We start from the raw sequence: 143722 nt of genomic DNA, 5'->3' as shown, positions 1-143722 counted from the left end.
TTGGTTATTTGTTTATAAACAGTTTATTTGTCGTTTAATTTACATAAAAATTTATGTAGATGTGTGTTAGTATAATATTTATAATATACTCTAGTTAATTGTCCTAATCGTGATACTTGTTAAGTTATGAGATAAAAACTACAAACGACGCAGGGGTACGAACACTTTCTGATGTAACTGTAGCCCTCTTATAGCTTTGCATGAAATTCAAAACAAACAAACAATGTATTTATGTTTTAGTTGTCATGCGACTTGCTAATTTACATATTCAATCTCATTTTAAATGTTACGTTCTGAGTTCTCTGTATCCACCATTAATTCAAAAAAATTATGGGAACACTTTTGTTAAAATACATTTTGTTGGTATTTGAAGTTAAGCAGAAAGCTAAACAAGGAACTATCCATACCCTGCCAACCACGAGTATCGAAACGCAATTTTTAGCGTTGTAAGTCCGAGAAAATACCACTTTGCCGCAGGGAGGTTACATTTTGTATTGAGTTTGTCCTGAACAAAATGTGTGATTAGGTAATACTGTGTTACGTTTGTGGCAATATCAAAACAACGGTACAGAAAAAATGCTTTCAATTAGCAACATTACATTATTTAGAACAAAATCCAACAAGGTAAAAGAAATAAAACGCTGAATGTTTTAATAAATATCTGTCCAAAGTATTACACATTTATTATTGAATTCTGAAGATCTAATTGTAGAAGTAAGTCTAGCTTCATAATACTACCTCTTTGTATGATAAACAAAATTAAGTCACAATTTGGAATTTTTTTATTTTTGTGTTCTATAAACTGAATTCTTGATATAGTTATAAGAAAAATAATAAGCAGGAATGCAAGTTAAATTTTTGAAGAAGTACAAAACTCGATACTTAGGCAAATGAAGGATAAAAAGTAAGTTGCTGGATTGTCAGTAAGTACTTTTTTAAACAATTCAATTTTTAACTGTAATAAATTAAATTATCTACAGGTGGATGTACATAAGTTATATATCGCTTAATTCCTACCCTACTCACTACTTTCTCACAATAATCCTTTGAAAAATCGTTTTTAGAAAAATTAAAATGGTCTTTTTGGTAAGACTGATGCTAAGAAACAAAACAAATAACACTTTGCTTCTAGGAATTAGTTGTTTATTGGATACACAATGGGCTGTCGGGGCTTTTCCTACGCAAGAGGCGCAGATAGCCTAGTTGCTTTGCGCCATAAAACGCCAAACCAACCAATCCTACGCAAGATGGTAAATATATAAAGTTACTACTGTCCCACCAGTGGACGCTCCAAGACTTTCCTAGATTTGAAAAAATATTGCAATAAAAACTTGTAAATAAGCGTATTATATAAGTAGTCTGGTAATATATATATATATATACACTGCTGGCCAAAATCTTAATGCCAATGAATATAAAGAAAAGCTATGCATGTTCCGTTGTTAGATCAATCACATACTTGAGTAGAGCTTTGAAAGATCAAAATAAAAATAAAAACCTTTTTTTAACATTTAATAAGGAAAATGTGAACACTATGAAATTAGTCTAAATACTAGCGGGTCAAACGTTTAAGACTATACTAAAACGAAGCGTTAATCGGAAAACACGTAACGACATTTAGTCATTTGTGTTCAAGCATTAGCGTTGTCAGCATCTCTCACTGACATCTCCTGTGTTACATTGGGTAAAAACATAGCAAAGACAAAAAAGGTGACAGAGTTTGAACGTGGCAGAATAGTCGAGCTGTAAAAGTGAGGTCTCTCTCAACGTGCCATCGCTGGTGAGATTGGGCGGACTAAAACTGCTGTTGCAAATTTCTTAAAAGACCCTGACGGATACGGAACGAGAATTTCAAGTGGTCGGCCCATTTCGCCGGCATTGAGCAGGAAGATTCGACGAGTTGTCCGGCAAGACACCAGCCGATCGTCGAACCAGATTAATTCCCTTACGAATACATAATGCAGCTCAAGAACAAGACACCATCTACGAGAGAAAGGCTTTAAAAAACCGTAAACGTCTTCAAAAGCCACGCCTCCTTCCACATCACGAAACATTAAAATTTGCAGAAAAGCACCAAACATGGGACGTAGAAAAAGAGGACGAAGGTTTTGTTCTCAGATGAGAAAAAATTTAACCTGGATGGTCCAGATAGCTTCCAACGTTACTGGCACAATAAGGATATCCTACCGGAGACGTTTTTTACACGACACGGTGGAGGAGGTTCCATCATGATCTGAGGTACTTTCTCCTTCCATGGAACAATGGTAGCTTCAGGTTATACAGGGGCGTCAAACAGCAGCTGGCTACACTGGCATGTTGGAGAGGGCATTCTTATTGACTCAAGGCCCTCGCTTGTGTGGAAATGACTGGATCTTTCAGCAGAAAAATGCTGCAATCCACAATGACCGCAGGACAAAGAACTTTTTTCATGGCAAATAACGTGATTCTTCTGGACCATCCACCGTGTTCGCCTGAACTGAACCCCATTGAAAATGTTAGGGAGTGAATGGCAAGGGAAGACTATAGAAATGGACGTATGATATGGACCATTTTGGTATGTTCTTAAACTTTTGACCAGCTAATACGCTGTGAAAAGGCATTCCTTCATAACAACTATATATTTAATCAAGTTATTATGCATTCTAAAGAATTTTCATACCAGTATTTGGCTAGTCAAATATAGCACAACACAGAAACATTTCGTTATAAAAATATTTTAAGAAACATCCAATAACCAACGTAAGTGAACAAAATAGTTATCAGCTATCAGGAAAACGAATCAAGCAGTTACCTTTCGTAGCTGTAATTTGTATCATATTGCATCTATAAACAGTTTCAGGAAATATTTCTTTTATGTTTGAAGTTAAGCACAAAGCTACACAATGGGCTACTGTGCTCTGTCACCATAGGTATCGCACCCCAGTTTTTATCGTTTTAAGTCCACAGATGTACCCTTTTGCCACTGGTGGGCCATCTTTTGTCTGTCATCACCTAGCTGTGGTACTGAATGAAAAGTTCTTTGGGCAGGGACTTGTTGGTAACTAAAGATTCTAAATGATATTTCTACTCACCCCTGATTTTCAACCTGAAGTAGTCAAGTTGGGATAAATGCAACAACAATCAAAAAACCTGCAGATTAAGTGATTTTTCTAACATATTTTAGGCCAATCGATTTCTGATGCTTTGCCAGCTTTCATCATTTTATATCACAATATTTAAGGTATTATACTGCATATATAAATTGTATTTCAGGTAATCTTTTCTCTCTCATTGACCAGTCCTAGTATTTAAAGAAACTCTAAAGCCCTTGTATTGAAAGTAGAATGGCATAAAATAAGGCTTGATTTCAGAAGCATCTAAGTGACTCTTGTTCTGAGAAAAAGCTTGCTGAAAAACATATCAAAATATATAAAGTTACAATATATTATTTGTTAAAGATCAAAAAGCATCTCCAGTTTAATTTATATTTGAAAAATCATGCACACAAACCAATATTAATTTACTTAAGTCTGATTTTATTTATATAAACAAATTATGTATAAAAAAGTCATGAATAAACCATGAAAATTGTTTAACAAATTTTAGTACACGATTGTCTTAAATTTTATTCTATACAAATTTTAAATTGAACAGCATCTAAATTTAAAAATAACTGTTCTTAATTCGAATTATTTTTTCTTGAATAATTTCAAACTCTTCCTCTACTTTTTTTTATAATTTATGTACATTTTAATAATTTATAACTTTTTTATAATTTATATATAGTCAAAATTGTAAAGATTCAAGTTCTGATGTATCTATTTAGAAGAAATTAAAACCACAATAAGATATTGCTGAAATATGGTTTTTATTTTCAACTGATTAACTTATTTACCATCTGTCTTTCCTTCTATGAAGTAATTGGTTTACTTACTTGACAAAAAAAAGGAAGAAAGAAAATCTCCAATCTTTCCCCTGCTCAATTAAAAGAAATATAATAAAAGACAAGAACCAACCTTCTTGATTGCATGTTAAGGTTCAACAGTTTTGTCCACAGACACTTATGTTTCAAAATAAAATTATTTAGAACAGATACCAAATGCTACTTTCTCTAATATTTTAGAAGTATATACACACAGCAGGGTCATATACAGTATGTTAAACACAGAGATTTAACTTCACTGAGCTATTAACAGTTGACATAAACTGCCTGAGCTTCAACATGCATGATTACTTCTTTTATCAACAACCTGTATACCAAACAGCTCCCAGTCAAATAAAACTTACTTCACAAAACACACACACTGTGATAACAGAATGATTTATTTTCACACTACAATCCAGTAGGTGTTGTGTGAGTCCAAACAGGAAAGCACATTCCCCTGCAGACAGGTAATGTCCTTCATTTTTTATCTACTAATAAACAAAATGGCCAATTATAATACAAGAGAATTGTACAGATATCACATTATATATAAAGGTTAAAGATACACAACACATCTTACAAGCACAAATAGTAAGAACATTAAATAACAATACTAATAGTAAGATGCTCAGTAAATACAGATTAACAAGTTTGATACTGGTAAGCCTTCACGCTTCACTTTCATTCATGCTGGCTTCATCTCCTAATATTGGAACAATGAGATTGTCCTTGGGCATTAAGTTATACTTGGTGACAAAAAAACTGTGAACTGTCGACAGAGGAAGGTGTCATTCTGTCAAAACAAAATAAAAAGTCTGTTCTCTTAAACTCTTTTATACACTCAATCATTCATTCAAGATCGTAATGACAGAAGAGAATCATATAAACTGACATATTACAATATAAAATCAGTGGAAGCTACTGATACTTTCTGATATGTTTAAAAAATAATAATTAAAGCATTTTATCATTTCGATTGAAAATAAGTCTAATATTTAAATACAATATTAGTACAGATCAGTGCAATAGACAGACTTGATCTCTGAAGGTAATTTTAAGCATTATCATATTTTTTCATCCTCTGTCTTGCAAAAATTTGCCTACCGTTGTGTTTGTAAAATTATCTTGGTCTCTTTATCAAGTTCTAACAATGACAGTAAAAAAAAAGTACAATAACACTGTTTTCAAAATTAAACCAACAATTAAAATAAAACAATCCTGAGATACCACAGCTAGTTGTTTTTAATTATTATTATTATTTTAAAACAAACAATTTTCCTGCAGCAGTACATGTGTAAAATATCTTCAAGAGAAAATATGTAATAATTTACAAACTGGAAAGTACACTGCAGAAAACTTAACGTGCAAATTATAAAGAAAGATCAAGCTGGTACTTGTATATCAACTTCTAGTTTTAATAACAAACAATACTTTTACAATGAAACAAATCTTATATTTTGTTCCAGTTATGTAAATGTTGATTTTTTTTTACATACGTTTGTCAGGCTTACATAAACACATACCTGTATTTCACTGGATATACATCCCTCTTCAGTGACTACCACAACACAATCACAAATATATTACTGAAATATAGTCTTCATTTATCTTTCATTTCACCACTTGTGCTGTGATTTTGATTATTAGTAGAAACATCTGAATTATTAGAATTATTATGGTGCTCGAATCCAATATATGGCCTTAAATATGTATCTCTTTTATATTACACTGAGAAAAATATCCATATTTTGAATACTTAGTGCACTTGTAGTGTAGGACACTTAGTCAATCAGTTATACTGATGTCCATTTATATAATATGTATTTCAGGACATTTTTCAATTTTTTACTTTGATGAAATATAACTTGTCCAATAAAATTATGAAGTAAATGAAAAACGTTAACACCACCAACAGTGTTTGCACTACTGAGATTTCTTCAACCAAGGTTAATAATATACCTTATTACTAACTTAATAGACAATATTAAAGGCATGCACATATCAGTGAATCTCTCTTCATTTATATTTGCAAATATGAAAAACTATATTACTTGTGATAACTGTTTTATTAAAGAAAAGCATTTGATTTTACAACTGTTTAACACAATTTGTACTGTACCATTAAAAACGAAATAGAAATCCTGTGACACTATTGAAAGTGCTCGGGTTACAGGGTTTCTATTTCATTTGTACAGGACTGTGATATATTGGCTAACATTTCTTCTTTACAACCTCATGGAAACACTAATGTTGCTGTTAGGTGCCTTACAAACAATGTTATGCACATTTGGTTATTAAATTCAAATTTTAAGTGCGTTTTTTTTCTGATTCTTCTTTGCATAAGAAAAACTACATGCACATGGTGAATCACAAGCACATGCTCACTTGCACCCTCGAATCTCATGGGTGCTTAGAATTATGTTTTATGACAGCTAAAAGTAACAATACGTCTACTCTTTAATATTAAAAATATGTGTATTTTATTACCAGAATTGTTGATTTTATCACACTACACAATACTAGTATGTTCAAGATACCTGGTCACCATACTTGTATCATTAATAAACACTCTTATGGATGCTTTCTTTTACTGTTTGATCTCTTAGTGTTGTATCCTTATTTTTGGTACAGATGTTACAACAGATGGAATTCTTATATGTATTCTCTTTCTTCTTGATTTTACTGCCTTTGGCTGCCATCTTCTCTGATAGCTTCACAAATAGTCACAATTAATTAAAGATATTTACTATACTGCCAGAATCATTTTTATAGATAACACATTTAAACTTTGCTCAGGAGTATTTCAAGTTGTGATATGACATGTGATTCAATATGGCTTTTCAATGATGTACATGCAACCACACAATAACTGATAAGAGCTGACAAAGTTAACCTGAAGATAACCTGAGAAGGTTGAAATGTTGTTTTATGCTTATCAACTAAACTAGCAGTTTTGTGATAACTTCATTTCAAGTGGGTTTCTCGTCATTAAGAAAGTGTGTAAGTGTAATTCTTACATAAAAAAAAAAGAAAGAAAGAAGAAAATAATAATCAAAAAAAGATTTTTCATGGAAAACAAAATAAATTTTTAAAGCATGATATTGGGTAACATAAGTTTCCTAGCATCAAGTTATTTCAAAATCTCATCATTACTTTACACTTGTAAATTACAGATGTGTTTCACTAATATTTTTTTCTCTTAGGGTGACTGCTTTAGATGTCATTAACTTTGCAACAGCATATGGAAATCATCCCAATGAATACATTTCAAAGGTAGGACTTAGGAAAAAAAAAAAGTGGTACACAAAAACCTGTATTAATTTAAATTTTATAACTTTTAGCTTACAAGTAAAAATCTAATAACAAAAACATTTTTATTTGCTACTGTAATTTTACTGTTTGCAAACAATTTAAAGTTTACACTGACTGGGACAACAGTCATAGAAACACATTTTATTTTAAACCAATTTTCTAAAATTAACAATCAGAGGGACAGAAATCATCAAAACCCAAGATTAGTTGTGTTGAAATATAAAGCACATTTAAATTATCCACTGAAGTTGACCTTACTATGCAGAAATTGATAACGTAAGCTCACCTCAAAAAAACAATTTATTTTTGAAAATATTTTCAGAGGTGGGCGTGATTAGGAAAATGATGTGATGAGGTAAGTATTTAAGGAAAATAAACAATTACATAAATAATTGATTATTTACAGGACTTTCATGGTTTGTTTTGAGTTTTCACATGAAGATTTCTCCACACAGTAAACAGCTCTATTTAAAACTAACGGACTACAGGTTAAGCCTGAAAAATACACTCTACTGTTATAGTGGCATGTGAAAAATTGCTATGTAGCACAGTTTCATTATTTTTAAACCACTCTGAATAATGGTAGCATTAAGTTATATAATACAGGGCAAGAATGTAGCAAGTCCTGGGTGTTTACAGTTTAGTATTTTAAAGTCAGTTTTAGTTATGAATGCACATAGTTTATAATTGACAAACAGGCAGTAGTAAAAGTGTGCAGAGAAACATAATTTAATAAAATATTGTCAACTCCAACATATACCTGTTTCGAAATTAAATCAATATAATCACCACTTGGACTTGATCTGTGTTCTGCTATGAATCATCCAGGACTGTTAATGATCTTACTTTTGTAGAGAAAGAAATTTTTGTTACATATTTTATTCAGAACTTTAACCCTAACGACAACATCCCATCTGGGGTTCTATACTCTTTCATAACAGATGATCGGCCATTCTTCCTTTTGAGCTTCTTATCTAAGTGCAGCTGGCTGAATTGAGTCTGTCCTTGAACAATGTTGCTGTCTCCACTGGTCATCCCATCTCACCATGGCTTATTACCATACCTACCTGTGACCTTTCTTTGAGTCTTCTGAGGAAGATGGGCACTCCTGATTGGAATTACTGTCTTCTGTGTTTCCTCTGCAGAAGATCTTCCAAACCATTCTTTCATTCCTTTTTGTATGTATTGTTTCAAATGCAGTAACTCTGTGGGATCTGCTATCGTTTGTTGTGACTCAGTGGTTGCTCCCAGTTTCTGTGCTTACTGCCGAGATATATGTCATTTCTTTTGCCCTGGATCATGTAGAAGCTATGCAGAACATAAAATGTGCTATTTACACTAACTCTCTTAGTTTTCTACTGCCCCTGGAATGGCTTAGCATCAGTTTTCACTCTTTCTTATCAATATTCAACAACTGGGTCATTTTTCTTTATCTTGTGTATGTATCCATTTTTTCTGGCCACATTGCTATTCACAGGAGTGAGATCACTAACACCTTGGCAAAGTCCACCTGCTCTGGTATCAAAGCCATGCCTACCCCTACCTTGAAGGCTTGGCTTTGTGCCAGTTGGAAGTTGACTTGGAGTGAGCAACATTATAACAAGCTTTTCCAGATTAAACCTCCCATTCTTCATTTTTCTTTTTTTACACATTAGTTGATTGAGTGAAAAGTCTCAATTACTGTAATAAAGTGTAACTTCTTTAATAAAATATTAATTCAGACATTGTTAAAAGTTACAAAACAAAAGCAGAATTGGCTTTGTTAAACGATATGTTTAGTGAGCGTTTCATTGGAAAAAATACTGGTATGAATTAGGCCTGTGTAGGGTTCAAAGTGATATACATTTTATTAACCATTGACAGTAAGATGTTTATAAACTGTTACACTATGTAACACAAATTTTGTTCCTGGATAATACGTGTTATTTCTTAATTGCTTTTGTGACCTGGATAATTAAATTTAGAAAGTAACCTATTTTATGCATAAAAATGGGCAAATTTGCACATTTTCATTTACATAAGGTCTAAATAAAACTACATATGAATCAAGATTTACATGTATTTATACTAAAGTTATAAAAAATGTTTAGAAGCGAGTATGTTTCTCAAAATTTGTGACTGTAATATGAATCACTTTTTCACGTATCAGTTGTACAACATAGTCTCCCATCATTTTTTTTATTCCCAGGTCACATAAGCAAAGTTTAAACAAAAAAATAGGTCTTTTCCATATTACCATAGGCATAAGTAATTGGGAAATAACACTTTCTGCCCAGGAACAATATAAAAAAGTAAACATTTTGTTAGATAGTGTTATTAATGAAAAGTTTGTATTCATGCTCTTCATTTAACTGTTCTCACATTTCCTGTGCAGGTTTGATGAAGAATGACAATCCATACCAACGATTTAAGTATCACAATGCAACAGACAAGTGTTCTTCACTGTAAGTCTGATTCCAATTAATTTGCATGAAATATATTTCATACCACATGAATTAAACAGATAAATATTTTAATGAAACAAGAAAGCAGGCTTTCTTTATGTCTTGGTGGGTTATAACACATATTTTAGCCAAGCCACTTAAACAAAATCATTTCAATGAAAGCAAGCATTTATTGTGCACACACATAGTAATACACTGGTTCATACATTATTTATTAACATTAACTGTAAAAGGAAAAGGAATATTTCATTCATGGGTAATGAAGACACCCTTTGTGTCTAAGAACCAAATAACTGATTTTGTGTGGTCTTAATAGTTCATCAGTACATTATTAATTAACCACCAATTTAAAAACACATTAATATACATGCAGTCAGCCAATCACAAGTATAATCTTCAAGCAGTAATTAAACATTATTTCATGTACAATTCATGACATAATGTTGTCATTACTACTAGTTACATGTAAATTTATATAAATGTAAATATATCTATCTCTGTGTATACCTAGACAACAAATAACAGATTTGCAGTTCAAAGTTACATATCCATATTACTGTATGTAGTGAAATATTATTGTCACTTAAGTTGTTTTTGTTTTTTCTATTTGAAACAATTTCCATTTTGACATTCAAAATGTTTTCTCCAAATAAACCAATTATGTTACTGTAGCAGTGTTACAAAGTCTCACCCAAAAAAATATGTAGTGCTACTGTTAAAAAACGAGGCGATTTCTTTCGAAACAAACACAACAGATGTTCAAAACTACTCTCTCATGGCTTTTCCTCAAAATGGACATTTGTGCGGCCTTATTGGAAGATATAATGTGTTAATTAGCTAGGCCAGTAACTTCATGGTTATGGGTGTGTTTTGTGACTGAACAGGAGGAGGGAAGGATGATTCTAACATTGTACACTATTCACTGGCCCAGTATATCACAAAAACATCTCCTTTGTGCCAGTCTACTCAGAAAAATAATCTTCAGTATTTATTACAAGTGCTGTAGAGTAATAAGAGTAATTCCACTGCATATTTAAGTGAGCCTTAAACATTTCTAAAAATCAAAAGCCTCAGTACCAGCTTTCAACAGACAAGCACATAGTATTGACAATATCCTACTCTTTTTTTTTTCCCCTTTAATATAATGTGTAACAGATGGCATCACTTGAGTTCAGATATCTGAGCTAGAGGCCAGACTATTAATTATTTACTTTTAAAGCAAAAAGGTTAACAAGAGAGACTGAAACACCAAGGAAATGAAACCAAAAAAGTGTAAAACTAACTACAAATCTAATAGGAAGAAGGATAACAGTACAGAGTTAACATAAAAGCGGTTGGTTAAACAACGTTTTGTGTTGAATATGATACAGAGGAGGAATAGTCCATTTTGACAGTTCATCACAAGTGGAGTGAACTTGTTTACCAAGCCAATACTCCCACACAAGCTAAACCTAACCAAATCTATACAGTCATAGATATTAAACATTACTCAGATATGTTACATATAATAACTTTACACCAATGTGTCATTTTCATGAATACACAGCAATATGTATTAATATAGATAAGTGTAATGGGTGGCAAACTTAAATAAGGAAAGAAAAACGTTAGAGAATAACAACTTTGGCTGCAGTGTATGGTCAATAAAATCATTATAACAATTTATTCTGTTTGTAAACCTTTAATAAAGTGTATTTGAAGTGTAATTGTTTCACAATAAACATACTTTTAACAGCTATGAACATGAACAAGCTTTTTTTTTTAAATAACCAAAGAAGTGGAAAATTGTTTCAAAAGCATCGACATAAAGTATTATAAATTTAAGTCTTTAATTATGTATTTCTTATTTAGTTAAGGTATAAAAAACAAGAATTATTCACTGAAATAAAATTTTGACGTTTCTTTTCTCAGAAATTACAAGTTATAAATACCTCAATTTACCAGTCTTAAACTATAACTGGCATAATTATCCTAGTAAACAACATACTTATCTCATCTTTAATATGTATTTTCTTTTGTTTTTATCAATATTTATCATCACATTAATCAAAACGACTATAATCAATTTCACTAGTACATTCAGTGTTATCTTGTCTGGTTTGAAAAAGTGGTTATATATATTATGTAACTTTACTAATGTATACACATTAATATTTGGCAGCCAAAGACACAACATTCTGTGCACTGTATAAAAATTTACAACTTCTCAAACACATCTACATAGTTTCCAGACTTAAACTTGCCTTCCTCCAGAACAGTGAACAGCCGAGCCACTGTAGTTTCGCATTTTAAAACTTTTCCTTCATTGGAAAGTTCTGGAAATTAAATGATAAAAACTGAGTTATTATATTTAGGATATATTAAACTAACAGGTAAAATTTTATTAAAGAAAAATACTTAAATCACTAATGATAATAAATGAACCAAATAGTTTTTTTTTAATATCTTTTTTGTTTAGTACATAAACAAAGTTATCATAGTGATAGAAAGAATCAAAAACAGTGAATTGTACATTTAAATATATGTTAACAAATAACATTTAAATAACTATTCCTAGATATATTCATCGAAAGAAAGAAAATCACAATTAGTGTATACATCTAAAAATTTCATTTAAAAATAATAGAATAAGTAAACAAAGTTTTTCGTGTTAATCAATATTAAAATTATGGGATTATTATCAATTTCTCATAATAACAAAATATTTACATAAACATTAACTAAAGGTTAACTTGATATACCATTTTTACCTATAATAATTAAGATACACCAAATTATCAGTTCAGTGTTCTTACTGTTAGTGATTTATATAACATAATCTCAATAATATCTCATAAGGTTTGACCAGCTAGTGAGATTTAGGTTTGATTTAAATCGATATCAAACAGCATTTTGAGCAAACACTTTTTTTTTCTTGGTAAGCCTCAGCTAATAATGACTAGTAAAAAGCACATACTTGAAGCATTGACAAATAAAAGTTGTTTACTTTGGTTGTATTATTCTACTTATTTTTTCTCATACCATCCATTAATCTAACTTTAATCTGACCTCACTGTGTGCCTTTTTGGACCTCAGTAAAGAAAAACTAGACTACTGGGACCATAGCTTTTGTTGCTATTACATAGTACACATATGAGAATAGGGCAAAAATATTAAGTTGAAAAGTTTGAAAACACTGTTTTGTATATATCACATTTTCTTGGTTTTAAAATAGAAATAATAATTATATGCATGGATATGAAACTCAGGTTAGGTTAAACTTTGGCATGTTTATTCAGTAAATATTGCACACAATACAATTTACTTTTATAACTATGCTCCTTTATTGGCAGGTTCTTTTAAATTTTCTAGGGAAAATAATTCAACATCCAATCATAATGATGAAAAATTAGTTTATTTTCTCCTTTAATATTCCTATAAGCTTAAACACTGTGGTAAGTTTTGGGCCAAAATTATAGCCATGATAACAGTACTACACTAACAAAAAAGTCAAAGTGATTGAACGAGCACAACAGATAACGCAGATCCAAATGCTTCATTAAAAAACCATAGTGACAGATTTGTTTTATGGTATAGACACAATTTACTTTGAATGAAAGCTCTGACTTCTGGGAAAGCATGTTCAAGTATATCCTTCATCATATCTGTTTCCAATGGTCCTGGCCCATAACAAATAACATTCAAACTTGGGTCTTCCTGGGCTAGAACTTTGAAATACATGTCTCTGGCAGCCTTTCCTACAGTGTGCAAAAAAAAGTATATCAATGAATATCACAATTTAAAGCATATAAATAATTTATCTTAAATATAGAATACCAAAAAACAACAACTATATTAATTCATTGGCTCAAAAATCATGGAAAACAGTATTCATTAAATGCTTTGTAAGAAAGATAATACTATCCAACAAAACATTGTTCAACATTAATGATTTATATTTGATGTATTTCTGAAGAAATATGTTGCATATGTTTGCACTAACATAATCAAACACAATAATATAACTGACAGAAATCAACCATATGATCTTATATATTATATTATCAAAGTTCAACCATGAAACCATTAACAAGCACTATTTTAAATATTTACATGCCTAAAACTTTAACTTGGATTTGTATCTAGTATATAAATCAAAAATATTTATATCTTATATTGAATCCAATAAGAAACTCCAAAAAAAATTCTATTTTATGCTGTTTAGATTAACATCAAAATTAGACTTTTAGTCATTGATATGTGGATCAACAAGTCTTGGTGATTTTACTGTTAAATTCTGAGTTCTGAAACTGTAACACTGGGAAACCTAAAACTGATAATCCCTTGGACCAGACAACTTTCATCATTGAGTTTTAAAGGAACTTAAAGATTTTATTCATGAACTGCTGGCTAATATTTTTATTAAGAAATTTCCCTGACTAATGAAAGAGTATCAGAAGACTGGAAGTTGGCTAATGTCAGTACAGTAATTGAAGATGGTGATAAACATTGTACAGGCAATTATAGGACAGTCAGTCTTACATCAGTAGTTGGAAAGATTTTGTAGAGTATGATTAAATAAAGATGCATTTCAGAGGCATTTACAGTTGTTTGATACATTGTTAAAAAGCCGGCATGGTTTCACTAAAGGAAAGTTGTTTGAGAAGGTAACTACAAAAGTTGATGAAGGAAATATTTTAGTTTTGATTTACCTTGCTTTTCAGAAAGTATTTAATAAAGTGTCTCTCACAAAAGATTTGTTACAAAACTTACATCTGTAGGTGTAGCAGAAATGTTATTAATCTGTATAGAAAATGACTGGAAGGTATAAAGCAGAAAGTAATAAAAAAAATGGAGTTACATCTGACTGGTTCACAGTTACAAGTGGTGTGCTTCAGGGAACTGTGCAGGTACCTCTGTTATTTATGATCTATATTAATAATGTTGACTCAGGAATGGTAAAAAAAATAAAAAAATTGAAGTTTGCAAATGGCTTTAAGATTTTTGTGGTGGCTAACTGTATCAGAGATGCTGCAGACTTACTGGGAGATTTAGGTCATATCATGCAACAACATGATAGATGTTGTTTAACTGTGTTAAACATAAGGTGATGCATGCAAGTTTTCACAATTCAAATTATTGTTACAATTTAAATGGGAATACCTTAAATACTGTGTTTGTAGGAAAAGATCTTGGTTATGATAAGAATACCAATTAAGTCATCTAAACAGTATACTGTAGCTATACATAGAGCTAATACAGAGCAAATTAAAATGGTCATTGTTTAATGAAAAATATAACAAATAAAGAATGTAACTAGAACTATTTGTCCATTTTTCAAAATAATATAAACTTTGCTTAAAAATGTATTTTTGTCATAAAAGTTGTTAAAGTTTCAAAAACTGAACATAAAAGCACTTTTCATTAAATTATGAGAGTATGGAAAAGATACTATGAATTTCTTACTTATATAAAAATATAATTTTATAGGCAAATTATTGGCTAAATATATTTGAATTACATACAGGCATATATATGTCAGACTTTGTTCTCATGTTTAATCTAAAATAACAGCACCACAGTCATACTTGTAATACCCTTTCCATACTTGTTTTGTAGCCTAACGTTCAGAACAACATTTTTAATACACAGATTAGCTTTATTTTTAAAGAATGTATTTTAAGTTGAAAGACAATTTTATTATAAGATACAAGATGTAGATTTCTTTTATAATGATCACAATTTTATGTTCATATATTTAGTGTACTTTACACAGCAGAAAAAATGTTTACTTTGGACAAATTTTAAACGTACACTGAACTTAGCTATTATTTTTAATGAAGGATATGCGTAGTTGTTCGTAATTTAGTCTGTTGTTTTAACATTTTCTTTGTATGTCTTATATTATTACTAGATTCAAAAAACCCGAAGTTTATAATACAGAATGTCATTTTTACCAGGATATCATCGACATATAAACATTGATTCTTACTTTCATAACATTAATATTAAATACCTATTATTCGTATTTTTTTGGTTTTTTCTTCTATTCTTAAAAAATTAATACATAATTGAATCTAGTTTAAGAAATTACCTTATATAAACTTACCTGAACAGTAAAGGGCCCAGCCATTAACAGCTTTTTTTGTGATGCTAAAGAAGAAATGTTAATTATGTGTCGAAATTTAGTTTTATATTTAAGAATCTTTTCAAGGAATACTGAGGTTAAAACTACAGCCGAGTTAAAATTTAAGTTAAAATATCTTGTTATTTCATCACTGTCTTTAAATGATGAAGCATGCCTGGATATATCACCAATGGTACCGGCATTATGAATCAAAAATGCTTGATCAATTTTCACTGGGGAACTTTCTACACATTGACATAATTTGGCCAAAAGCTGTTCCACCTCTATTGCAGAAACTGTATTCAAGTCCATTGGTGCTGTTATTACTTGTGTTTCTTTACCACATTCTTTAATTAATTGCTTTGTTCCTTTTAATCCGTCTTCACTTCGAGCAATCAATGCAATAATCGAATTTCGCGGTAATTTCTTGATTAAGCTTAAACTAAGTACTCTACCTAATCCTCGACTTGCACCGGTAATTACGCAGAGAGAAGGAATCTCCCAATTCACTTTTGTTGCGTTCATTTTCTGCAGTTATTAACACGTTTGCTAAAGAAAACGTTAAGGATTGCTAGTCACCTTTATAGGAGCACAAGTGACTGTGTTCCCCTTATCTATTACCAGATCTCAAACGAACTCTAGAATTACTTGAATAGCGAAATGCTGAAGCATTTAGTGCTCATTCGTTTATCAGGAATCAGGCTTATTAATATTCGTAAACATACTTATATTAAAAACTTAACACTCGTGATATAGAAATACGAGCACTTGCGGTACGTAAATCAAATCAAATGAGCTTCTGAAATGTTAAGTCTCAGTCATCTTGACGTCTTTCTCATGACATGATTAATTAATTCCTTGCTCATTTTTGTCAGTGTTTTTCAGAACACTGTTATTATTTTATTTTGTTGTTGTTTTTTACTTTTTAAATGTTTGAGTTTCATAAAATTTCTTCTTTTCGAGAATAAAGGGAAACGAATTTAGAAAAAAAACATTTTTTTCATTCATTCATCTTGAATAAAGTTTGACCTTTTTTCACTTGGCCAGGTGGCTAAGGCACATGACTTCTAATCCAAGGATCGCGGGTTCGAATCCCTGTCACACCTAAGATACTCGCCCTTTCAGCCGTGGGTGCGTTATAACGTGACGGTCAATCCCACTATTCGTTGGTAAAAGAGTAGCCCAAGAGTTGGCGGTGGGTGGTGATGACTAGCTGCCTTCCCTCTAGTCTTACACTGCAAAATTAGGGACGGCTAGTACAGATAGACCTCGAGTAGCTTTGTGCGAAATTCCAAAAACAAACAAACCAAACAAGCTATTTGAATGTATAAAATTGAAATATTATTGCAAACATGGACGTCTGTAGGAGAGCATTTGAAATGACCATAAAAATTGACGTGTTAGATGAAATTGCATTTTTAAGTCAAATGCGAAATAAAGTGCTTTTGAAACTATGGATTTATTCTTGATAATGGCGGAAATTGTGGAGAAGTTGTTTGTTATAACGATTCTAGTAAAATCCGAATTTTGAATATAGAAGATTGATGCAGATGATTCTTTGAAGGCGGAAAGTTTTGTGAACGTTGACAAGAATGTTTCAACAGAAACTGATGAAATTGATATAATAGAATCGCAATATGGTAACAGTGTGAGAGATTCAGAAGATGAACAAAATGGAAAAGACAGTGAGGAAATAAAAATTCCTATTTCATCGCAAGTGTTAAGTTATTAATATTAATGCTATCTTTCTTGGAATAGATTTGATTAAAATTTTGTGTACTTATGTATATTTTGAATGTCTATTTTGTTCTTATTCTAATAAATATAACATAAACAGTATAATAACTTTATTCACAAACGTCTTACTTTCTTTTAGTCAAGCAAGTGTAACGTTTCGCTCAAAAATTATAATTAAGGAAATACATGTTCCAGAAACCCTGCTTAAGCCGGAAATTTTACTCGGTCCCGTGCGATTCTGCCTTAGACAGGTCTTGCTGTATATACATTTTGCGATAGTTCTCATGAGTCTTAGATTGTAAAAATCTATGGTAAGTTGAAGTTTTCTTGAGGCATATCGATATTAACGGTTGTGTGCTAATGGGTTGGGCGAACAGTTTTATATTCATGCAAACGTCACGGCTGACGTTTTGTAACAATTAGAAGTCAGTTCAACCAGTGGTTTAGGAGGAGCTACGTGACACACACACAGGCACAGAATCTTTCTACAGCGATTTCCTGTAGCTTATTATCCCCGAGGATCTATTTTGAGCAGGATAAATTTACATTATTATGTTTCTTTTATTTTTAAATTTCGCGCATAGGTACACGAGGGCTATCTGCGTTAGCCGTCCGCAATTTTGCAGTGTAAGACTAGACGGAAGGCAGCTAGTCATCACCACCCACTGCCAACTCTTGAGCTACTCTTTTACCAACGAATAGTGGGATTGAGCATCACATTATAACGCCCCACGGCTGAAAGGGCGAGCATGTTTAGTGCAATGGTGATTCGAACTCGCGACACTCGGATCACGAGTCGAACGCTTTAATCCACCTGGCCAAGCCGGGCCCTGTTGTTATGAGCTATATCTTTATCTTAGTAATTTACATGCTAGCCGGAGGGCGCCTCGTATTAAGATCACTTTTGTCCCAAGATATTTGAAAATATTAACGAAGGAGAGGATTTGTAAAATATCTATTATAAAAATAAGATATAAATACGGGTAAGCCAGTGAGCTGGCCAAGTAAGCTTGAAGTGAGGCATCAAGAAAAGGTAAAATAGTCTTGTGGAGTGAATCTGGCAGCATGCTTACGTTTTTGGATCTGTGATAGCTGTCACACGTAATGAGGTACATAATAAAAGTAACTTAATTTTGTACCTTGCTGTTTTGCAAACATAACGGTTGTAAACATAAGCTTACAACAAGTCACCAAGTTTACAAACCTATAGAGAAACGTTGAGGAAGAAATCGAACTAATTTGTAATTTTTTACATGAATTGGAAGTTTTCGCCAAATAACTTTCAAAAACATCACCAATGAAATAAAATTGGTAAAACACTATTAATCAGCATTTCTGCACGAAAAGCTTTCTATAAAATGTTATAAATTTTTAAACACTTGTGTGTCTATTTATCAGAATTAACGCATGTATGATGTAGAATATTTTAAATTATTTTGAAAAACAATTAATCCAGCTTCCCCTGCATTCTCTACGCTACGTGTCAAGATTCTTTTCAAATAGACTATAATGGTCATGGCCAGCCATGCAGTAGTTACGTCATATTTATCATCCATTTCAAGCAAATGAAGATTTTTCAAGTGAGAACAACACCAGTCACAAATCAAGGGTTTTTTGCTCCTTCTGAACACATCTTTATGATTTGAGTGTATGAATACTTTGAGTGAGAAACGGCTGTTACATAACATTCCCAAAGCGGTCGATTTTCGGTAGCACTGTGCTGTTGCCAAATCCAACGTAAAGTGTCATAACGTAGTTAAGCACAGCATAGCCAAATGGTTAAGGCACTCGACTCGTAATCTGATGGTCGTGGGTTCGAATACTCGTCACATCAAATATGCTTGTTCTATAAGCTGTGGGGGCGTTATAATGTCACGGTTAATCCCACTATTTGTTAGTAAAAAAGTAGCCTAAGAGTTGACGGTGGGTAGTGATGAATAGCTGCCTTCCTTCTAGTCTTACACTGCTAAATTGGGGACGGCTTGCGCAGATTCAGTTACGACAGAAAGTGTTCGTACCCCTGCGTCCCGAGTAGTTTTTTGCTCATAACTTAAAAAGTATCACGATTAGGCTAATAGACGTATAATATATTATAAATATTATACTAACACACGTCTACATAATTTTTTATGAAATTAAACGACAAATAAACTGTGTATAGACAAAGAATCAAAAATAGGAGGAGCATAAAGTGTTCGTACAGTTCAGAACGTGTGAAGAACTGATATTCCCATAAAAATTTCGTTTAGTTTGGCGAATAAACTACATTATAGCATTCCAGAACTAGACACTGGGTTCATAATTATTGGAATTTAGCCAGCAAAAAAAATGTACTTCCGGCAATTTTGTGCCGTCTCCGTCATTATCTGTTTGGTCATCATGGCGAACAGGAAACAAACTGTCCAGTGATTTAAAAAAACCGAATTATTGTAAAATACAAGTCTCGTGTATCTTTTTCCGGTAAAACGATAACTGCTAAGTTTAAGCTTACAGATCAACTGCTAACCTCCCTCGTTCCCACAAATATTCCAGAGAGAACCAAGAGAAAGGTTCTCAGAGAAGTTAGTAAAAACCCTCGTTTAACACGTAATGACATACAGAAACTGGTAAGGGAAACTGGGGTTGAAGTAAGCACCTCTACAGTTACGAACATGTTACGCTCTTCTGGGTTCAAAGCATGCCGTCCTCGTAGAACTCCATATTTAAAGCCTCTTCATTTAGAAGCACGATTGAGGTATCAAAGAAAGCATGTAGATAAACCCATTACCTATTGAGAAAGTATTCTTTGGTCAGACAAGACTAAAATCAAGCTTTTCGGCCGCAATGATGTTCGCTATATTTTACGTGAGAAGGGGAGAACGAAATCTTCCAAAGAACACCGTCCCTAAGTTAAACACGGAGGTGGCTCGATCATGCTATAGGGTTCCTTCAGCTTTTCTGGTGTAGGCAGCCTTCACCGCATCAACGGAATCATGAAAAAGAAGGGTACGTTGATATATTAGGCACTTATATCAAGAATGATGCTCGGAACTTGCGGTTTTGGCGTCGTTGGATCTTCCAGCACAACAATGACCCTAAGCACACATTCGAAATATGTGCAATTCTGGTTGCAGAGGAACCATAAAAGCGTTCTAAAGTGGCCATTGCAGTCACCCGATCTCGATCCAATTGAAAACGTTTGGCATGAGTTGAAAACCAGAAATCATCAGCATCATCCGAAAAACTTGCAAGAGTTGGAGGCCTTCTGTAAAGAAGAATGGAAGAAAATACCAGTCGAGTATTATCAAACGATCACGGAAGGCAATGAGGAGAGATTGCGCCAAGTAATTCACCTGAAAGGCCACACAACTGACCATTAAAGTAGATGCACGAACACTTTCTGCTCCTCCTATGTTTGGTTATTTGTTTATAAACAGTTTATTTGTCGTTTAATTTACATAAAAAATTTATGTAGATGTGTGTTAGTATAATATTTATAATATACTCTAGTTAATTGTCCTAATCGTGATACTTGTTAAGTTATGAGATAAAAAACTACAAACGACGCAGGGGTACGAACACTTTCTGATGTAACTGTAGCCCTCTTATAGCTTTGCATGAAATTCAAAACAAACAAACAATGTATTTATGTTTTAGTTGTCATGCGACTTGCTAATTTACATATTCAATCTCATTTTAAATGTTACGTTCTGAGTTCTCTGTATCCACCATTAATTCAAAAAAATTATGGGAACACTTTTTGTTAAAATACATTTTGTTGGTATTTGAAGTTAAGCAGAAAGCTAAACAAGGAACTATCCATACCCTGCCAACCACGAGTATCGAAACGCAATTTTTAGCGTTGTAAGTCCGAGAAAATACCACTTTGCCGCAGGAGGTTACATTTTGTATTGAGTTTGTCCTGAACAAAATGTGTGATTAGGTAATACTGTGTTACGTTTGTGGCAATATCAAAACAACGGTACAGAAAAATGCTTTCAATTAGCAACATTACATTATTTAGAACAAAATCCAACAAGGTAAAAGAAATAAAACGCTGAATGTTTTAATAAATATCTGTCCAAAGTATTACACATTTATTATTGAATTCTGAAGATCTAATTGTAGAAGTAAGTCTAGCTTCATAATACTACCTCTTTGTATGATAAACAAAATTAAGTCACAATTTGGAATTTTTTTATTTTTGTGTTCTATAAACTGAATTCTTGATATAGTTATAAGAAAAATAATAAGCAGGAATGCAAGTTAAATTTTTGAAGAAATACAAAACTCGATACTTAGGCAAATGAAGGATAAAAAGTAAGTTGCTGGATTGTCAGTAAGTATTTTTTTAAACAATTCAATTTTTAACTGTAATAAATTAAATTATCTACAGGTGGATGTACATAAGTTATATATCGCTTAATTCCTACCCTACTCACTACTTTCTCACAATAATCCTTTGAAAAATCGTTTTTAGAAAAATTAAAATGGTCTTTTTTGGTAAGACTGATGCTAAGAAACAAAACAAATAACACTTTGCTTCTAGGAATTAGTTGTTTGTTGGATACACAATGGGCTGTCGGAGCTTTTCCTACGCAAGAGGCGCAGATAGCCTAGTTGCTTTGCGCCATAAAACGCCAAACCAACCAATCCTACGCAAGATGGTAAATATATAAAGTTACTACTGTCCCACCAGTGGACGCTCCAAGACTTTCCTAGATTTGAAAAAATATTGCAATAAAAACTTGTAAATAAGCGTATTATATAAGTAGTCTGGTAATATATATATATACACTGCTGGCCAAAATCTTAATGCCAATGAATATAAAGAAAAACTATGCATGTTCCGTTGTTAGATCAATCACATACTTGAGTAGAGCTTTGAAAGATGAAAATAAAAATAAAAATTTTTTTAACATTTAATAAGGAAAATGTGAACACTATGAAATTAGTCTAAATACTAGCGGGTCAAACGTTTAAGACTATACTAAAACGAAGCGTTAATCGGAAAACACGTAACGACATTTAGTCATTTGTGTTCAAGCATTAGCGTTGTCAGCATCTCTCACTGACATCTCCTGTGTTACATTGGGTAAAAACATAGCAAAGACAAAAAAGGTGACAGAGTTTGAACGTGGCAGAATAGTCGAGCTGTAAAAGTGAGGTCTCTCTCAACGTGCCATCGCTGGTGAGATTGGGCGGACTAAAACTGCTGTTGCAAATTTCTTAAAAGACCCTGACGGATACGGAACGAGAATTTCAAGTGGTCGGCCCATTTCGCCGGCATTGAGCAGGAAGATTCGACGAGTTGTCCGGCAAGACACCAGCCGATCGTCGAACCAGATTAATTCCCTTACGAATACATAATGCAGCTCAAGACACCATCTACGAGAGAAAGGCTTTAAAAACCGTAAACGTCTTCAAAAGCCACGCCTCCTTCCACATCACGAAACATTAAAATTTGCAGAAAAGCACCAAACATGGGACGTAGAAAAAGAGGACGAAGGTTTTGTTCTCAGATGAGAAAAATTTAACCTGGATGGTCCAGATAGCTTCCAACGTTACTGGCACAATAAGGATATCCTACCGGAGACGTTTTCTACACGACACGGTGGAGGAGGTTCCATCATGATCTGAGGTACTTTCTCCTTCCATGGAACAATGGTAGCTTCAGGTTATACAGGGGCGTCAAACAGCAGCTGGCTACACTGGCATGTTGGAGAGGGCATTCTTATTGACTGAAGGCCCTCGCTTGTGTGGAAATGACTGGATCTTTCAGCAGAAAAATGCTGCAATCCACAATGACCGCAGGACAAAGAACTTTTTCATGGCAAATAACGTGATTCTTCTGGACCATCCACCGTGTTCGCCTGAACTGAACCCAATTGAAAATGTTAGGGAGTGAATGGCAAGGGAAGTCTATAGAAATGGACGTATGGTATGGACCATTTTGGTATGGTCTTAAACTTTTGACCAGCTAATACGCTGTGAAAAGGCATTCCTTCATAACAACTATATATTTAATCAAGTTATTATGCATTCTAAAGAATTTTCATACCAGTATTTGGCTAGTCAAATATAGCACAACACAGAAACATTTCGTTATAAAAATATTTTAAGAAACATCCAATAACCAACGTAAGTGAACAAAATAGTTATCAGCTATCAGGAAAACGAATCAAGCAGTTACCTTTCGTAGCTGTAATTTGTATCATATTGCATCTATAAACAGTTTCAGGAAATATTTCTTTTATGTTTGAAGTTAAGCACAAAGCTACACAATGGGCTACTGTGCTCTGTCACCATAGGTATCGCACCCCAGTTTTTATCGTTTTAAGTCCACAGATGTACCCTTTTGCCACTGGTGGGCCATCTTTTGTCTGTCATCACCCAGCTGTGGTACTGAATGAAAAGTTCTTTGGGCAGGGACTTGTTGGTAACTAAAGATTCTAAATGATATTTCTACTCACCCCTGATTTTCAACCTGAAGTAGTCATGTTGGGATAAATGCAACAACAATCAAAAAAACCTGCAGATTAAGTGATTTTTCTAACATATTTTAGGCCAATCGATTTCTGATGCTTTGCCAGCTTTCATCATTTTATATCACAATATTTAAGGTATTATACTGCATATATAAATTGTATTTCAGGTAATCTTTTCTCTCTCATTGACCAGTCCTAGTATTTAAAGAAACTCTAAAGCCCTTGTATTGAAAGTAGAATGGCATAAAATAAGGCTTGATTTCAGAAGCATCTAAGTGACTCTTGTTCTGAGAAAAAGCTTGCTGAAAAACATATCAAAATATATAAAGTTACAATATATTATTTGTTAAAGATCAAAAAGCATCTCCAGTTTAATTTATATTTGAAAAATCATGCACACAAACCAATATTAATTTACTTAAGTCTGATTTTATTTATATAAACAAATTATGTATAAAAAAGTCATGAATAAACCATGAAAATTGTTTAACACATTTTAGTGCACGATTGTCTTAAATTTTATTCTATACAAATTTTAAATTGAACAGCATCTAAATTTAAAAAATAACTGTTCTTAATTCGAATTATTTTTTCTTGAATAATTTCAAACTCTTCCTCTACTTTTTTTTATAATTTATGTACATTTTAATAATTTATAACTTTTTTATAATTTATATATAGTCAAAATTGTAAAGATTCAAGTTCTGATGTATCTATTTAGAAGAAATTAAAACCACAATAAGATATTGCTGAAATATGGTTTTTATTTTCAACTGATTAACTTATTTACCATCTGTCTTTCCTCCTATGAAGTAATTGGTTTACTTACTTGAAAAAAAAAAGGAAGAAAGAAAATCTCCAATCTTTCCCCTGCTCAATTAAAAGAAATATAATAAAAGACAAGAACCAACCTTCTTGATTGCATGTTAAGGTTCAACAGTTTTGTCCACAGACACTTATGTTTCAAAATAAAATTATTTAGAACAGATACCAAATGCTACTTTCTCTAATATTTTAGAAGTATGTACACACAGCAGGGTCATATACAGTATGTTATATACAGAGATTTAACTTCACTGAGTTATTAACAGTTGACATAAACTGCCTTAGCTTCAACATGCATGATTACTTCTTTTATCAACAATTTGTATACCAAACAGCTCCCAGTCAAATAAAACTTACTTTACAAAAACACACATACCGTGATAACAGAATGATTTATTTTCACACTACAATCCAGTAGGTGTTGTGTGAGTCCAAACAGGAAAGCACATTCCCCTGCAGACAGGTAATGTCCTTCATTTTTTATCTACTAATAAACAAAATGGCCAATTATAATACAAGAGAATTGTACAGATATCACGTTATATATAAAGGTTAAAGATACACAACACATCTTACAAGCACAAATAGTAAGAACATTAAATAACAATACTAATAGTAAGATGCTCAGTAAATACAGATTAACAAGTTTGATACTGGTAAGCCTTCACGCTTCACTTTCATTCATGCTGGCTTCATCTCCTAATATTGGAACAATGAGATTGTCCTTGGGCATTAAGTTATACTTGGTGACAAAAACTGTGAACCGTCGACAGAGGAAGGTGTCATTCTGTCAAAACAAAATAAAAAGTCTGTTCTCTTAAACTCTTTTATACACTCAATCATTCATTCAAGATTGTAATGACAGAAGAGAATCATATAAACTGACATATTACAATATAAAATCAGTGGAAGCTACTGATACTTTCTGATATGTTTAAAAAATAATAATTAAAGGATTTTATCATTTCGATTGAAAATAAATCTAATATTTAAATACAATATTAGTACAGATCAGTGCAATAGACAGACTTGATCTCTGAAGGTAATTTTAAACATTATCATATTTGTTCATCCTCTGTCTTGAAAAAATTTGCCTACCGTTGTGTTTGTAAAATTATCTTAGTCTCTTTATGATGTTCTAATAAAGACAGTAAAAAAAAAAAGTACAAAAACACTGTTTTCAAAATTAAACCAACAATTAAAATAAAAAAATCCTGAGATACCACAGCTAGTTGTTTTTAATTATTATTATTATTTTAAAACAAACAATGTTCCCGCAGTAGTACATGTGTAAAATATCTCCGAGAGAAAATATGTAATAATTTACAAACTGGAAAGTACACTGCAGAAAACTTAATGTTCAAATTATAAAGAAAGATCAAGCTGGTACTTGTATATCAACTTCTAGTTTTAATAACAAAAAATACTTTTACAATGAAACAAATCTTATATTTTGTTCCAGTTATGTAAATGTTGATTTTTTTTACATACGTTTGTCAGGCTTACATAAACACATACCTGTATTTCACTGCATATACATCCCTCTTCAGTGACTACCACAACACAATCACAAATATATTACTGAAATATAGTCTTCATTTATCTTTCATTTCACCACTCGTGCTGTGATTTTGATTATTAGTAGAAACATCTGAATTATTAGAATTATTATGGTGCTCAAATCCATAATATGGCTTTAAATATGTATCTGTTTTATATTACACTGAGAAAAATATCCATATTTTGAATACGTAGTGCACTTGTAGTGTAGGACACTTAGTCAATCAGTTATACTGATGTCCATTTATATAATATGTATTTCAGGACACTTTTCAATTTTTTACTTTGATGAAATATAACTTGTCCAATAAAATTATGAAGTAAATGGAAAACGTTAACACCACCAAAGTGTTTGCACTACTGAGATTTCTTCAACCCAGTTTAATAATATACCTTATTACTAACTTAATAGACAATATTAAAGGCATGCACATATCAGTGAATCTCTCTTCATTTATATTTGCAAATATGAAAAACTATATTACTTATTATAAAAGTTTTAGTAAAGAAAAGCATCTGATTTTACAACTTATTAACACAATTTGTACTGTACCATTAAAAACGAAATAGAAATCCTGTGACACTATTGAAAGTGCTCGGGTTACAGGGTTTCTATTTCATTTGTACAGGACTGTGATGTATTGGCTAACATTTCTTCTTTATAACCTCATGGGAGCACTAATGTTGCTGTTAGGTGCCTTACAAACAATGTTATGCACATTTGGTTATTAAATTCAAATTTTAAGTGTTTTTTTTCTGATTATTCTTTGCATAAGAAAAACTACATGCACATGGTGAATCACAAGCACATGCTCACTTGCACCCTCGAATCCCATGGGTGCTTAGAATTATGTTTTATGATAGCTAAAAGTAACAATACGTCTGCTCTTTAATATTAAGAATATGTGTATTTTATTACCAGAATTGTTGATTTTATCACACTACACAATACTAGTATGTTCAAGATACCTGGTCACCATATTTGTATCATTAATAAACACTCTTATGGATGCTTTCTTTTACTGTTTGATCTCTTAGTGTTGTATCCTTAGTTTTGATACAGATGGAATTCTTATATGTAATCTCTTTCTTCTTGATTTTACTGCCTTTGGCTGCCATATTCTCTGATAGCTTCAGAAATAGTCACAATTAATTAAAGATATTTACTATACTGCCAGAATCATTTTTATAGATAACACATTTAAACTTTGCTCAGGAGTATTTCAAGTTGAGATATGACATGTGATTCAATATGGCTTTTCAATGATGTACATGCAACCACACAATAACTGATAAGAGCTGACACAGTTAACCTGAAGATAACCTGAGAAGGTTGAAATGTTGTTTTATGCTTATCAACTAAACTAGCCGTTTTGAGATAACTTTATTTCAAGTGGGTTTCTCGTCATGAAGAAAGTGTGTAAGTGTAATTCTTACATAAAAAAAAGAAAGAAAGAAGAAAATAATAATAAAAAAGATTTTTCATGGAAAAGAAAAGAAATTTTTAAAGCATGATATTGGGTAACGTAAGTTTCCTAGCATCAAGTTATTTTAAAATCTCATCATTACTTTACACTTGTAAATTACAGATGTGTTTCACTAATATTTTTTTCTCTTAGGGTGACTGCTTTAGATGTCATTAACTTTGCAACAGCATATGGAAATCATCCCAATGAATACATTTCAAAGGTAGGACTTAGGAAAAAAAATGGTGGTACACAAAAACCTGTATTAATTTAAATTTTATAACTTTTAGCTTACAAGTAAAAATCTAATAACAAAAACATTTTTATTTGCTACTGTAATTTTACTGTTTGCAAACAATTTAAAGTTTACACTGACTGGGACAACAGTCATAGAAACACATTTTATTTTAAACCAATTTTCTAAAATTAACAATCAGAGGGACAGTAATCATCAAAACCCAAGATTAGTTGTGTTGAAATATAAAGCACATTTAAATTATCCACTGAAGTTAACCTTATTACGTAGAAATTGATTACGTAAGCTCACCTCATAAAACAATTTATTTTTGAAAATATTTTCAGAGGTGGGCGTGATTAGGAAAATGATGTGATGAGGTAAGTATTTAAGGAAAATAAACAATTACATAAATAATTGATTATTTACAGGACTTTCATGGTTTGTTTTGAGGTTTCACATGAAGATTTCTCCACACACAGTAAACAGCTCTATTTAAAACTAACAGACTACAGGTTAGGCCTGAAAAATACACTCTACTGTTATAGTAGCATGTGAAAATTGCTATGTAGCACAGTTTCATTATTTTCAAACCATTGAATAATGGTAGCATTAAGTGATATAATACAGGGCAAGAATGTAGCAAGTCCTCGGTGTTTACAGTCTAGTATTTTAAAGTCAGTTTTAGTTATGAATGCACATAGTTTATAATTGACAAACAGGCAGTAGTAAAGGTTTGCAGAGAAACATAATTTAATAAAATCTTGTCAACTCCAACATAAACCTGTTTCGAAATTAAATCAATATAATCACCACTAGAACATGATCTGTGTTCTGCTATGAATCATCCAGGACTGTTAATGATGTTACTTTTGTAGAGAAAGAAATTTTTGTTACATATTTTATATCACAAAGAAAATGTCCTTCAAGTTTCTCAGTGCTAATGAGTGATTTAGCACGTTGCTTAAAAATGCATTCTTTTGATTCATGTTTACACCACTTCAGGTAAACAAAAACAACAGAGGCACATAATGTTGTCATTTTTATAAGTGTAATGATGTCAATACAAATTCAAAGGTACTGCCTGACAACAATTTTATATCCTCTTAGGTGTGTAGCATTATTTTCTAAAACAAAATGATTGCTCCTAAGAACATTTTTAAATAAAATGAAACATACACCCAACTTGCTAAATAACAATAAATAAACATATGTTTAGATGATGTCAATAAAAGTGTATATTATTTCACACAAAATATGTTTGTTTTTTGAAACTAAAATATTCATATATATATATATGACCAATGGCCAGAATTAGCAGTTTGCAACTGGCAATTAGCATTTCATTTTTTAAATCTTAACTAACTGAATAGTAAAACAATTTTGTTTGTGTGTATGCATATATATTTCTTAGCCATAAAATTTTAGGGTCAGTACAATTTTTACAGGTAAGGTAGTTACTGAACCAAGTAACTTATTTTTGTAGATATAGTCAACACCATTCACTGACAGCTCTTGTCTGACTTCACTTTCACTCTTTTAGTATAATCATGGTTCCATATTGAATACAGTATTTAAATTTCAGATGTCTAAAATAATATCTGTTTTCTTCTATATATTAATAAATCAACTTTACTAAAAGCAAACTTCCATGATAATAAGTACTTCTAGCAAAAAAAACTTACTTCAAACTCATCAAAAATTGCTCTATGATGGAAATAAGCATGGGAAAAAATCCTGTACACTCGTCGACATACTGATCCTAACTTGGCCACTGATGATTCTTTGATGCTGACCCTGCATTGAATATTACAAATTTTTGTATTTGCGCTGTGGCATTTGCTAGGTACAACCAGCTTAATATAACATTAAGCATTAACTTGACAAGGAATAGGTAAAAATATGTTATGAGCACTACTGTTCTAAGTACTATTAATGTGAACTTTTACTTCATGTAATAAGTTTACTACAAAGAACTTAAGATTTAACACTTTCTCTTTCAGAAAACTATCACTTACTTTACCATTACCTTTGGAAAAAAAAAAGTCCTATTTTATACTGTTACATTTTACCAGTAGTCTCATTTCATAAATTTTTAACTCATTTTTCCCTATTAAGTTTATCCACAACTATAACTACAACCATCAACTGACAGTTAAATAATAAAGGTGCAAGATTTCCAACCTGTGTTTTTAGAAATTCTCTAACCAGACAATTTTTAGTTTATCCACAATCTCAACTGCCATTAACTGACAGTTAAATGCATTAAAAACACAAACAAAATAATAGTAAAAATCTTGCAAGTTAATATTTAAAGTAACAAATAATTGTGTTTTTTCATATACTTTTGTACTCTTAAAACACCATAAGAAAGCTTGTATAAAGTCAAGTTTCAGTAAGACAGTAATATAAATGCCAGTTTTATGTTAGCTAATAAAGTATTACATTATCACAGCTAGGAAAACCATAATGATATGGAATCTCTACAACTTAGAAGACCTTTTATTTTCAGTCGGTACAGCCTTCACAGATTATATATGAAACAGAATAAAAACTGTAACTGACTTGTCAAATTTGGAATCCAGCATACACAGCTACAAGGTATCAGAGTGAATGCAAACACTTAACTCTCACTGATCATAAACAACAAATTTTACTATTTAAAGTACAGTAATGGAAGCCAACTGTAATGTATCTTAAGTGGATGCCACTTTATATGTTTTTTATTAGTCAGAGATACCTGAATATGTTTTCATCAGTCCCTATTTTTAAGCTGCATAAATTAACATTTTAAAAATTCATTTATGTTTTGGATTTGTTTTTTTATAATAATTAAAAAATACTTGTAACAATATTAAATCTATGTGTAGATAAATTAGAACTCATTTTAACAATAACAAAACAATTTAAAGAATTGTATATTTCTCAAAACATTAAAGAGTGTGCTGTCTGTCTCGTTTGTTTGAACACTTCTTAACTATAAAAGCCACTGTTAAATAATAATTACTTCCATGTGTAAAACAATGTGAACATTTTGTTTTACTGAATTTTATACAAATGGACTTGACAGATGTCTATGCTGGTCATCCCTAATTTCCAGGTGATAAAACTGAAGGAAGGCAGCTAATCAACACCACTGACTTATAACACTTTACCAACAAATAGTGGGACTGACCATTAAATGTAAATGGCTAAAAGGATGAGCAGATTGCACGTCAAGAGCTCTAACCATCAGGGCATGTCAAGCAACAAATTTATGCATTATCATATTTTATAGGTTACCAGACCAGTCATACAGTAAATATATCACAAATGAACAGTGGATAGATAAATAAATTGTTGGTGTAGTCAAGTTATGTAAGATGAAATTACAGTAGTACATAACTACACTCATTTACAGGCAAGTTTAACAACATATAAATTTTTGTTTTGACAGTAAAATTTTTATAATAATGGTAGTACTTATATGTAACCTGTAGTTTGACTGATACCTTTTTCTTGACTATGAATATTTGATACGTATCCAGATAAAAAAAAAATTATTCAGTTCCACTCAAATTTTTCAGTCAATTTACCAAAGACTTCATTTAATATCAAAATAAAAAAATTATAAACACATTAATCTACAGTCTGCAATGTTTTTTAACAAATGGCCAATGTATTGAAATAAAAAATAACTTTTATAGAATGAAAATAAAGTTATATTCATAGTCTCCTTTTTTTAAGTATTACTTACATCACCAATAAATGTTCTATATTAAACTCTTACTCCTTCAAATGAACACAAAACACAAATATTCTTAGGAAAACATAACATTTAACTTACCTACTAGGAAAGTATTTATTACTGTTTAATAAACAAGCAGCACCATCTAATGTGTGTCTAGTGTAATCAATTGCAGGACACTCCTTTGGAGTTTTGTGAGCAGCACACAGAAAAATCCACTGTTCTGTAGCTGTCATTTGTGTACAGGTTTCAGGGTTGCACTCATTCTAATGGAAAATAAATTAAAAAATGGCTAGCATTTATTGTAAATTTTTGTAATAAATTAAGTGAGTTGTCTATGGTCAATTTTAAACAATATATGTTCTACACTGCAATGAGGCTTTTCTGTTCCATGTGATCATCCATTCAAATCTGTTCACTTTCTACATTTCTCTGAAGAAAAAACATATTTTAACTTTTACTGAACTACTGTTTTATGAATTTATGTCAATAAGTTTGGTATCAAATGTAATTATAATTCAAATTTTAGTATTATACATTAGTCAATTTCTTGGTTTAAAAGTAAACACTAAAAACACACTTAAACTTTGATTTTTCTGTTCAAATTAGATAACAAAAGAAAGCAAAAAGTCTATAGTTTCGTTCGAAATAAAAACTGAAATTACCAATTTTAACCTGTACAGTCCCGTAGACGAGATAACTCGTCCAAGTCGATTGGTAACATAGTGCCACGGACGAGTTAACTCGTTCTCAATAATACCTAACTTCAACGCTAGATGGTAGCACCATACATGCATTTGACCAACTTACAAATTGTTTTACTTTCGATCCAAAATGGCATCACAGAGAAGTTACAAAATGAAGAAGCATTAGAGTTGTATTGTAGCAGCTGAAATACTTGGCAGTTAATGGGTTAAAAAGATAGAATATAAAAGAAGAAGAAGAACTATCTTTCTACTTCCCAAGATTTTGCTTATGTATTAAATCAATCACAGTGGCCCCATTCAACTTATTTCGTTTTGGAAACAGTCCCTAATAAACACTTATTTGTGTATATGACATGTGAATTACCAATCATAAGCTCAGGTATTTTCATATGTGTTAGAATGTCATCTTGGTTTGTTTTTTTTTTAACCAGATTTTAAGGAATTAGGTTGTGTCTTTAGTTTGCTCAACATTTCGCATTTTATACACCAAAATAAAGATTAGTTATTAACTTTAATAAGTTATAATGGAATTCTATGGTACTGATTCAGTAATTCATGATTTTTTGGTGATTGTATGTATAAAATCTTTAAACAAAATAAAACAATTTCATTTCATACCCTCCATGTACAAAATTTCTTAGGGCTTAGGGAGCTATGAGAAGCAGTAATTGACTACAAAAGCCATAACTAGAGGGTATAATTGTTTGCTATATTTATTTATTTACTGTTTTACATTTTAAAAACTTGTTTGTAAATAGTAATAATTTATATAGAAAAAAAAAATATATACATAACTTATTATAACTGCATCTTACAAAATACTAGTCCACTAAAGCTCAGCCAAAACAGCTAAAGGTCAATTTTATATTATTGGTAACTCATGTGTGCAGGTACCATGTTACTGTAACTTCTCTAATTTCACTAATATTAGCCAGGCAAACTGGAAGGTCAAAATAATATACAGATATATAAATGTATAATGTTATGAGATCTTAGCTATTTAGACTAAACAGTTATGTTTTTGTGTTAAAAGTTGTAGCCATTCTTGAATAAAAAAGCTTGATCTGTATTTATTTCCTAATTTTATACGGTGATTACAAACAAAGCCAGTCAAGTTGACAGAATATGTACAGTTAGAACAGAAAAAATTGCAGACAAAATATAGTTTTAGTGAAAACAAATATCTGAAATGTATTTAGGAGGTTTTATAGATTAAATAAATACTCAAGTTTTCTGGGATGAAGAATAGTTTTTAATCCCGATATAAAAATCACTTCACACTTAAACTAGTGATGAAACAAGCACAATATTTTCTCAAACAAAACTTTAGTAAAAATATTCCATTAAAAATCAGAGGTTTTGTGAACAAAAAACTTGAGTCATTACTAAAATTCTATCAAATTTTATGAATGTATATATACAGCATTAAAAGTTATAGTATAAATATTTAGCATATGTATATTTATATACACATAAACATACATCACAAAAGGGTTAAGCCAACAGATTGGATTACAAAATTCAGGAAAATTTGTTCATGTAGATACATCAAATGTATTGTTTTGTCTTTAGCAAGGTTTTAGACTATGATGGAAAATAGAAAAAACAGTTGAAACTTTAAAGGACCACATCAGTTAAGTGACCTAGAAAACTAAAAAATGAAAGACAGAAGGAAGGGACACAATGACAAAAAAATAACATTTAACAGTGAATGTAGTACTTGTAATGGCAAATGAAAATTAATACTGCAGTTTAAAGTGATGTGGTAATTGCAATATAATGTATTTTTATATCTGGAACATATTGGACCTAGTAATAAAGGTTATTTAAATTTACACAATGAATTTGCAGTGATACACATAATAACATATCTGTCACGATGAAACTATTATAATGCAGGCATTCCAGTAGAGTACTGTAAAAATTAAAATGTTTTAACAATTCCTTTTTCTAATACAGAGCAAATTCTCGTTTTACAAACCAAAAATATCCAGATCAATATATAGAAGTGATACTGATCTGCTGAAATTTCCACAAAGAAATCAATTATTTTGTACATGATGTCACAGGTTTTTACCATGCAAATACTGATAATGAAGTTTGAATTACTCACCCACATCAGAATAATTATATTTCCATATACAGAGTAAACAACTGCCTAAGATGAAGGATTTAAGAAACATCAAAGAAGAACAACAAAAATTTGTTGAATTATGTTTTTATTTCATTCTGTTTTGTGGGGCACCACACAAAATCAAGACACCAATGAAGAGTGTTGAGTGGTCATGTGACTGATCACATGATTAATTATTTAACTAATACAAAAGTCTAGAGTGATTACATGGATGTTGGAGCAGAAAAAAAAAATTCTTAAAGCAGTCCTAAAGGGTTGCATCACACCTGATGGCAGAATTGAACTAACTTTTTTTGCAAAATTAGGAAATACAACTTCAGAATTGGAATACATTTAATAAAAAAAATTAGTTATTTAATTTTATATATAAAAAACCCAACAAATCTTGATTTTGTGTTTATTTCAACAAGCTTCAAATTAAAATGCTGGTGATTATAAACTTCCTGAATTATTTTTCATATAATTCCACAGTTTTAGCTAACTAGGAAAAAATATGAAATAATTTTGGGTGAAATAATACCAATATTGACTACTTAAGTGTAGTTTTACTGCTTTTAATTATTCATCATTCCTCAATCTTGGTGCAATATAATTTAAATAATTTAAGCTTTGAGAAGCCATAGGCTAGTTATACAGAATGTATCAAATTTAATTAGGAAATCAGTTGTATAATCTAACACAGATTTTAGTCCAGTAATAAATCACACAAAAATCAGAACAAAGTATTAGAAGATGTTTGTGAGCAATTACAGTTATTTAGAGCTTGCAAAAACAAACAAACCTGCTTTATTATTCTATAATTCATTTGAATTATGATGTTGCACTACGATAAGAAAAGTAAGGTTTTTCATTTAAAAAATTAGGTTGACTTTTTCCTAGTTAAGTTATTTTTCACCTAACTTTATAAGGTTTTATTACACCAACAAAGCTACCTCAAGCATTTGCTGCATTTCAAATGCTTTAAGTATTGAGCAAATATATTTAGTAAGTAGAAGTGTGATACTTGCTCACAAAGACATAAAAAAACTGATTATATAACGACGTTTGACCAAGAAGAGAAATATGTTGAGAATCGTTTTTGTTTATGCTATCTACAAACAATGCTACTGAAGTCATAAAAAAGTTTATAAAATCCTCATTACACAGACTGGAAATTAGATTGTTATGTACAAACTGGCACCACTACAGCAGTGAGAAAGCTACAGGAAATGTTTACATTGTCTCGTATAAAGTTCAAAAGAAATGAATAAGTGGAACTTTGATGTAGAATTCATGTGAAATCAAGAGTGTGCATAAGAAGGCTTCCAAGTTACTAATTTTTATCTATAACCAATGAACAAGTGAGTGGTTTTGGTTTTGAGAATTATGGAATGATCAAACCAACATAAAAATTAAGTATCAGATATACTTGTCAGTAGTTATATATATATATACATACATCCACTATTTGAAAGATTGTAATATCAGAAAGATTTTGCACAAAAAACCCATATTTGAGGTGAAAAAGTCAGTCAAAGAGTCAAAATAGACAGTCAAGAAAGAAGTTGCAGTCAAACAGGAGTCAAAAGGGTCACAGTAACTGTTGCTGTCAAAATAGCCAGTTAAAAAGTCAAGCAGTTGCAGAGTCCCTGAGGCCTGTAGAAGAACTATGATTACCCTTGTGGTGGACTTGCCAAACGTTTCTTGCCTAAGCTCTCTGTATGTAATGTACTGTCATTTCACATTCAATTGAATAACATGGTTAGGATATGGTTGAATCAATAGTGTGAACGAGTTAGTAAACAATATTGGAGGTGGAACTAAGAAAAGTTTTTTTTTACTTTATTCAAAGTTATTCCACAAGTTGATTGTAACCAAGTAAGGTGAAAAGTACATTAAAGGGCAATTTCAAACTGTAATAAGTGTGTTTGTGTTTTTCTTACTTTTCTTTCAGATCAAAATTATGATAATAAAACTGGATTTTATGTAGTATTACTGTTGCTGTCACATAAGGTAAGTGCATAAAAACAGGGATGGAAATTATAATAAGAGAGGGGGCATTATAGTATATAAGAAAATTCTATAAGAATATATGATTATATAAAAAAAACAGAAATTAAAATTTATAACAAAGAAGATCACGTTTAATTGTCTTTTGAAAAAATAAATAATGCACTGGCATCTTTTGAAAATTTTCAAGCTGCAAATTTATACAAATATCACATATGAAATATTTCACTTTTTAGAAGATGTATAAAATTTACAAAAGATTCACTTGAAGTTTCAAACTATTTCATCCAGTAATTTTTATTTTCCAATGAAACAAACCAAATAACAAGTGCACTGAATTGAAACACATAGCTGTTTAAATTCAGTTGACCCCAAAAAATCATTTTCAGGTTTGTAACTTAAAAGTGACTTAGATTTTCAAAACCTTAGGGCTTCTGCAGCAGCACCACTGTGAAAATATGTTTACTCAGATGTAAAGATCATATTTAAAAATAAGCCTTTTTTAATTCACTTAACAACAATTCCTCCTTTTTATGTAGTTGGAAAGAAGAAATACTTGATCTTACCTGCAATTTCACAGCTAATCCATTCAATTCCAAACAGAATTGTCTGTGAATAATAATAATAAATCGCATGTGACCAATATACAAATCTGTTAAAAATATACCACAATATTTCATTATCATACTATTTGTTTAACAGTTAATATCTGGTAAATAAAGAAAACAATAATAACAAACAAGTTCTACTACATAAAAATATCTGAAATGAATTTTTAATTTTCACACTATTTTCTTTTTTATTATTTCTATGTTTTAAACTTAAAAAAATTAATTGTCTTGTATCTTCAAATACAAAGTCCATATAAATATTAATTAAAACATTGAAAAACAACAGCTATCATTCATAGTGAGATAAAATGATTTCACTGTCTCTTCCTGCCAGATGTGAAAGAAGCAGTGATATGTTTAATTATTTATTTCTGTGTATTAATAAATAAGTAGAAAAATACAGCAGTTGAACATGCAATATTAAGCATCTTTTCTGCTGTATATAAATACCGTCTAAGTAGTGATAACCTCACTGCTGGCAGGAGTTAAACACACACTGCTATATTTTTTAACAACACATTGGTGAACAAGCAACAGATTTATACATTTTTAATTAAGTTATTATATACATATTATGAACCATGTTGTCTGTCCAAGCATTTTTTGTCTTTCATTTATGTCACACACTTCCTGCACTGTGTTTGAAAAGCTGCACATGCAGACAAAGCTCATTTTTGAAATAATGGGAGAACAAGCTTTTTTTTTTTTTTTTTTGCAAGCAGAATATTACAAAACAGTTAATAAACATGTTACATTTATACAGAGTCTGAGATTAAACAAAACAAAACAATCCAAAAAGGTATATTGTACTGTGAATATTCATTGTATATGCAAAAATATTTAGAAATAAACCAACTAATGCATCTATTGTTGAATTTTGTTTTTAATATTTGCAATGTGATGACTTGATTACAAAGAAATTGGAGCAAGTTCATGAGTTCTATCCATAAAATACTGTAATGGTGAATAAAATAAGTTCTGACCATTTAGGCTAAAAGCGTGTAAATAAATACAGCTACCTAATCATAAATATGATTTGGTTGAACTAATATTTTCTAAGTGCAGTCTTAAACCTGAAAAGATTTTGTCAACTGTAAAGTGATTGAACTGGATTGTCACCAGCTTGGTATTCATGTAGTTAGGTTTGTTTCAGCCTATAAACATACTTTTATATATTAAATAATTTTATGTAAAAAAAAGATGATTTATAACAGTTCACAATAAAACAGTACCGTAAATAAATGATTAAACCATAAATAAAAAACTAGCATAAATATATGTCTCACAGAACATTAACAGTTGTAACTTTTAACTGTATGTATTTCAGAAAACATGCACATACAGACCATGAAAGAGCATTATAAAATAAAATAAAAGATTCAAGAATTATTTCATATACTGATTTAATATTATCATAGGGTTCTTTGAACTAAAAAATAAATTTCTGTAAATGCAAACAAGAGATAGGAAATACATCTACACTAAGTACGTAGGTGATGATTTCAGGTGGTTAAAAACATACCTCAAATGTTCATATTTCCAAACACCTTCATCTTGTCCCTCTGGAGGAGTAAGAATTTCATCAACATTTGAAGGATCTTTCCTTATCGTTTGTTGGATGAACTATAAGACAAACCGAACACCATGTTTTTACAATTACATCTATTACATGGAATATATAACACTTTATTTAATATGTGTACTGTAACATAGATAATTATAATAAACTGCAATCTCCAGTTGCCAACTTCTTCATTTAATTTATACATGTTCAATTCATAAAAAAACAACTATATTTGTATTATTTTATAGTCACCAGATGCACTGTTCTTAATATACCTACTTGGTCAGCACAGACAAAATGTAATTCTTAAGAACACTTCTCTGCCTATATATAAATCCTATTCTGTTTAGCATTTGTTCTACAGTGTGTCATATCCATTGATTACTATTGTGGGACAATGATTATCACGGATAGGGTCTGTAATTTTCACCTCTGCTTTGTGGTTGCTACCACAGATATCTGCCATAAAACGTGCTCTGTGCACTTTTCCAGACCTTCTTGTCAGATAACCTATTCAGCTCACCTTCAGTATGCACACTAGGGTGCGCCAGTGGATAAAGGATAAAAATTAAAATGTCCCAATTTTTTTGCTCAGTTGTGCCACTGCATGAGAAAAGAACATAGACAAAGTTTCATTTCAATTCATGAAGTATTTAGGGGTCGCACATCCCTCGCAAAGTTCACTATTTTCCTTAAATTTACCCTACATTACATTGTTAATGGTAATTAAATTATTTAAAGAAATTATTTAATATTTATTGATTATACAATTAGCAAAAACATAAAAACGTGAAAGAAAAATTTATTTCATTGAAGTTTTATCTTGCCTGCCCCCTTCGCATTATGTTTGCCGATGTTCTTCTGCCACCTGAATCATATACTGAAATTGATCTTCGTTCTTGGTGCTGCCCTTTGCCGTAAACTGTTGAATTAAAATGATGTACGATTTGAGCGACAAAAGTTACATAAAACAGTCACTGGCAATAAAGATTGAAAAGACGTCCTGTAATAAAGGAATAAAAGTTAAAGGTAATGCAAGCCTTCAACTAAATCATGTCTTGAATAAACAAGTTGTCGTTTAACACTAAACTTTCCCTATGTTATCTCACGAGATCCAAAGACAACAAAATAACAAAATAAAGATTAAGTTCTTTAATATTTTAATATTTATATATCTTTGAAAATGATGAGATCAGAATGTAAATATAACTGATATCTCATCTGAAAAAGAAAGTCTTCATAATTAAAGGCTTACACAAACATACAAAGACTACACACTATCTGATCCCCCCTATAACACCATACACGGTGTTATTGATGATACCTTAAGTAATTTTCTTTTATACAAAATCCACAATACAAAAATTCAAATATCACGTAAAAAGTTTCCAATGCAAGGTGTACTGGAGAACCATGAGTTCATATATGTGATACTGATGCATATACAACAAACAGTTCTATTCAAGTCTTTTTTTGAGCCTAATCATTCTTGTAATTTCCATTTCAACACCGGAGAATCTGGAGGATAAATCCATTATTTTATTTTGCACAATAAGCCCACAGGAGGAGAGGAAATGATACTGAGGAGAATCTAATAACACCCAGAGGGAAGCTTATCCTATTACCTTGTGAGGATCATGAAAAAGTAGGTCCTGCAACAAAGGCATTAGAAAAAAGTCTTGGTGACCAACTAAGCTTTCTGGCTTTCCAGACAGCTGCTCTTGGCATATAATTATGTGAAACATGAGACTAATCTGGCGTTCGGAAGCATCCATTGCTCTCTCCGTTTATTGATGCTGGTAAAAACAAAAGTTTCAAAAATACATAATGATGTCTCTATCACGAGAGTAGAGAATACAGCGCTCAGAAGAATCTCCAAAATGTGATGTCTACAGGCAAGGTGCAAGAGCTCACGTTCAAGTAACATTTCAATCCTCAGACAGACGCCAGATTTGGATCCTGTATTGGTCGCCGTGGTGTCAAAGCAAAGCAATTTAATTCTGTCTTTTTACATTCTATTCTACTAAAACTGATCCGATTTCAGAAGCTACTGAATTTGCATCTCCACTATCAATCTTGGGCACTGAAAGAATCTTCTCTACACCTTTACCTGAAACTAAAATTGCCAAACGTTCAATCTTCTCTCTGCTAACCAAGTCAGGCATCAGCTTACCATCCCAATGTAATGTCAAAGGAACGTTTGGAGAAAAACTTTCCTTCAATTCAGCTGCTAGAAGAGTACGATTAGTAATTCGTTTCCTCCTTATGGAACTTGGGCTAATGGCAAGATCCTCTATATTATGTCCAATATGAGCTGCAAAAGGAAGCAAAATTTGCACGGCTTTTCGGTCACTGATCTGGGTTCTGTCTAAAGCCGAAGCTAGCCTTTCACTAATGTCAACTTTTCGTTTGGTTCCGGAAGCATGTTGTTATTTTGTGCGCATTGCACAACCCCAAAATATTAATGTATTGGATTGATTTTTACGCTAGCATATGTTTCTCATTGAATGGAATCAAATTATAAGCGAGCGACTGAGTGTCACAACTTTTTGTTTTTTGACGCACCCTAATGCACACTGTATAAAGAGAGGCAAGTATCAAACTTAAATATTCAGATAAGAGCTGAAATGATTAATGATGCAACAGAAAGCAAAACTGAAATAGTGTGATATGGTTGAGCTATACATCTAATAAACCTTCCACATTTTACCAATTTCAAAATGAAACATATTATGTATTTGATGAATCAGTACTTCTGTTCCTTCATACTAAAGTTAATGGGCCATTCAGAAAGGAATTAACAATATTCTACCATACCTTCTTTAGGCACAACTTTTAAACAATACAATCACCCACACCTGAGTAACATAAATAGTTCTATAAGTAGCATTAACGTTAATAACAGTGTGGTTGACGGCCTGTTGAATTGTTTCAAAATGAGTATTCAAAACTTGTGTTCAATTTTCTATTAAAATTTTTCAAACACAATAATTAGAATAAAAAAAACAATATATATAATTACAACAAGTATTACTTGTTTCATAAAAGCCATTACTTTAAAATTGCTAACAAATTCCCTGTAACTTTTACAAAAGTAAATGTTGTGAAACTATTACAAAACCTTTTGCAGATTCTCAGTTTATCCATCTTAATAATTTTGTAATGATCTTCCTTGTTTTATTCTATTAAAAAAAAAAACAATAAACAAACTATAAATAATGATTTTTATAAATATGTTTCAAAGAACTCTGAACTGGCACAACACATGAAAAATTTCTGAAACCTTGGACGAGAAGGAAAACTTTATTTTTAAAGAAGATTTACACTATGTTGATATATTATAAAGCAGCATGTGTCTGTAACACTATCAGTGATGAAAATTTTCCAACATCCTAAATCTAAGATCACCATACCATTTTTGGATAACGTGTGAAAGAATTTTTAAAAAAAAACCTACTTTATCCATTCATTTTTATGAGTTTGTTTTCTCTATGTTACTTTCTCAGCATCTACTTCATGAACTATGATCAACAAGTAGGGATTGTAGGTACAGCTGTTGGATAATGTGATCTATTACTTCTCCTTTTCCAATCATTAATAAATGGTGTGTTAGTTATGGTTGGATTAAGTTCTAAGTTCACCCTTTCACCACAGATAGCAATAAAAGTTAATGGAAGGTTAATTGTATTTGAAAGTAGATATACACTTTTTTCTCCATGGTCAAGAAATTTTTTCCTCTGCAGCAAAAAGTGACAACCCTCCATGAGCTTGAACTGACCATCTGACACCAGGTGTGCTAACATCTGGAAGCATCAGTGCAAAATACAAGTATAAGCAACAATCATTTGGCTGGGGCCCTAGCCATCAGATGATGCAAAGTACCCATGCAAGAAGATATCAACTGACTGTTATATTTTCACTGTGTTTTTACATAATTTAGGTAATTTATCGACACCGTAACATCCAGATATGCAAAGTAAGCATGTCTTAAGTATCATTATGTATAACACAATGAAATATACTACTAATTTACAATGTTTTTTGATGGAGAAATAACACTGAATGGAACTGACCATGAGATCTAATTATGTAATTAAAGGGTTAAGATAAGCCAGTTTATTCTTTTCAGTTTTTACAATGGCATACAAGTTCAATGATATTAACTGTAGCCAATCCTCCTCAAATTATGGATAAATTATTATGGTCTTGTGGATCATTTCCTATCTTCCAAGAAAATTAGGGAATAAGAGGCTTTGTCAATGGCACTAAATGATGCCTGACTCAGGAAATGTAATTAGGGATAATCTCTAGGGCTGGAGAAAGAAAGACGAATCAGAAAAAACATGCTACACAGATTAATCCCTCCCACCATGTTTTCACCATCCCAGTGTGAATTGTGTTCATTTAAGTCTCTCATAATGATGAAGGAAAATGGCATTAGCTTGATAAAATCATCATGATTTGTTAGATAACTTTTTATCTAGCGACAAGGAAAGGAGTAGTGTGATGGTATGATGAATGAAGACACTGATGAAAACTACACGTGTGGCATATTTCAAAAGGCATTCACTGTCTTGTGGTCTTGAGGTTTTTATCAGTGTGTTTCCAAATCGGAACTTCTTCACTAACTTGTTTGAGTGAAACATTGAGATGTCATACTAAGGGATGTTTCTGACAAGTACTAGAAAGTACTGAATAAGTATTTGAAAGTTGTTAACTGTGTGTCTGTAGAATTTCTGGCTTGTGTTTGTTTGATGGTAAGTCTGTTTGTTAAATGTTTTTTATCCACAATGAAAGATAAAATGTTAGTACCCATTGTCCCTGACTTATCTTGAAGCATAACAAAGAGATATGCTACACTGTTAAAAGCTTAGCACATTACAGCATCTTGGTGAAAAGCCAACAAATAATAAAGACTGGTTTTAATATTTTTATTATTATTATTGTTTAATTTCATGGATAGGAAAGCCTAGGTAAAGCAAAAGGTCACCAGTTGTCCATTAATATTATGTTACTCTAAATCAATTTTTGCACATAGCATGAAAACATTTGTAATTGATGCTGCAACACCAAACACATAAGATTAAGAAATGTGAGCCTAATAAAATTTAATACAAATATATGTCAAAATATCATTAAAAGGACAATAAGTTTTGCTTAAATGTCCACATTTTTGTATGTTTAACAATATAAAATTACAAAATACAAGTTTAATTCATGTTTAACATTAAAAGGGATGAAAAAATTATATTCAAAAACAGCTTAAGTAAACTTTCATAGGATAAAATGTAGAAGTTTGTTACTTTGTAATTAATCTACTATTAAAGTCATACACAAATCTACAATCATCACCTGTTGTACAGCCAAGGTGCTATCCATTTCTTCAAATGGTTCATCTGGCCAGTTACAAAAATTCTAAAGATAAAAGAGAGAATAACATATTTATTATTTTCCTACATATACGTAAGATCAAAATTATTTAATTTAATAACAATGTTTTGTGTGTTTAAATATTATGAAAGTAAAATAACTGTGTGACAGTTAATCATTAAAAGACACTCTCATATTATACCATTACACAAGATATATTGAAACATTGATAAATAGCCTACATATACCTGGGTTTGAACATAAGTTAATTTAATACAACTAAAATTTTATCAAATGTATTTTTACATGAATTTGAAATATATTTATAAAAATAGTGATTATTAAAAGTATTTCTTTTTTCAATATAAATAACTGTCATGTAAAGATAAACATTACTTTTGTGAGACTGTATCTAGTTATTAATACATATTAATAAATCACTCATTCAACATAATTACTTTTATTACACAGTATTAACAAATACAAACACTATGAAAAAAATGGTTTGTGAAATTCTTTATTATGGTTAGGAATATCACTGCATTCTTATTTGTTTATACAAATCATCAACTGAAAAATGTGGTGTCTAACAATAATTGCAAATAATAACTACTTACAGAAAAAATAACCGTGTGATGGTGTCTACAGTAGTTATACACTTAAAATATTACGCATAACTACATATTACTTATTTCAGTCTCAAATTTAATAATTACAAATAAGCTTAACCATGTGAACATCTGAAACTTTTATCAGGACACAAATACAGAGCACATAGATTATATAAAGTGTGTTCACAATATATAACAATACAGAAGTTAGTGCCCATGCTTTACAGCAGTTTCTCCTACCACCAATGGTGTTAATGTGATGATACTCGTTAGGGCTTATCATTCTGAAGTGTAATTTACACTGCAAGATGCTTTTGTCAAATATACCAAGATCAGCACTGTCTATAATCTTCAAATATATGGAATGATGAATTTTAAGGGCCCATCTAAACAACTGTGAGGTACAGAAATCCATGGAAGATTTCTAAAATTGTATATCACAAATCCTAATTTACACTTGTACCTTGAAAAGGAACAAGCATGTGAGACTTGGATGTGTCTCCCTTTGCATTAACTGAATCATACCTTACTAGCAGGCCCACAAAGGTGGTTAAGGCGTTCAACTCGTAATCTGAGGGTTGCAGGCTCGGACCCTTGTCGCATCAAACATGCTTGCCCTTTCAGGCGTGGGGACATTATAATGTGACAGTCAATCACACTGTTTTTTGGTAAAAAAGTAGCCCAAGAGCTGGCAGTGGGTAGTGATGCCTAGCTACCTTTCCTCTAGTCTTACACTGCTAAATTAGGGATGGCTAGCACAGATAGCCCTTGTGTAGCTTTGAGCAAAATTCAAAACAAAACAAACCAAAATCAGGAAATTTACCCATTCCAGTTTATTAATAAACACAGTAAGACCTTTGGAATTGTAACTTTAGGAGAGGCATTTCATTATTATGTATTCCATTGTTTCTTAGTTCATCAAGAGTAAGTAAATTTGCCATGGTTGAGAATCTGATCAGTAAATTATTGTCACATGCAGTCAAACATTTTACATATTATTTTTTTTTACCTTTACTGTTTATTCTGAATTTTTCTTAGTTTGGTGTAAATAAACCAAAAGTATAAAAAAAAATCACTTTAATGTTTGTCTCTAGCTTACCAATTAGCCAGTGCTATATAACATGTTGCAATTTTGTTGTGATCATAAATCAATGATCTTAACAGTTATCATATTAAATTATGATCTCTTTTGTAATAATATGTCACTACTATGAAAGTACAGGGAAAGTTTATGAAGCTCATAGCTATTGGTTGCTTTAAAATTGCAACATTACAAATCAGAATAATATAAAATCACTCGCATATAAAAAAAAAAGAGCAAAAACTCATTATTTTCACAATATGGAGGGTGGGAAAGGCCACTTGGAAGGATAATACATTTCACCAATTTACATCACTATACTGTAGTGTGTTGTCTGTCAGCCAATCATCAGGCATTTAAACAATGTCATATAAGGAAAGCTTAACATTGCAGTTTGTATTGTCATGACATCAGTAAAATGTGTGTATATCATGAATCATGAGAAGAATTATGCACTGTATAGACTATAGAACAGCATGAAATACAAACTTCAAAAGCAAAAAAAAAATTTTAACTTTTATTTTGAGTTTTATTTACTCTTGAAACAGAACAATTTTGAGGATCACACACAAATGTATCTAGTATTAATGTACATATATTTACATAGTACATAAAACAAGAAATATTATGCTATGACACAATGAACATAATTTTTTGTTTGGATTAAAAACTCATTCCTTTTCAAATTTAAGATAAGTTTTAGATTACTTAACCAGTTTTCAAACAGTCAAAATTTAAGAAGTCAATTGATATCATTTAACCAATTGTAAACCTTGACTTCTAGTATATGAATGATACTTAAATAAATGCATCTTTCTTCATAGTGTATGATATTACAGTTCAAACGTCACATTAAGGAAAGAATGTTGCAATTAACCAATTAGGTTTGACATTAGGTCATTGAACAATTAACTTACTATAGGCTTCACATCAGGTTGCAGAACAATTAATCTTCTAGAGGTTTTACATCATGTCACAGAACAAATATTTTCAGCTAAATCTATGTATTCTGTGATTTTGATTTAGTGAAATAGTTTATCATGTTTTATTTTGCTCTTAAAAATTACTAAACAGAGTTGTTTTTTGCAATATAATTTCAGCTACTGATAACAACACTAAGCAATAATCTGTCCTTAAAATGATGTAAGATGTTTGATAATAACATCAAGGGCAGAGTGGATGTTGCAGAGGATTCTCGAATATATATGTATACACACACACACACACATAAACTTGCCAAGTAATGAAAAAAGACCAGACTGAAAATCATAGTGTTGCTACAAAAATATCATTGAACAGACAAGTGTATTAAATTAATTACATATAAAAATACACATATTATTATTTCATTCCCATTCAAATTATACATATATATATTGTAATAACTTATTCCCCGTACATAAACTGTTATCAATAATGAATATGAAAATATACACTTACGAAGCCCTTGTTAATAACATATAAATGTACATTTATTTTATTAAAATCATTTTAAGGGTTATTTTTTGGCTATGCAACCATGAATTTTGTCACCTTACATTTTTAGTTGTTATTTACAAACTTTGAAATGTACAGCCTGGTAAAAAAACAAAAACTATGATATGTGTATTTTTCAATCTATTCCTTAATGTTAATTATGTTGGAAGAGCTACAATATTATTTTGCTTTATCTGAATGGAAAATCTACACAATGTACTTTATTGCTTTCTGTTGATCACTCTTTAGCTACTTTATTTTGTAATTCAATGTTTGAAACTTTACTGTCAAGATTAGATTAATTTTGTTATATTTCTACAGAGTACACTATATTAGTTATTTGTAATGTATTATAACTATCACAAGTAATAGGCTAATGACTTTTACCTCGCATGCATCAAGTACATATGTTCCATCCACATGCACTATATTGAAAGATCACACATAGAACACAGGAATAAAACAATGAATGTTATCTATATCTTGTGTAATAGGCATACCTGGTCAAATAAGATAAATATACATGATATTTATATATGTACTACATGTGTAAGACACATGATATGCCTCCTCTCACACCTGTTACATATAATGGTGTGAAAGACCAGTTTCAACTGTAAAAGAACTAATTTTTATTATGCCAAAGCTGCCCTTCAATCTTAAAGAATATCTACTTGGTTCAACTGTTGTTTCACAAGTACTCAAGCAGCTTCCATACACACAAATATACAGCTGGGTGATTAGTGGAATATGATAAGTGATTGTGAATTCATTAATCAATTATGTTTGGTTAATAACTTCTCTGGAGACTTATGTAGTTAGAATAGAATAACAAAGAAAGAGGTAACTGACTGGAAGCTGACCAAAAACAGTAATAATCAGAGCAACTAATTTTGATTAGTTGATTATCTTCAACTAATTTTGATTAGTTGATTACTCGACTCACGATACTAATCAATCCAACTGAACGATCTTGATTTAATCAATAATAACGAATAATCATAACAGCAATATTTTAATCACTTGGACAGTAAGAATAATTAAGAACAGTAACAAACACAAACACTAATTTTCATTAGCTGATTATTTTATGTTTCACTAATCATTGTAAACAATGCTCATAGATAATTGATTACACTGATTAATCAATTGCAACACTTTACTATCACATTTTTATAAAACTTGTTTCCCCCACTGAGTAAAGTGATTATTGAAATATTCATTGATAAATTAAAAGTACATCTTTCAAATTGATTTCAGATATAACAGAATACCAAATATGACATAACAAAGTCTAATTTTTGAATTCAAAACTTAAACAGTATTAAAAGGCCAATAGCCCTTAAAAAACTAAAAATATTTGTAAGGTGGACAGTGTCACCATTGCCAATGACACTGTCCAGTGTCAGGGGTAAACACTGGAACAAAAATGCTGTCTAAAATGGTGCTATCATTTAGAGTAATAACAACTGCATGACAGTAAAATGTGGTCTATTGTGACCTGAGTGTTCCACAGACCATACACTGGTGCATCAGTCCCAGATGAAAAAAAATGATGAATCAAGAAACTGTGACCAATGCATAGTCTGGTTAGGACAACTTCTTTCTGATCCTTACAGAAACAAGATGGCCAGAGTCTAAAAGATGGTTTTTATCTCAAAAAGCTAGTTTTCATATTGCTCACTCCAAGTCGACTGCCAACTGGCATGGAAATGAGCCTTGAATGCAGGAGCGTAGTCCATGGATGGAACAGGCACAGCAGTGATAGCACCAGAGCAGACAGACTTAGCTGCATCGTTGGTAAGCTTGTTCCGAGAATACCGAAATGGCTTGGTATTCAGAAAAAATTGATAGAAGTAGATGTTAAAGAGAAATGGGCCAGTAAGTTTCAGGAGTGTAGCCAGAAATGGCCATTGGTGCTTGATGCAAGTACTGCAGGCACAAAGCCATGCTAGGGGGGTCTGAGGGCATCCCCCCCCCAGAAAATTTTTTAAATAAAAACATAAAAGAAAAGCCTGAATTATGCATTCTGAGATTACCTTTTTGGCAAATTTGAGAATGGCACACTGAGGTGTTTGTCTTATTTTTTTAATCATAAATAAATATATAGGCCTATATATATAATATATAACTTAAAGTTATCAGGCCCAGCAAAGTAGGCCTGAAGTCCTGTCAACAACACAAAATATAGAGTCACTCATGAGAGTGCAAAATATATGTATAATGTCTATAATCTGTATTCAAATATTATGGACAGTGTATGTTCAGATTCCCTGGATTTCAAGAATTAACTTCACAAATAAACAGTGGGTGGCGCTGTAGCAGGCTGGCAGCACCATGGTACTAACCTAGTACCATTGGCACCATCTATAGTGAATCATTCACTATAGATGGTGCCAATGGTATTGTGAATGTAATGTTGACAAAAAGAATGTGACGTTGACAAACAGAAGTTGCGATAAACAATCATTCACTATGTCAAGCCTGAAAATGCAAAAAATACTGCACGGGTTCTTTAAACCCATTCATGAGGCTGAACCTGATCAATCTGCTGCAGCCAATCAGGTTGAATCAGAATTGTCAACTGAATTGTCAGAGTCATCACCATGGCCTTCTACCAGTGCTGCCACTACCACCTCAGGTCCAGTCTGGGACATTGGAAATTACATTTCTGATGATGTCAGCATTGGTAAACAAGTAAGTTGACTCCTCATTATATTACTTTTGTATTAAAAATCATGCAAACACTCTGATGAGTTTTAGACTGAATATTCATTGCTGCTAGTGATTGTAGGCCTACAGCCACAGGATGTTAGGCCTGCTCTGTGAAGTACAGCTCTAAGCCTTTCTCTTCGAGGTTATTGTACTCTCATAACAAACTTTCCTATGTACAAAATAACTTAATTAGAACTATGTCTTTCTGTCTCTTTTAGATAAATGCTGAAACCAAAAAATGCTTCCTTGAGAACGCCTGGAAGCCAGGGAGTGATTATATATTCCCCAGTGTGGTCCAAGAAAGCTGCATTTAATTTTAGTAAATTTAAGTAAGTTTAAAAGAAAGTTTGATAAGTATGTGAATGCTAATAGTTAGTTTTAAGATTTTTTGATTTTTTTCAACTTATTTATTATCAATTTTAGTTTAGTTCAAATAGGTCTCATGTTGCCCCAAGATGTTATGGAATGAGTTGTCATTGGCAGTAGTGGTATCCAACACTTCTGAGGAAGTTATCAGAGGAATTGATATTATGAAAAATAAAAGGTTGGTTTAAATTATTACTTTTCTTATGGGCAGATATATAGAGACAGCCTTGTATGATCAAATTGTTGTTGCCATCCTCATGTTAAAAATCAGTCTCTTTATTTATATCATACACCTACACTGACACTGTGTCAAAAATCTGAAAGCCATAGCATGAAAGAGTTAAGCACATATGACAGATTTATTCCCATGGAATAGTGCAACAATTATGGTTGACGTTACTATACTAGTTAGCAATATCTCATGAGAGCAACATCTTGAATCACTACTTTAAACTGAATTTTTAAATAAAAATTCATTACAACTCAAACCATCTCATTTACAAGAAAAATTAGTTGAATAAAATCTATACAACTATAAAAGTTTGCAAGTTCTAAGTCACGATACAAATTAATCTTAAAAGCAAATAAAATTATCTCTCACTTCAATTTAATAAACAAAAGTGGGATATACCTCAGTTTTAATAAAACTTTTATTGCTTCAGACTCGGTTCACATGGCCAATTTCAATTTAGATAATCATTATCATTATTAATGGCTTTCAATTACGATATTTGGCGTGAATTTTGTAAATTTATGTTACAATGACCGTTTTCTTTTAATATTACTAAACTATATCAGTGTCACACTTCATTCTTTATCAGTACTCGTGGTAATTAACTTATTTAGTATGCTTCATTATTTGTTACAGCTGGCTGTGCTGTGATTAGGCTTAAAAGTTAAACAAATACTGGTTACATTAAGCAGTAGCATGTATTTCGACGAAAAACTCTTTTTCACATTGATTTGAAATTACAAGTGTAATAAGTTTACAAGGAATTAGTATTAATAAACTAACTTCTGATTTTGTTCCTGGCCGATTACGCCTCAGAACAACAGCACTGTCAGCCATCTTCATTTTGCTTACTGAATTTAACTTAAAATAAGAATAATTTTACTGCTGGTAATCCCTCTATAAATTACATAAAATATTATTGCCATCTACATTCTTTTTAAGTTATATTAAAAATGAAATATTCAATTATTTATTTTTATTTTGTGTAAATACTTACATTACATTTCAAATCTATTAATACCTGTGGAATATGTGTGATGTTTGTATTCTGTCATGTTTTATAGATTAGTAGTTTATATGAAATACTTTAGGTGATAATAACTATTCGTGTTGGGAAGGCTATTTGTATAGTTTTATTACTTGCTTTTAAGAAGTACTAGCTTAACTTACGAACAGTATTAAGTTTTAAACAGCTATTTGTGAAATAAGAGATGTAGTTCTGTAAAACATTTTGTTCCTAACGGTGAGACATGATCATGTATAGCAATTATTAAGTACCATCGTATCTACCAGTGGAAAGATTACTGCCTACACTCACAAAGTGTAATTTTTCAAAAATTCGAACTGCTTTCTTGTGTTTTCTAAAAGGGGTTATGACTTTAATGACAGTTTATTTGTTTTTTAGAGAAGAAAAAATTAATTAATTTATACATTGCATTGTTTCTTGCAGGCGTTCCTCATCTCAAGAGACAAAACTTTTTGAGAGGCAACTATGGAATAACTAGTCATGCTGTTCACCTGACTCATAGAATTGGTTTTTATATTGCTAGTAACAAACTCTGTGCCAAGAACTTGTAGAGAAAGGCTCTTAAATTCTATACTATTCTGAGTGATGCTTTCTTTATTTATCCATTAATGATTTCAACAATTTGGTTTAAGTGGTAAAGATAAACGTATTCCAGAAAGTGTTAAACTTCGTCTTTGTAACTTGCAAGACATCTTTCAGAGCATCTTCATAACTGTACGCTTTCAGTAAAATTTTTGCTGACCAACATAGTTGCTAGTCCCAAGTATGCTATATTTACTTTTCTATTTTTGTTCCGATCTACACATAACTTTATCGATATGTTAATAGATAATTTCATCCAATTTCTAGCTGCAACATCTGCTGTCGTACTTGAAGTAACATCTAATAATTAGTGTTTTGTTAATATTTTGTCCCCCATTTTGGGCTCTGGAGCACATTCCGCCAATTTCATCTGGTTTTAAGCTTCATGATATGCACTACAATAAATTTTAAACACAGAAAATATTAATCTGTAATCTCTAGAACATGTGAAATGTAATCACATTGAACTAGTTCCAGTTTGTTGACCAAAGACATAGACATAGATATAGTGCCACGAAACTTTGCATAAAAAAAAACTGGTAAACCACTTTTTATTCCTAACATAGCATTTGTCTTTTCATTTCCTACTTCTGCTAAATATCTCTTCAGTACATCTATTACTTTTTCTTGTACGCAGCAAAGTACTTGCGAGTTGCGACTGATAAGCAGGCAAAATCGAGAGCTCCATTAAGCCTGAGAACAAAGGCACAGCTTTGTTTGACACAGGGAAATCTCAAAACTGAAATATATACGTTAAAACTTGATGAAAAGGAAACCACTTTTAATAAAATAAAAGTTTTGAGACGACTCGGCTGAGTAATGAAAAAATGTTTATTGTAACATGTCATAAGGATGGACTTATGGTGGTACTCTTACGTCATAAAACGTCCAGTCTAGTTTATGCTTCAAACCTTGCTCTAACGAAGCTTTCAGTTATTTACTTGGTAATGTGTGAAGTTAGGATAGTATAACAATATTTTATGGTAGCATCATAAACATGTTTGCTCTGTTTCATTCAGAACATTTGATTTCTTCTGCAAGATGAGAGCACATTAAAACTTGTAGTCAAAGAAGTAAAATGCTTTTATTATCACGAGTATGGCCAGGCATGGCCAGGTGGTTAGGGCGCTCGACTCATAACCTGCGGGTTCGAAGCCCTGTCCCACCAAACAAACTCACCCTTTCAACCGTGGGGCGTTATAATGTGGCAGTTAATCCCACTATTCGTTAGTAAAAGAGTAGCCCAGAGTTGGCGATGAATAGTGAAGACTAGCTGCCTTCCCTCTAGTCTTACACTGCAAAATTAGGGACGAGTAGATTTGCGTGAAATTCAAAACAGACCAAATCAATTACCATGGGCGTCCGCATGGAGGGCGGGTATCTCTGAAAAACGATAAACATAATTCTTTATTCATTCAACATATGTATATGATTTTTTTCAAATTCAATTCGCGGTTTCATATTGCTTTGCCTCTCCATGAAATAATTTCTGCGGACGCCCATGTTTTTTTATTATCAAAATGGTTGGGTTTTCCATTCTTCTTTTTGTCGAAAAATCCAAAGAAACACAAATAACAATATAAATCATTAAAATATTGTTGTCAGGAGTAAAATTGTTTCGATAATTATAAAATTATATCAAGATTGCAATTAAAGATAACGAGTCGCGCTCAAAATGGGTTTTAAAATTATTGGAAATAGTGAAATGTTAAAGAAGATAAAAGTGTGCTTTGTGTGTTTTTTTTATAGCAAAGCCACATAAGGTTATCTGCTGAGCCCACCGAGGGGAATCGAATCCCTTATTTTAACGTTGTAAAGCCGTAGACTTATCGTTGTACTAGCGATGGGGGGAAGCAAAATTTACGTGTACTTGGAAGATAAAAGAGAAAAAAATTACAAGAAATGAAGAAGAAATAGGCAAAACAGTTAGTAGATCAAACAAAAAATTACAATTAAATAAAATATTTGTTTTGTTTTGTTTTTTAATTTCGCACAAAGCTACTCGAGGGCTATCTGTGTTAGCCGTCCCCAATTTACCAGTGTGAGACTAGAGAGAAGGTAGCTAGTCATTACAACCTACCGCCAACTCTTGGGCTACTCTTTTACCAACAAATAGTGGAATTGACCGTCACATTATAACGCCTCCACGACTGAAAGGGCGAGCATGTTTGGTGCGACGGGGATTCAAATCTGCGACCCTCAGATTATGAGTCGAACGCCTTAACCCACCTGGCTATGCCGGGCTGTGTATCTTTGCTCTTAACTACAAACAATTATTAAAGAAATATTATTTGAGATAACAAACTAAAATAATAAAAAAAGAAAGTAACATTGTTAGACCTATTTCTTACAAGTTCAGTAAGTATTTTAAGATGTATTGTTTGTTTGTTTTGGAATTTCGCACAAAGCTACTCGAGGGCTATCTGTGCTAGCCGTCCCTAATTTAGCAGTGTAAGACTAGAGGGAAGGCAGCTAGTCATCACCACCCACCGCCAACTCTTGGGCTACTCTTTTACCAACAAATAGTGGGATTGACCGTCACATTATAACGCCCCCACGGCTGGGAGGGCGAGCATGTTTGGCGCGACTCGGGCGCGAACCCGCAACCCTCAGATTACGAAGCGCACGCCTTAACGCGCTAAGCCATGCCGGGCCTTTTTAAGATATAACAACTGGAAATTAGTGTTTGTGATGTTTGTGCGCAGATAGCTCTCGTGTAGCTTTGCGCGAAATTCAAAAAAGCAAATGTTTACTACGACTTAATTTGGAGGAAGAGGTCAAATGTACCTGACCCTCCTGGGTATTTAACAACATCAATACCCAAATACCCACACAGTCAAACTTAATTTCAAAACAAATTTCAAATACACGGTGCTTTCCGGAATTCTGATTGGCAGTTGCTACTTGTACAGTTGGAGAGCGGTAGAATATAACGACTTATTAGATGTGGTTATTGAAGAGAGTGAAGGAAGAAGTCGGAAGTGTAGATAAAACTCGAGGGTCCTGAAATTATTTGTCGCTCGCTGGTACAAAGGTAAGTTTATGGATTTACAACCCTCAAATCAGGGGTTCGATTCCGCAGATAGTCTGATGTGGCTTTGGTATAAGAAATCACATACACCTGAAGTACTTACAAATCAGGTGCTTAACGTAAGCGAGTGAAAGCTAAAATTTGCGGCTAAAAGAAAGTTAGTTTATTTGCTAAGTATATATGATCGTGTGAGTATTACATGTACTTCTGTATGCTCAATTCTGTTTTATTTGTTTGGAGTTAAGCAGAAAGTGCACCACGGGTATCGAAACTTTTCGCTGAGGGGAGCAGTCTGGAACTTCATTTTGATATTACTCTTAAGTTATATTGTTGTATTGTTTTTTTAAATCATCGAGTGGAAAGATTGAAAAATCCAACCCAAGTTTATCACAACGTATAATAAACCATCTTATTTCATTCTTTCACGTTTCTACAATCTTGAACTTTAAAGTTGAAAACTTGTACGATGATGTAAATTGTAGACTTGTGCCACAAAAGACGTTAATAAAGTAAGACTTTTTTACACAAACGTGACGAAATAACTTACAGTGCATTTAATGTAGTAGAGGTTGTATTACTATTAGTGATACAGTTCTTGTAAATTGTAATACGCATAGGACTAAGAGCTAGTAATGTAGGCATTTGAAGGGAATGATAGATGAGTTTATTCTTAAGAACAAAATATTATTATTCTGTCATGGATACTGCGAAGACAACCTGTTACCGTCACTGGTGTCAGGATGAAATCATAAGTAGGCCCCAAGAACTGTATGCTGTAAGTTTATATGTAATTATAATTTAAAGAAGAGTTGGTTGACTGGTTGGATTTATGGAATCAGTTCAGTTGGAATAGGGAGTCTTTTAGAATGGATGATTTATATTTAAATAGGATAGGGGCTGGTTTATCTGTCAGGACTATTTACTCAACTGTAACTTTGTAAAGGCAACTTTAAACTAAAATTAGATGGCAGAAAGAACCAAATTAATGAAGAAAAATGACATTTAGTAAAGAGGGGTTATGTGTGGAAACAAGGTATAAGGTAACAAATGGGAGACAAACAGTTGTTATTGTAATACTCAAAATAAAATGGATGAGTTTAGAGCACTGGTTTGTACAGTGAATTATGATACAATGGAATAACTGAAACTTAGCTAAGTGTAGTCATTTATGGTGAAAGGAACTGCTTTGAATTACAAGGCTATAAGGTTGTTTAATAAGGACAGAGTTTTAGGAAGTGGGATGGGAATGGTTTAAAATTAAATGTAATATGTGAGTTACAACTTGTTCAAGATATCAAAGCTAATAGCAGTGAGATTGAATCTGTTTGTGTTTCTGTTACTGATAATGTTTTTAAGGAGAGAAGACTTTCAGTTGGAATCTGTTACAAACTACCACATGAAATTAGTAGGAAATTACAAGGAGATAATTCAACTCTTAATGATGTTATAATTATGGGATATTTTAATTTCATACATATAGATTGGAAAATGTTGAGTCAAGTAATGAGGGAGACAGGTTTTTATAACCTGTTCAAAATGGTTTTCTACAGCAGTCAGCTTGAGAATCTGCTTGGAATCATTCTATTTTATATCTATTGTTGACTTCTAATAAAGAGATGCATTAAAAAAGTAAAACAAATTTGTACATGATGATTTTATATTCTCAGGTAAATCATTAATGAACATACCAAACAATATCAGTCCAAGCAGTGAGCCTTTGGGAGCATGCCACAAATAACCTTCCATCTAAACTTGTATTCACTGACTGAGACCCATTGAAAACTATTAATGAGATATGCTACAGTACAATTATAGATATTTCCTATAATACCATACTCTTTTAACTTAAGTAGTAATCTTCTGTGATGAACAGAATCAAATGCTTTACTAAAGTTAAGAAATATCAAATGGTACACTCTCATCATGTAGCAATGTCCAGTCTTCCAAGCTCTCAATTAAATTAATAAGACATAATCTTACTGGTACAAAACCATGCTGTAAGTCCAATTGGTCTATTATCCTTTTTCCAATAATGCTTTCCAATGATTTAACCACCTGTGAAGTGAGAAATTTGGTTTATAATTAGATGCAAGTTTCTTGTCTCCCTTCTGAATTGTGGTCATAATAGCAGATCTCCAATCATGTGATAGTTTTGCTAACTCTAGAGACTTGTTAAAAATTATTGTTAAGGGCTATGCTAGTTGATCTGCTGCCAATTTTGGTATCTTCAGATGGATATCATCAGGTCCCATGGCTTTTATCTGCTTCATCCACTGAAATGCTCATTTTTATTAATGACCAAATCTAAAACTTTAAGTTTGCTGTAGCTATCATTGTTTATATTATGTGCTTGGTTATTTTCTTTAGTCCCAAACAAAGACAGTGCAGCATCATTCCAAATTAAAACATTCTCATCCAATTCTTTCTCAGACACAGATATAAAATATTTAGTAAACAACTTTGCTCTTTCTTCACTATTTTATGTCAAATTGTCATTAATGTTAACTACCCTGTTGATATATATTTTTATTTTCTTTTTTCTGTTTGTGTATTTGTTCAAAGGTCTCTTATTAGCCTTCATATCTTTAATGAGGTTTTTTTTCAAACTTACATTTTAATATTCTTGTAATTCTTGTTGACTTGTTTCTCTATTTTATACATTTGTAATTTCTAGGTTTTCTAAGTTTAAAATCTTTGTCAAGCACAGGTCTCGTCCTTGACAGCTTTAGTAGCCTCTCTATTAAACTGTAGGAGTTTCATTTTTTATTTATTATGACTGTTATACTTTGGTACATTTACATTGGCACAGTTACTGTATTTATTGCTAGAAGAAGCACAGATTACTTTTGTATTTTTTGTCTGCAAACAAGGTATTACAGTCCAAATGTAGCATTCATTTTATATTTCTTCATTACTTTTGTAATAATTTAGTTTTTCTTGCTGGGGGGATGAACTACATCCCAACTTGTGGCATAATCAAAAACAACCATTGCATGGTCACTCATTCCTAAAGGTTCCACGATATTTAATTATTTATTTCTGCATAGTTTTTGTTATCAGTAGGTTGGGAATATTATTTTCCTGAGCTTGTGTAAATTTAAGTGTATGGTGATACATCTTCCAAATATTCAACAAATGTTAATTAAGGATATTCATTGCCCACACCTTTCATATTGCCCTTATCTATATTTGCTAAAGTCTAATAATTTAAAGATATCAGTTTCTTTACCTGCTTAGACAGTAACTTATTAGTTCTGTCAAAACTATACCTCTTAAACAAACCAAAGACTATTACCCCCTAAAACTAAAATTGGCCATAGAGACTTGTCAAAATAGGGGTTATTCAAGTAATCATTTAGCTCAAAGTTATTATTATGTTTGATATAGAATACTAATCCCACTTTAATTCAGTGCTAGCTTCTTTTTTCATTGTATATCCATTTATGTTTACTTGACTATTCTCTGAATCATCAATCAGTCAGTTTTATTAATTGCAATATCTGGTTTTTTGTTTGCTATTATTGTCTCTAATTTTTCATCTTATTTTCTAGATATTCAGCATTAGATATTCAGCATCCTGTGTTACTTTCTTTAATCATACTACTACCAGCTAATAATGCAGATTTGGGACTTGTTAGTTTTTTAGATATCCAAAGGCTTTTTTGCACTTATATGAGTCTTAATTGTGGCCATCTTATTGTTTCTAATCCTTATATTTTTGACACCTCTACTTTTTCTGTCCTACAGTTCATTATACATTTTTTTCTTTGTTTGTTTGGCATTTCATGTTGTTTCATTGTAAAATCAGGAACAATAAACACTTTTGTCTTACAGTCATTTTCAGCAGTAGTATTTTTAATAAGTTTGGCAGCATTAAGAATTGGATATGTTATCTTTGGTTCTGAAAGCTTTACCAGAAGAGCCTGGGTCTAAAATTGAAATTGTCCTTTTCCTTACTTATTCTGAATATTTTTTCAGTTCCATCAGCTTTTATCTTCAGGTCTGGAGATATAGCTTCATGTAAGCCACATCTTTTATTTTAGCCATAGCGTTTGGTTTGCTCTAGTTTGGTTATTCGTTGCATCTTCTGAGGCTTCCTTAGTACTAAGCATCACAATATTGGCTTTCCTTCTTTCTCAAATTGTATTTCATGGCAGTTATTTCATTTTTAAATTATTTGACACCAAACAAAAGTTTGGGGACAAATATAACCAGGGGTGTTCAGAAATCACTTTTTCTTCATCTGTTTTTTGAGAAAGTTGGAAAGATTAGTTGTGAGGAGACACAGTTAAAACAAAAATCAGTGAAGATTGGATTAGCTATAAGCAAGGTTGGAAAAACTAAGAATAGGTAGAACAAAGTTGATAGCCAGTGTGGGACATATGGGCCTTCAGGGCAGCAAGGGATCTTAAAGATCTAATGTTTAGAAATAGATATGGGGGAAAATTGGAAAACTAAAAAAAAAAAAAAAAAATTATTTCACTAACTGGTATCAGTATTTGCCAGATAATGTCATATGAGACATTTTTGATTGAAGAAGGAAGGAAATAGCCACTGGAGAGTTAATGTTTTCTGAAGTCAATACTGTTATATAGGTTACTGGTGTGAAGTTTCCAATAGGTATTAAGGTAGGGTGGACTTTCATTATCATTGGACAGAAATGTCAGAAAAAGGAGAGCCTTGGTGTTTGGTTCCAATCTATTGCTGTTTGTTGTGAGAGAATGGAGGGATGTAAATGGGCTCAGTTGCTGAAGCACACCGTTTGACAAGGAGAGGAGAAGCAGTCGGAAGATTTGGCATATGGGATGGAAGAGGTTGAACATTGAGGGACTCATGTCTAGGTGGTTTTTTTTCTTCAGAAGGGTTTTATCTCACTAGATTTTGTGGTGAAAGAGTAGGTCTTGGGTTTTTGGATATTCCTTTTGAGTGGACTGGTTGGAAGTTGAGACTAGTTTGTGGGTTAAGGTTGTCAGGGCTGTTGAAATGGAAGGATGAACTGGTGTTAACATGTGGGACCGAGTGTTAGTTCTGGGAGTCAGAAGCAGGTGGTTGGAACAAGGAAGAGGTCTTTTAAGACACAGCTGTTCAGTATTTAGGTGAAAGAGCTCATATGAAATTCTATTGTTTAGGATGGATTACTGAAGTATTTACAAATTTGATGATAAGTGTTGGTGATCCTGTAGCTTTTGCATACATATAATGGATGGCACGAAGCTTGATATTACAGTTTGTTTCAACAGACTGGCAGATGTCATCAATAGTGATAGAGAGTTAAACACCTCTAAGAAAGAGTGAGAATAGATTACTGGTGCTATGAGGAGTGTTGCATGTAACAGGTAGGATGGAGTTTCACAGGCTACATAGCTAGTTGAAATTGGTAGCAGTTAATGGCTGCAGGAAGATGCCACCAGAATGTAAGATCCTGGTCTTGAGTATGTTAAAGGAAGCCCCAGGTTTATGCTGTTCAACGAATGTAATGATTTGGTGTGGGAAGAAATTAATGGACAGGCTATCAAGAATTAGCAGTGAGACTGGTGAGAAACCATTGGAGATCTAGCTTATTTGAAGAGTGTAATTGATATGGGTACATAATGAATATCTCCTTCTTTCTCTCTCACAGTGGTAATTTAAATACTGATCTACTTCATTCTCAATTGTATCTTCAATATCATCCATTCTTTCTTCTAGAAATCTACTTTTCCTGATAGCTGATAGGACTTTATCATTACGAGTTTCATAAAATCATCTTGCCTTATCTTTAAGAATGTCAACAGCTTTAAATTCATCCATACTAACTTTTATATATTTACAATGGAACCACTGATCACATGCTTCACAGTTCAGTGCCATATCTCTTATATTAACAGTGGTATTGCATTTTCCACAATTCTCAATTTTGTCACAAAAGTCTCCAACATCAGATTATGTCTAGGTCCAGTTCTTGTTGGTGCTCTTCAATTTTTGCTGTTGTCTTGATGACAAAATAAAGTGTCCATTAGTTGAGTCTTTTTTCTAATTTTTGTTGCATCCATTACACTGTACCATTATCTCAGTGTTAAGAAATCATAATTCCTAGGAGAAAGTAATTTGATGGACTAAATCAGTGTTTCACACAAGTTGCACAAAACAAAACATTTTCTACTTAATGTTGAGAATGGTAGGACTAGGGGACACATATAAGTTTTGGCAGGATAGGAGTCATCTTTGTCTTATGCATATTTCTCTAACTGGGTAGGTGATGTTTAGAATGGATTGCATTCAGATGTGTGAATACAGTAAATTTAAGGGAGTTTAAGGAAAGCTTGATAAATATTTAAATGATAAAGGCTAGCTTTAAGTTTTTTAGAGTTTACTAGATGGAACAACCTTGATATACCAACAAACTCTGTTTGAATGTATATGTGGATGCGATCTTGAGATTCAAGATGACAAGAAATGCACTTGAAGTTTGTGAACTCTCTTTTTCAACCTGAAGATGACCAAGGAAGGTTGAAATGTTGTTCTGTACTTTATTTTAATTTAAGTTTTAATGCCCATAACAGCTGTCTTGAGAATACATTTTGACTTTGATATTCACCTAGGGACAAGTTCATTAAAAAGTACTTCATAAGTGTTGTCACTGCAGCCTTACTGTACTTCTTCAATTTTATTGTTATAGCCTGCCTATGCTTTTTGTGTTATTGTTGTACATTTCCAGTAGTTTCATTGAGTTGTTCTACAATGAAATTTATTTTTGATTTCAATTTTCTGTTATTAGTACATCTCTAATTCTTTTGTTTTAAATTCTTGTCAGCTTCTAATTTTTCTGATTTTCTATTTTCTATTTTTCTTGATCTTGATTTACTGATATCTTTTATCTTGATCATCTTTTAATTTCATGTAAATTTATTCTTTATTTTTTTTTTTTTTTGTCTTGCTTTTGTTGACTATTTTAGAATTTCTAACTTATTAATTTTGTCTCCCTTAAAGTTTTATCTCTTTCCTTCTTATCTTCTTTTAATGTGGTAGCCATGTTCACTGGTTGGATTTCTATCTTCAGTGTATTAAAAGTTGTATTTCATATTCATCCAATTAATACTCCTCTTCTGATGGTAGTATTTAAACATAATTCTTTTGCTTGTGGGTTCTTTTAAATTATCCAGTAAAAATAATTCATAGTCCAGTCCACAATTTAGTTTATTTCCTTCTTCCACATTTCTACAAACTTGTATTCTTGTAAGCTAGTGTAAATTTTTTGTAGACCTGTGTCTACATTACAAATAATAATGCCTAATGTAAAACAATGAACATTTTTGTACAATATGGCATATTCATCTCTTTGTCTTGTAGAAGGAGGGACACTTTGTTAAATTATCATTTGGATAGCTTTCTCATATTTATAACCTATCTGTGCAAGGAAGACTTGATATCAACTTGGAACTTTCTATACCTTCTAGCTAAGAAATTACATTAAAAATATAGCATGCAATACAACAATATTAAGGTAATACGTAGATTTATTTAATATAAAGTGATTTTTGTGGATCATGTATACAAGTGGTTGTTTCATGTCCTGTGTAACTGAATTTCACTTTTTTAAACAACAACAAAAATATATATATACTGATCTAAGAAGTTAGAAGTAATCTGAAATAAAAAACAAAAAATTCTAACAGAAATGTTTAATGAATGTATATGTACTGCTCATGCTGTTTGTTGGCCAACTGGGGTAGTTGTATTTTAAAATGCCCAAATGTATGTTATTTAGCCCTGAAATACTGAATTACTCAAGTACTTGAATTTGCAAAAATGCATAACAAAAGTTTAAAAATAATATTGTTACTTGACATGGTTAAAAATTCATGTGAATCTTCCTTTTTAAGTGGAGTACAAAGAAAGTAGAGAAACTTCTAATTATAAGTTCGTTACGAGTTTAAAAATATACCAATTTTTATGTACAGTAAGTTACTGTGTATTACCAACAGTAAGGTGTGAATATATATGACTGTTTTATTTGTTTATTTGTAGTATAAAGATGGCAAATGTTGGATACACATCAATGTGGTACACATCAAATTATCACTCAAGATTTATATTAGAGCTCAGGTCTGGAGATATGATTGAATTTCAGAGAGAAGGTTACAATCACTGGGCACTTTATGCTGGGAAAGAAATTGTTTTCCATCGAGCTAGTCCTAGCAAAAATGATTTGTGTGGTTTGTTTTCACAAACTCAAAATAGAGATACAAAAAGCCATGAATTTGGTAAAGTAATGAAAGAAAGACTTCAAGTTGTTTGGGGAGACAGCAAAGCAAGGATTAACAATAGTAAGGACAGTGAGTACTTGCCATTCAATCAGAGAAAAATTATACAAAGAGCAGTAAAAGAAATGAATGGTTAGTATGTTGTTGTTTTTTTATGAGCTAAAAACAAACTCCTGATTAAACCTATTTGAGGAGTTTACTTTCTTGTGATACTTATAGCATTGAGTGTGTATGTTAAACAGAATTATGGAATAATATTTCTTTCATGTTATTTGTAAGACTAAATTATGCAGGATGTTTTAGAAAATGGTTAGGTAATTTTTGCTGGATATAATTGATAGGCTTGATGGCTAATTATAAGGAATGTGCTTAACTGATTAAGCAGTAAGCACTGTTTTTAAACTGAGTGTGCATATGAACTTTGAACTGTCAGTATGGAACATTACACAAAGACCTGAAATATCTCTTTTAGGGTGTTAATGGCTACTGATGCTGCTCCCAAGTAATACAGTCAAATGTAATAATTGGTTTATGTATTACTGTCAGTACAGGTATTAGAAAGTTGTTGTCAAACAGGAACATTTCTGTAGCTTTTAGATAGGAATAACTTAGCATGAAAGTATTATCAAGAACTGAAAGGAAGGGTATAAAAAATCCCAAATATGTGGTTTATTCCTAAGACTATATGTTTATATAAAATGTTATTACAGGTCACTTAGTAAATATAATTTTTTTCTATTTATAGTGCTAAGTTAGTATCCTATTTATCCTTAAACATTTTAAAAATGGTGCTAGTTAGTTTATTCTCATTTGACAGAAATACTTTTCATAGAACTTTTGAGTAGAATATGACATACAATGTATGTTTTTCATCATTTTGAACCTGATGATTGTAAGAGTTTTATATATTTAGCTCATTTTTGCATTTTCAACAAAAAACTGAAAAAAAAGATGACCATTCTAAGTTGCTGTAACTTCTGATCTTTTTCCATGATAAAAAAGATAAGACTTTTCAGACATTTTGGGTGACAGCAAATTCAATGGAAGTAAACTGGAAAGTGTAGGATTATGTATTAAAAGTTTTCTGTGAAAGGCAAGGGACATTTCTCCAAAATGGCTTTCAAATACAAAACATTGTGATCTGAATTATTTTTAGAATGTTTTAAACCAATTGAAATCAGTAGTTTCAAATTTTTACCTTTCTTTTTCCCCTGTAAAAGACCTATGTAACAGGAAAAAAACAAAAAACTGCAGGTTCAAATTATTCAAGATTTAAGTGAAATCCTGGACCATATTGTAATCATTTATAAATTCAGTTAAAATTTGGTACTTTGGTTAACAAGCTAAGGTATGTTACCAAAGACAAAGGTCAAGTGCAACTTAATACATTATTTCATATTAAGTTATATCCCACAACATAAACTTTGAATTATCAATTTTGTATTATTTCTCCTGTCAACATCCATAAGTATACACTCAAAGAAATCAAATACTCTGTTTCTCATGAACATTAGTCTGTTATCATCTTGAAGTCTTAATGTTTAGACTTAGTATTCATACTCTTTTTGTGGTCTTTCAAAGCACTAGTACACAAAACATTAGACCTTCTACACTTACATCTTTAAGGAGAGCATCTATTGACCTTTCCATAAGTTACAATTTGTAGACAGGATGCACACATTTGTGGTTGGGGAAGTAACATCAGCTTCATCTGAAAATCCACGTTTCCATCTTAGTGATGTGACAGGAAGGAGGGTTAGCTGTATCTTAGGAGCTTCAAGTCTGATGATGCATCATTTGTATGGAATATGTAGGTTTTTCTAATGTTATTGTACATGTACAGTTCATACAGTTGTAGTTTCTGGCTTGCAGTTGCAGGGCAAACATGGTCAGCACAAACATATCTGAGTATGCAATGGGTCTGGAGAAATATATTTCTTAAAGATACCAAGCCAAGTTATCATTTACAGATTGGGTAGTTTACTGCTTCCTTAAAGTCAGATTTCTCAAATGAAGCATAAGATGTACCAAAAAAAAAAAAAAGTCCCTTGAAAGTTCTCAAAATCCTCCTACTGAGATAGAACTAAAAAAGCAGCTATTTTAATTTGAATCAATTAAGTATGTATTTTTTATTAGTTTTTCATAAAAACCATTTATTCAGTTCTATCAACATCTGACTCTGGCTTTATAGCCAGTGTTTGAATTTTATTTTAAGAGAACCAATTCTTTTTTTGTAACTTTTTATTCTAAAAGCATATCTATAATTTTTAAATAATGCAAACATAGTTAGGCAAAGTTGGTCTTAGCCATTACAGCTAGGGTCCTATGCAAGATAGAAAGCCCCCCTTCCCAATAGTATTTGGCATTTGAAGTGTTCACTTCTCATCAGTGTGTTCAAACTATTTGCTGTTTATTGGATATGTTTTCATTCCTGTCCTGACCAGTGGGTCACTTGTTTGTAATCCACTTTGTCAATTCAAGAGTCATTATTTACACCACCCATATAGAAGGCACCAACTCATCTGGGCCAATTCAAACCAGGTTTGTCTGGTTGCCTGTTATATGTTGAGAACTAAGAACTAGGTGGCAGACAGCTTCCAGTGGTTCTCCCTGTGATACATGACACTCCTTGTATTTTTTTGTTGACACCTCTCTGTCCAGCTCAGTCTGAGTTTCCTCTACTTCTTTTCTTATTGTCCAGACCCTTCCTACCTGCACCAAATATCCCCTTTTTATTGCATCAACCTTACATTCCTCTTTTTCATCAAGGGATACCATCCTTTCATCTTCCTCTTTGGCATTTGTCTGTTCCATTACCCACTGAGCCAAACTTTCTGATCCTGCAGCATTCTTCTTGCCACATTTCTGTTGCCCTTCCAAGGTGGAGGGGGCTGTTGTTGCTGGTTTACCCATCACTCTTTCACTCCTGGCTGCCCTACTGGGAACCATTTTTCTGCTTATGATTTCTCATCTTTGCAATTGCTGGCTTCCATGTGGTCTTCTCCATTGCTTGTTGACTTTCTTGGTACCAAAGAGGCTCTGTAGTTCAGTGTATGAAATAAACAAGGAAAACATAAAGAGCTAACAATTCAGCCAATGAAGGCTCTCAAGTAAGTGCAAAAAAAGGCAACATGCCTAGAATAGAGACCCAAATTTTCAAATACAGATGAAGCTGAAGAAAGCACACAAAAAATGTATCAACACTAACTTGTGATAAGAACAGCATGTTATGTTAAATATTATGGGATATTACAGATATTTCTATGGGACAGTGTGTGTGTGTATATGTGTGAGACACTTGAATATTATTAAATTATTCATTTTGCTGAGTTGGATTAAAGATAGTAGATAAATATTTTCACCATATTTTCAGTGTATCAGTTAATATAGGTTATTTATGTTTTTGTATACTGTTTAAAATAATTCATAAGTAATAAGCAAAATAATTTGAATTAAATGGTAGGAAAGGTATGGCTGAAGAGGAAGAATATTTTATTTTCTCAAAGTATTAGATTACAATTCTTTGTTATGCTATAATATTCAATAAATTATTCTAATTTGTAATCTGTAGTTCTACATTTTTGAAGCAAAAGGTCTGACACAGCCTGTAAAGCTTTTCCATTCTTTACTTAATACATTCTGTTTCAATACTGTTACATAAGAAAGCTGTGTATAAATAACTGTTTTTGTATTTTTTTGTTAACTACACTGAAATATATATGTATGCTTTTGTTTTTTATTTCTTCGCAGAATGCTCGATAGGACAAAGTGATTTCAATATAGTTTCCAACAATTGTGAACACTTTGTTACATACTGTCGCTATGGAACAGGGTTTTCTGAGCAAGTTCAGGATGTGGCAACAACAGTAGTAGTGGCAGGTGCAGGTTTATTTGTTGGTTGGCTTTTGGCAAAGGCTTTAAGCACTCCACTAGATTCTTCTCGACGTAGATTCCAGTGACAGACTTTAGAAATACTGGTGTTCTAAGTCACAGTAATTATATCCCATATGACTGTTTTGGGTTTTGTGTAATTACTGGGATGTAAATAAATTTAAATACTTAAGATACTTCTGTCTTAATTTTGACTTTTAGCAATATTCTTCTTTTGGATAATTGTTTTTATTAATTTATCCAGAAAAATAATGTTATTAGAAGTTCCAAGATATGATCAAGTTGTATGAATTTAAAAAAATAGTTCTTGGTGGTTTTTTGTCCCTCATGTATGAAGCTTTATTTTGTGATGTAACAGTAGTATTCAGTATATGTGGCTCTATTCATTGTTATTTTTTGGCTGTATACTTTTTGTAGGGGAGGAGGGTTAATTTGGAATTTAAAATAGGACAGAATGTTATTTTTATGTGTGCATTAATTTGTTACATTTAGTCTCCATACAGTATGTTACTAACATACAAAGTAATAAGATTTTATTTTTTAAATGAACCTTGCTTATTATACAATAATGTAAGCACTCAAAGTGTTTGGTTATTCCATTTACTTGTCATCAGTAAATTATATTATGGTCTAATTTAACAGTAACTTAGGTTTAAAGTTATTATTAGCAAAATACTGATGTATGTGATTGGCCACTATTAGGAACTTTATTCAGTGTAAAGGGGGCATAGGTACGCATATCTGAATGTTTAGATGTTGGGAAAATAGATGTATACTTTAAAAATTATCAATGATGGCCTTCATTAATTTTGAATTGAATGAACATTTGTATATTTCTTTGTTAAACATTAGATAAGTAATTCAGACCAGATTGTTAAAAAAAAAAACACCAAAAAAACCAGTTTGTAAAGTTGTTTACAAATTAATATGTATTAGTTGTTCAATAAAACCTATGTATGTGTGCATAAACTGATTTGTGCTAGCATTTCTTATTTCCCCACATCTATACTGTGCTCTATTATTCATTTATAGATAATAAAGTACAGAAAATATTGAAGTGCAATGTGTCAGTTTTCAACTTAAATACTGTATTTAGTCTGTGTAAGTTTTCCACAATTTTCTCTTGATTTATGATTTGTCTAGTTATCGGTTTTTATTAAGTAGTATATTGTACGTTACATTTTTTTACATTTTATTTTTTGGGTAAAAAATAAAATGTCAATATTATTTAGATAAGTTGTACCAATGAAATGTTGTAGGAAGTGGGGCAGAAAAGGGGAACATGGCTTTAAGTATTTATTTGGTGTATTAAAATTTGGTCAAACCAGGATGGATATATTTTGCAAATTTTGTCATTTATTAAAGTGTTAAGTACACGTTTAAAATCTTACTAAATTTATTCACACACATGCCAAGGCAAAATTATCCAAACTTTGGTAATAATCCTCTCTTGAAGTTTTCTCTTGTTTTATATTTCACTTTTCATATTTAGTGCAACTACCGTGTTTCTCCGAAAATAAGACAGGGCTTATATTAATTTTCACTCCAAAATATGACACTAGGGCTTATTTTCGGGGGATGTCTTATTTTGATATATTAAAAAAATGAAGTTACAAAGTACAAATTATAAGACCTCTAAATAAATAGAAATTACGAAAAACATTTCTTTACAGAAAGCAGTAAGATTCTTGCCCTGTGATTCCTCCACTATGCTTCTTTTATACTCGATCGAATAACTTTTTCTTACATTCATCTTGTTCTGGAGTGAAAATGACTAAAAAAATTATATTCTATTTAATGTTGCAAACTATTAAACTAACCATTTAAAATAAACTATTATTAAACTAACTGATTAATACTTAAACAAACTAATTAACTAACTATTAAACTAATTAATAAATTAATTTTTTTTTATTTCTTTCCTCTTCCTGCCACTCTTAACTAGGGCTTATTTTAAGGGTAGGGCTTATATTAAAACTATCCCCAAAACTCACACTAGGTCTTATTTTATGGGTAGGTCTTATTATCGGAGAAACACGGTAACACATAGTAATGAAATGGTTTGCTCTGACACAGGAAAAGCAAATTACTCTGGATGTGTTAAGTGTGTACACGCAATTATCATTGTTATAAAGAGTGAAGGTACAATCTAGTTTTGTTTGTACCTTTAAGGAGAAGGAAAAATAGATGTGTTTTACAAGTGCTGTAGGTTTTAAATGTCATTTCTAGAAAGTAAGTCTGGAAAGTTGTCTGACAAAAAGCTAATATGAAGTCTACATTTCATGACTGCTATAAATTAATGCCAGTCTTTGAAATTACCTTAAATAATTAACTGTGTGTAATTAAAGTTGTCAGTGAAATTAAAGATTTAAATCTGTTGAAAGTGCATGTGTTTATATATATATATATATATATATATATATACAGTCATGTGAAAAAGGTAGGACACCCTATGAAAGCCTGTGTATTTTTGTAATTTTTTGGATATACAGATATTTAATCTCAATTTTAACAATACTGAGAGATTATAGAAATATAACTAAACAATTAAAACTGTAGAAAAGACTTTTCAAGATCTTCTGTAAATGTAATTCTACAAAAATGCATATTTTAACTGAGGAAAAAGTTAGGACACCCTACCCCCAATAGCTAGTATTACCCCTTTGGCTGAAATAACTGCAGTGAGATGCTTCTTGTAGCCATCTACCAGTCTCTGACATTGGACTGAAGAAAGTTTGCCCCCCTCCTGACAATTAAAGTTGTCAGTGAAATTAAAGATTAAATCTGTTGAATGTGCATGTAGTTATATATATGTGAGCAAATCTGAAATATATTGATAGGTTTGGTGTAAACTGCATAGTATGATTACACAGAGAAAATATTTGTAAATACATGATAAAATTAATAAATAATTACTGTTTTCTTTTACTACCAGTTGATATCTTGTTTTTTTTTAATTCATTCAGATATGAAACTTGGTTATAACATCTTAAGGACTGTCTGTTGTTCCAAAGTTATTATAGTTAGTTTTCATTCTTCTAACATAAATCAATGTACATGACACTATCACATGTTTGTACAAGAAATGTTCATTATCCTTCTTGTCATTTTGATCTTGTTTTACTTGTTTTACCTTGATTGGTCAAAACCTTTATGACATTCATTTAAAGTCCCTTTTTTGTTTAGTAAAAACAGTACATATGTAGACATACCCTTCATTTCTTACCTGATATATTTCTTTTTCAAAATTTCTGTTGATGTTTGGTATTTAGTATTAATATAGAAATTTGGTCAAGGGACATGCTAACTTCCAGAACTATGTCATGAAGGGTGTTATGTTTACTTTTCCCTGGGTATACAAATGCTGTAATGTTGAATATACTACATATAAACTAACAATATTCTTATCTGCTAACAAATTGGGTAATGCCTCAAGGATATAATATCCTTTATTTTCATGTTACATTCATCACCAGTTGTGGTTAGTTCCTTCATCCTGAGAAGGATGTTTTTGGTTTTGGTATATCATGTTATGATTTCTCATTTTGGAAAGCTTGATAAATAGTTTAGAATAACAAGTAATATTTAATAGAATATAATACGAAATGTAAACTAGAATTTGGAGAGCTGTAACATTACTCTCTCTTCAGTATAGGCACCACAATTTACACTTGTCTTTAATGTTGACTGAAACAGAGGTTGTTTTTTGTGTTTTATCTCCTTGTGTCAAACTCACTTGAAGTCAGTTTTTCTGGCAAATTTCTGGTTGTAATTCTATTCTTGCCCAATTACTTGACAGATTCTTAGGGATACATAGTGTAACAAAATTACACTACCAATTACTTGACAGATTCTTAAGGAGACATATTGTAATAAACAGAGTACTCTGGTTATGTTGTTATTTGTTTAAAAATATTATGTTCACTGAAGTGCTACCTGCTCTGTTTATGTTTTCATGTCAGAAATTGGTTCATGGATTGACCTTGTGATATAGATCTGTATTTCAGAGCTGGTAAGCTGGGTTTTGAATCTGTGTAACACCATAAAATATTTTCTCAACCTTTAGTTGTGGTTGTATTATAAAACTGACAGTCATTCCTGTAGAGTGCTGCTGTGGTTGGTAGTTCAAAATTAAGAATGATAACAGACAACCATGGTAGCTTTTCCATAAATACACTTTAACATTTACTTGTCATACAATGTCTCAGTGATTAACTTGCTGGATAGTGAATCTGATGTTCAATGTTTTGCAACCTGGTACTGCCTAACAAAAAAAAAAAATGCACTTTAAACTTTAGAACAGAGGGCATTTTTTAAAAAAATTGATGGTCACATCCTTCTCTTCAGTTAAAGTAACCTGTTAGCCCATCACTGCAAAATTAGGGATAGATCAGATAAGTTCTTGATCAGCTTTTTACAAATTTCAACAAAACAGGAATAATTAATTTACATCTCATGTTTGAAGTTGCTTGTTGTTGATATCACTTTTGTGTTAATATTTTAGGACATCACTCTGTTAATTGCTGGGTTTTCACTTTCCAGCAAAACCAATATTAAACATCTCAAGCAGTTATATTACACATGTGGTATATGCTAACAGCACAGAAGCAGCTCAGGTTCTGATGGATATATCTGTACCTCAAACTCCAGTAAATTGGTCCATTGACATTTAAGCTACAGTGATGTAAGATGTGTGAGAGCACATGGAGGAACTCATTTAGCTGTATCTATACATTATTAATAAACGTTTTAGACACCATCTTAACCAAGAGTCTGTAGTTGAGACTGATGAATTGGAGAAGGACGAGGATGCTCAATTATGTTGTACTGACTTGCCTGATGTAGAGAAAATATCTAAAAAAGTACTAATCTGTGTGCAAGATAAGGAAACATTGGAGTTAGAGGGAAAATACAGATCTGACAGTTGATTTCCTTGTCAAAATGAGTGGAACTAGCTGATCGTTGTGGTGGTCTGACAGTTACCAATTTTTGAATCAGTGACTGAAAGGAAGTAACAATCCTTGTTTTTCAAGCTATCAAGTGATTCTAGAGTACAGTGTATGCACTACATCATATAATTTTGCCTTGATCATTATACAGTTAGGATAGTTGTTGATTAATGTGACCCTAAGCAATCCTTTTTTTTTGCAAATTATCAGGTAAGGTTTCAGCTACAGGAAAAACCTGTCAAATACTGGATGATAGTTTGATTTTCTTCTTAAGCTAGACTGGTCACATGGTTAAAAAAATCAATGATTGAAAAACATTGCTACTCTTGCCTTTCAAATTACTGAGTGAATTTTCTAATGCAAACATTTTCTAATGTTTATAGCAAATTACTCACCTGATCTAGCTGAATAGTGAAAACCATACAGAGCATGCTGTCTGGTCATTGTTATATTCTCCCATGTATGCCGAAAGAAGTATCATTTAAAATGTATTGAAGGAATTCACTTTGAGAGCAATACATCAATAGCTGAAGAGTCTTAATTTAGCCGAATTCTCCCATAAATTGTATTTTAATGCCTGAAAATAATAATAATTTGACAGTTAATAGGTATCAAAATATTATGGTGCAGGAAATATCAACTTCTAACCCGAGAATGTTATCCGATTAATTTGCATTGGAGAAAGGCTATTACAATGTGTAATGATGATATATATATGTAGCAATGCACATATGTTAATAAATGTATATGTGTGGCCTTGTACACATGTTGGAACATTACACAAAACCATTCATGAGTTTTGAATGCCAAGAAAGAATCAATTATACAAAATGCAAATAATACAAGAGCTTATATGAAAATAAATGATCTGATCAGGATGTTAATGCTTTGTGATATGAAGTAACTGTGAGTATTGACCTGAAAGATATTTAAAGATTAAGTGCACCTATAAACAACTTAAAACCAGACAACATCAAAATTATAAAAGCAGGTAAAGGCAATGCTATAGTTATAATGAATACATTCAAAAAAATAAACATCTTGTCAGATACAAACAGATTTAAACTACTAAATACAAATCCAACAAAAACGCACGAAAACCAGTTATACAAGATACTACTACAAATGAAAAAACCAACACAATCTCGTAAAATTTACTCTTACCTACGAAAGACCTACTCACCACAACTATACAGCAACCCCAAACTTCGCAAACCTGATTGTCCACTACGACCCATAATGTCGACCTACGAATGGTCATTTTCTAAATATGTAACATCAGCCGGCTCCTTTTTAAAAGACTTTTAACTTTAAATGTATTCTTAATCAACTAAATCATAAAGCCTTAATGGTCAGTTTTGATGTAATCTCCCTCTTTACAGAAGTCCCAGCAACTGAAGCCTGCAAGATAGCTTCATAACTTTATATGCAATTCTCTAACCCATGGATACACATCCCCAGCAACCATTATGGAATTCACTACCACCAAAACTGACTTTATATTAAATAACTAAAACTATCTACAAATAAATGGCCTAAGCATGGGAAATACCATGTCACCAGTTTTAGCTAACATTTTTATGACGCATATTGAATCACAAGCGACCAATTCAGCCTTACACCCACCACTATACTGTTACAGGTATGTTGAAGGTACAACTGCTGGGTTCACATCTATTGAACACACTTAGTTTTTTCATTAGTTAACTCAATACACCCCAACATTAAGTTCAACTATGAACAAGAAAAAACTAACCAAATAGCATTTCATAACTTCAAAATCACTAGAACTGATACTCAATTCAAAACACAAATCCACAGAAAAATCATCCATACTGAATTATAAAATCCCTGGAACTCAGCACATAAACAAAATAAAAACTCAACATGTTAAGAAACCGAATAAACATAGCCACAAACTATGCTCACCTGATGAAATCAACAAAATAAAACAACACTTCATCAACATCAACAAATTTCTTCAAAAACCCATGGAAACAATTATACGCACACACCTCGACCAATAACAAATAAACAACAATAAATCCCAAGATACAAAAAAACTACAAAACTTTATACCGCAGTATACCATATGTTCCCGACATCAGCGAAAAAATAACAAACATTTGTAAAAACATAATAAAACACAACATTCCAGTAAACAGAAAATGTATTCAAAAACCAGGTACGAAACTAAAAGTCCATACTATGTAAAAACTACACATGCCCCACGCTAGTACAGCGGTATGTCTCCGGATTTACAACGCTAAAATCTAGGGGTTCGATTCCTCTCGGTGGGATGAGCAGATAGCCCTATGTGGCTTTGCTATACGAAAACAAACAAAAACTACACTGACAAACATAACACCAACATAATATATAAAATACAATGCTACGACTCTATATTGGAGAAACAAGCAGAAAAATGGAAACTAGATTCAAAGAACACAAAAACACCTTCTCACGTTTTTGACTACTGCAAATCAAATAAACACAACATAACCATAGAAAACACCCAGATATTAAATAAGGAAACAAACGCAAAATCAAAAAAGTTCTACTTATACAGCAACTAAAACCAAAATTAAAACAATGTAAATGAACATTTTAATACCTATACTAAGGCTCAGCATGGCCACGTGGATAAGACACTCAACTTGCATCTGAGGGTCTCGGGTTCAAATCCCCGTGACACCAAGCATGCCCGCCCCTTTCAGCCGTGGGGACGTTATAATAAGACGGTCGATTACACTATTCGTTGGTAAAAGAGTAGCCCATATGTTGGCGGTGGGTGGTGATGACTAGCTGCCTTCCCTCTAGTCTTACACTGCTAAATTAGGGTCGACTAGCGCAGATAGCCCTGGTGTAGCTTTGTATGAAATTTAAAAAAAAATTATACCCAAACTAATTAATAACCAAACATCCACCTGCAACGTCCCCTACAATCCGGTACCCGTTTATACTCTCGTTACTAAGACATGTGTCCGTCAACGGTTACATTCAAACTCTTTCTTTCTTGACCTGAAGATGGCATAGGAAGGTCGAAAGATTGTTCTCTTCTTACTAATAAAAGTGTTAATACCCATACCGGCCGTTTTGAGATAGATTTTTATTTCAAGTGAGTTTCTCATCATCAAAAATTATGTGCACCTATTATTTTCATTAATACTATTGAGAGAATTTTGAGATTTAATTATTAGGCAGCTAGTAACTTTTCACGGGAGAGATAAGCCTAACAAAAATCTAAAGCGAGAAAACAATCTTGCCCGGTGTTTTTTTCATAAAGAGTAGTGCAAGATGTTTCAGTTGGGTAGGGTTGAAATATTTATGAGTGGATGAAATTACGAGGTCTGTTCAAAAAATACGCGGACTGTTTGATTGCGCGGCTCCAGTTGGTTCCAGGGGAATCCGCTTGGTGTCGCTAGGTTTGCACAGATCAGCTGATTACGACGCCATTTCCCGATTGCAGATATCTTCATTTGTGTATTAGCTACGCGGTTTTAAAAGAAGTGCGATTTTTTCGTTTGGCGGATTTCAGAATGAATGACCTGAAGGAGCAACGACTTGCTGTGAAATTTTGTGTTAAACTTGGAAAATCTGCGACTGAAACTTTTGGTATGCTTAACACGGCTTACGGTGATGTTGCTATGAAGCGTACGAGATGTTTCAAGTAGCATGAACGTTTTAAGGATGGTCGACAGTCCATTGAAGATGATGAGCGTCCTGGACGTCCTTCCACGTCAACTGACGACCCACACGTCGACAAAATCAACACCCTGGTGCGGGCAAATCGACGTCTGACTGTAAGGGAGCTTGCTGAAGAGTGTAGGATATCAGTTGAATCTTGTTACGAGATTTTGACCGAAAAATTGAAGATGCACCGCGTTGCTGCGAAATTTGTGCCTCAGAACTCGTGAGTTATTGCCCAAACACTCGATCACTGTTCTTTCCCCCCCCCTACTCACCTGACCTTGCTCCTTGCGATTGTTTCTTGTTCCCCAAACTCAAAAGACCCTTGAAAGGAAGAAGATTTGAGACGATTCCCGAGATTAAGGCAAATGCGACGAAGGAGCTGGAGGACATTACAAAAGAAGCGTACCAGGACTGTTTCAACAAGTGGAAACACCGTTGGGATAAGTGTGTGCGTTGGGGAGGAGAGTACTTTGAAGGAATCCCAGACCTGTAACTTCTAAATAAAGTACATTTTGTTTTATGACGTCAGTCCGCGTATTTTTTGAACAGCCCTCGTAGAGCATTATATGAAATTTGTAAACAATGGCTTAGATATTATACCAAATATAAATTCAGTGTACTCAGTATTTTACTTGGTTGTGATAGGATATTTTAAATTATTTTTAATATGCATACAGTTTTAGTGAATATGTTTAAAGCTGTACCAAATATGATACAGCCATACTAAATAGGAGCAATTAATATAACGGTTTCCCAGAAATAAACGTGTGTAACGGTCTGAGCATCCTATTGCTGCCAAATGCCATACAGTTTCTAGATGTTTCTCGAATAAATAGTCGCACGTATATCTGTTAAACCAGTGCTAGTTAAAGTACCCCAGAAAACTCAGAAGATGCATCTCAAATCCTGCATCTGTAGTACAACAACCAAACCAATGTGTTTATGGACATACATATACACACTGAATTTGAAAATTTTGTAAATTTATGAGTTAGGCCTACAAGAGAAGGAATATAAGTTCGTAACCAAAATATAAAAATTATTTTAATAACATTTTGAGTTATAATTTACAAAGACGTATATATTATTGTTATTTTGTATGGTAACTTTCTTACGACATCTTTACTGTTATTATTATTTAAAGCAATATGTTACCAATCAGGCTTTTAATTTATGACGTGACCGTTTTTGTTTTGGATTTTTAATTTAATATCTATTATTAGATTTTTCAAGTACATTTCAAAGGAACAAAGAAACAAAAACTACTTCATTATGTCTTGGAAACAGTTCAAATGAGCTTCATTAATCACCCTTGTAAATTTTCAAACAATTCAAACGATTTTACTCAGTAATTATTTGTATATATTCTTTAATCTATTTCTGTCTCAAATGTGCTTAAATTTTTTATACCATTTTGAAATATAAAATAATCTTAAAGTCAAATACATAATAAATTGGTTTTATTTTTGAATTTCGCGCAAATCCACACGCTAGCTATCTGCGTTAGCCGTCCCTAATTTAGCAATGTACAGGGTGGCCCATAAGTCCCTACCCATCCATATGTTATAAAGGACATTGTGTCTAAACAACGTTATAATACTAATGATGAGTTGAAGGCAGCTGTTACTGCGGCATTTGGAACAATAACCCCTGTTATGTTGAGATAAATGTCTCATAGAACATGGCGTCGCATAATATTATGCAGCGAGAATGAGGGACAGCACACAGATACCCTGGATACATAAGATATATGGATGGGTAGGGACTTACGGGCCACCCTGTATTTGTTTGTTTTGAATTTCGCCCAAAGCTACTCGAGGGTTATCTGCGTTAGCAGTCCCTAATTTAGCAGTGTAAGATTAGAGGGAAGGCAGCTAGTCATCACCACCCACCGCCAACTCTTGGGTTACTTTTTTACCAACGAATAGTAGGATTGACCGTAAATTATAACGCCCCCACAGCTGAAAGGGCGAACATGTTTGATTTAACGGGGATTCGAACCTGCGACCCTCAGATTACGAGTCGCGTGCCTTATCCACTTGGCCATGATGGGGCCATTTTAGCAATGTAAGACTAGAGGGAAGGCAACTAGGCATCATAATAAATACTTCCACAGTTTACTTTATTCGCTTGTATGTGTTTTCTTATAGCAAAGCCACATCGAGCTATCTGCTGAGTTCAGCGAGGGGAATCGAACCGCTGATTTTAGCGTTGTAAATCTAGAAACTTACAGCTGTACTAGTGGGGGACTAATTTGCTTGTATTAAATGGATGATTTAATCAGACATTTACAAATAGAAACACTAAATATATTTATGTTTGTTTCAAGCTAAGCACAAAGTTACACAATGGGCTATTCGTGCTCTATCGAAACCCTGTTCCTAGCGTTGTAAAGTCTGCAGACATACCACTGTACCAAATAATAATGTAAAACTACAATATCATTGTCTTCATATTGGGCTTTCTTTCTTGTAAATTAATTTAATAAATATTTTTATAATAATTTAACGAAAATATACGGAAGACAAAACTTTGACACAGTCTTGTAAATTTTCTTTAAAATGAAAACCGATAATGAAATTTATTTTTAAGAGAACATAAAGCTAAAAAATTACAGAAAATTAAACATTGCCTGTGGATCATAATTATACCAATTCTGTTAGTGAAAATATAAACATATGGCTTTATCGCGTTATTGATATCTCCAGTCCACTAGAAAGAGTATCATATCAGGAAAGTGGATACATTGTTAACGACAGTAATTCAAACTTTTGAAAGTTTGTAATTTGAATTAACTAAACATACGTATACATTTCGGTTTATAATGACGTAATTGTAAATCAGCACAATTCTTGCTGCATACACTTTTTACAGTAATGCCTAAAATTTTAAAGCAGACAACTGGACGAGCATATACACCATAAAAATGTGGACAATGACAGTGGACAGTGGGCACTACAAAGAAGGTAGTAATTTTCATTATAAAATAACAAACGGTGAAGTTAAAAATAATTAGCAGTTAAATCATTTAAAGTTAGCAAAAATCAACTTAAGAGGTTGACAACAAAATAAAAATTATAACCTAGTAAGAAATATTAATTTAAAGTATTACTCATAAAACTAAGACTGATGGTGGCTCAGGGCTTATAGCTCTAAAAATTTGGTTTTGATACCCGAGGTGAGCAGAATGCAAAAAAGCCCTTTGTGTAGCTTTGCACTTAACAACAAATATTACTTTAATGTATTTTATGAAGGTAAGGAAATGTTATTTCATTGAACATAACCGTTTATATGAAATAAAATCTACGTTAACTATTTTTGAAGAGAGTGTACGTGTTGAGAAACAGAAATCTTTACAAATTCTTCGTTTCACAAACTTTTTTGGTATAATCAAAGGTCAAGAGGTTAAGCTTTCAGAAATATGGCTTATTTTTTACACTTTATGTTAAATAAGACATAGATGTAAACTATTTAGTATTACGAGCTAAAATCCGAGGTTTGATTCCCAGCGATAGACAGAACACAGAGAGCTGTTTGTGTAGTTCTGTTCCAAAATTAAACGAACAAATAAAACTACTTCACCATGTCTTGGAAACAATTCAAATAAACCCTTGTTATTCATTCCTGAACAATATCACGTAAATTTTCGCACCTTTCAGACCACATTTTTCAAGAATAATCGTCATTTGATATATGTGAAAATTTACATGACATTGTTCAGGAATGAATAACAAGGGTTTATTTGAATTGTTTTCAAGACATGATGAAGTAGCTTTATCTGTTCGTTTGATTTTTTCAAGAATAATCGGCGCAGATAGCCTAGTTGCTTTGCTCCATAAAAAACCAAACCAACCAAGAATAATCTGTATATATATATTATTTAGACCATTTCTGTTATGATCAAAGTATGCATAAAGTTCATTTATATGACTTGAAATAGAAAACCATTTTAAAATCAAATGCATAACCAACACTCTCAGAATTTTTTCTTTCTTTACTGGCAAATATAAGCAGTTAATCATTAGACGGTTTTACCCTACTTCAACAGTAGTGTTCTAGAATAAATAGCCTATAATCTTGTCACCTCGTAATGCGTAAATTAAGAGCACGATGCCTGCAGTGGATGCTTTACAGATAATATATTGTTTATTTTTTTACTTAATAAAAAATAATAAAAACATCTGGCTTCACTACATAGCAAATATCAGTTGAACTTTACTAAAATTAAATAAGCAAATGTAATATGCAGAAAATTACAAAACAAAGATATCACAAAACGAAATACAACAACCAGTAACGTAACCTCACGTGCTGACAACTTCACCATTATACCTACACTAAGGAGTTGTATCCTGTCATTCCTTAGTTTGATTGCTTTTGGGTTTTGTTTCTTGTTGTTTATTCTGACTTTGAATGTCTCGCAGTAAAGTCAAACATAAAGCTAGTTTTATTAATGAAAATCGAAATCAAACAAACTAATTATAATAATTATTTGTGCATTGCCAGATTTACATCAAAACTCACATCGAAATGCCCTGGGATAAGGGACAGGTTGAACTTTGAAACACTGTTTATTTAAAAACGCTTTTCGACGTACTAATACAAGACCAAGCCCTAAAATAACTCAGAACTGAAGAAACGTTAAAACTGCGTATGTTATTCAAGGATTTTTTCCCTTTGTTTTTAACTGTTCATTCAACGACACTTACTCAGCTTTATCGTGTTATTTCATGGCGCGTGCTTGGTGATTAAGGGAGCATCTTTTAAAAATTCATGCTCCAAAACAAGTCATTCTTGTCTAAACTAGCATACATTCTCATTTGCTTTTATAAGAGAAAAGACTGTTGAAGATATTTATCTCTCTCTAGATTTAATCCTTTTAAGAACTACACAAAGTAGTATAATTCTAAACATTCTCTTCTATCTGTCACTTTTTATGCATCCCTCAAAACCTTTTATGGTGTGGTACAGGTTTTTGAAGCGAAATATAAAGATAGATAAGTATACATTCCCTAAAAAAAAATTCACTGCCACATAAGTACAGCTAGAGACACTGATAGAGTGACCAGCGACCCAACGCAGCAGTCTCCAGCTTGTGGTATATGGGTAAAGAAGAAAGTTTTCAAAAACGTAAGTAAATATAGGGATGGCTAATATAAATCCTTCAAAAACAATGCAAACAAGGTAGTAAGGATAGCAATTCCATCACCCCTATATAATAAGAATTAATATATAGCAATTTATATAACTATTCAATCACAATTAAGTCTAATTTATCCTATTTTTGCCTCTTAACATTATACTACACTATGCGTCTCTGCTATTATATAGAGATGATGCAACTGCCATTCCCTACCTTGTTTGTGTTGGTTTTGAATGATTAATAGCAGTCATCCTTACAATTACTTCCTTTTTTTAAAAAGAAGTTTTCTTCACTTGTTTACATGTTTTCTAATGCATTGTTTCAATAGACACAGGAAGGTTATGTTTATAACCAAGTTCTAAATACAATGAGGTTCCAACTGTATTATTTATTGTTTCTCTACTGTAGGCTGATAATTCTCGCTTCACCCTGTTTTTAAGATTTTAAAAAAAAACATTAAATGTTTGTAAGAAAGCTAACTCCAAGGGCTAATGATAACATCATTCACACCTGGAATTATATATATGTAAAAACGACTCGTTTCGGTTGAGAAAATATTTTACGATGACCGAAGAAGGTCAAAACGTTGTTCTCCTCATCGTAAAATATTTTCTCAACCCAAACGAGCCGTTTTTACATATATATTTCTCTACAAGTGGGTTTTCTCGACATCACTAACACCTGGAACTATGAGATTTTAAAATTATTACCAATTAATAATACAAAAAAGCAGATATTCCGTTTGAAACTACATCACATCATCAAAACTGGTTGACACTCTTGTTTTGGTCTTTGAGTTATCATGTAATAAAAAAATCCAATGAAAAGAGGAATAGAAAATTCAAATTTTTTGTCATGATATTTACAGACATTTCTAGAACTTATGACTGAGTCATTACATAAATATTGTTATGAGAGGAAATACTGTACAGTATTGTAAAGTTCTGATAACCTGACGAAGAGATGTTTTAAATACTATTTTGATGAACAACCAGGAACATCTCTACATAGACAGTGCTGCCACCTGCCCTATTTTATCTTTCTCATGTGGAGCGACGTACTGATAATTTGACGTTTGGTAATTCTCCGAAAAGCCACAAAACCATAATATTCCTCTAGGATTGGAAACATACGAAGTACGCTCTTTGCAGTAACGGTTTGTGAACCACGAACTCTCGGATTCACAGTTCGATAACACTAACCATTAGGCTACACTGTTAAGTGTACACTTAACACACAATATTTACGCACAGCTAATATAGGTTTTTATTATCTATGTCTTCAAATTTACAATGCTAATATCAATGGGTTAACACAGCAAATAGTCCGATGTGATTTTGCTATAATAAATCATGCATACTTATTATCTATAAAGTCAGGAGTTAGAGATTATACGCCAGAAATAAAAAAATTCTTTATCATTTTTTCAAAGTATTATCACATTTTATTTCTTAATAATCTACCGGGTTTTGATACAAAAATAAATATTTAATTAAAATCAAAACGTTATAAAACGTTATATCACAACTATAAATATTTCTTAAACGCACTAAATTGTACTATAGGCTGTTGAGCACGCGCATATTGATGTTGTTTCTCGTGAAATTTTGAGCAGACGAAAACCGACACCCGCGGTGGCTGAACGCGTCACGTGAAGGGTGTGAATGGAACAAAAGAGTTTGTATACAAGCAATAATATCTGATTTACTTATTATTTCAGTTTTATTATTTTAAACAAACGGGAATCCATGTATGACAACACTTTCCTGGGAATGCAACAAAGTGGTATGACTTGAATTATTTGTACGATATCTTTCTGTTCCATCTTTAAACTAGTTTTAGGTCAATACTTTCTAATCTATAACAAACTGAAGAAATATCTTACTTTCAAGGAATTATAAACTGTAAAAATTTAGTGTTTAATTTTCATTAAAAAATTCTGTATTCCAGTAAGTTAGTTACCATAGACTAAATGTGCAAAGTAAAATGTGTCATTGATATAATTAGCAGCTTATAAGATCACCTAATACAGTTTTTAACTAAGTCTTTTAAATGCTTTATGTGCTAATTACCATCGGCCCATCTACCTTCTATCTTACGTTCTGAATGATAATCTATCTGCTGTTGTCTTCTGAGTTGGTAATGAACGAAATGAAAGTTTGTCTTTTTCATGAAAATGTGTGCGTTATCCATTCAACTGGAGTCTTTCATATTAGAACTCGAATCAACTAAAACCTATTTGAATATTTTCAAGAGGACTAACTATGTTTTACTGGTTTCAGTGCTAGCATGATTGAGTATTTTATCAGTTAGGTGGACGTAGAAGGCTTCGTTCTTTTTTTTTTTTTTCTCTCGTACATGTGATTCATCATATTATTTCAGAATTATTCTAATCCCCACAACATTACCATGAGCATAAAACGTTTTTATTTAAAAACAAAGGTTGCAAGATCTACCTTCACGAATGCGCCTTAAGAAGAATTTTGACTTTTGGAAGACAATTTAAACATTACTGAGATGAATACATGGGAAGGGGCTTGATGAGAATAAGGCGGTTGACTACGTGAGGCAAATATCAATTTGAAAAGCAACCAAGGCATTCTTCAATATAATTAACGTAACTTGAAAATACTTAAAATAAGTTTCGGATCTCAGATTCAGAGACATAAAGCACGTTTTAAACCACTGAGAAGACTAGCCTTAACATTTCATAGAAACCTATCTTCACGAGTAAACCTTGCCTTTTTATTGAGAAATATATGGTAAAAATAATTATAATATTAATAATATACAAAATTATTGAAAGAAAAATGCAATAGTTGCTTTTGTGACTCACAACAGTCAAGGATATGTAAACAACTTAATTTCTATAAATGGTATTAAAAACCAAAGGTGTTGAAAATCCGTTAAACTGGCACAACTGATACCTAAAAATAGGGTTATAAAATTTATTTATATTGACCAGAACAAGAACAAAAACAACTTATTAGCTAATAAATCGTTTCCATATAGCAAACTGACTCGAAGAAAATGATGCCATAAATCAATATACAAGAAACTGAAACCTATACTGATTAGCCCCCTAGTGGCACAGCGGTATGTCAGTGGATATACACATCAAGAAACCGAGTTTTGATACCCGTAGTGAACAAAGTACAGGTAGTGCACTTGGGTAGCTTTGTACGTAATCCGAAACAATCATTGTAATGATTAAAGCACATTTAATAATCAACTGAAAACTCTCAGGGATAAAACTAATTTCAGGCATAAATCTAATAATATCACATGGTATTCAGCCGACTTAAAACATTTAGAACTGACCTCTAAATTGGTAAGGACAATAATAGTCAAAATCATTTTACTTAGTTTTAACATTAATTACACTATGTAAAACAAATTTTGTTCCTGATAGTATGTGTTATTTCTTAATTGCTTATGCTGTAAAGGTACAGAAAATGGCCATTATTTCCTTCAAACTTTGCTTTTGTAACCTGGGTGATGAAGTTTAGAAATTAACCTATTTTCTATGTAAAAACGGGCAAATTTGCACATTTTCATTTACATAAGGTTTGAATAAAACAATATATGAATCAAGGTTTACATGTATTTATACTAAAGTTGTACAAAAATGAACAAAAATGTTTAGAAGTGAGTAGTTTTTCGAGATTTGCGACTGTATTGTAAATCACTTTCCGTATCAGCCCCCAAATATAGTCTTCCATCATGTTTTCGTTATATACTCTTTGATAGTGGCGTTCAAGATCCAGTATATCTTGGTGTAAGCGCTTGCCTTGCTCCTCTGAGTGTGCTCCCATGTTTTCCTTGAATTTATCAAGATGAGCGTCAAGGATATAGACTTTCAGGGACATTCTGCAACCCATTTTGCCGTAGTTCCTCACCAGAGCCTCAAGTAGTTCCACAAGTAGTTCGGCCTTTTGATTACCCAAGAAGCCCCGAACCACTGCGACAAAGCTGCCCCAAGCTTTTTTTTCCTTCCCATTGAACTTCTTAGGGAATTCTGTGCACTCCAGGCATCTTCTTTATTTGTGGTCCAACGAAGACACCAGCTTTGACCTTTGCCTCAAACAGCTTAGGGAAGGAGTCTTGAAGGCACTTGAAGGCTGCAGACTCCTTATCGAGAGTGTGACAAATTGTTTCATAAGACCCAATTTTATGTGCAATGGTGGGAACAACACCTTCTGGAAGTCCACTAGTGGCTCACACTTGACATTGTGCCTCCCTACAGAAAACTCGGTCCGTTGTAGCTAGTGCTTCCTGTTGTAGCGCACTACAGTGTTCCTGCTGTCCCAAAGGGCAAAGATAGCAGGGAAACTTGGTAAAGCTTCCTTGGAGACCCATCAGGAATGACATAATTTTGAAGGTAATACTCCCAGCCATACTCATCATACTTCAAGACAGATGCTGTCACTGAGTACTTTTTCTCTCTTTCTTGATAAATTTGCCACATATGTAGCAGAATGCGTCTGGAGAATGCTTGCAGCGACTTGATGCCATATCTGATAAAATCAGATAGGTCTATGTGTTCACTTAGGCAGCTAGAACTAAACTAAAGTGGTGACTGGTGAGCCCTCTATATATATTACTATGGAAAGTTCTAGAACATTTTCGTAAGTTCTACAACATTCTGGAAAGTTTTTGAAAATTCTTTTAAGTTCGAGAAAATTCTCTATCAGCTATTTAGCACTGAATCTACCTGAAATGTTCTGGAAAATGGGTAAAGTTGAAAATTTCATTACCCCTGTCTCAAAATCAAAGTTTGAAGAGAAAAATAGGTCTTTTCTATTTACTTTAGGCATAAGCAATTGGGAAATAACACTTTTTGCCCAGGAACAATAAAAAGTAAAAATTTTATTATTTAATTTTATTTTTAACTTTTTAGTATTTCATTTAATTACAAGCACCTAAGAGACAGGGATGCATAAATCTATCGTAATAGACTAACTGAGATTTCCGAAATAGATATATCAAAGGTACGAGCTAACAACTTGACTTCTAAATATGATTTGGATCCGCCGAATCTGAAAATGCTGATTGATTAATTTATCTTGGAGAATTTAGAATTTCGAATTTGTTAAAAAAAAAGAACGCAAATGTTGTGTCTTTTTCGGTATTTTAATACATGTTAGATACGCTAATTCGCGATATAAAGTGAACTAATTATATTACTTTGATATGCATTTGTAGGTTGCGTATTATTGTAATCTATATATACAACATTATTACTACAATGCTCCTTATAGGGATTTTGCCAAGACATAGCAGTTGAGTATATGAAAAGAATGAAATAAAATTATTAGATGACGGCCATTTTGTTTTTTGTAATTGACATTTAGAAGAAAACATTTTCGAACTTATCTGGTCCACATTATTCCCAAAGACCTGTTTCTAATTTTTCCCTTATAATGTTTCCTGATTTTTTATCCATGTTCCGACAAATATCAAGTCTGATATCCCACAAACATGAGCCTAGAAAATCTATTTAATATGTATGATTGACATACAAAAAAATTAGAGATGAAAAAAAAAATCTTCTTAAGTATGATGTTTCCAGTTCATTGTGAACAAAGTAGTTATCGAATAGGTTTAAGTTACATGTTTATGTGATGAAATTTATGGTTGGAAGTGGAAATGTCTTATATTGAAAGGCTCAGATGGTTTATGGAGTGTTGATAAACCTAAGAAGAATCGAGATAGCTATTAATTCCATCCTTTTATAACTAGTAAAAGATAATGGTTTTCAAACAGTGGGTCGTGGTCTACTGTTTAAAGACATGTCACATTGTGTTGCAGAACAAGATCTTGTAAAATATAAACATATATTAATTTTAAAAATATTTATGGAATAATGATTCCCAAAACCCAGAACATAAGAGTTCTACGAGAAATTATTGAACTGTATTACAACAGTAACACAAATCCCAGATAATTGTTTTGTAACATATGTGAGTCGTAAGTTAAGATAGTTTGAAATCTTGGCGTAAGATGTATCGTTATTCCAATATATATTTTTTCTAATGTTCGCTGCAATTTCTACATTTAGTTTATCATGCCAATGCTAACCAGATGCCTGAAGGTCGTAAAGACGTGTTAGCCCTTTTATACAGTTAAAGGTGCATTCTGTAACTTAAATCTCAAGCTAGTATTTATGAAGAAACATGTAGAGACTGATTTAAAACGGTTCAGAATTGTTGTCTAACAGTTCTAAACAGTTTTAAGTCAGTATCTTATTTTTTTGCTCTGTTGATTTTTTTTTTTTTTTACTTTTTTTTCGATCACAACAAATAACAAGTAATAACGCGAATTAGAATTCCATTCAGTTTGATAACATAACAGTGTGGTGTGAATAAATAATTTTATGTTTTTAAGTTTAGTTTACTCGTTTTCTTTTGTTGTTTTTGTTTGGTTCATTCTTTACTTAGCAATCTTGAGCCTGGGTTTTGAAGATACTTTAAATTTGTAGAGTTTATGGAGGTGTGAAATTTTAAACCTGCGACACCTAAACAGATTATATTGGTTTCTGGATATAGAACGTGGAAGTCAGAAACTTTTTTTTTTTGTTAATCTAACAAGTTTAGTTAGGTTCAGGAATTGTGAGAATTTAAGTTTTTGTATGGACCCGGAAGGTTCAGTAAATTATGCAAGTATAAATTTATTATAAGTCTGGTAGATTTATGTACTTTTTGTTTGGAATTAGGCGCAAAGCTACACAATGGACTGTCTGTGCTCTGCCAACCATGGGCATTGAAGCCCGGTGTCCGCAGACATACCTTTGTTCCACTGGGGGAGGCAGATTTATATAGTCTCTGAAGAGAGGGCATGAAGCTTTGGAGTTTCAAAGATCTTACATTTTTAGATGGTTTCTGAAGATAATCGAACATAACCAACTGGCAGGTTTCCCATATTCAATTAGCTACTAGAGGCTTGGGAATATAAATTATTGATGGGACAAGCAGGCACAGTTAATTTTAAGAGGTATAGGAACGTAAGCCATTGATATGTATTGCAGTCTCAGTTATGTTTTTTTAGAAACAGGGAACTAATTTTTTGACAGGTCTAATAGATTAATGTGGTTTCTGAACATGTACAAATTTAACTTCTTAGCTAATTTCATTTGCAGGTTTACATGGTTTTGGAAGTGTAGTAACGTATGTATAGATATTATGTATGGTAAATTCAGATTGTTTTGCTTTTACCTGAATAATCTGGTAGAATCTCATTTTTTAAGATGTGATAGTTTAGGCTCTTCACGGATCTGTATGGTTTAAATTGGTTTCTAATCGAGTGGGAGTTTTTAACAATTCTGTAAGTTTCAAGTGGTTTTTGAAGACAAAAACTTATAATACTTATGGGCCTGGCAGATGTATTAGGTTTATTTCAAGTATGATAGTCAAATTCTTTACAGTTTTAATTAGTTCATTTAGTTACCTGCGATATGGAAGTTGAGTTCTTGACAGTACAAATGGATTCTGCTTGTTTCTGTTGGTTTAAAAGTTTAGATTGTTCAAATATTTGGAAAATTTATTTGTTGTTTGGAGCATAGGTTTGTTTTGAATTTCGCGCAAAGCTATACGAGAGCTATCTGCGCTAACCGTCCCTAATTTATCAACAAATAGTAGGATTGACCATTATATTATAATGCTCTCACGGCTGTAAGAGCGAGCATGTTTAGTGAGAAGGGCTTCGAACACGCAACCCTCACACTACAAGTCAAACGGCCTAAACACCTGGCCATGTCAAGCCATAGGGCATCGGAACTTAAATGGTCGAAGGGCTTATTTGACCAACTAGCTAATTCATCTATAGAAAATGTTCAGTCTCTTTCGCGACTGGTTTTTCTTGAGTAAATGACACTTTTTCGAGTTTGTGTACGTATGGACGACGAAAAGGGGGGATCTTACCTTCTGGAAAACTAAAATATAAACTTTCATTCTGAAATACTTTACATTTAATAAGCTTAAGAGATAAATGCGCATATTTGTTGCCCATTATTCCACAATTCTAGACCGGTCTACTCACGATGTTAGGTTTTAAATTTCATTTAACAGGTAGTTAGTAGCTGTTCCTCTTAAAAATAATCATACAGGGTACTGCTAGTAGTGTTTTCGTAAATTAAATGTTTTATGAGGAGATTTTTGAAATTTGGACTATATACTTATTTATGTTTACGTCAGCTCTCTTCAGGAGACAGGATGCTCAATCTGTCATGGAGTGAAATATTAAATGTCAACTTAGGAAGTACTTAAGTAGAGTCTCTTGACGAACAGTGGTCCCTGCTAAAAGCATGTAAATCAATACTTATTTTGAGATGTATTCGAACACTTATCTCATAACACTTTATTTAGACAACTTCCTTTAATCACAGAAAAAAATACAATCAGATGTAATGTTCAGTACTGAAAATATATCTTGCTCAATTTCCGGTTACTGTTGTCCTCTTTCTCTAATTAGTGGACAGTAGTGATTATACACACTGCGTGATGTACAGAGACTAAGCTGCATTTATAATTGCACTCGTGGAAGCTTAGTCTACAATATTGCGATGCTTTATCAAATCTTGATAGAATTAGCCCAGCATCAACACTTTCACACAAACGCACACATTTCACCTTTGTCAGGTCAAGGAAGATTGATCAATGGAATTACCAGAATGGGTGAAGCAAGTGGCTTTGACAAAAAGAAAAGAGTGGAATTACTAAAATTATAACAAGTGTTTTTTGTCGTTTTTCGGAGAACTGGAAAAAAGAACAAAATTAGAAATTTGATGGAGAGAGAACAGAATTTAAATTCTGTGAACAATAGTGTGCTTGTGATTCAATGGTTTTGAAAAGTAATAACGCATAGTAACGGTTAAACTCTTCGATTCATAGGCTCTGAAAATAATGGTTAAATTCTTCGAAAAAGTAAGGAAACAATGTTTAAGAGTTGGGAAAATGTAAGTAGTGGCTCTGGGCCTTATAGCTTCAGGAAAGACTGTTAAGGCATAATAAATGTGTTGGCATGTCAGAAAGACCTCTTTCATCTCTATGTTTTTGACGTATTCAATAAAATTTTATCGTTTCCAATACTGTTCATAGACCACTGTCGACATTATGCCTTATCGATGGTGCCTAACAAGGTAACTTAAGAGGAAGAAATATTTGCAGGTATTTGTTTTTGGTGAAAAGAAAGTTGATGGAAAGGAAACGGGAAGATAATAGTAGAAGTATATTATCGATAGTTTTATGTTTTCTTGAGTTAAATCAGAGCTATACAGAATATTGTAGTACAGAAGTGAGAAAGTGCAATTCGTCCTTATTATCTGAAACATTTAGTGTGATGTTATGATTTCTTAATATGATTGATGTACTTGAACCTAAGTACTGGTTCAGAAGATCCTAAAAAAGAAAAAGAGTGAGTAATGGTAAATTTACCCAGAAAAAAAAAAAAGAGAGCTCTTTCGATTTATAGCCTATGCCAGGAACTCACAAGTTGGGTACTACTTAGAGAGCCGAAAAAATTTCCAGACAAATCGTAGGAAATAAATAAAATACACAATAACGTTAAGGTATTCAGTAACTCAATTAGGATGCAAATTGCACTGGAAGTGGAGGCTAAGAAAGTTTGGGAACCCTACTCAAATAACATTTAGGGTTTGGTTTGGTTTGGGTTTCGCACAAAACTACACGAGAGCTATCTGCACTACATGTTCCTAATTTAGCAGTGTAAGACTAAAGGGAAGGCAGCTAGTCATCCTCACCCACCGCCAATTCTTGGGCTACTCTTTTACCAACAAATAGTGGGATTGACCGTCACATTATAACACCCCCATGGCTAAAAGAGCGAGCGTGTTTGGTGTGACAGGGATTCGAACCCGCGAGCCTCAGATTACGAGATAACATTTAGACGTAATCTGTTCATTCTAAATTACGTTGAATAGTCTTGCACATTACTAGAATTTAAAGAAGACAAAAGTAGTCTATACTTTCCAATTTCAATGTTTAAACCTCGCGTTCTGCTTTTAAGAACTGAACTACCCAATATATAATGTAAAGCAGACCCGTGTTCTTTCCCTCTTGTTTCTTCATATGTGTCCTGTCTAGGATTGGTGTCTAAAAATAACATTATTCGCATTTAGGGTTAATGATGATTTTTGTTGTTGTTGGTGTTTCCGAATGGTGTGTTTTGGAGAACAATTATGGATTGTTTGATATTAATCGTGTTGTTTATCTGAATCAGTTCTTAGATATCTTAAGTTCAACCGCTTTAATGACTTCAACAGAAGGTGTTGGATTTTTTTCTAATCAACCCCGTCTTTTAATCAGAATGGTTATGATCTAACAAGACTTAATACGTCAGCACTTCTTTTTTTAAGATTCACCTATCTGTTCATCAAAAGGAAAAGAGTCGAACATGGCTTATTAATACGCAACATATCGTGATATTTTGTTTTCAACCAGATTTATAGAGTAGAATGGGTAGAATTTAACTTGTTATTGACTTGCTAATAAATATATTTTTGCTCCGCCTGGAAATTACGTCTACTTAATGGTAAATATACGAAATTGAGTTTCAGTAAATATTTGCAATAGGGAACTTTTTTTTTTAATCTCACAGTGATGAAGTTACTTTTCCTGAACGATTCTGCCATCTTCAGGCAAACACACATAAATGTTCCCTGCTTTTTTTCGGGACGTTAAGGCGGCTTTTTTCAGTGCTTTTAAAATTTTCAGTATTACTTCAGGTAATGAGTCTCCCAGTGGCACAGCGGTGTGTCTGCGAACTTACAACGCTAGAATCCGAGTTTCAATACCCGTGGTGAGCAATGCACAGATAGCCCATTGTGTAGCTTTGTATTTAATTTCAAACAAAACACAACAATGATATAATTTTACAGAATAATTGCTGTTCTAAAGTAACGTACACTCAATTATTTTTAAAAAGCTTTAGAGTAAGCTTAGATTAATTTCTGAAGTAATTTCCAGCATTTGAATTCCAAACGTATGTTCTTAACGCATTTCCGATACTTTTTATTGTCTTTAAATAACATTTGTTATATTTTAACCCAAAATAGCGTTTTCTAAAGACGTTAATATTTCTCTTTTCCCAGCACACCTGATATTCTGGAGATTAAATCTCAACTAAAACTGCTGCAAGACTGCTTAAGTATTTCTAGTGGTTTGGTCTTCATCAGATAATACTTCTTAACAGATACAATGTCTTGGCTTTTCTCTTGGTTCATCTCTTTACTTCTGATACAAAAGGTACGTGTCTTCAGTTTTCCTATATCGGACTTCCATTTTCCATGTTTATGAATGGTGTGTGTTCCTCGTGTTGAGCTTTTATAATTTCCTGAAAAAGTTTGTTGTTTCCTCTGTATAATTTATTTTCTAAAAATAATCACAGTAAGAAATTATTGGTATAGAAATTACCTTGGATTTTGATACAAAGTTAATAACATTGATATACATTTCTGCACTTATTTTCCCATTTTAACTCGGAAGTTAATGTTGCCTAATGACTAACCTGCGAGGCTGCGAATCGGAAGGTCCGAGGGTTGGTTTGAATTTCGCGCAAAGCTGCACGAGAGCTATCTACGGTAGTCGTCTCCAGTTTAGTTTAGTTTAGAGAGCGGGCAGCTAGTAAAGACCACCTAACTCCAACCTTTGGATTACTATTTTACCATCAAATATTGGGATTGACGATCGCATCATAACGTACTCACGGCGAAAGATGACTCGAGATATTTCGCTGAATACGTTCCATACTTTCAGCTCCGGTGTTTTTTTACAGCCGAGATTCAATACACTTATCAATTATTTGGTTAAGAGAAGTCGCATAGAGACGTGTATTCCTGTCATTGGTTGTTTTGGAGACGTGTGTTGTAGCCATTGGTTGTCCTCCTTTTACTTAGCTTCCTTAACTAGGTAAAGATATCCTTGAAACTTGAAGTATCTGACCTGGCCGTGTAACTTTTAGGTGGTATAATGTTCTGTTCCAATTGTAAATACATTACAGAGAAACGTTATTAATTTATTTTTGAAACGCATTTTCAAACATGTAAATTGCTCCTGCTAAAGACAACGTTTTGGAGAAAAAAACCCAACAACAATAATGAAACAACAACAACGGTAAAACCGCCTATGATAATAATTAACTCCATAAAATTAATGTTTGAATTTTTTTAGCTTTCTTTAAGTTTAAGTTCTCGCAATTATAGATTATTCAAGTTTTTGTTTGTTTCTTTGTGTTAGCTGTCCCTAATCTAGCAGTGTAAGACTAGAGTGAAGGCAGCTAGTCATCATCACCAACTCTTGGACTACTCTTTTACCAACGAATAGTGGATTTAATTGTAACATTATAATGCCCCCACGGATGAAAAGATGGACATGTTTGGTGTGACGGGGATTCGAACCCGCAACCCTTAGATTACGATTCCAGCGTCCTAACCACCTAAATATGCAAATATAAATTTGCTTCTGTTTCATTGTTGTTGCTTTTCTGTGCTGGGGGTCCAAGTGGCTAGTGTGCCAGACTATAACTTAAAGAAGGGCATGACTTGCGTCCTGTTGCCGTAATTGCAATAGCGTATGCATTATAAGAATAATGGTCAAATCTCACCATTCTATTAAAGTACCTCATGAGTCTGTTGTAGGTTCTATTGATTAGTTGCATTTCTTTTAGCCCATGAATTTAAAAGTAAGGGTGGTTATCCCAAACAGCCTTTAAGTAACTTTGCGCTAATATCCAACAAGAGGAAGAAATGAAATTTTTTTAACTGTTTATTTGTTTATTCCCACTTTTAGCGCAAAGTTGCACAATAGATTACATGTGCTCTGTCCACTATGGGTTATAGAATCCTGGATTTTAGTGTTGAAAGTCCATAAACTTATCTCTTACTCACCGGAAGACTTTCTAAAGTGACGAAAATACTTCTATTTTTTACGTCTGTAATATCGTAACGTGAAGATAATAAATAAATTTAATGGTTTGGATTCGAGCCAGTAATGTATATTTTTGAATAAACAAAGTTATCTAACGAGGTTAAATTTCCTAAGAAGATGAATGGAAGTTATTAACCAATCTCAGAATAATAGTTAGTTGATTAATTTATTAGAGAAACAACTTGAAGAATCAAAAACTCTTACTTGAACTAGTGAATTAATCATATTTTTAAAAAATTTATTTCAAGTAGTAAGGACGGTAAAGGTTTGATTTACGCTTTATTTCGTTGTAAGGTCAGAATTCGACACGACTTTCGGCACTGCTGAAAACTCTGCCACATTCAACTCTTACAAACCAACTGTGAAATGTGACATTGGTCGATCTTGTAAGGGGAGAAGTCATGGGGTCCAAATTCCCCGTGGTCTGAGACTGCTGTGTTTTCAAGAAAATTATTGAAAATGTAAATGCGACATTTATTATTTTTCGGTGTAGAATCCTAATATGTGATATTTTATACACGTGTATAAATATTCATATTTACAAAAACACAATATCGATCTGTCTGTGTGTCCTTTATCTAAGTACTCCTAGGTCGCTGGGCCAATTTCAACCTAAATTTGTGGTATTATAACTTGGAACAAGGGGTATGTTAGTGGGAGAATGTAAGGAAAAAATGGCTGGTTATTAAAATAAGTTTCTACTCCAACAAACACAATAAGGCTAATACGAAGAGTCGTTTCTTGAGCCTTACTCACTTCCTTCTTTGATTCTTGACCTTTCAACTTCGGCCTGTTAAACATTTTTTATTGTCAAAGAGTGTCAATTAATTAATCACGTGAAACACTCTGGAAGGACAATAAGACCTGGGTATTGACTGTATGTTTGTTTGTTTGAAGTTAAGCACAAAGCTACACGAAGGGCTGACTATCTGTGCTCTGCCTACCACGGGTATAAAAACCTATTTCCTAGTGTTGTAAGTCTGCAAACATTCTGTGTCTCTAGGAATACTGAAAACGGGTAACTGAAAGCACACCTGCCACCACGACTTTGGCCGCTGCCTCTTCCTACAATAATCATTCTGATCATCACAGAGCGTATACCATGTTTTAAGTGTATAGTGAGATCTTAAGGCATCTACAAAACGTCTTGGTGAGATGATAATGAATACTATAATAATATGTTATGAATAAATTGTGTGAAAGTTAGGATTTTGTGTTATTTCTCATAGAATTTCCCCTTGCTTTTTTTAAAAGTTCATAAGCCGTTAGGAAAAAAATGGTGTTACAATCTTTCGAATTTAAAGAAGTGAGTTTAAAATTATATGTAAATTTACATGGTTGACAACACTTCTCAATACAACTGCACATGTGTTACGGTGTGTTGTGTGATAAATCATAACGCTAAGACATTTCAATTTAAGACGTATAATTCTTGAATTAATTTTTTTAATAACTTCTATTGTTAACAAGAGAGCTGTGCTTATTGTAAGTTTCGCAACCCAATTTCTTGTTATAAGCCCTGAGATTCACTGCTGAGACATTGAAAGGCTTTTTGTTTTAAATGAAGAATACATTTATATATTGTTAAAACAAACTTACAGAATCGAAAATGTGTATTTTTATTTGTTTTTTTAACAATACCAAATCCCAGAAGCCGGATTTGGTAAAGGAAACTGAAACAGTTAATATATTCTTATATACTTCTGACTCAGGTATATAATAATATATATATTAATGATATTTTTCTACCTCCTGATATTTTCATGATAAACGTCACAACGTTGCCAAAGCATATCAAGCACAGAAATTGAGTTGTTTTTATCAGTTATCAAGTTGGAAACGTTTGTTTGAATCGCGTCAAACTAAAATAAACATTTTCTTACTATATTTTTCAATAGTGGGTTTTATACTGACCCACGTCCCCCGGTGAGATATCGCTAAAATCAAGGGTTCGATTTCTCTCTTGGCCTGGCATAGCCAGGTGGTTAAGGCACTCGACTCGTAATCCGAGGGTCGCAGGTTCGAATCTCCGTCACACCAAACACGCTCGTCCTTTCAGCCATGGGGGTGTTATAATGTGACGGTGAATCCCACTATTCGTTGGTAAAAGAGTAGCCCAAGAGTTGGCGGTGGGTGGTGATGACTAGCTGCCTTCCCTCTAGTCTTACACTGCTAAATTAGGGACGACTAGCGCAGATAGTCCTCGCGTAGCTTTGCACGAAATTCAAAACAACCCAATCGATTCCTCCCGGTGGACACAACAGACAGCCCGATGTGACTTTATCATAAGAAAACACACACACACAGTACTGACCTATAGTAACAAGTACTGTCAAAATGTCGGTACTGTACTGACCATTAGCAGAAAGCGTGAGTTTCTGTTCTATAAATTATTATGGCAGGTTAAACTTTAAGTAAAAGAATCAACTTTGAGCTTGATTCTTAATTGTCGAGGTACCAATATTGTTTACTCTTTCAACCAAAAGATGCCAGAAGTGAAAAAAATAAGAACAGTTACTTCGTCTGAAATAACGTACCTGCAAGGACTCAACGATAAGTCAGAGGGCTCATAATGTTAAAACTACTTTCGATTCATGTGGTAGGTACAACAAAGATAGTCCATTGAGCAGCTTTGAGCTTAATTAACAACAAACGAACAATCAAATAAAACAAAAACTGAAATAATTGTAAGTCTTATAAATAAACTGTTAAAAGCTAAATCAAACTAGCCTGAACTAAATTTCACTTAAAATATTAATTTCATATGTATTCGTTTATTTAAAGAAAAAAAACAACGCACATTTCACTTTGTTTGAACTTGCTTTCAGCTCGAGCGCTCAGTTGCCCTACCAAAAACTGTAACGGGCATCTGTGCTAAAAAACGCTTAAAAAACAACGACAACATGTAAATCATTTTAAATTCACTTTTACTCTTTGTTTTTATTAAGTATTAAAACAATAGCTGATGCGCATGAAATTAACTGTAACATTAATACTACTACATCTCGGATTAGATTGTTTATTTGTTTGTTTCGAATTTCTCGCAAAGCTACACGAGGAGTATCTGCGCTAACCGTTCCTAATTTATCAGTGTAAGACTAGAGGAAAGGCAGCTAGTCATCACCACCCACCGTTAACTCTTGGGCTACTATTTTACCAACGAATAGTGGGATTGAGCATCACATTATAACGCCGCCATGACTGAAAGGGCGAGCATGCTTGGTGTGACGGGTATTCGAATCCACGACCATCGAATTACGAGTCAAGCGCCTTAACCACCTGGCCATCCTGGGCCCTACAGCGGATTAGATGAAAACAATGTTCCAAAACATACAATGTCAGATGCATTTAGATTCGTGGCCTTGTCCCAAAACAAATAACAACATGAAGAGACAACTGTCATCCAATCAGGCGTGATAAAGTGTAACTATATTATATTTTTTTTGTATTACTCAATCTTACGAGGCTTTTCAGTAGAACAAAAACACTTTTCAACTGAGATTTTCTTGCGTGTGACGGTTTTGTATTCCAAATGATAAAAGCAATGTCATAGAAATAGCACAGAACCAAGAACTGGCGTGACTCAGTGTAACTAGATTTTTTCGGTATTATTTAATTTCACGAGGCTTTTTAGCAGACCAAGAACACTTTACTTTTCAACTACAGATTTTCTTGTGAGTGACAGTTTTGTGTTCCAAACGATAAAAGCAATGTTATGGAAATAGCACAGAACCAACATGTTAGTGTCAATGTTCCATTTTCTTACATTTACACCCGAATAATTTATTTTCAAATGTCTGTTTATCTGTAATTGTTTGACTCGCCGCATCATTAGAATACGATTGTTTATTTTTCTTTAGTGATCTTAACGACCCATATATGTGAAGGCTCAAACAAGATGCGAGAGTACAAGATTTTTCCATTGAATAAATTGATTATTTATAAAGTGCGTACGAAAAAATTACCGGAACGTAAATGCCGTTTATCTGAATTACTAGCATGTAAAACAACAAAAAATACAAGTATTGTTTGAGGCAAATTTACGTTTCAGTTAATCGAACAGTGATGAGAGAACTGTTGCAAGAGAGATCTGTTGTTGCGATAATCATATAACAAAATTTTAAAACTTGAAGATAAGTTTGGTAAAACTATTACCCACAGTGATAATCTCACCTCTTTGAAGATTAATTCGTTTGGATGAGCTCGGAAGAGAAGCTGAAATTTATTGGCCTATTTTTTAAGATGAAGTGATGAAAAAGTTGCTTCTATTTTATTCATCAGGGTAATTAATTCAAGGTGACGTATCAAACGTTAACAACATGAGTAAACAAGTGCTCGTTAAAGCGAATACTATTTATTTCAAGCGTAACAGATTTGGTTGTAATGAGAAATACATTTAGAAATGTTTTTATTTTTGCCTTCTGTGTTTTGTTGTTTTCTTTTACATAAACTCGTTGGCTGAGTCCCGTATAACTGCTAATAGCAATATTTTTGCTATATTTAGTCTCAATGGGGTAAAAAGTAAAACATTGTTCTCAGACATAGACAGGTGCTTGCTAAAACAACACTCCCCCCGAGCACAACGGTATTTCTACAGTCTCACAACGCTAGAAACCGGTTTTCGATACCTGTGGTGGGCAGAGCACAGATATCCCATTGTTTAACTTTATTACAAGCATAACAATTTCTTAGCAACCCTGTTGGTGAGGTATAATAAATGACTACTCCATTACTGTGTTTTAGTCCTTGGACATTATTTGTGTAACGTTTAAGTTTGGGAACATCCACTTTTACAACCAGATTTGTCAGGTTCAACCACTAAATCACAGAATATTTTCTTTTGATGACGAGATCTGTCAAAGTCAGATATTAAATGACAAGATCAGAGATAACCAATTGTATAGTTAGATCTGTTAAGATCAGAGAATAAATTAACGAAATGAGAAATAGCCATTTATACAGCCAAATTTCTGAAGATCAAGTATTTAATAAAGGAATATTGCATTCTATAGCCAGATCTGTAAAGATCAAATATTTAATAAAGGAATATTCAATTGTATAGCCAGATCTGTAAATAACAAATAATTAATAAAGGAATATTCAATTGTATAGCCATATCTGTAAAGATCGAATATTTAAAAAAGGAATATTCAATTATATAATTAGATCTGTAAAGATCAAATATTTAATAAAGGAATATTCAATTGTATAGCCAGATATGTAAAGATCAAATAATTAATAAAGGAATGTTCAGTTATATAGCCAGATCTGTAAAGATCAAATATTTAAAAAAGGAATACACTGTCAAACAGTAATTAAATAAGAGAATGTTACTCATATGCTTTTCCCACTAAAACACATTTCTCCATTCCAGTAATGTTATTTGTGTGTTTCGCGTGTTTCAAACAAGTCATCCGAAGAAGTAGTTTCCTTTATATGTGTATGTGTTAAAAATTGACATTTTTACTTGACTTAAAACAATATATATATATTTGTTGTATCGCCAGCTGACTTATTATTAATCAAACTGTAATTTTTAATAATTTTCATGACAGTATAAAATATTAATAGTTTTTTTTTCTTGCTAATGAAGGTCCTTTTGTTGTTGTTAGCTATCAGGTACTTTAGATTATTTTTTAATACAAATTAAGCAAATATTTAAGGCTTCTTGTAAATTTGTTTGTTTGTTTTTCGCACAAAGCTACTCGAGGGCTATCTGTGCTAGCCGTCCCTAATTGAGCAGTGTAAGACTAGAGGGAAGTCAGCTAGTCATCACCACCCACCGCCAACTCTTGGGCTACTCTTTTACCAACGAATAGTGGGATTGACCGTCACATTATAACGCACCCACGGCTGAAAGGGTGAGCATGTTTGGCGTGACGAGGATGCGAACCCATAACCCTCAGATTACGAGTCACACGCCTTAACACCCTTGGCCATGCCGGGCCGCTTCTTGTGAACAATGTTTTATTTATTCGTGATAACACTCTCGGTATTGTAACATTTATTCCTTCTCGATACTAACCGAAAAACACCTTAAACCGTAAGTAGTGTTTTTTCAACATCGCTGTATTCAGGGTAAATTCTTAGGCCCCAGTTTTGTATCATCTTAAAATGTCTCTAACATTGACAACAAACCTGCATGCTTATGAACGTGTTTATATTCCTAGTTCTTGTTAATAAAAATACCAACAGGAAAACAAAACAAAACAATTTACCAAATAAAAGTTTCATCAATACCACTTCATCTCGTGGCTATACCTAAAGTTACATCTGCCCACAGCGTAGATTGTTTGTTTACATGAGGGCACAGCCACACTGGGTAGAGAAAAAAAATCACAGTGCATCTGATCCTCCCACGTCTTGACATCGAATATAAAATTATACCACGAACCACACTGGGTTACTTGCCGTATCTACTGCTGGGAATCGAACTCCAGATATGCTCCTTACCAGAATTTTATACAAGTAAGCTTCGATGTATTTAAAATTTTGCGAAATATTATTACATTCTACAGCCTGTGTAGCTTTTCTTCTAAGAATTTCGTTTGCGCTGTCAGTTTGTTTTGAATTTCGCGCAAAGCTACACGAGGGCTATCTGCGTTATCTGTCCCTATTTTAGGAGTGTAAGACTACAGGGAAGACAAATAGTCATCACTACCAAGACCAACTCTTGAGCTACTCTTGTACCAACGAATAGTAGGATTGACCGTAACGTTATAATGCCCCACGGCTGAAAGGGCGAGCATGTTTGGTGTGACGGGGTTTCGAACCCGCGTCCCTTGGATTACGAGTCGAGTGCCTTAACCACCTGGCCATGCCGGTTTTGCGTTGTTAGAACTATAGTAATAAAAATATCAACTTCGGTGCGATAGAAAGTCAAGGCATGTATATTGTTTACATTCAGATACAAGTGGATCTATTCCTGATCTTATTGTGTGTGTAGTGTATATGCATAATACATAAGAGATATTACGAGCAATCGCGTCAGCTACCAAAGCTGTTGGCCCGATATGGCCAGGTGGTTAAGGCACTCGACTCGTAATCCAAGGGACGCGGGTTCGAAACCCCGTCGTACCAAACATGCTCTCCCTTTTAGCCGTGGGGACGTTATAGAGTTGCGGTCAATCCCACTATTCGTTGGTGAAAGAGTAGCCTAAGAGATGGCGGTGGGTGGCAATAACTAGCTGCCTTCCTTCTAGTCTTACACTGCTAAATTAAGGACGGTTAGTGCAGATAGTCCTCGAGTAGCTTTGCGCGAAATTCAAACCAGTAAGCAAAACCTAGTAATCTCAATTGAAAAACCATTCTATCATCAACACAGATTTTGTTGCAAGTTACAGAACTCAATATTGGAGTTTTAAAATTAGATTATTTTGTCTTTTGTAATCTCTCTGTGATATTTTTTCCTACCTTAAAAGTGTTAAAGGCCTGGCATGGCCAAGCGTGTAAGGCGTGCGACTCGTAATCCGAGGGTCGCGGGTTCGCACCCGCGTCGCGCCAAACATGCTCGCGCTCCCAGCCGTGGGGTGCGTTATAATGTGACGGTCAATCCCACTATTCGTTGGTAAAAGAGTAGCCCAAGAGTTGGCGGTGGGTGGTGATGACTAGCTGCCTTCCCTCTAGTCTTACACTACTAAATTAGGGACGGCTCGGTGCAGTGGGCTAATAACCTACTCACTTAAATACCTGTTGAAGAATCCGCAAGCGATTGCGGCCCTATGTTCCTCGATGGAATCTAAAGGTGATAACTAAACTAAACTAACTAAAAGTGTTAAACTTATTTTTTGTCTTGATGTATATATATAAAGAGAGTTCGCTTTTGAATTTCACGCAAAGGTGCGCGAGAACTATCTGCGCTAATCGTCCCTAATTTAGCAGTAAAATACTGGAGGGAATGAAGCTAGTCATCCCCACCCACCGCCAACTCTTGGGCTACTCTTTTACCGACAAATAGCGAGATTGACGGTGGCATTACAAAGCACCCACGGCTGAATAGGTGAGCATGTTTATTGGAACGTGCATTCGAACTCGTGACTCTCAGATTGCCAGTCGTGCGCCGAAACCACCGGGCCACATAAAGAGAGAAATTTTACGTGTTGCAGCATATAATGTTAGTTCAACATAGCAGAGTAATTCATTGTTAAGATTAAAGATGCAGTAATATGATAGTTTATGGTTCTCTTTTTAGTGCTTACTGTCGTAAAACCAAAATCAAAACACTGTATTAATTATTCAACATGTATACACAGCTAAATGGCCATATTCCCTAGCTTTTCCCACTGGAAATACGAAGCGTGTAAAAGCGAGTAAAATATATTAGGTAGATTAAATTATCAGAAATTATAGTTTACCTTCCTTTTAATGTGTATTAAATCGATGTCGTTTTATGGTGCTATTCGTTATTTCAGGCTAATCTGTTACAATGAAAGAAGTTTAGTTTTATATATATTATACATTTTTATCAACCATTGAAACCATAACGTCCTTCCACATTAAACAGATGAATTCCCAGTTAGTATTCTGAAACATAAAAACTAATTTTATGTATCAACGAAAATACTTCTTTTTAACATCAGATGGTGACAAAATATATAATTATAAAGTTCTGCAAGCATAGTGGGATTTTACTTATTACAAATACATTTTACGAGTATAATTTATTGGCTCTCTTGTCACATAGGACACTTAACAAAGACTTTCTAGTTTGAGACCGGGCGTGCTTTTAGGTTAGCATGATCGGATTGGAAATCAGAGGGATTTTTACATCGCTTCCATCTGCTGGAAGAAACAAAACATGTCTACACTTTTGTTTGTGAGTGCCCTATAAAAGTAATGGTCAAGTACCAATATTAGGTCAAAATAAGAATAGCCTGGGAGCAGGTAGAGGTCGTTGTTGACCAGTTACTTTCTCTGTAGCTTACAATTTTGAAATTACGATGGCATTGCGCAGATAGCTTTTATGTAATAACTTTGCTAGGAATTAGAAAATAACAACGTGTGTTCAGGCCTAAGAATTCTAAAATCTCTTAAGTCTCAACTGCGCATGAAATATTTGACACTGATAAGAAATTTGTAAACAATAACATGCTTATTGAAATGTCAGCTATTTCTATAGGTATTGATAACACTGTGTGAAACAAATTTTGTTCCTGGATAGTATGTGTTATTTCTTAATTGCTTATGTTGTAAAAGTACAAAAAATTGCCGTTATTCCCTTCAAACTTTGCTTTTGTGACTTGGATAATGAAATTTAGAAATTAATCTATTTTCTATTTAAAAACGGACATTTTTGCACATTTTCATCCACGTAAGGTCTGAATAAAGCAACATATGAATCAAAATTTACATGTGTTTATGCTAAAGTTATCCAAAAATGAAAAAAAATGGTTAGAAGTAAGTAGTTTTTCGAGATTTGCGACTGTAATGTGAAATCACTTTCACGTATCAGCCCCCAAATATTGTCTCCCATCATGTTTTCGTTATACGCTCCTTGGTAGTGACGTTCAAGAATCAGAGCACATCTTGACGAGTAAAGAAGCTTGAAAAATGTCGGTGACGCTTCCTCTGACTTGCGACTTGCACACTTTCGTTTAACAAATCTAATCCTTGAACCCAGATGTCAAAAGCTCGGCATTCGACTTTGTTAGACCAAGATCTCTGATCAAGTCATTGAGGTCTCTTTGGTTGGGGTAGTATGGGTTTTTATCACCAGCTGCATCTCTGAAATTGTAATCTGGATCTTCAACGTCTACCTCCTCTTCTGATTTGCTGCTCTCTTCTGAGGGTGGTTGTTTTCTCTCAGGCGGAGTTGGTACAGGGAGCTCAGGGCAGTGTCGCACTGGGGCGATGGATGATGGAAGGTCCTGATACATGATAACAGATGCATTCTTGCTAGCCCGACGTTTGGAAGGGTCCACCATGCAGAAGTAGCAATTGCTTAAGTGGTCAGTGGGTTCACGCCAAAATCTTGGAATAGTGAACTTCATGGCTCTCTTTTCCCCTCTGTACCATCCTGCAAAAGAGCAAAATAAAATTATTATGAAGAATAAATTTATTTTATCCACAGCTAATGTGTAAGAGGTTTATACAAAATATTTTATGTGATATATTTTCTATACTATTGGAAATAAAAAAAGATATTTAAATTTTAAAAGGTCTAAAATTTGTGTAATATAAAATCTTGTTATTCAAGCAAGTAAAAATTGTCCGTCTTACCTTCTAGAGTTTTTTTGCAATGCTCGCTGGTAAAATGAGGTGCCCAGGGTTTGTCTTGATCCCCGACAGGCATGCCAAAATATGCTTTGTAGGCTTCATACATTTTAGCAGATGCTGTCACAGAGTACGTTTTCGCTCTTGTCTTGATAAATTGGCCACATACAAAACTGTACATAGCAGAATGCGCCTGGAGAATGTTTGCAGCTTCTTGATGCCATCTCTGATAAAATCAGATAGGCCTACGTGTTCACTTAGGCAGATAGAACTAAACTGAAGTGATGAGTGGTGAGCCCCTGTATATATATTACTAAGAAAAGTTCTAGAAAATTCTTGTAAATTCAACAACATTCTAAAAATTCTTGTAAGTTCTACAACATTCTAGAAAGTTCTTGAAAATTCTTGTAAGTTCGAGAAAATTCTCTGTCAGTTACTCAGCACTGAATCTACCTGGAATGTTCTGGAAAATGGGTAAATTTAAACATTTCATTACCCAGGTTATAAAAGCAAAGTTTGAAGAAAAAATAGGTCTTTTCCATTTACTTTGGGCATAAGCAATAGGGAAATAACAGTTTCTGCTCAGGAACAAGAAAAAGTAAAAATTTTGTTACATAGTGTAATATATATGAAGAATGATAAATATAAGATTGTTTTAAGTATTTTCTATAAGCTAGTAAGTAGTTACGAGCTCACAGAAAATACTTAAAACAATCTTATATTTGTCATTGTTCATATATATTACGACAAAGAATAAACTACAGCGATATGGATATTTGAACTTCTCTCCAGTAACCAAGTAATATCTGAAACCCATTATTTTAATTATGGCTGCTTTAGAATGTAAAATACAGTTGTTATTATTATAGAGAGGATGTTATTAAAACGATTTCGATTCTCGTGTTCTCCGCTGGTACAGCGGTAGGTCTACGGATTTACAGCGCTAAAATCAGCGGTTTGATTCCCTTCGGTGGACTCAGCAGATACCCCAATGTGGCTTTGATAAAAGAAAACACACACACTCGATTCTCGTAGTGGACAGAGTGCAAATACCTGTTGTGTAGTTTTGCCTTAAAACAGCAACAGTAGCTGTGAAAAGGCCTGGCATGGTCAAGCGCGTAAGGCGTGCGACTCGTAATCTGAGGGTCGCGGGTTCGCGCCCGCGTCGCGCTAAACATGTTTGCCCTCCCAGTCGTGGGGGCGTATAATGTGACGGTCAATCCCACTATTCGTTGGTAAAAGAGTAGCCCAAGAGTTGGCGGTGGGTGGTGATGACTAGCTGCCTTCCCTTTAGTCTTACACTGCAAAATTAGGGATGGCTAGCACAGATAGCCCTCGAGTAGCTTTGTGCGAAATTCCAACCCAACAGCTGTGAAAATTAATTTGTATGTATACTGTGGCTCAGCAGTAAACTTGTAATGTTAAACTTAGGGTTTATATCTCTGCGTTTGGCACAGAACAGATGGCCCATTGTGTAACTTTGTGTTTAACGACAAGTAAAAGTTTATATTTTATATCTGGGGAGTACAAAGGCAAGTTTAACGCTTTTATTTATACAACAGATTCCATTAATACAATTAGAAGAACTTCAACCTCTTAAAATATTTTCTTAGTTTGCATAATACGCATGAGAGAGATGCACAGAGGAGTCGCTCCTACTATAGCAAATATAAGCGGTAAAAGTAATCCCACGTTTAACGAAATGTACAAATTATATACGATACACCCCTACACTTTTATAATGAAACCCACTGGTGAATTTTGGAATTAGCAATCGTGAAGTGGTTTCGTAAACGGTTCAAATGACTTCGGTATATTTTGTTGAACCTAATGATTTAACCTGTCTATTTATCTTCTATTCCGAAAACCTCTCGTACGGGAATTCAATTGAACATCATATATCAATATCAATATCATATATATATATGATCTATCTTATCCATACTCTTAAAAGTATTTGAGGAAATAACAAGTAGCATTAAGCTACTTAATTTTAAATTACATTTGTTAAGTTTCTATTATTCACATCTAGTCCGAAAATTACATTGAATATCGACAGTTTGGGCGTGGCACACTGCACGAGAATATTTGCTTATTTGAATATCTGTATAACAAGCGAGATCCCGGGGGTTGGTATGTTTTCTGTGAGATGTGTATCACCGCTTCCATTACGTAACAAGACGTGAATAGTAAAAGTAGGCTTACGTGTCTTATGGTGCATAAAATGTTGTCAAACTAATGAAATAATTATTTTGCTTTTATAGAGTTTTAATCTGCTTTAGCTGAACCCATATTAAACTTAAACCTTGCGATTGTTTTTTTTTTTTTTTTGATAGATTGTTTAGGCAGAGTATTCGTGATGAAACTTTATGGAATGGACGGTGTGGAGGCACAAGTGTACAGGACGACGTTTCGAAAGTTTTCCGCTTTTCGTCTTCATAAAGGCGGAAGACTTTCGAAACGTCGTCCTGTAAACTTCTGTTTCCCGGTTTTATTTTGTTTTGTGTTGAGCGCCAAAACCTGACTTTTAACGTTGTTTTATTTCCCAGATGATTCTACTCCTACTCCTCACCAATAGGTTTTTTCTCTTATAATTTCATTGTACTTAATAAAACAACAACATCTTTGAATGTGTTAAGCCTTGTATTTTTTAAATTTTGCTAATAATTGCACGTCTTGTGGGAATCCTTTGTTATAATGATCGACTTGGCTTTTTCATTTCCTGCTGTTTTGTAAATCCATTAAAAATTAATTAATTTTGTTATTAAAAACATTTAGTAGTCAAAACACCACGCTTATATCCATACACTGGTAAAACAAATGTGTTTTATTTTCGTTTTTCTTTTGCAGACTAAAAATAATCCAGACCGGATGAGTAACATTTTTAAGCGTGTGTATGTGTACGTGTGTGTGTGCGCGCGCGCGAGCGTCTACGTAAGTCGTTCTCAATGTACTAACACAAAATAAATACATATACACCGTGTCTTAATCTGTGGCCAGTATGGAACTTTTTTCTGCATCTGTAGAAATAGTAAAAAACGCGCGAGTACACAGATGTGGTGTGGTATGAACTTAGAATGTATACAGAACAGATTCATCTGTAAACACATTTTGTATAAAGTTCATGTGCGCGAGTACATAAAAAAGTGAACGAATCACGTGCACATTGCTGTGAGAATTGTCTGAACGTAAGTTTTTATCTGTAACACAGTGTACAATACCAGAAGTAAAAGTGGAAGTACAGAAACAGCTCTTGTACGCTATGTAACCTGTTTACGTTGTTTATAGTCGCATAACTATTGCATCTTCTAATGTTATGTTGTAAGCAACGCAGGAACACGTGAGATTGCACGAATACGGAAAAATAAGATGAAATTTATGTAAACAGAGTACCCAACATACTGTTCAGGAGGAATATGATTGGTCAATTCTATATGGAAACTAAAGGAATAGTCAGAGTTACAGATATGACGGTTCTAATAAGGTTTTAATCAGACAGTGTTAAGGAAACTTCTAGAAGCAAACATACACGTTAATACAATATTAATGTGTCGTAAACAGTATGCAGGACCCTTCTAGAAACAAATGTTAATATGCCATAACGTGTACTAAAGGAAATTCTATAAAAATAAACAGTGTTAAATATACTTCTTTAAATAAACATATGAGTTTAGCAAGTCTAGTGCAATATTAGCGTGTTGCATAAAATGTTATATATACTACTAGAAATAAACAGACAGGTTTAGTAGAATACTAATTTGTTGAATAAATAGTGTTATAAAAACTACTAAAAATAGACACACAGGTCTAGTAAGGTACTAATGTGTTGTGTATACAGTGTTAAGGAAACTTATAAAAATAAACAAATAAACTTATAGTTTCAGTACAATACTAAATTTTTGTGTGAATAGTATTAAATAAACGCATCAAACATTTTGTAGTTTCCATCCCATAAAATCGCGTCTTGCAATTTGTGGTCGTAAGAACGATAAACGAAACCCACTGTTTGATTAGAGTAGCCGAAATATATTGGTGGGTGTTGATGACTAGGTACCTTCCCACTAGTTTATAAGCTCGAAATTTGAGACGGCCAACGCAGATCGCCTTCTCTAACAAATTTGAGCGAATATTAAAAAACAACAACAAACGTGTGACTAGATTATCTCAACAACACATATTGTTACTTCTATTCTAACAAACAAACAAATCATCAATAATAAAACGATTATGGACTCTAAGTGTTCAAAGTTTCATTTAAGTGTTAAATTGGTTTTGTTGATACAGGTATGTGAAATAGTTACAGAACAGACAAATGACGACCTAAGCTCTGTCACGGATGCTAAAGACTTTCTTCTAGCACAACTTAAAGAGTCCTACTTCTGCCATCAAAAAGCACTGTCTTCAGAAAGTAACAAAGGTAAATCAGTCAGGTTTTATGACAAATTAACCAGTTTCTTAAGTCATGTTTTATTATAAACTGATCAGTTTCCTAAATAGCATTTTCTTAATGGACTTATAAATTTCTTACGAAATTTTTGTGAAACAGATATATTTTCAAGGATTTTTTTTCGTGAAGAATTCATTGACCTGTTAAACTAATTTTTATGAAAAACGTCTACCATTCCCATAAGACACGACCTTGAGATAAATTTATCAATATCTGAAGTCGTTTTTTTAATTGAAATGTACCAATTTTTATGGAAAAGATATGAATATCGAAAGTCATTTATCTTTTGTAATACGTTTATTAATTTTTACTATATCTTTTATGAAGCATGGCCAGCTGGTTAAGGCACTCGACTCGTAATCTGAGGATCGCAAGTTCGAATCCACGTTGCACCAAACATGTCCACCCTTTCAGCCGTAGGGGCGAAATAATGTGACGGTCAATTCAACTATTCGTTGGTAAAAGAGTAGCCCAAGAGTTGACGGTGGATGGTGATGACTAGCTGCCTTCCCTCTAGTCTTACACTGCCAAATTAGGGACGGCTAGCGCAGATAGCCCTCGTATAGCTTTACTCCAAATTCAAAAACAAACTAACAACACGACAACAATAACAGTACTCATGATCATTCATTTTTTGTTGTTTAACCAGTATTAGAAAAATAAATATAATAAGACTTGTTTCTTACTTGTTTATTAACACGGGTTTTAGCTTTGCGCAAAATTCAAAAAAAACCAAAACATCTGCGGTAATTTTCATGCCCTTTGCTTGAATTTTCTTTATTTTATCATTTTTACACACGCATTTAAGTTTAGCTTTCCTGCAGGCATTGTGCGTTAGATCGATAAATCCTGATCTATTTGAAAAAAAACAAAAAAACTTCTCATCAAATAAACTAGCGTAGAAATAACTTTATTAGTAAAATTATAGGTATGTAAATTTATTTAACAAAAATACACGCAAAGTAATCCATGAACTATAATTATAGCATTCGTAATAGTGTACAGAATATGAAAAGTTGTGTGTTCAGTGTATTATGATACGATTTTATGAGTTAAAACAAAGAAATTAACAAAATCGAAAAATAAAATCCCCGCTGAAGAAAAAAAAGTAGTTGAAAGGTATTTATAGCAGCTTATGAATCGAACTGAATGTAAATTATAATGAAAGCGAAATTGGCTGAATATGCAGAAACGTCTGAATGCATTCTCGGAGAGTGATAAACATGTGGATTTGAACAAACTGCACGTATTTTAGATCTAAGTAAGTCGAGAAAGCCCACATCAGTTGTGTTTAGTGTAATATTCTCTTTTTGTTTAGAAAATTTATACGCAGGTTAAGTATGTTGTTTGCGTGGAATAAAGTTGAAGTCAAAGCTAGTCGTCACGTGATGACAAAGTACAGCATACCCATTACATTATAAGGTGTGACTAAACAAAAAAGACAGATAACATGAATCTGAATGGAAATGATAATATGCAATCTGGATTCCTTGGACAGTTATCTCTCTACTAATATGAAATTTGTAGCATTTCATCGAGAAACATGCGAAAAAGTTTCGGACAGACAAACACATGTATGTTATTTATACAAATGGCCGAAACGAGAGAAAGTTTGATTTCCTGTGTGTCACTTTTGTGATTTTATCACCAAATTGATGTCAGTTATGGTTTAGGAATTTGAAAGTGCACCTGAAGTACTTTAAATATTGTCTTTAAAGTGGGTTTTTATTATGCAATCATTGAGATAGGGAAATGCTCGAAAAAAAGAAAAGTGTTGATTGGGCAGTTTTAGTCGCGGCAGAGCGGCTCATAGAATGGTTTTGAGTTTTTTTATTGTTGTTTTTATTGAAGTAAATACTTTTAGTTCGTAGCTCTATCATCTCTTGACCGATTCGAGATCTAATCACAGTTTTGGACTCAAGAGGTCAAACCTTTCGACTGATGTATTCTATTTTATCATGGCCAAGGTCTCATATATTAATTTACTCTTAGTATGCCTAAAACAATTTCATTTTGAAGATAAACTGGTAGAGATTCTTATGAGTTTTAAAACTTAATCGGGTATACGTGCTCTCTGTACTTGGTAATGCTAGAGCACAAAAATATAGCTAATAAAAAGTTTGTTTTTTGAATTTCACACAAAGCTACAGGAGAGCTATTGGAACAAGCAGTCCCTAATTTAACAATGAAAGATTAGAGCTTATCATCACCACCCACCGCCAACTCTTGGGCTCCTCTCTTATAGACGAATAGTAGGATTGACCATCATATTACAACGCTTCCACGACTGAAAGGGCGATCATGTTTAATGGGATGGAAACGTTAGACCGCAACCTTCAGATTAGTACTCAAGTGCCCTAACCACCTAGGCCTACGGGGCTGCCGGAAATGCTGTGGCAATTGAGGATTCCCTCTCATTTAAATATTAACGTTTAACATACACAAACACACACAAACATATAATTTAAATATCTCAACACATTTTCATTTCGTTCCTAAATTTTATATTTCTTGTGTCTGTCTTTTTTTATCGACACAGAATTTCCCGTATCTTTAAACTTTTGAACTGATAAGTTATTGCTATTTTTTTTAAGATTGAATTTTGAGTAAAAAAAAACGTATGAAAAACCAAATTTACCTATGATTTACGGAGAATCTGTACAAAACCCCCCATCCATTATGGAAAAAATAACTTTACTCATGGCTCGGCGTGGACAAGTGGCTAAAGCACTCGACTCGTAATCCGAGTGTCGCGGGTTTGAATTCCCGTCATACTAAGTATGCTTGCCCATTCAGCCGTGGGGGCGTTATAGTGTTACGGTCAATCACTATACTCGTTAGTAAAAGAGTAGCCCAAGAGTTGGCGGTGGGTGGTGATGACTTCCCTCTAGTCTTACACTGCTAAATTAGGGACGGCTAGCGCAAATAGCCCTCGTGTAGCTTTGCGCGAAATTAAAAAAATAACCAAATAAACAAACTTTACCCATGATTGAAACAGAATCAATACAAAATTACCTCCCATCCCCTATCATTTTGTTAAAAAGATTGATATTAATTCTAACTTTGGAAGTAGTCCACCAGTAGCACAGCCTGCAGATTTACAACGCCAAAAACGAGGTTTCGATACTCATGGTGAGCAAAACATAAGTAGTCCATTGTGTAGCTTTGTGCTTAATTACAAATAAACTCACTCGGAGCATTGAATTTCCTTGGGATAAGTTTAAACATTACGTGAATTCTGGTTGATTCAAACCACTATTTATCCCCCTGTAATTAAACTGCATCGTCTTCTCGGAGTTTTTCGGTATGCAAAATATTTTGTCCTCTTTCACTTTTCATAGTTAACATTAAGTGTTTAACGTCGTCAGTAAGTTTTATTTTCAGCGCTTTCTATATTGATGTATCCAGGTCTTACACATGTGCAAATGTGTGTTATTTGAAATAATTTATCTTACATCGTTATCTTTCTATCACTACCGCGATCGGAGACAAAACTTGTGAGCCTTGTCAGTAAGATTGGCTTCGAATTGATATCTCAGGGCTGCTGGTATGGATATTAACACTTTTACTAATAAAATAAAAAACAGCGTTTTGACCTTCTTAGGTCATCTTCAGGTTTACAAAGAAACTGATTAACCTTTGTTAACCTGAAGATGACCGAAGAAGATCGAAACGTTGTTTTCTGCTTCATTAGTGAAAGTGTTAATATCCATACTAGCCGTCCTGAGATACCGTTTTACTTCAAGTGGGTTTCTCGTCATCATAAATGACTTTTGATTTATTCCTATTGTTTCATACAGGTGATTTGAAATGTCCAATTGCTTTTGACGGATGGGGTTGTTGGGAAGCAACGCCACCTGGTAACGTAGCGGTCATCTCGTGTCCATCGTTTGTTCCTGAAATAGATGTAAATGGTTAGTAAGTTAACATTATTTATTGAATTAAATATGCGCATTTATCATTTATTATATCGACTATATTTTTCTATAGGTTTATGCAACATTTAATCAGCTAAATTACCCATTTGGTACTTTTATAAACAATTTGAAATCAGTTCGAAAGCTAAGATAATAATCTGTAAAATACTTTTTTTTTCAAAAATTAGGCTATTACCTTCATCGCATCTATTTTCATTGTATGATTTTTTTTAAATTGATGTTGTTGGTCTCCGTGATTTGATATCTATGTTCTACGTTGGAATGGTTTTGTTAGTGACCGTATTTCTTGAAAGTACTTGGCGATAAAGCAGAAAAATACAGTTGACTTCTATACCAATAGTTCTTCAGGTGACAAAATTAATGTAAGAATGTGGTAATTTGGTTTCTGTGTTATGAAAACTTTGTCCTGTCAGTATTTTCTACGACTTTTCAGGATTGAGGCTGATAGGTGAGATAAGCTATTCAAATTCTGTTTGTGTGTGGCTGGTATTATTTCAGTAGTTGTTTCAAAGTTCCGATGTTCTTCTGTATGTATTTGTAAGCATTTTTCTTTGAGTATAAAGTTTTTTTTAACTTAATACCTATGGGTTTTAAGTCCATTTTACTTCATCATAAGTAACTTAAATTAAACAGTTGGTTCTTTTTTTACTTAATATTCTTTACAAAATCCTGCGTGTACAAAAAAAAACAAAAAAACACATCTTCCCCGATAGCTACAGTGAACTTTATAATAATGAAATATCGTGTCTGTTGGAGACGAGTTTCTGTTTCATATTTTTCTTGTCCTTGTTGATTAACCTTTGTTGTCTCTCTCTCTCACTCGGTGTTTGGGTATGATATGTTCGTACCCTGGAGGGTCAGGTTCTCTTTGACTTCTTCCTCCTCTTAGTACTTATGTGCAGTATTTAGGCTAATTTCATAGTGTTCACATATTCCCTATTAAATGCTAAAAAAGTTTTTATTTTTATTTTTCTTATTTTCGTCTTTCGAAGCTCTACTCAAATAAGTGGTTGAGTCTAACAACGCAAAATGCATATTTTTTCTTTATGTTCATTGGCCTTAAGATTTTGGCCAGCAGTGTATATATATATATTTATCTACGTAAACTGCTTGTACCTAATGATGACATTAGCTTGTCGAAACGTTGTACATTTGTAATAAAGTTTCTTTCAACACCCATCGAAGCCTTCTCCAAACTTGATATATGGTTACCTTGTCTAAATCGCCATATTCTTTATGATGTCTTTATCTCCCACTACCACGATTTCATTTTTAAATATTTAGAAGATTTTAATTTTTTTTGTTTCCTTTGAATTTCGCGAAAAGCTACACGAGGGCTATCTGCACTAGCCGTTCCTAATTTAGCAGTGTAAGACTAGAGGGAAGGCAGCTAGTCGTCACTACCCATCGCCAACTCTTGGGCTGCTTTTTTACCAACGAATAGTGGGATTGATCGTAACATTATAACGCCCCCACGGCTGAAATTACGAGCATGTTTGGTTCAACGGGGATTCGAACCAGTGATCTCTCGGATTACGAGTCGACTGCTTTAACCATCTGTTGCCTCGTGAAGCTAACCCGAACGCTCTCCAATGAATATTAATTACCTTTACTATTACACTAAACATCTTCCCATACATATAAGATACTTGGAAGTAAACATTAAGCTGTACCAAACATTTTTTGTGTATATATATATAAGAAAATATTCCAGTGAACTAAACAACTTTTATTCTAAAATGAAAATAATATTTCATAAAACATTGCAGTAATTTGATGAACCAATGTATAGCTTATGTTGTAACTATAGCAGCTAGAATGTGCATTATCCATTAATAATCCTCAGATTGAACTATATATAGCTATACACACACACATATATACATTTCTGGAAACTCTGGTTTTAACCATTGAGTATCCAGGAGCTACCTTATCCTTCCAGTTCGCCAGTATATAATCTCTAAACGAGACAGCTGTTTTCTTGTGTTTTACGTGGGATCTCTTGACGAGTTAGCTATTCTCTGATGTCTTGTATATAATCTTTGAACGAGATGGTTGTTCTCTGATTATTTTTTTTTTGTGATCCTTGGACGAGGCAACCTTTGGAGATGCGAGTACTTTTATTTTTTTGTGTTTGGCATTTCTTTTTAATTTTACTGTGATTATTGTATCGCCTCATTACCAACACTTCAGATCTTTAGCCCATAATTGAGGATTATAATGTTAAAATTCGGATTTCGATCTCTAAGGAGGCACACAACGGACAGCCCACTGCATAACTTTATGTTTAAGAACAAATAACTTCCGATTTATAATTACTGTTATTTTTATTAGTTCTTGTTTATCATGTTGTTCATGACTTATGAATATTAATTTTCGTTAATTAATGTCTGTTTTCCTATTTTTGGTACCTGTTGGATCAAGACGTGGTGATGTAATCTGTATACATTATTACACAACTGAATAAAAACTCTTGGAAATCAGCTAAGGAAAGACCATTTCGATTTTCTGTTTAAATACTTGATTATTTATACTTTTTTTTAGAAGTGGCTACGAGGAAATGTGGTGAAAATGGAGACTGGACACCAGATGAAGCGTTAGGAATAAAGGTTGCAAATTACTCGCTCTGCTTCAATGGCTCGTCATTCTTACGTAAGGTAACGTTAATACTTATAAAAAATTAAAACACAGGATTTTTCCTGTTTCAGTTCATTTTTTCCGTTAATTTCTAGTTATCGCACTTTATATATGTTCGCCTTCAACAAGGCTTCGCGATATCAAAAGAAGTACAAAATCAAGCAATATAAGAGTGTTTGGTCAGAGTCTGCATATCTTGTTCTATCATAAGTTACAAGGAAAATAGTTAACAGTATGCACTTTTATATCGGCAGATTGAGCAAATATCAAACCAGGACCTTCTGGAAGATTTGCTAAATTTGTTACTCGCTTTACCGCTGTTGCCATATGAAAATACGAATACAGAACTGACATTTAGCCAATGTGTACGGGACGTGCTTTCGTCGCCTAAACCTGACAGTGGTAGGTTTTTGTTATTTTTTTTTCGTCTAGTGATATATTTACATACTTAGAATAAAAAACGACATATATCACAACCTAAAAACCCCAATTATTTATTTGAGCACTTTCCAAAGGTAGATTTTTCCTCTTCATTGGAGAATTCCACATTGTAATGGGGTTCTTTGGCTGTAGTTAAGCTCCAAGCTACAGAAGGATTTATCTTTGCTTTGCCCACCACAAGCGTCGAAACTGGATTTATAGCGTTGTAAGTCCTCAGGCATATTGGTCCACCACTAAGGGGGTCATTGTAGAATGTAATAATAACGAAAGAGAACACCCGTAAGAGTACATTATAACAACAATATGCACATACTAACAACACGACTCGGCATGGTCAGGTGGCTGAAGCACTCGACTCGTAATCCGAGGGCCGTGGGTGCGAATCCCTGTCACAACAAACATGCTTGCCTTTTCAGCCTTGTGGACGTTATAATGTTACGGCCAATTCCATTATTCGTTGGCAAAAGAGTAGCTCAAGAGTTGGCGGTGGGTGGTGATGATTAACTACTCTCCCTCTAGTCTTACACTTCTAAATTAGGGACGGCTAGCTCTCGTGTAGTTTTTCTCGATATTCAAAAGCAAACAAACTAACAATACAACAACAATAACAGTACTCATGATCACTCATTTTTTGTTGTTTAACCAATATTAGAAAAATTAATATTATAAGTTTGGTTTGTTTTGAATTTCGTGTAAAGCTACACGAGGGTTATCTGCGCTAGCCGTCCCTAATTTAGCAATGTAAGAATAGAGGGAAGGCAGCTAGTCACCACCACACACCGTTAACTCATGGGCTACTCGCTTACCAACGAATAATGGGATTGACCATAACATTGTAACGTCCCCACGTCTGAAAGGACGAGCATATTTGGTGTGACAGGAATTCGAACTCACAACCTCAGATTTCGAGTCGAGCTCCTTAAACACCTGGCCATACCGGGCCCATTGTAACTAGTAAAACTCAAAATTTCTCAATACGATGCAATTTTGTAAAGTATAGATGCATATGGTATGTATTTCTATACCGAACTTATTTTAAAGTAGTTGCTTAAAAACTTATGAGTCAGCTCAAGCTACCGTATCTTTTAAAACAAGCGCTTGTATTTGTTTTTTTTTTTTCTTGGAATCAAATAAGTTCATGAGGTGCCTACATTACGATTTTTTTTTTGCTAGTTTCATTATACGTACTCTTAGAAAACAATTGTCGTAGGCCATCAAACAGCTTGGCTGTGAGTTTAAGGGCTTCTAACGCAAAAAAAAAGGTTGTACCTGTGATGGAAACAACATGTTTTTTTTTTGTTTCCAAAGATGTTATTACGATCTTAATGGATTGACTTATTTTTCCCAAGATATTATTACGTTCTTAATAGATGGGCTTATTTACCCAAAGGTATTATTACATTCCTAATAGGTGGGCTTTACCATTTTTGAGAGCTTTTCGCTTTTTTAAAAATATTTTCTGTTAGCTAATGTATATTATTTCCATCTCACGATAAACAGCAGATAACTTATCGAAAATAAATTGATTATTACTGTAAAGTCATCATAATGTTTCATAGGAGAATTGTACTGTCCAAGAACATTCGATGGGTGGAGTTGCTGGAATGACACAGAAGCGGGACTGGTAGCACGAGCACCTTGTCCACACTTTATTCCTGGATTTAACCCCAATCGTATGTTGTTTTTTTGTGTGTGTTCCATTTTAAATAAAATTCTAAATCGCATCTTATGTTCAACTTATATAATTTTATGGTATGTCTAAACATACTGAAGTGTTTTTTAAGCTTTTCTACAGGGATAGTTTGTGATTTAAATCAGTTTCCAAAACACACGTAAAGAATTATTTATCATGAATGTGTAACAAAAACGGCCATTTTAAGATAATTTGTTTTTTGAAAATATTCCCTAACAACCCATGAGATATGAGAAATATTTGCTTCCGTACATTTCAACGAATGTAACAATCAATGTTTACTAATGATTGACGTTAGTAACCGCTGTTTACTTATATTTTTTTTTCTGTTTAAAGCCTCACGTTTAATGAGTTTTTACAAAATATATATAATGACTTTTAGCTCACTCATTTTCTCATTTTTAATATACATAATGGTGAATCGTAGTAAATAGTCATTATTCACTCTTCGACAAACCTTTGAAATAAGTGATTACTGAATGTAAATCTTACAGCTACGTGAATTGATGAAATAACCGTTTTTCATTTTCCTATTCTATAATTTCGTGTGATATCTGTTTCTTTCATCTTTCATAAAGCTTGTAATTACTATTATGAAAATGCTTGTTGAATGAAGTAAAATTGTTTTAACAGGTTATGATTTGTAATTAGTGTTTATAATTAAACAAACTGATGATTATTTCCTTAATTGTCTGTCATGGTAATTGTACGACCGTAATTCATTAACAATAGGAAATGAAACGTTTTTAAAATATACACTATGGAGTTTTCACTAAAGTCACAAAGGTTATTTGTCACGAATTCCAAATTACCTTTACAGCTTCTTCAAGTTCAATGTGGTCAATCGGACTGAATACTTGTACAGATATTATGAAATAAAAATATATAGACTTATGACTTAAAATGATAAAACGTCAATTGTAATAATTAAAGTCATAACGAAAGATAATTAACTCATCAAAAATAATTGAACTGATTGAATGTTCTACAGTAATGTCACTTGTGCTCGAATTCCTAGAATGTGAAAGGAAAAAAATTACCGGATTGATTTTTCAATATAAAAAAAAAATATTTTAGCAAAGTTAGTTTGATAAAGAAAACTTTTTTTCTCGAAGAAATCAAGGAAACATATAGGAATATATGTTATTTTTCAGTGACTGATCAAACTTATTCAGCATTTTAATATTTTAACATCATTTTACGTTTGCTTTCTTATCAGTTTGTTCATATTACGTTAACAAATACAAAGAAGCGGTTGTCAGAAAAGACAAGTTAACCATTTTCCTTGTATTTCCAGATCTTAACATTTTGTAGTTGCATTTGTTTATGAGTAGTGTTGCAATGTTACTTAGGTCAAGCTTACAAAGTATGTGAAGAAGATGGGCAATGGTTACGTCACCCGGTGACCAATATGACTTGGTCAAACTATACAACATGCATTGACTATGAAGATTTTGCAGTAAGTTTCCATATTCCTAACGCACATTAAACTACACACATTAATATCCGGAAAATTTGTTAACACAGCTATTTAATTCGCTGTGTGTGTAAAGTTAACTTCAGAATTGTAACGTGCACATTCGAGCACTTTTGAATGTAGTTTGCAATGTGGAACAATATCTCTCAGTTTTTTCTAACTCAGGTAACGACGAGACTCATTTAATCGTGAAATGCGCACTATTTTATCTTATTTTAAGTAAATGTATTTATTTTTATGTAACTAAATATCAAGATGACAGAGCATTATCTTTATAGAAAATATATTTTGTTCACTGACAAAGGTACATTCATGCTTGAAGTTTATAATTTTAACTAAAAGCATTTTCAGTTTCATCAAAATGTGTTTTGTCAAACAAGCAAACAAAAAACTCCATTCTCTCAGAATGTTTTGTTGCAGCTCACAAAATATTTTGTAAACTAGGAATATATCTCTTAAGTGTTTCACTTTATAAAGCTCGTTTTGTTTGTTTTTTTGTTACTGCGGTTATTCGTTGTTATTCTTAACATTTAACTACCATCCACAAGGAAGATAATCAGCCAGTATCATCCACTGACAACTCTCGATCTACTATTTTACCAACAAATAGTGGAAGCAACCGTCACGTTATAACGCTCTCACTCTTCAAAAGGCGAGTATATTCGGCGATGGGTTTTGATTCTGCGACCCACTTAATGTGACCCGAGCGCTATAACTACCAAGTTGTGCCAGACTCATTTCATGGAGAGTAGAACAAATATTTACGCAAAGAGATAATCCAGATAATATGAATGGTTATTCTAAGTGTCTGCTCTATTATTAGTGGTTCAAAGCTGAGCTAGCGAACTTATAATGCTAAATTTCGGAGTTAAATACCAGCGTTGTGGCTCATTGTTTAGTTTTTCAAACAAAAACAACAACAAACAACTTCAAATCTTTAAAATTTCACGGTTCGTTTTGTTTTAAAATACTAATTATACTTCAATAGATGGGGGTTTTACAATATAAATTTTGAAATTAGCACATGCCGGATCTTATTGATTGAAATAATACAATGAATTTACAAAAGTATCACATCACAAACACGTTTTGTGGGAGGTCTTTCATGATCGGAAAACATAGCATCTATTTCAGTGTTATATACAGTTAAGTTCAAAATGGAGCAACAGAGAAGCCAACACAGTCCTGTTATATTATGTAAGCTAATGTTTAGCATTACGTGATTCATGCGTATTAAACATAATTTGATAAATATAGGTTGCCCTCATGGTTTGCGATCTTTATTAGAGATGAAGTTTGGCTACAGTAAGGCGCTTTTCAATTAGCTGATTTTCGTTTTTTCTTTCTAGGAAAACTTGAAATTTATTTTTGTTTGACACGTTTATCTTACGCATAACTTGGGACACATTATTAAACGTGATAGGGTTTTCGTTGATTGATTGTTGGTAGTATAGAAAGCTATCCTTTGGGTGCGTGTTCACCATGGGTATTGGATCACGGTTTTTAGTCAGACTTCTGTTGAGACGCTGGGAAACGTGAAATTCTCAGACATCTTTTAATAAATTTATGATGCTCAATAAAAGTGTTTGTTGACAGACATTTCTTAAGTAATTCTACAATTATTGTGTTTTATACGTTTAATATAATAAAGAAACTTTTTTCGTAGTAAATTGTTATTTCTTTAATTTTACAATTCACGCATTATTATTGTTTGTTATTTGATAACACCGTAAACCTTTAATACCGAAGTTATTTTGTCTCTCTCTTTTTCTTTATTGACTTGCGTTTCGAAATGCAGAATTATTTCCGAGTTGACAAATCACTTCTCTTATCTTCTTATGCTTCGAGACTCGGTAAGACCAGGTGGTTAAGGCACTCGGCTCGTAATCTGAGGGTCGCGGGTTCGAATCCCCGTCACACCAGACATGCTCACTCTTTCAGCATTATAATGTTACGGTCATTCCTTATACTTTTTGGTAAAAGAGTAGCCCAAGAGTTGGCGGTGGCTGGTGATGGCTAGCTGCCTTCCCTCTGCTAAATTAAGGAATGGCTAGCGCAGATAGCCCTCGAATAGCTTTGCGCAAAATTCAAACCAAACCTGATGCTTCGAAGACATTTCATAATTTGTTGAATTAACGCGCCACGCATGCGTTAGTAAAATAAGGGAGGCGTATCCTCTCACATATGTCTCTCTGTATTTTCAGAAATAAACATTTTACGTTACAAGTTACGAAATGTTTTAATTGTCGAGCTGTGAACTCAAGCGCTCATATGTAAACTTTCTTTGTATTTAATAATTTAATCAAAAGGCTTACTAAACACCCTTGAACGTTTTACTTTGATTTTTCACAGAGCCACCTAGTGGTAGATTAAACACAACCTTGTGAACAATTGGTAGTCTTAAATCGATAGCAGAATTTATTGTCTGTTATACTTCATTGTCGAGATGATATTTATAAGAAGGGAAAGAAGCGATGATATAAGCTTTCAAATATTAATTTAACGACAGAATTTTTTAAAATATTAATTTAAAGACTTTTTTCGAATGATGGTTTCTAAGCTGTTGGGTTAAGAGTGACAATTAAATTCCAGTATTCAACTAAACTTTGCGTGTTTGTTTTGAATTTCGCACAAAACTACACGAGGGCGATCTGCGCTACCTGTCCATAATTTAGCAGTGTAAGACTAAAAGGAAGGCAGATAGTCATCACCACCCACCGCCAACTCAGGAGTTACTCTTTTACCAACGAATAGTGAGATTGACCATCACATGATAATGCCTCACGGCTAAAAAGGCGAGCATGTTTGAAGTGACGGGGATTTGAACCCGCGACCCTCAGATTACGAGTCGAGCGCCCTAACCACCTGGCCATGCCGAGCCTATTCGATTAAAATGGTTCAAGAATCTACTGATACTGGTGAGAACAAAAGAAATTTCCTCATATTAAGCTGGAGTGCGTTAAAAGAATCACAGTCAGTCAGTCGCTTATTGTGCATGATGGGTAATAGGACACTGCCAACAAGCTACTTTCCCTCTGGTCAGTAGTTCAAAATTATAGAGGGCAGCCTTAGTAGCTGTGCCATAAATGCAAAAAAAAAAAACAAAAAAATCCATGAACTTAATTTGGGGAATAACAACGGTGAAATTTATATTTGTTTAAAAGTAAGATCTGGGTTCCCTTCTCAATCTGATGAACGGTGTGTTACTTCTGTAGTTATTTGTATACGTTAGTTGATTCCTGTTGCTAATTTCCTCACTTAATATGTGAGAATAGAGGTTTTTCTACAAAAGTATTCAAAGTTGCTAAAGTATTCTTAAATTAACTTTCTTATTTTTAATAGTTTTATCAGTCATTTGCATCACAGATTTATATATAATTTTTGTTTTAGTTTCGTCAACGCATCAATACGCTCTATCTTGTGGGCTATAGTATTTCACTGGTGGCGCTAGTGGTCGCTTTAATAATCTTTTCCTATTTTCGGTAGGTAATGTTTTCACATAAATAAGCTCTATAAAAGTGTTTGTACCCTGTTACTTTTTTCTTTTCTTTTTTTGCCGATAGCCTAAATTATCAAAATTGCTAACGAACATTTCTAGTGGTTCATTTACAGAGTTGGTTAGAAATACCAAACACATGTAATGTAACGTATGTTTTTATTGGCTCTCGGTGGACATACGTATTGATATCATTTCGTTAAATAAAGTCTTCAACAACGAATATAGTTCTCATAATGATTATTTGTTTCACATGTTACTTCTCACATTTTTACATATAAAATAATTATGTTAAAAAAGTGATATTTCAGTATTACTAGAAATAATCACGGTTTTAATATGTCAAAAACAACAAAAAGCTTCTTAATTGACTAAGTTAATTCCTTTATGTTAATATTTAAGGGTGTTAAATTGCTGTATTTTACGTTTAACGATATTGAAATGTTATATTTTATGTTTATAGGACCGAATAGCTATATTTTATTTTTCTGAATATTGAAATGTTACATTAATGTTAAGAATGTTGAAATTTGTATTTTAATGTTTAAAGTGTCGAAGTGTTGTAATATAATGTTTTTGGTGTTAAAGTGTTGTAATCTGATGTTAGAGGGTGATTAAGTGCAGTATTTTAAAGTTTACAGTGTTGAAGACCCATATCTTAAATGTTCAAAATTGTAAAATGTTATCCTATAATGTTTAAGGTGTTAAAGTGTTATGATCTAATGTCTGTAGTGTTGAAGAGTTATATTTTAATGTTAAAAGAACTGAAGAAGATTTATGTTTAATGTTTAAGGGCGTTGAAATGCACAAGGACGATAATCCACAAGCATCTGTTTCTTTCTTTTATCCTGTCCAACTTGCTTTGGGTGGTGTGGTACACAGCGGTGGCCCAGAGACCCGTGGTAGCCAGCAAGAACAAAGTAAGATTAGCCAGTTTAAAATGGATATCATATTACGCCCTCTGTGCAAGACCCAAGTAAAAAACTGTCTGTGAAAGTAGTCAACTGTGGGTTTAAACAATAGTAGTTTAAGTATTGGTTGCAAGTTTTGTAGATTTTGTGAGTTTTACTTCTATGAGAACTCGAGTGTTAATATATACAGTTTTGCGTAAGTTTCAGCTGTAGTGCTTTGATCTTCTTGCGCACATGTTTATTCCACTTTAATCAAAGAATCGTATTACTTTCTTATTAACTAAGCCTTTCATGTTCATCTCAAAGTACTCATAACGGTTCACTGTAATTTTTATTTTATTTGTAATTTTCAACAAGCTAAATGCCATACAATCTACGTTTCAGATGACATGTCGGACCATCCACGTGCTTGTTCATAACCTTTTAGTATGTAACTACATGTGGATGTTTTGTGAAGGTCTATATTTGCACACAGTCCTGGCAGTTGCCTTCTTAGCCGAAGACAGACTCGTCAATTGGTTCTTCGGGATTGGCTGGGGTAGGCCACGTGCCTCTTATTACAGCTTCAGTTAGATATTTTAAACTTATCATTTTGTATTATTTGTTAGCTTATAGAAGTTAGGTTCTGATCTTTATATTATTTATTATCTTATTAAAGTAATATTCTGTACTTTACATTATAAATTTTATATAAAGTATATCCTGCTGTTGGATTTTATCGGAATTGGAGTGGTCAAGTGGATAGCGTGTCTGGTTGTGAATCTGAAGTCCCAGCGTTCACAACTAGTTGCTTGGGAGTCTTGGGTGCATTGTAAGAGCGGTAATCAAATTCAAATATTCTATTAAAATAGTCCAAGAATTAAAGGCAGGTGCTATCGTACAACTTTCTTTTCTCTGGTCTAACAGCTCAAAATTAATGACGTCTGATACATCATTTTTGCGTGAATATCCGAAACAAAACTTTCTTTATTATTACTGTATAGAAGTGTTTATTTGTTATAAAGTACGGAGCTACATAAAAAATATATTTTATTAAAATGCGACGATATGTTTAAGATATAAACAAATACAAGTACAGAGGATTGAATACGTTATATTAAAACGAATCTGAATATGCATATCAGAAAGTTATATAACGACCACAGTCAAATAAAAGTCACGGTGGAATAACATGTATCATAACTACATTTCTACATTATTTGGTGTTTCATGAATAGTGAGATTCCACCAAAAATCGGTTAATTTTGGGAATTGTATGTAATAGTCCTTTCCGATTGAAAATATTCATACACTCAGATTATAGAGATGTGGTTAGACCAGGGATTTAGACTTTCCAAGGCGAGGCTATCCTCTGTACCTTAATAGCACTGGAAAACAAAATAATATAGATCAACTTGATGAGCTGGACAATCTAGAATGAGATCTGCAATGAGTCGTGTCCCAGTTGTGGTAAGCAGGGTGCAGCATTGTAGAACAGGTGAAAATTCACGAACACAAAAGTCAGCCTTAAAAAAACCCAACAACATCCAAGTTTGTTTGTTCCTAAGTGCAAAACTACACGCTAGACTATCTGCACTTTGCCAGCCAGGGTTATCAAAGCCCAATTTTTCGCTGAGTCACTGAGATTCACCCTCCACCTGTTCCAGATAACAGCACACAACGGTTCAGAAGGATCCAATCTGGAAAAGTAACACAATTCATGTGTACAAAGATTGCTTCCACGACATATCTCTCAATGTTCGCAGTTCATACCTCAAGTAGCTGGAGAATGAAATGGACATTCATGATATTTCTGTAGATTGCTTTGTGGTCGGATTGTTGAAATTAACGTCTAGAAATCGTTTTATGGAAGCTCTCAGGAATGATGGATGTGCTTTGAACGTGACAGCTTTACAACAAACGTGTTTCACTATGGAAACTAAACTGCATGGTTATTGTCAAGATTCAAGGTCGTCAGTTAAAGTATGAGTGAAAATTCATTTATTCTTTACGGCCATACGTATGACTCGTAACCTTCAGAAATAATGATTTCCACAATTGGAAAATAGTTAATAATATTTAGATGACTAGCTATGTCAAGATGATGGCGGTGTCCAGAGTCGCAGTGAAACCTAATTAAGGAATATTTGTGTCTGTATTAGCTACTGAACATGCTTTTTTCTTTCAGCTGTAGGCATGTTATAAAAGTGAATTCAATCTCGCCTTCTTATTTGGTTAGGGACAGCTAGATATGTAAAAAGAGATTCTTGTTTGGTTTAGAATTAAGCACAAAACGACACAATGGAATATCTGTGCTCTGTTCACCACAGGCATCGAAACCAGGTTTATAGCGGTGTGAATCTGCAGACATATCACTATCCCACTGGGAGGGGAGACAGAAGCTTCTGACTGACTGACTGCACCCTCGGTCAACATTCCTAAATTATGGCTGGCTATGTCTGAGCTTTGGGGTATCTAACTTAACTGCTTAACTCATGTGTCGTATAAGATGCATTTCATATTGAAAGTTACAACTACGAAGTACTATAAGTGGGATTTTGGAAGGGGGTAAGGGGTGAGCTACGTCCAATTTTTTCTGTGAGATACAGCATACACACAGCATTCTCAATAATTAACTCAGACATTTTTTGCCTCTACCCCAACATGTTGGTTCAAATTCTTACTCATGCCAAGTATTTTCTCGAGATGCTTGGTACCATAAGCTATTTCTAATTTTTTGCCGAAACGAATGAACACTGACTGCTGCTAATTCATGCTTATCCATTCACTTTACTGTTGGTAGAGTCTCTCGTTGTTAATGATTTCAGTTAATTAGTGTCCTGTTTTCTACAGATTCATATATACATCAACCTTTTAACATGTACTTGTTTTTATCGTGGCATTTGGTGACATTTATTGTTATTTGTATCTCTAGGTTTCCCAGTGTTACTGACAGTTCTATACACATCTCTGAGGACGTCTGCAGATGATGGAACAGATCAGTAAGTACATATTTTAAGTTAACGTTCGAAATTTTTTATGTTTCTATTTGTATCTGTATCTAACAATGATTTGTGTTTGTAGTTGCTGGCTGGAAGATAGTGTGTACATTTGGATTTTCAACGGTCCTGTCTGCGTATCATTGTTGGTGAGTACAGCATCACACCTAATAAATAATAACAATAACAAAAACTAATGGTGAATTTATTTATTTTTATATTTTTGTAAGTATGGCAATATCTGACAGTCTAAGGCTAGGTTTCTTTATTACTTCATTTAGGTATAAGCTGTTTTAAGTATTTGGCTGAATATGCCGCCACTCCAATGGGTAAAATGGTTATATACGATATTTAATACCTCAGTAATGATAGAAAGTATTTGAATAAATTAGAAAACGCATTGCAATAATTTAGATTTCAGTTATTCACTATATTTTTCTTTGTTTCTGTCATCAGAATTCATGGAGTCATATAAAAGGATAAAATCCAGAACAGCAAACACAAACAACTGAACCTGTGAACAAAAACATACAAGGTGATAGTTGTTGTATAGAAAATGTGAAAACAATTATCGAAGCAAAACACAGAGACTGATACATTTGAAGTATATGTACCATACTTTATTTATAAATCGCTAAATAATAATTCATTTACTCCTGAACAGCCCGGCATGGCCAAGCGCGTTAAGGCGTGCGACTCGTAATCTGAGGGTCACGGGTTTGCATCCCCGTCGCGCCAAACATGCTCGCCCTTTCAGCCGTGGGGGCGTTATAATATGACGGTTATCCCACTATTCGTTGGTAAAAGAGCAGCCCAAGAGTTGGCGGTGGGTGGTGATGACTAGCTGCCTTCCCTCTAGTCTTACACTGCTAATTTAGGGACGGCTAGCACAGATAGTCCTCGGGTAGCTTTGTGCGAAATTCAAAAACAAACAATTTACTCCTGAAAATATTTTTCGCCAACTGTTATTCAGCATTTTCAGAGAAACAACATTAGAAACAAAAGAAGAGTTTATATTTGTGCATTTGTTACAATAATTAAGAAAGGGTAAATAGGTAGCTCTGTGTCAAGCTCAGTTGTTTAAAACTGTTTCAGTGTATTTGATATTAATTTTATTATGCAATACTAATATGTGAAAATCACATTTTCAGGTAAACGTTTTGTTTTTAGTGAATATTGTGAGGGTTCTCCTGAAAAAGTTAAATACAACCAACACAGGTCATGGAAGGTCAGGACAAACAAAGTAAGAAAGCAACACTCTCGGTTCAATACCAATAAAATTAACCAAATTTATTTTAATTTTAATAAAGTGCTTTGAAATATTTCCACTGGTAACTCGAGGCTGTTAATATGCACATTTTAATGATTTAAATCTAAATTTAAAAGGATTGAATGCATTTTGTTACAACGTAAGGTGACAATAACGTTGTTTGTTATTGAGAAGAAAGTGTGAAGTTGCAACCGAAGATGGGTCGTTTTTTTTTAAAGTATGTAACATTTCCTTCCAAGATATTCATACACTCAGATCATATAAATGTATTCAGACGAGTGATTTAGAATTTACAAAACAACTGTATTCCTTGTATTTAATGACACTAAAAAAAAGGCTATGGATCAACTTGGAACATAAGAACTATCTAGAAAGAGACTTGAACAGGTTATACCCAAGCAGTAATAAGCAGAATGCTGCGTCTTGTAACACAATCCACAAATACATAAGTCCTGGCAAAAAAAAACAAAAAAACTGTTCACTTGCTCCAGCCAGCAGTATGAGACATAATAAAGACTCCAGTCTGGAAAACCGTCACAGTTATTTGTATCTACACCGGTTGCTTTCACAACATATCAATTGAATAGTCACATCACTGAAGCAGCTGAAAAATGCAATGGGTAGTCATTTCATGACATTCCAAAGGAAGATGGATAGAGCATGTATGGATTCATGTGAATTGGACTATCTAAATGAGTGCTGGGAAACCCTCTTCCTCGAACATAAGATGGGTTATGGAAAGCGAGCTGTGTGCATTGGATATTGTAGCCTTTTCCAATAGAAATTACGATGCATGTCTACTGTCAAGCTGCTCGGTTGTCAGACGTGGCATCAGTGGCAGTAACTATGGGGTAAGACTCAAAAATGGATTTAATATAACGCTTAAATTAAAATCAAAAATTATAAAACAGAGTGTAGAAATATATTTTGTTTCTTTATAATTAGGTACCGAACTACACAATGAGCTATTTGTGCTCTCTCCTTCAGGGGTATCGAGACCCGGCTTCTAGTGTTGATATTCTGCGAACTTGTTGCTATGCCACTGGAGCATTAGAAAGAGTTACTTTGTGTAGAGGTTCACAAAAAGTCGGCTTAGAATAGATAAATAATTTTATTGCTTTAACTGGGTATAATAAAATATATTAAAATTTTCCAACGAAGGTGTTTGAGGCTTGTCTGCTGTTTACAATAATACAAATTGATGATAATAAAAGTGCTGTTCGTACATTCTTCCATCGTTACACTTTTAGTGATATTCGAATATGTTCTGGTCCCTGACCATGACTTTAACAGGCGACGAGAAGAATGGCTTAGGCCTAAAAACGTTGTCACATATTAAAGTTTCCTAGATTTGTATTACCATTGCATCTAGTTTTGTTTTCTCTTAAACTGAAAATTAATTATTTGTTTATTTGAACATTTTTATAGGAAAGCTGTAAGGGCAATTCTTATCCTAATTCCTTTACTTGGATTGCACTACCTACTGTTACCATTTAGGCCTAGTCGTGGCACTTTAGCTGAAAAAGTGTATGACGTTATTTCTGCATTGTTTACTTCGTTTCAGGTGAGTTTTTAAGACAGTTGTGGCTTCTACGTTTATTCAAAGCGTGAAGGCTCGGCATGGCCTAGCGCGTAAGGCGTGCGACTCGTAATCCGAGGGTCGCGGGTTCGCGCCCGCGTCGCGCTAAACATGCTCGCCCTCCCAGCCGTGGGGGTGTATAATGTGACGGTCAATCCCACTATTCGTTGGTAAAAGAGTAGCCCAAGAGTTGGCGGTGGGTGGTGATGACTAGCTGCCTTCCCTCTAGTCTTACACTGCTAAATTAGGGACGGCTAGCACAGATAGCCCTCGAGTAGCTTTGTGCGAAATTTCCAAACAAACAAACATCAAAGCGTGAAAATAAGTGTCAGATATGTAGCGTATGCCTTCGTGCTTTTAGAATGCTGAAAAGAATAAATGCATTTATTTCCACTTGGCTCTGTGCAATTATTAACCAGGTTATTGAGTTTATATTAAACACATCTTTCTTTTATTTGCAAACTCATCATTCGGAAATGTCATTTTTGCTTTTTGTTTTGCAAAAGAAACGTTTTTCAATAATGTATTCAGTAAGAGCAGAAATAACTGGCAAAATTCATAAAATGCGAAATAAACATCGCATTAAACAAAACCAAAACTCACTAATACTTGGAAAGTATTTCTTCCGTGTCGTACTGCCCAGACATAACCTAACGACATGGTAAGATTGATTTTACCTTTTAAAAACAGGAACATATTTTAAACCCGTAATATTCATAAATGAAAGTGAAAATGACCAACTTCTCAAAAACAAGAATCCGCTATTTAAAAAATAATAATAATTTGTTACTTTGGCATCCACGTAATACACACCGATTATAAAAGAATTCTTAATATATATAAGATTAATGGGATTTTCCTGTCCATCTACATCACGAATGATTCGTTCTGTTTTACCTTTGTTGAAAAAGAAAATAAATTTATATCAGATTAAATGAGGTACCAGTTTTTTGTCCGGGTTATGAACTTAAAAAATATGTGGTTGGATGCCATAATTAATAAATAAAAACTCCCAACCTTTACACAATTTATTTATAACATAACATGTTATTAGAGTGTTTATTATTACTTTCCCAAAATTAGGTATAAGCTTTAATAACTCAGTATGTGTTTGCTTAAAACATGGTATACACTCTTTGATGGTCAAGGTGATTTTGTATGAAGCGGGAGCAGCCAAAGAATGACAATAAGAGTGGTTTCTGTTACACGCTTTCAACACTCAGTTGTTAATGTCCTTCCACAAGAACAGGAACAATATGGGTTGTGAACCAACCACTAACATGTCTCTTGACCCAAACTATCATCCTACAAAGTTTAGTTAAAAATGACCAAGCAACTTAGAAGTAGTTAGATAACGGACAAACAGACAGACACACACATATTTTTGTGTGTTCGCTCGTATAATAGATAAATAGACATATATTTAACCTTAATATATATGTTGGATGTTGTTACATTGGAAGTATTTAATAAAACTATTACTACTTTGGTAATTAACTAACTAACTCTTATAATGTATATAATCTATATGTTCTTCATCTGATTCTATTTTTATTCAAATATGCTGAGAAAAAGAGAACAAAAACAGCCTCAAACTCTATTTGCGAAGCTTAGTTTCAGGAAAGACATCCATGAACATTTGAAAAATTTAGAAACGTTCATACACCACGCTGAAACTGTTATTTTTAGTGCTACTGTGTTTTGATATGAGCTATGTATTATCTTTAAAATTAATAAAACAACATCTGAGTGCGTGATGAGACATTTAAATCTGTCGTATGTGTGTTCATCATAAGATTCATGTCTTAAAACGTGCAATAAATTTTTACATTCAATTTTACCTTCATATCAATGAATTCGTACAACAAATATAAACCTTAGTTTCGACGTAAGAATGTATACATTTTCTGAACAATCCTTTCTAATTTGAAAAAAACAAAGTGCTTAAAATAACTGTTTCAAGTACAGAACTATTGAGGAAATTTATATCATTTCAATATAACGGTTGTAAAATGAAAATGTTTTTGTTTTCAAATTTCCTACTAATGTAAAGTTTCTTTGTTGGTTAACATATGAATTACCATGGCTTACCAACGAATATTTTAAATCTGTTTTTAGGTTGTGGGTCTAATTATAAGCTAGGAAAAAAAATGTTTCAACATATATACTAGTATCCAAAATTCGAAAAAATTACAATGACAACGACAGAAACTAAATTATCTGGTTAACAGTGGCGTGTTACAACGTCACGTGTTAGTGATAGCAAAACTATGGAGAATGCTGTAAAGCAAAGCGTATATGTGTTATGTATATATATATATATTTTTTTTTTTTTTTAGGGCTTATGTGTGGCACTCTTGTTTTGTTTCTGTAACAATGAGGTAAGTGGTTATTAATCCAAAATTATATTCCCATATAGACATCGTTAGTTTAGTAGATGATACACACGTAATAGGAATTGTAAATATTATCCAGCTAGACATCTTCGACTCGTAAACTGAGGGTCGCAGGTTCAAATTCCCGTCGCACCAAACATGCTCGCCCTTTCAGCTGTCGGGGCGTTATAATGTGACGGTCAGTACCACTATTCGTTGGTAAAAGAGTAGCCCAAGAGTTGGCGGTGGGTGATGATGACTAGCTGACTTCCCTCTTGTCTTACACTACTAAATTAGGGACGGCTAGCGCAGATAGCCCTCGAGTAGCTTTGCGCGAAATTCACAAAACAAACAAACAATCAGCTAGACATCATTTCCGCAGTGCATCGAGTTTTTAAAAATACGCTTTTACATCAGTATTAGTTAGATTTTTCAGTATAATGTGTTAATACTCATATATATATATATTAAAATTAGTAGTTATAAGCAACATAGGTTCAAAAGCTTTTAAATTAAATATATCTCAAAGCTATTAGAATCGCAGCAAGTTACACTGTAGCCCAGGACAAATCCTTTGATAAGTAACCTCACTCAACCCAGTTCGAGTTTCACCGTGTGGGTATTTGTGTATCGATGTTAAATACCCAGGAGGGTCAGGTACATCAGACCTCTTCCTCCCTCCCGAACGTTGATAGCGTCTGACGTAAGGATTTTTTTTTTTTTAAGCTTAGGACCTGAGCAAAAGTATAATATCGTACTCAGGCCCATTTCAGGGCACAGTCCATGCATGGACGCACAAGTTTTTTATTTGTTTTTTTTTTGTATTTTCACATATATGTTTTTTTTCGTAATTTTTCTCCATAGAGAAATGCTACTACTACTTGTAGTAACAATAATAGTAATAAAAAAAATAAATATAATAAATAAATAAATTAAAAAAAAAATAATAAAAAATTTAATTGTCTAGAGCAAGGTGGCCAGCTTGAGTAACATTTCTTAAATACATATTAAAAGGGGAGTGGTATTTAGGGCTATTTACATCATGTACGTGGTATCTGTCGAGATCACACATTAAGTTATTCTTATGCCAATTCTTATTGAAATATTTTAGAGAATTATGCAAGAGTCTTTCAGATATTGTGTCTATGTTTGCATATTTGTGCATAAATGTGGATGAAGTGCTTCGTGGTACTTTATATGCCGAAGTTAGAACTGAACTTTGTATTTGTTGAAGATTCTGTAAATGTGTGGGTGCTATGTTAATCCAAGCAGGTGATGCATATTCTATTACGGGTCTAATGTACGTTTTGTAGATTTTGAGTATATTACCTGGAGATGTTCCTTGGTTTTTACCTGAAAGACTTCTTGCATAGTTTGCTCTTTTCCAGATTCGTTTCATTATATTTTTAGTGTGCGATAACCACCAGCGAGCACACATTGTTTGTTTTTAAATTTCGCGCTAAACTACTCGAGAGCTATCTGCGCTAATCGTCCCTAATTTAGCAGTGTATGATTGGAGGGAAGGCAACTAGTCATAACCACTCACCGCCAACTCGTGGGCTACTCTTTCAGCAACGGATAGGGGAATTTCCCGTCACATTATAACTCCCCACGGCTGAAAATGCGAGCATGTTTAGAGTGATTAACCACTGGGCCAGCACACATTGACAGAATGTAAACTCCTTTCTAATTATGTTTTTCCCATTTTAACAATACCTCACTTTTTCTTCACCCGTGAATAAGGCATGTTAATTAATATATTAATTATTTAGATGTGCACATTCACTATATGTACTGTATCTACTTTTTATGTACTGTAGTGATTAATGTTTCATTTATGACAACCAGATAAACGGAATTAGAGAAAGTAACTTAAATACCTGCTATTGTAGCCAATATGTAGTTTCCTTAATTAGCGACAGAAAACATGAGCCTTGATGCCAATAAAAACATTTTGTATTCTTTATTAGCAGCAGAGCTCCCCGCTAGTACAGCGGTATGTCTCCGGACTTACAACGCTAGAATCAGGGGTCGCACTCGGTGGGCTCCGCAGATACCCTGATGTGGCTTTGTTCTAAGAAAACACACACAAACACACATATTATCAACAGTTTAGTTGCTCTTATTTTCTCAATAAAAGATGTAGTGGTGGTGTGCTCATCTTCTGGTGAAGACTGGTTCTCTTAATTTGGGGGTATGTACAACATCGCATTCGTTTAGACAATGTTTTGTAATACTACTGGTGTTGTATAAGACAAGGGTTGGTAACACTACTGGTGTTGTATGTTAATATAATGGTTGGTAGTAGTACAGGTGTTGTATGTTAATATAATGGTTGGTAGTACTACTGGTGTTGTATGTTAATATAATGGTTGGTAGTACTACTGGTGTTGTATGTTAATATAACTGTTGATAGTACTACTGTGTTGTTGTTAATATAATGGTTTTACACAATGTTGGTTAATATAAGGTAACACTACTGGTGTTGTATGTTAATATAACTGTTGATAGTACTACTGGTGTTGCAGGTTTACACAATGGGAGGTAACACTACTGGTGTTGTATGTTAATATAACTGTTGATAGTACTACTGGTGTTGCAGGTTTACACAATGGGAGGTAATACTACTGGTGTTGGAGGTTTAGATAATGGTTGGTAATACTACTGATGTTGTAGGCTTTAGTGTTACAGTATTATTTTATTCAACCAATGACTGATTCAATACATCCCTGGTTTTACCGCGGGCACGTGAACTCGTATACCACTAGCGAGGTATTCATTGGACGTTGTTTTTCTTTAAAATGGAGGAACCATTTAAACTTAGACTCTCTTTTTAAAACATATCTTAACTGAACTTGTGGATATAGCTGATAGTTTTCTTCTTAATCGTTTTTGAAATACTGTCTGAGTAGGGAATGGCTAAAGTATAAGTTTTCCTAGGAACATTTAACCTAACAACAGATGGAATATTTAGTTTTCAGTTTTGATGTATATTATTCTCCTCAGGGACAAAGTAGGAAACAATTTCTTTTTGGCTTTTGTTTAATAATCGCAGTTTCTTGTACTCAACTTTATTAAATACTACAAAAGTGTAATTACACAGACTTAGAATGTCTTGGAAAGCACTATAAGCAATATATTTTTTCATGGAAACATAGAACGAGGCTAATAAGGTTAGAGGCAAGGTTACAGTCAAAGGTTAGAGATAAGGTTTGTTCCCATTATCTGACAAGGTCAAAAGATGACAATAAGATCCCAGGGAGCTGGTTTAGTAAAAACCCAAAGAATAAAAGAGGATTAGAAAGTCCTCAAAATTTTTGGCATATGTTCTGTGGAAGAAGACGGGTGTGAGTATATATTAAACATGTAAACATGTTGCTTTAACAGCATATGGATCTTTGTCACAACCAAGTGTTATGACCCCCTTACTCCTCACATTAAGCTAAATCTTTGGGCAGTTAAATCTCAAGAAAACTTGAATTTGAATCCGGACTTTCAGCACTAAAGGTCAAGTTCTAGAACAATCTCTTGTTCTTAACTATGAAGCATTTCCTAACCTGACCAGTTCTTATTCCAGTTCTATTTCCTGTTTTCCTTTTCCTGATGCCCCCGTTAGTACAGCGGTGTGTCTCCGGATTTATAACGCTAAAATCAGGGGTTCGTGAACCCTCGGTGGGCTCTGCAGATAGCCCGATGTGGCTTTGCTCTAAGAAAACACACCCTTTTCCTGATCTACTGTGGATTCTTTATTGACTTATGAAGCTTCAAAACTGTTCCAGAATGCCCAACACCTCCTCGGGTTTGGCATAGCCTGGTTGTTAAGGTACTTGACTTAACATCTTGAGGATAATAGGCTCAAATCCCCGTCACCAAACATGCTCGCTATTTTAGGCCTTGGGGATATTATAATGTGGCTGTCATCCCATTATGCGTTTCCAAAAACTAGCCCATGAGTTGGCAGAGAGTGTTATTCGGTAGCTGCTTTCACTATAGTCTATCACTGCTAAATTAGGGATTACTAGTGCAGATAACTCTCGTGTGACACTGTGTGAAATTCAAAGCAAACCAAACCCAAGAGTTCCTCTACAGTAACATCTTCACAGAGATTGTTTGAATAATGTTTACCATTACTAATCCCATGGATGAAGATGATCCTTTACAATGTATCAGGTTTGGGAGTCTTCTTCAAATTGGTAAACACGTAGCCAATGAAAGCCCTGACGTTGTTGTAAAATCTCTAGTGTCAGGTACTTTGATTCAACACCATTCCAGCTGGAGGAGCCTTGCTTCCAAGTGGCCCAGCAGTAAGAGTCAGTATTGCTGTTGGAACCACCAAACTCCAAGAAGAGCTGTTTGGCACCAGGTACATCTCAATGAGCTTCTAAATGCTTCAAAATGGAAGTGAAATAATCTCCAGCAAGACTGCTACATTGGCAATGAAGATCAGGGTAACAGTGGTGCAAACTAGCTAAACGTTTCTTCAATGGTATCTGCCATCAGTGAGGAAGTTTCCACCTCAAGAACTAGACCAGCCAAACATTTTGATAGGACATACACCACTGCAGTGAACAAGTATACTCCAAACTAAGAAACGTCAGGAGATTCCTAGAAGGAACCAAGCACAGAACTTTTTTTTTCAAACCAGTTAAGGTGATCACAAACCAGCACAAATTAGGACAGATTCTAATATTCAAGCACCGTTGCTGGGAGATTGCAGCCAAATGGATGGAATACATTTTTGTAGCTAATTACATTTTGTTTTATTATTTTTAAATTTCAGTTGTTCTTTATGTTTTAATTTTAGAACACCCTCATGTCGCTCCACTCGCGAACGAATGAGAAAGGCGTCAAACCTGTTGAAGGATTTGTTAAATGTAAATTTACTTCTTTTAACAGAGGCATTCTCACACACGTGGGTATCCGTGGAAGAGAGAGAGAGAGAATTAAAATGTGTTTTTGTAATAGATAAATTTTGAATGTATTCTTCGTTTACGTATGTTGCATTCACATATGTATATATATCAATAATGCTCCTTTTTTATCACGAACGTAAGCAGGAAGTAGCTAGATTTTAGTTTCGTATTTTTGTATTTTTTCTTAGGCGATTCATGCATAAAAAAGGTTTTTATGTGTTCAAACTTTTAGTGTGCAGTTTATTTCATGTAAAACATTTCATTTCACTGTATGTTTTAATTTTTTGCGTTCGAAATTAAAGGGCCTTTTTTCAACATTACATTGGACTGCTGCTATCGCTCGTTAAATTTAAGCTTAATGAGATCTATGTCAACGTGTTTTCTTTTTATCCTGTTTATATTTAATTTTGTTTTAGTTTCGTAAATAGGTATTTTATCGTGTGTTAGATACATCAATCTTAAAGTGGACAGCGTATCTTTGCAGTTTGATTTACTTATTTTTGTCTGTTTAGTTTTATTTATTGTGTCTATATACACGTTTGCATTGCTTTGTCAGTGCTAAAGGGTTATATGTATATGTTAATTGATAAAGGAGTAATTTCACATGTGTTTATGTAAATATATATATATTTGTTTGTTAATCTAAAGGCTAACGGGAAGAGTTTCAAGTGTATTTTTTTCTATTATGAATGATTTATAAAGAAGTTAGTTTCTTAAAAATTGTTTTAAAGATTTACTTAAAGTTTTACTCCCTCCCGGTATGTCTTTGGACTTACAACGCTAGACACTGGATTTCGATACTCGTGGTGGGCAGAGCACAGACAAGCTCCTTGTGTAGGTTTGTGCTTAATTACAAACAAACAAATATAAAGTTTTCCGTTTATATTTGTATAGTTAATTCCAGTTTTTATACTATATGTTTTTACCTTGTATTGGAAATGTTTGTTAAAGGTTTTTGTGACGTCTGTATGGCAGGCATTTAGGAATTAGTTGTTCTCCTTAACCATAACCACAATTTAAAGGTTATTGATTTTAAAGTTAATTTCGGATTGAGGACAAACTTGAAAGAAGGGGGAAAGTGTAATTATAGGTGTATCATGCGTTTTCTACGTACGTTTAGTTATGTAAACATTTTTAAATGTATTTTACTTATCTAGTTTTCATACTGTAATGTTACAACGTGTTGTTTAAATAAAAAAGTGCATTTATTTACATTTGTCCACCGTCGTTACTTCACACTTAATCGAGTGTGTGTGTGTGTTTTATTATAGCAAACCCACATCGGGCTATTTGTGGTGTCCACCGAGTGGAAATCGAACCCCTGATTTTAGTGTTGTAAATCTGTAGACTTACCGCTGTACCAGCGGGGGACACACTTAACTGAGGAGACCAGCTGTTAGCCAGAAGGTGAATGTAATGCCGTTACTTCTTCAATCATGAAAATTTAAAGAACAGAACAAAACATGAAATTTGACCGTTGTATATTACTAGCACTCATCAGTGTTTTAATCTCTCTTCTACTTTATTTGTTACGGAACAACATGGCTGTTCTTTGTGACCATTCCTATATCCACGTTATTACTAGGCCTACTGAAACATTCTCTTTCCACAAGAACGTTTTTGTCGTGATTTGAAGGAATTATAAAATACTTAAGAATACGCTGCTTGTTTCTTTCAGTTCTGTTACACTTTTTTCCCTCATTTTACTTATTCGAGCCAAATTCATGACACTCTTGTTTTGGAAAGACGTAACTTACAATAACGTGATTTGTTGTTTTTGTTTTTTGGTTTTGCTCATCAGAACGTGCACAATACATAATTAATAACGTAACGTTCGTTTTTTTTCTCCCAGTCACAAGGAAGGGGGCTTTCGAAATTAACTGTATTATTTGATAGCATTCAAAATCGTGTTGACTAAGAAAATATTTCCAGGAATTAGCCTCACATGGCCAGGTAGTTAAGGAGCTCGACTCAAAATCTCAAAGTCACGGGATCCAATCCCTGTCACACCAAATATGCTCACCCTTTCAGCCGTGGAGGCTTTAGAATATGATGGTCAATCCCACTATTTGTTGGTAAAAGAGTACCCCAAAAGTTGGCGGTGGGTGGTGATGACCAGCTGCCTTCCCTTTAAACTGCTAAATTAAGAACGGCTAGCGCGGATAGTCCTCGTGTAGCTTTGTGCGAAATTAAAAAACAACAACAAACAAACAATTCCAAGAATTAAATATACAAGTGTTTCGTTAATATAATAATAGTAATAATATTAAAGTGAAGCTTGACAACTGCTGGCGCCCTTGGACTAGCGATTATTAACTAATGCATGCATCCATTTTTGAATTAAATACTTATTTTCATATTTAAATACCAAGATCCACAAAATATGATCATTGGCCTTAAGAATTACCTTTTATTTTGGTTATTATTTATTAAATATTTGGGTCACATCAAATTTGGATGATGCTTCCTGAAATATGTCAAACTTAATATGAATTAGTGGTCTTCAGAATGTAATAACTCAAAATCAAGAATAACTCAAGAATGTAATCATTCTTAGACTTCATCAGAGCTAGTAGTCCATATCGACTAATTAATAACTTGTTACTAGACTTCTGGAACATTTGAGATTCGCTACTAATGCTTTAATTAGTCATTAACTCTGTTTGCTTTTCCATCGTTAAAACAAAACATGAGTGGGTTCAGTATATTACATTAAAAACTGGATGGTATTGTTGATGTGACGATGAAACAGATGTTAGATGCATCTGTAACTGATAAATAGCTGGTTATGTACGAATGTGTGTTAGAATTAGAAACTGTAATACATAGTATAACTACAAACATCTAATCAGCCCAAGGTTTGTCATATAGGTGTTGACGGTTGTGAACAGGAAGTGGAGTGACGTTCGTTTGATGTCCAGACGGAAGAAGACATCTTCTTATGCTGTGACTTCTATGTCTGTAAGTGTCATGACTTCTATTTCTATATATCTAAGTGTCAGTGACTCGTATTTCTACAACTGTAAAAGTTTATTATCCAAACCTATAAGTAATAAACTTAAGGAATTTCTGTGTTTGTAAATATAAAATTTATAGCTTCTCTCAATGTAATTTGTTTTAATTTCGCACAAAGCTACACGAGGGCTATCTGCGCTAGGCGTCCCTAATTTTGCAGTGTAAGACTAGAGAGAAGGCAGCTAGTCATCACCACCCACCGCCAACTCTTAGGCTACTCATTTACCAACGAATAGTGGGCTTGACCGTAACATTATAACGCCACCACGGCTGAAAGGGAGAGCATTTTTGGGGTAACGGGGATTCGAACCCGCGACCCTCAGATTATGAGTCAAGTACCTTAATCACCTAGCCATGCTGGGCCAAGGTTGAAAAGATCCATTAGTGTACTAAATTGTAAATAACTTCATAAAAGTTAACACAGAAAAAACTTCCATACTTTTAATGCGAATAAAAAAAAACTCAGAGGAAGTTAGAACTGTTATATCTAAGGTACTTCTTGATGAATTACCTTGAAATTCGCTATGTGAAGTAAGAGTTTAGTATAGCACATTAACTGATAGTGTGTGGCAATTTGGATTACCACAGTCCGAGATACGGAAAGTGGAAAAATCGCTAAAATATCTCTCTTATTAATAACAGTGTATTCTGCAAGTCATTTTGACTGCACGACATCATATCGTGTGTCTTGACTGGACATTAATATAATAGAATACATTTGTCAATAACATCCCAACTGAAAAATATTCATCAAATGGTCTTATATATTTGAGCACATTCAATATACTTTCGTGAACATAGTAAACTGTAAATTACGTTTGTGAATGTTAATATGTTTTGACACCGTGAAAGTAGTGACAAATATGGATAATTATTGTATGGTGAGTATATGATAATTGTCATAATATAACATGTAATAGCTCCTATCTGTTAACTTTCTCTTATGACGTTTGTGAGCAGACTCACGATGCTCTGGAGGACATTTGAATTTTTATCTCCTTTTCTCAATGTAGTTTAATTAAGTCTTCAGGAGAAGGGTGGAGCTAGTTGAACGTATTCATGTACTGTGAATACAGTATCATTATATTTCAAAAGCAGCTTCCCGTTAATTTATTTTTGATATTCTAGTCCATCATTTGAGTTATCACTGTATATTGTTAACTAACTTTATAAACCGAGAAACCCATATTTTTTCTAGTTTGCTTTTTCCCTATCAAAACACACCTATACCACACTGAGAGAAGTTTGCATTACTACATGGATGTGATACATACGAACAATTACTTTCCACCTCGGCTATGGATGTATGAATTTCTGTTATTACAACTTATACTTGCACGTTCTGGTTCTAGAGTGCGAATTAAGTGTCTCAATGATTTTATACATTTTATATGAATCATTAGGATATATTAACTAATTTAGTTGTTTTTCTTTCTCGACTAGTACTTTCCTCGAAGTAGTCCATCGGATGTTGGAAGTCAGTTTGTTCTTTCTGAGCCATTCTTCCGGATATCCAGAGTTTGAGTAACGACTTCTGTTCTGTCTTATTAATTTCTTCAAATTATCTAGCTGATTCATCGTTATTATCACAAACATCCGTCTCCGTGCAATGGCGTCATATATGGCATAAAGGAAAGTTTCGTTGTAATATTTTCACAAATATCCCATGGTAACAAAAAAGAAAGACAAATCACCAAGATATAAGATTTGGTATGAGCTAAGCCTATTTATACGAAAAAACACCATTTTGTCTGAAATTCTTTATAGTATTAAAAGTGGCAATATTTCTGAAACAAATATTAAAATGTTGATTTGCTAATTAATATTTTATTCAACTTAAACCTTCTGTTTGTAAACTCAAAAAATTCTTGTTTCGTTGAGTTAAATTATAAGAAAATTTTGTTTTAAAAGAAACACAAAAATTGAAGAAACATTTTTTTAACTTAGCAGAGATTTTTATTTAAAAAACAACAGTAACAAAACCATATACTTTATATTCTTTTGATGGGCTTTTGAACTAATTTTATGTTATAACACTAAAACTAGGTTTCGATACTCGCGATAGACTCTGCAAAGGAATATCATGGTGTAATTTGTATCTTAATAACTAATTTTATATCAGTATATACGAATAACGTTTCGATGTGTGTGTGTGTGTTTTTCTTTTAGCAAAACCACATCGGATTATCTGCTGAGTTCACCGGCGTTTCAATGGAAAATAAATATTTTTATCGTCCCCTAGTGTAACAAAATAAATATTTAATAAACAACTAGGTTGGTTTAAACGTATAGTTTTTCTCTTACTTTAGACGTTTGGGTAACATGTAGCACATTGGCATAGTAGTTACCCATTATTATTACACTATGTAAGGCCTATTTTAGTTGTTTGCTTTGCTTGTTCAGTCAACACTGATGGGCCGTGACTTCAGGGAAGCTAGGGTAAAAAAAGAACAAATCGAAGGCAAGATTAGACCTGTACTTCATATTTTCTTCAATGAAAAATTTATTTAAGAAAAAAATAACAAGTAAATAAACTTAATATTAAGCGTAAATAAATAAATGTAATTAAAATAAAACAAATAAAAATATTGCTGAAAACAATTGAAACGTAAAATAATTTAAACGAAAGAAAAAAAAAAAAGATGGATATAACCGAGACAGACTGTCTAAAGCTAAAGCTTCTTTCGCAACCGGTTCCAAATGTCGCACTTGAACTCTCATTCATTCTCTTAGTTGTCTTCATTTCCCTTTGTATGTCTTCAAGATTCGGCCTATAATGAACTGCAAGAGGCTTAATAATTTCATAATCGAGGAATTTTTAAGATCTATTGTCAATTGTCGACAGGGGGCTGAACATTGGGAGATTTTCCTCATTTAATAATTTGTTTAGTCCTCCAGAAAATCTAACAATTGTTGGAAATAATCTGGTTCATTTCAACTCAGATGAATCTCGTGTGGCGTCTCGTTTCCCAAGTGTAGTTGGAACTACAAAGTCGTCCATTTTTGATGGCGTGGAGTTATATAACTGATACCGATAATAATACCGATACTGATAAGATCTAATTCAGAAACAGCATACAATATATGAATGTCTGGTCAAATTGCCCCAAAGTGTAACGGGAATTTATATAGCAGTATCGATTGCTGTTACTTGTGTTAACATGCCGCAGAAATTTAATAAAACACCCAAATCTTGCTACAATTGCACTTCCCTGGCAAACTTTCCGACATAGTATTAAATTATACAGGCTTTTAATTTGGATGCATGTCTTTTCTTCTTTGGAAAGCAATCCACCATGTCTGAACATAAGAGATACAAAATTCTAGCAAGTCTGAAATGTTGAAAAAAAGCAACCACACGGGTAACAAATTTCACACTTTCTATAATGAGCAAATTAAGATAATGAACAAAGCAGTGAATGTAGATGACTTAAGCAAAATTTGTGTTGTTTTTTTCTCTTTTAAGTCCCAGAGCACTTGTCACTTATGATTGCGGTGCCATCATATCCTTGACCAATCAAGTTTGTGACATTAAGGCCATTCTCCTTTAACTCCTCCAGAATGTATTTGGCCAACGATTCTGTGTCGAGCTCACCAGTAACTTTAAAATAAGACATTCTTCATTAAAGTACCGAAATATTAAACTTACCTGCTCTTCTTTGGATGAATCTTTAGTTTCATCGATAAGATTAAAAAGTAGTGAGCTTCTCTCATTTCTTCTTATATACCGTCCAATATTATATTACTGACGATATCTAAAACGGCATCTCGTACACTATGGTGTCTATATTTGGCGTTTTTAGGTTCTTCACTCAGTTATTTCTTTAGGATCTGGGAATAAATCTGTAATAAAAAATTCCTTCATTTTCAGCTGTGTCGTCTTCACAACGACCCCTCTGAGCTATATTTTGGACAGCTGTAAGTCTCAATTTATGTCAATCTATTATTTCCCCCACAATCAGCTAGTAAACTTCACTAATGCGGTTTGCTACTATTTTCTAAGAAATCTTTGGTTTTAAATAAGCATTGTATCTGCACGCATTGTTCAAATATGTATCAGACTGCTTGTGTTTGAAAACTATTGTTTTGTAGAGATTCACTCATGCACTTTTTTCCATGTATTAAACCCTAAAGACATGAAAGTTGCTTACTTAATATTTAGCACCTGTAGTAAAAACAGTACATTTTTGTCAGTAGATGT

General features: G+C 33.2%; 5 protein-coding genes and 1 long non-coding RNA gene across 14 annotated transcripts; 3 read left to right on the top strand and 3 right to left on the bottom strand.

Annotated features, from left to right (window-relative positions):
• Positions 1 to 3830: 3830 nt before the first annotated feature.
• On the bottom strand, positions 3831 to 16542 carry LOC143252632 (sepiapterin reductase-like). Of its 4 annotated transcripts, XM_076505039.1 has the most exons (4): positions 16222 to 16542; positions 13248 to 13397; positions 11904 to 11975; positions 3831 to 4697 (listed from the first exon to the last, which is right to left on the bottom strand). In XM_076505039.1, the coding sequence occupies exons 1-4, from the start codon at positions 16289 to 16291 to the stop codon at positions 4693 to 4695; spliced, it is 297 nt and encodes a 98-aa protein (XP_076361154.1). In that variant the 5' UTR covers positions 16292 to 16542; the 3' UTR covers positions 3831 to 4692. The 4 variants fall into 4 exon arrangements, 3 of the variants coding, with proteins under 3 accessions (XP_076361154.1, XP_076361153.1, XP_076361155.1); XR_013029084.1 differs by lacking the exon at positions 3831 to 4697 and having other exon boundaries at positions 9811 to 11975; positions 15749 to 16535; XM_076505038.1 differs by lacking the exon at positions 3831 to 4697 and having other exon boundaries at positions 9811 to 11975; positions 16222 to 16531.
• Positions 6801 to 9682, top strand: LOC143252634 (uncharacterized). Its single transcript, XR_013029086.1, has 3 exons — positions 6801 to 6904; positions 7108 to 7177; positions 9591 to 9682. It is a non-coding gene; the product is annotated as an uncharacterized LOC143252634 (long non-coding RNA).
• An 8632-nt stretch (positions 16543 to 25174) lies between the features above and the next one.
• Positions 25175 to 51555, bottom strand: LOC143252629 (MOB kinase activator-like 4). The gene is made up of 7 exons (XM_076505036.1): positions 51423 to 51555; positions 44141 to 44203; positions 38747 to 38847; positions 37180 to 37222; positions 31883 to 32049; positions 29742 to 29853; positions 25175 to 25582 (listed from the first exon to the last, which is right to left on the bottom strand). Exons 1-7 carry the CDS (start codon positions 51480 to 51482, stop codon positions 25460 to 25462), a joined length of 669 nt encoding a protein of 222 aa, XP_076361151.1. The 5' UTR covers positions 51483 to 51555; the 3' UTR covers positions 25175 to 25459.
• A 3478-nt stretch (positions 51556 to 55033) lies between these two features.
• Positions 55034 to 70347, top strand: l(1)G0469 (lethal (1) G0469 NlpC/P60 domain-containing protein). 2 transcript variants are annotated; one of them, XM_076505025.1, is made up of 3 exons: positions 55034 to 55282; positions 63287 to 63654; positions 67273 to 70347. In XM_076505025.1, exons 2-3 carry the CDS (start codon positions 63294 to 63296, stop codon positions 67479 to 67481), a joined length of 570 nt encoding a protein of 189 aa, XP_076361140.1. In that variant the 5' UTR covers positions 55034 to 55282; positions 63287 to 63293; the 3' UTR covers positions 67482 to 70347. The 2 variants fall into 2 exon arrangements, with proteins under 2 accessions (XP_076361140.1, XP_076361139.1); XM_076505024.1 differs by lacking the exon at positions 55034 to 55282 and adding an exon at positions 55822 to 56054.
• Positions 70348 to 81072: 10725 nt separating this feature from the next.
• LOC143252623 (calcitonin gene-related peptide type 1 receptor-like) lies at positions 81073 to 141806 on the top strand. Of its 5 annotated transcripts, none has more exons than XM_076505029.1 (18): positions 81073 to 81185; positions 92306 to 92459; positions 108636 to 108768; positions 112599 to 112712; positions 115281 to 115393; positions 115628 to 115775; positions 117374 to 117487; positions 118860 to 118966; positions 122375 to 122466; positions 123274 to 123400; positions 123776 to 123929; positions 126306 to 126372; positions 126455 to 126518; positions 127521 to 127612; positions 129068 to 129203; positions 131558 to 131599; positions 139378 to 139467; positions 140965 to 141806. In XM_076505029.1, the coding sequence occupies exons 2-18, from the start codon at positions 92412 to 92414 to the stop codon at positions 141043 to 141045; spliced, it is 1722 nt and encodes a 573-aa protein (XP_076361144.1). In that variant the 5' UTR covers positions 81073 to 81185; positions 92306 to 92411; the 3' UTR covers positions 141046 to 141806. The 5 variants fall into 5 exon arrangements, with proteins under 5 accessions (XP_076361144.1, XP_076361145.1, XP_076361143.1 ...); XM_076505028.1 differs by lacking the exon at positions 81073 to 81185 and adding an exon at positions 82784 to 82983; XM_076505030.1 differs by lacking the exons at positions 81073 to 81185; positions 92306 to 92459 and adding an exon at positions 82782 to 82983.
• Positions 102871 to 104601, bottom strand: LOC143254555 (uncharacterized). The gene is made up of 2 exons (XM_076509717.1): positions 104358 to 104601; positions 102871 to 104154 (listed from the first exon to the last, which is right to left on the bottom strand). The coding sequence occupies exons 1-2, from the start codon at positions 104530 to 104532 to the stop codon at positions 103742 to 103744; spliced, it is 588 nt and encodes a 195-aa protein (XP_076365832.1). The 5' UTR covers positions 104533 to 104601; the 3' UTR covers positions 102871 to 103741.
• Positions 141807 to 143722: the final 1916 nt, after the last annotated feature.

Source organism: Tachypleus tridentatus, chromosome 6, assembly GCF_004210375.1.
Source record: "Tachypleus tridentatus isolate NWPU-2018 chromosome 6, ASM421037v1, whole genome shotgun sequence".
Classification (NCBI taxonomy): Eukaryota; Metazoa; Arthropoda; class Merostomata; order Xiphosura; family Limulidae; genus Tachypleus; species Tachypleus tridentatus.
Note: the sequence above shows the minus strand (reverse complement) of the source record. Positions and strands in the feature narration are given on the sequence as shown.

What these genes read in the sequence shown, in the direction of transcription:
- LOC143252629 (XM_076505036.1), bottom strand. Translation starts at nt 51,482, where the DNA reads ATGAAGATGGCTGACAGTGCTGTTGTTCTGAGGCGTAATCGGCCAGGA. An exon ending in GGCCAGGAACAAAATCAGAA is followed by an intron (nt 44,204 to 51,422) that starts GTTAGTTTATTA and finishes TTTTATCTTTAG; the next exon opens with AATTTTTGTAACTGGCCAGA. An exon ending in GATTAGCTGTGAAATTGCAG is followed by an intron (nt 32,050 to 37,179) that starts GTAAGATCAAGT and finishes ATTTTCCATTAG; the next exon opens with AATGAGTGCAACCCTGAAAC.
- LOC143252632 (XM_076505038.1), bottom strand. Translation starts at nt 16,291, where the DNA reads ATGAACGCAACAAAAGTGAATTGGGAGATTCCTTCTCTCTGCGTAATT. An exon ending in CGGTGCAAGTCGAGGATTAG is followed by an intron (nt 13,398 to 16,221) that starts GTAGAGTACTTA and finishes TGCACACTGTAG; the next exon opens with GAAAGGCTGCCAGAGACATG. An exon ending in AGTCAGAGCTTTCATTCAAA is followed by an intron (nt 11,976 to 13,247) that starts GTAAATTGTGTC and finishes TTTAATTTCCAG; the next exon opens with AACTTTCCAATGAAGGAAAA.
- LOC143252623 (XM_076505029.1), top strand. Translation starts at nt 92,412, where the DNA reads ATGTCTTGGCTTTTCTCTTGGTTCATCTCTTTACTTCTGATACAAAAG. An exon ending in CTTTACTTCTGATACAAAAG is followed by an intron (nt 92,460 to 108,635) that starts GTACGTGTCTTC and finishes TTGTTGATACAG; the next exon opens with GTATGTGAAATAGTTACAGA. An exon ending in GCTCGTCATTCTTACGTAAG is followed by an intron (nt 115,394 to 115,627) that starts GTAACGTTAATA and finishes TTATATCGGCAG; the next exon opens with ATTGAGCAAATATCAAACCA.
- LOC143254555 (XM_076509717.1), bottom strand. Translation starts at nt 104,532, where the DNA reads ATGTACAGTTTTGTATGTGGCCAATTTATCAAGACAAGAGCGAAAACG. An exon ending in TTGCAAAAAAACTCTAGAAG is followed by an intron (nt 104,155 to 104,357) that starts GTAAGACGGACA and finishes GCTCTTTTGCAG; the next exon opens with GATGGTACAGAGGGGAAAAG.